Source organism: Lacerta agilis, chromosome 1 (genome assembly GCF_009819535.1).
Source record: "Lacerta agilis isolate rLacAgi1 chromosome 1, rLacAgi1.pri, whole genome shotgun sequence".
NCBI lineage: Eukaryota > Metazoa > Chordata > Lepidosauria > Squamata > Lacertidae > Lacerta > Lacerta agilis.
The window spans coordinates 80953426-81073707 of NC_046312.1; the positions used below are offsets into that span (position 1 = coordinate 80953426).

The 120282-nt window shown below is 42.1% G+C and overlaps 17 protein-coding genes and 1 pseudogene across 17 annotated transcripts; 17 read left to right on the forward strand and 1 right to left on the reverse strand.

The window, feature by feature from the left end:
- Window positions 1–6496: 6496 nt before the first annotated feature.
- LOC117052080 (olfactory receptor 1019-like) lies at window positions 6497–7432 on the forward strand. Its single transcript, XM_033158808.1, has one exon. It carries the CDS (start codon window positions 6497–6499, stop codon window positions 7430–7432), a length of 936 nt encoding a protein of 311 aa, XP_033014699.1.
- Window positions 7433–12630: 5198 nt separating this feature from the next.
- LOC117052092 (olfactory receptor 1019-like) lies at window positions 12631–13689 on the forward strand (the record flags this gene model as incomplete). Its single annotated transcript, XM_033158818.1, has 2 exons — window positions 12631–12964; window positions 13094–13689. Coding segments are annotated over exons 1-2 (930 nt in total), but the record flags the coding sequence as incomplete, so codon positions are not given.
- Window positions 13690–16088: 2399 nt separating this feature from the next.
- On the forward strand, window positions 16089–17405 carry LOC117061096 (olfactory receptor 1019-like). Its single transcript, XM_033173786.1, has 2 exons — window positions 16089–16114; window positions 16490–17405. The coding sequence occupies exons 1-2, from the start codon at window positions 16089–16091 to the stop codon at window positions 17403–17405; spliced, it is 942 nt and encodes a 313-aa protein (XP_033029677.1).
- A 4217-nt stretch (window positions 17406–21622) lies between these two features.
- LOC117061107 (olfactory receptor 1019-like) lies at window positions 21623–22558 on the forward strand. Its single transcript, XM_033173797.1, has one exon. The coding sequence runs from the start codon at window positions 21623–21625 to the stop codon at window positions 22556–22558; it is 936 nt and encodes a 311-aa protein (XP_033029688.1).
- Window positions 22559–26650: 4092 nt separating this feature from the next.
- LOC117052102 lies at window positions 26651–27651 on the forward strand (annotated as a pseudogene).
- A 3853-nt stretch (window positions 27652–31504) lies between these two features.
- LOC117044229 (olfactory receptor 1019-like) lies at window positions 31505–32529 on the forward strand. The gene is given in 3 exon segments (XM_033144826.1): window positions 31505–31541; window positions 31944–32186; window positions 32189–32529. Coding segments are annotated over 2 exon segments (534 nt in total). The 5' UTR covers window positions 31505–31541; window positions 31944–31993.
- A 5612-nt stretch (window positions 32530–38141) lies between these two features.
- On the forward strand, window positions 38142–39104 carry LOC117052113 (olfactory receptor 1019-like). Its single transcript, XM_033158836.1, is given in 1 exon segment — window positions 38142–39104. A coding segment is annotated over 1 exon segment (960 nt). The 5' UTR covers window positions 38142–38144.
- A 7795-nt stretch (window positions 39105–46899) lies between these two features.
- Window positions 46900–47847, forward strand: LOC117044296 (olfactory receptor 1019-like). Its single transcript, XM_033144958.1, has one exon. It carries the CDS (start codon window positions 46903–46905, stop codon window positions 47845–47847), a length of 945 nt encoding a protein of 314 aa, XP_033000849.1. The 5' UTR covers window positions 46900–46902.
- Window positions 47848–52581: 4734 nt separating this feature from the next.
- On the forward strand, window positions 52582–53529 carry LOC117044359 (olfactory receptor 1019-like). Its single transcript, XM_033145089.1, has one exon. The coding sequence runs from the start codon at window positions 52585–52587 to the stop codon at window positions 53527–53529; it is 945 nt and encodes a 314-aa protein (XP_033000980.1). The 5' UTR covers window positions 52582–52584.
- Window positions 53530–59395: 5866 nt separating this feature from the next.
- On the forward strand, window positions 59396–60331 carry LOC117061118 (olfactory receptor 1009-like). The gene has a single exon (XM_033173809.1). The coding sequence runs from the start codon at window positions 59396–59398 to the stop codon at window positions 60329–60331; it is 936 nt and encodes a 311-aa protein (XP_033029700.1).
- Window positions 60332–68227: 7896 nt separating this feature from the next.
- On the forward strand, window positions 68228–69187 carry LOC117044422 (olfactory receptor 1019-like). The gene has a single exon (XM_033145223.1). It carries the CDS (start codon window positions 68228–68230, stop codon window positions 69185–69187), a length of 960 nt encoding a protein of 319 aa, XP_033001114.1.
- Window positions 69188–74489: 5302 nt separating this feature from the next.
- Window positions 74490–75425, forward strand: LOC117052118 (olfactory receptor 1020-like). Its single transcript, XM_033158853.1, has one exon. It carries the CDS (start codon window positions 74490–74492, stop codon window positions 75423–75425), a length of 936 nt encoding a protein of 311 aa, XP_033014744.1.
- An 8269-nt stretch (window positions 75426–83694) lies between these two features.
- On the forward strand, window positions 83695–84642 carry LOC117052121 (olfactory receptor 1019-like). The gene has a single exon (XM_033158868.1). It carries the CDS (start codon window positions 83698–83700, stop codon window positions 84640–84642), a length of 945 nt encoding a protein of 314 aa, XP_033014759.1. The 5' UTR covers window positions 83695–83697.
- Window positions 84643–91453: 6811 nt separating this feature from the next.
- Window positions 91454–92407, forward strand: LOC117044496 (olfactory receptor 10T2-like). Its single transcript, XM_033145343.1, has one exon. The coding sequence runs from the start codon at window positions 91454–91456 to the stop codon at window positions 92405–92407; it is 954 nt and encodes a 317-aa protein (XP_033001234.1).
- Window positions 92408–96422: 4015 nt separating this feature from the next.
- Window positions 96423–97376, forward strand: LOC117044592 (olfactory receptor 10T2-like). Its single transcript, XM_033145435.1, has one exon. It carries the CDS (start codon window positions 96423–96425, stop codon window positions 97374–97376), a length of 954 nt encoding a protein of 317 aa, XP_033001326.1.
- Window positions 97377–103675: 6299 nt separating this feature from the next.
- Window positions 103676–105885, forward strand: LOC117044699 (olfactory receptor 1009-like). The gene is made up of 2 exons (XM_033145529.1): window positions 103676–104585; window positions 105746–105885. Exons 1-2 carry the CDS (start codon window positions 103676–103678, stop codon window positions 105883–105885), a joined length of 1050 nt encoding a protein of 349 aa, XP_033001420.1.
- Window positions 105886–108015: 2130 nt separating this feature from the next.
- LOC117044792 (olfactory receptor 1020-like) lies at window positions 108016–113244 on the forward strand. The gene is made up of 2 exons (XM_033145638.1): window positions 108016–108924; window positions 113143–113244. The coding sequence occupies exons 1-2, from the start codon at window positions 108016–108018 to the stop codon at window positions 113242–113244; spliced, it is 1011 nt and encodes a 336-aa protein (XP_033001529.1).
- Window positions 113245–113360: 116 nt separating this feature from the next.
- On the reverse strand, window positions 113361–114302 carry LOC117052127 (olfactory receptor 5V1-like). The gene has a single exon (XM_033158881.1). The coding sequence runs from the start codon at window positions 114294–114296 to the stop codon at window positions 113361–113363; it is 936 nt and encodes a 311-aa protein (XP_033014772.1). The 5' UTR covers window positions 114297–114302.
- Window positions 114303–120282: the final 5980 nt, after the last annotated feature.

The following is a 120282-nucleotide window of genomic DNA, read 5'->3' on the forward strand; positions in this document are numbered from 1 at the left end:
GGAATTTATACATCATGACCAGGCAGGTTTCCTTCCGGGGAGACAAATGAAGGATAATATAAGAAATATTATAGATGCCGTAGAATACCTGGAAGTAAGAAATGAAAAGCAGGCAGCGTTGATGTTTATAGATGCTGAAAAAGCATTTGATAATATTTCATGGGAATTTATGAAAAAAGTCCTTGAAGAAATGAATTTTGGAAAAATTTTAATAAAGGGATTCAAGCAATATATTATGATCAAAAAGCCAAATTAATTGTAAATCAGGTGGCAACAGATTATCACCTTTATTATTTATTTTGATCCTAGAAGTCCTGGCAAGAAAAATTAGGGCAGATGAAACCAACAGAGGAATCACGGTGGGGAAGAAAACATATAAATTAAAGGCATATGCAGATGAACTTGTAATTACAATTGAGTATCCTAAGAACTCTCTTCCAAAAGTCTTAGAAAAATTATAGGAGTTTGGGCAAGTGGCAGGCTCAAGTTGAATAAAAATAAGACAAAGCTGTTAGTGAAAAACCTATCAGGAAAAAAAGATTAAAAAAGAGCTACAGCAGAACACAGAAATAGAGATACATAAAAAGTTAAATATTTAGGAATCTGGCTGACAACCAAAAATATTAATATTATTAAAGATAATTATGAAAAAATTGAATGGAATAACAAGTAATTTAGAAATATAGGGAAGAATGAACTTATCATTGTTAGGAAGAATTGCAGCAATTAAGATGAATGTATTGCCAAAAATGTTATTTTTATTTCCGTCAGTGCTGGTTATAAGCAATACAGCATGCTTCAAGAAATGGCAAAAAGATATTTCAAAATTTATCTGGAAAGGGGAAAAAACGAGAATAAAATAAAAATTACTTACAAACATCAAAGACAGAGGAGGTTTTTTCCTTCCAGACCTCAAATTATACTATGAAGCTGCTTGTATTTTTTGGATCTGGGACTGGATTAAATTAGAAAACACAGATTTTCTAGATCTTGAAGGACATGATAACAGATTTGGATGGCATGCGTATTTGTGGTATGAGAAAGGGAAAGTGCATAAAGGATTTTATAATCACATAATTAGGAGATCACTCCTCAAAGTCTGGGAAAGATATAAAGATTTCTTAGAATAAAAGACTGTGGTGGTTGTCTCCAACAGAAGCAACATCAATAAAATAAATAAATAGGAAAGAAAAATGGCTTACATATATAGATCTCATAACAGAAATGGAAGGGAAATTGAAATTGAAAGATTTTTAAGAGATTCGAGAACATTTCAGTGATTGGTTGCAATATTTTCAACTAAATGAAGTATTTAAGGAAGACAAAAAGAAAGGATTTAGTTATATTTTGTGCAGATTCCAAAGAGAAATTATAGATGACAATTCTAAAATACTGGAAAAATATGTATAATTTACTGTTAGAATGGGAAACCAAAGATGAAGAGGTTAAATATGTAATGATTAAATGCGCACAAGATTTAGGGCATAATATACAAATAGCGGGGGGAGAGAAGACAAGCAAAATGTGAGGGAGATCGTGAAAGATACAGGAAATTGAATGCAGATTTCCAAAGAATAGCAAGGAGAGACAAGAGGGCCTTTCTAAACGAGCAATGCAAAGAAATAGAGGAAAACAACAGAATGGGAAAAACCAGAGATTTGTTCAAGAAAATTGGAGATATGAAAGGAACATTTCGTACAAAGATTACCACAATTAAGGACAAAAGTGGAAAGGACTTAACAGACGCAGAAGACATCAAGAAGAGGTGGCAAGAATACACAGAGGAATTATACCAGAAAGATATGGAGGTCTCATACACCCCAGGTAATGTGGTTGCTGACCTTGAGCCAGACATCCTGGAGAGTGAAGTCAAATGGGCCTTAGAAAGCCTTGCTAACAACAAGGCCAGTGGAAGTGATGATATTCCAGTTGAACTATTTAAAATCTTAAAAGAGGATGCTGTTAAGGTGCTACACTCAATATGCCAGCAAGTTTGGAAAACTCAGCAGTGGCCAGAGGATTGGAGAAGATCAGTCTACATCCCAATCCCAAAGAAGGGCAGTGCCAAAGAATGCTCCAACTACTGCACAATTGCACTCATTTCACACGCTAGCAAGGTTATGCTTAAAATTCTACAAGGCAGGCTTAAGCAGTATGTGGACCGAGAACTCCCAGAAGTGCAAGCTGGATTTCGAAGGGGCAGAGGAACCAGAGACCAAATTGCAAACATGCGCTGGATTGTGGAGAAAGCTAGAGAGTTCCAGAAAAACATTTACTTCTGCTTCATTGACTATGCAAAAGCATTTGACTGTGTCGACCACAGCAAACTATGGCAAGTTCTTAAAGAAATGGGAGTGCCGGATCACCTCATCCGTCTCCTGAGAAATCTCTATGTGGGACAAGAAGCTACAGTTAGAACTGGATATGGAACAACTGATTGGTTCAAAATTGGGAAAGGAGTACGACAAGGCTGTATATTGTCTCCCTGCTTATTTAACTTATATGCAGAATTCATCATGTGAAAGGCTGGACTGGATGAATCCCAAACCGGAATTAAGATTGCCGGAAAAAATATCAACAACCTCAGATATGCTGATGATACTACCTTGATGGCAGAAAGTGAGGAAGAATTAAAGAACCTTTTAATGAGGGTGAAAGAAGAGAGCGCAAAATATGGTCTGAAGCTCAACATCAAAAAAACTAAGATCATGGCCACTGGTCCCATCCCCTCCTGGCAAATAGAAGGGGAAGAAATGGAGGCAGTGAGAGATTTCACTTTCTTGGGTTCCATGATCACTGCAGATGGTGACAGCAGTCACGAAATTAGAAGACGCCTGCTTCTTGGGAGAAAAGCAATGACAAACCTAGACAGCATCTTAAAAAGCAAAGACATCACCTTGCCGACAAAGGTCTGTATAGTTAAAGCTATGGTTTTCCCAGTAGTAATGTACGGAAGTGAGAGCTGGACCATAAAGAAGGCTGATCACCGAAGAATTGATGCTTTTGAATTATGGTGCTGGAGGAGACTCTTGAGAGTCCCATGGACTGCAAGAAGATCAAACCTATCCATTCTCAAAGAAATCAGCCCTGAGTGCTCACTAGAAGGACAGATCCTGAAGTTGAGGCTCCAGTACTTTGGCCACCTCATGAGAAGAGAAGACTCCCTAGAAAAGACCCTGATGTTGGGAAAGATGGAGGGCACAAGGAGAAGGGGACGACAGAGGATGAGATGGTTGGACAGTGTTCTCGAAGCTACTAACATGAGTTTGGCCAAACTGCGAGAGGCAGTGAAGGATAGGCGTGCCTGGCGTGCTCTGGTCCATGGGGTCACAAAGAGTTGGACACGACTGAACGACTGAACAACAACAACATACAAATGGAAGAATTTGAAAAACGATGGAAAGTGAATTTAAAATTTGCTGACTGTATAACTCTGAAAGATAATTATATGAAAATGATGTATTGATGGTGTATGACCCCTGTTAAACTTGCCAAAATGTATAGAACAAGTTCTAATAAGTGCTGGAAGTGTAAAGAGAAAGAAGGTACGTTTTACCATAGGTGGTGTAAATGTAATGTAATCAAAAACTATTGGGAAATGATTTGTAATGAGTTGAAGAAGATGTTGAAAATATCTTTTATTAAACAGCCAGAAGCCTTTTTGCTAGGTATTACAGGACAGGAACTGCAAAAAGAACAAAAGAAATTATTAATGTATGCCACAACAGCAGCTAGGATTCTCCAAAATGGAAAGCCCCAAAATGGAAAGATGACAAGATATCAACGAAAGAAGAGTGGCAAGTTAAACTCATGGAATATGCAGAAATGGTGAAACTTACAGGAAGACTTAGAGTCAATGACAATAGAGACTTTAAAAAAGATTGGGAACCGTTCACATTGTACTTACACAAACATTGTAAAGAAATGGACTCACTAGCAAGGTTTGACTAAACACTTACAGTTAAAAAAAACAAGAGTCAAGGTAAAGAAACAACAATTTGGAAATTAAGTAAGTGTAAGATACAATTGGAAATACAATATGGTATAGACAAGTTAAGAATATAAGAGCATTTATTTAAAAGACTACAAAATAAGGAAAAATAAATTAAGCAGAAGTAGCAAATATTTAAAGAACCAGAAGGCAAAGTTGAGGGAAGTCACAGGGTGGAGGAGATTTAGATTCCTTTTATTCTTTTTTCTTTTATATGATGATTGCGTTAAACTGTAAAAACCAATTTAGTCTGTAAAAACCCAGACACACAGTAGAATAAAATGGATTGGTTGCTAATCTGAAGTTTAAAAGGTGGGAATCTGGTGTTTCTCTCTGGAGAGATTATGCTACAACCTAGGTGCCACATTAGAAAAGGCCCTGTCTTGTAACACAAATAATCAGGCTTCTGTATATGAGACACATATTGAAAGCCTCTAAATTAGAGCACAGTCAATGCACAGGATTTTGTTTCTTTGCCACTGACAGCATAGAGCAATATTACAATCTCATCTTGTTACCATCCTGCTCAGAGATTACTAAGAAAGTTGAAGAGGGAGCTTGGAAGTTCCATCCCAGCTGGAGCCAGTTCCAAAGTTGCAGAGACTCTCTAAGGAGCCTCTCCTCTCCCAATTAACTCCCATTTCTTCAAAATATTTCATAGAATCTCCAAGGGGGGGTTACAGCTTTCCCTCCCCGTTACCTCAGTCTCCAGGGTGAGAGCAGGTGAAGGAAAACAACTGGGCAGGTCTCTAGAGAAGGAAGAGGGGTTTTTGAGTGTTCATGCACACCTGGCATGAGATGCAGGGCTGTAAATCAAGGAGAGTGCATTGAAGAACTGGGGTAGTAGGAGCCTAGGACTGCTGCCTTTGAAACCTAGAGCATCTCCTGGATGCCCTGTGGAGCCTGGAGTGCTGAGAGACAGGACTGGAGGCTGGAGAGTCTGCAATGGAGGAGGTGCTTATTATTTATTTTCATTTCAAGTGGAGACCAAAGGGGTCATTTCAAGAAGAAGTGGATGGGAGGCATGGAGGCTGCATCAGAGGCTGAGTAACAAAAATGCTGGAATGAAAGAAAGGAGTGGTGAAAGGGGGAGTATGTTTAAGAAAAATGGGTGTGTTTTTTAAACTAAAATCAGGATTGAGGATAGAGCTACTGTATATTGATTCACAAAGGGGGCTTCAACTAGCCCAGTTGTATCTTTTTTGGCTCCCAACACCTGTGTTTTTAAACTCCGTGCTTGGGTAATAAATTGTGTTGTTGTGTAATGTAGAAATTTAGAAATGTCTGCTTTTGGTGTGAAAAGAGGTCCTTGCCATTGTTATTCTGGTGGACTAAAATTCCCACCTTAAACACAGACTTTGAGGAATAAATCTTGTATGTGTTTCAGTTTAAAGCAGAGGCTGGTTGTGGAGCCTTATTTGCCCCTACGGGTTCCCATTGTTGCGCCCAGTGAGAAAACATGGAAGCAGAAAACACCTGAGGCTTCTGGCTTCAGAGAGAGAAAGATTTATTATTCTGCATGCAGAGGTACTTCGGTGTTTAGATAGCCAAGCAAGTACAAAACTAGTCAAATTTCAGACAGTTCTTATAGACAGTTCTCTGGCTCTCTTCCCACCCCAGAAAACTTCCTCTTGTCCATATAAGGAACATTTCCTGTTGTACATATAAGGCAAATGACATTTAGCCAGAGTTGGTTCATGTGCACTCCAGCAAGGCCATCCTATCTCTTGACCTAGGCAACAGTTCCTCTCTGCAAGGACAGCTCTACTGTCTGTGGAAGGTCTACTGTTATCTCCAGACACTTAGTAAGGCAAAGCTTGCCAGAGAGAAGTACAATGCAGATCAAAGTTCACAGCTTTACAGAGCAGTTTCTTACAGAAAAGCTTAAGAAGTTCTTTTATACTTAATACAGTCACTGGACTAACAATACATTCAGGTGAATATATATAGGTTAGCTAATTAACCCCTTCCAGTTGCAAGTGCTTTAGTTGAAGGGCAGTACTTGGAAAATCCTATTTTGATATCCAGTGCAGTCTTCCAGTTGTTAAAAACACTGACAGAGAAAGTTCCAGTATTTTCCCTTTAAATATATTTAGTAAAAATAGATGTCACTGGAGACAGACTATTCCAGCCAGGAGCATTCGTTGTTCCAATTACCATTAAACATTTCATTCATGGTTTCAGCCAACAGGAGACTGAATCACTATGACATACTAACATGCAGACACTCTTCGTGTATACAGGGAGTAAAGAATGTCAGGACTGCGACATTCAAACTGTGACAGGTGTGGTCCTCATGTAACTCTAACTCCATAGGACATTCCCAAGGTAACATTTCCTCACTAGACACTACAAAAAATTGACATATTAGTCAAAACTTCATAGAAAAATGTGCATGTTAGAAGAGATTTGCATTAAGTGCTAGGAAATGTACATTAGGATTAAAAATATATACTTGTTTCACAATTTCATTTTCTTCCTCCTAGGGAAACTTTAGAGTGAATAATGGAGTACTCGAATCACAGCATTGTGACTGAATTCATCCTTCTGGGATTCATGGAACATCCAGAGTTGTGGACCATTCTCTTCCTGGCATTCACCTTGATCTACATTGTCACAGTCTCAGGAAATCTTGGCATCATCATCCTAGCCGCTCTTGATGCAAACCTTCATACCCCAATGTACTTTTTCCTCATCAACCTGTCCTTGGTTGACGTTGGCTATTCCACTACTATCGTTCCTAGGTTGTTGATGACATTTCTACAGAGGAACAGCACTATTCCATTCACAGAGTGTACTATGCAGTTTTTCTTTTTCTGTCTGTTTGTCACAGTTGAAACTTGCCTTCTAGCTGTTATGGCTTATGATCGCTTCACTGCCATTTGCAACCCATTACTCTATTTTGTTGCCATGTCTAAAAAGCTCTGTCTGGTGTTAGTAATAGGTGCATATATTTGTGGCTTTGTAAATTCAGCTTCTCAGACTTCAGTGATATTTAGCCTGTCCTTCTGCAGCTCAAATGTTATCAATCATTTCTTTTGTGACGTTCCTCCCATCCTGAAACTTTCCTGTTCAAGCACACAAGTGGCTCACATGGTGAATTTCATCTTTGCTACAACAATAATCATGACCACTTTGTTGATTATCCTCATCTCCTATACCTACATAATTTTTGCCATCCTGCGGATTCGCTCTACCCAGGGCAGACACAAAGCCTTTTCCACTTGTGCCTCTCACTTCATGGCCGTTACAATCTTCTATGGGACCATCATCTTTATGTATCTGAGGCCCAATTCTGGGGTCTCAAAGGATGAAGATAAAATTGTTTCAGTGTTCTATACTCTTGTGATTCCAATGCTAAATCCATTGATTTACAGTTTGAGAAATAAAGATGTGAAAGATGCTTTCATAAGGATGAGAGGGAAGATTTCATTAAATTAATGCATTTCCTTTTCAAAATGTTTTTTTTGTGAACAGCCTGGCAAGTTGCCCGTGAGTCTACACCTGCTGAGTGGTAGTTGTAGTCCATAGGGTGTAAATGGCTTTGATTCACTCACTTTTGGTGGTTAGGTACAGGAAGCAGGTTTGGCTTAAGTGATCTTCATAGGAGTTGGTCGCAAGGCTGGCTTTTTGGACTCTTGGGCCCAGGGGCTCTCCTCAGAGTTTACAGTTATTTTCTGCACTTGCAGAAGTTTATTCTGCAGGTTTTGATTGGTTTGGTTTCAGAATCAATAAAGTGGCATGAACGGCAATCTAATGTGTCTGACTTTTTATTCAGCCATCAGGTCACAACAGCAGTACTCAGTGATCTAAATAATGGAACAACTACTAGACTGTGAGTGAATGGTCTTTTGTCCTGCTCTATGTTACTCTCTTTTATTTATTTTGAAAATTATACCTCACCGTTATTTATCAGATTGATTCGCAGTGGCTTCCATCTGAAAAAGACAATATAAATAGTCCGAACTGCTAAAATCAATGTTTGTACTCTTTTTTAATAAACAGTTAACACCAACAGAAGGGTAAAATAAAGCCACACTAAAACTCAGCAGAGTAAAATGGTTCTAGCTGCTAATCTGAAGTTTAAAGTGGGGAGATCAGATGAATGTCTCTCAGGATGGTCAACCTGGGTGCTATGAAAGAAAAGGCCCTGCCTTGCATCCTAATCAGATATGCTTCTCAACATGGTTAGACACACAAAAGGACCTCTGAACTTGATCACAATTGATGCACAGGATTGTGTGAATCGCAATGGGATTTATTTTATGCCAAAATAGGCTGGGGCCACTATTGCCTGTTGGGTTAAGGACTAGAGGAGCTTCAACTGAGGGGCAGAGTTCTGCCCATGTCATGCTCCTGTGGGGTTTCACAGGAAGAAGCTCTCCCTCTGAATTTTGTAAAAGAAGATTGTTTGTACAGATGCAGAAATGGCATTGGGCAGGATCAACACAATAAAGGGGGCTCCTCATAATGGGTCTGAGGAGGGGGATTAGCCATGGCATCCCTAGCTCAGGAGTTGAATTCCTGCTTGGAATCCTCACCCCGGTCAGTCAGCAAGATCTTGCAAACTTTGCAAGTGCGGAAATAGCCTTCTTCAGTATTGGACCCACTATTGGTCTGGTCCAGGGCTAGCTGAACCTTGGAGTCCCTTCCAATTCCAATTCCTCAATGTCCCTTGACAATTCCATGATTCTATAATATGGGGAAACAGTAAAATGCTTTACTCATTGTGTTGGTATAGAATTTGAAAACATAGAGGGGGGAGATTTGGGGCTGTATGATCCCCAAGGGTTGACCTGAAGTCTCCAGTTTTGCCTGGCTTTTTCCAGGTGGGAGTGGGGGAGCTTGGATCTAATGGTGGGCAAGAGTGTCTTTAATATATTATATTATATTATATTATATTATATTATATTATATTATATTATATTATATTATATTTATTATATTATTACAGAAGACTGCAGGTGGAGCTAGTTAGCTTCAGCCCAGCTGGAACCAACTGCAAATTATTGCATACATTCTATGAAGAGTCTGCCTTCCTTTCCTCTCCCAATTAACTCCCATCTCTGCAAAATATTGCATAGAATCTCCATGGGGCTGCATCCTCCTCTCCCTATTAACCTCAGTCTCCAGGGCTCAGTGTTGGGAGGGAGAGCATATGAAGAAAAAGAACTGGGCTGGCCTCAAGAGGAAGATGGGGTGTTGAGTGAACTTGCATGCCTGGCATGAGATGCAGGGCTGGAAACCAAGAAGAGCAAACTAAAGAGCTGGAGTGGCAGGAGACTAGCACTGCTGCCTCCGCCACCTGCAGCCTTTCTTGGATGACCTATGGTGCCTGGAGTGCTGAGAGACAGGACTGGAAACTGGAGAGTGTGGACCAGAGGAGGTGTTTATTATTTATTTTCATTTCCAGTGCAGTGGAGACGACAGGGATCATTTCTAGAAGTTGATGGGGTGGGAGGCTGCATCAGAGGCTGAATAAAAGAAAATGCTGGATTGAGAAATTCCCAATCCCAAAACAGGACTTCTCCCTTTCCATCTCCATGGAAGTCCCCACACTTGCTCACCGCTGAAATAATCCAGCTGGCAATCCTGGGAATGGGTATAATAAATCAATTTGGATATGGGAAAGAATAGAAGGGGGAAGAGTTTATTTAAGAAAAATGGAGGACTTTTCTACACTGAAATCTGGATTGAAGATAGAGCTTGATTCACAAAGTGGTATTTTTGTCTCCCGCCCTCTATGTTTCTTAATTCAGTGCTTGGGGAATAAATTGTGTTGGTATGTAATGTAGAAGTTTAGAAGCGTCTGTTTTGGGTGTTAAAAGAGGTCTCTGCAATTGTTACTTTGGTGGACTACAATTTCCATCAAATTCCGTAGCTTAGAAATAGAGTTTGAGGAATATTTTTTTTTTATGTGTTTCAGTTTAAAGGAGAGGCTGGGAAAGTTAATCTGCTTTGTGGTACTGTCCCCACTTCTGCACAGATGATCTTGTATGTGGATGTTAATGTTATGCGTTCTAATTAACTCAAGCAGGAATCCCTTGTGGCACCTTTGTTGTTGTTCAGTCGTTCAGTCGTGTCCGACTCTTCGTGACCCCATGGACCAGAGCACGCCAGGCACGCCTATCCTCCACCGCCTCCCGCAGTTTGGCCAAACTCATGTTGGTAGCTTCGAGAACACTGTCCAACCATCTCATCCTCTGTCATCCCCTTCTCCTTGTGCCCTCCATCTTTCCCAACATCAGGGTCTTTTCTAGGGAGTCTTCTCTTCTCATGAGGTGGTCAAAGTACTGGAGCCTCAACTTCAGGATCTGTGGCACCTTAAACAGTACCAAATTATATACCATAATGGCATAAGAGTTGCTGTGTGTGTGTGTGTGTGTGTGTGTGTGTGTGTGTGAATCATGAGGTCAGAAGGAAATGAAATGCATACAGTACTGACTTGCAATTGCATTCTTATCACTGGCTCCTTGCATGAGCGGTTCACAACAAGTAAAAGTTGCAAGGCCCTCTGTTCTTCCTTTGCATGTGCTGTATTTTGGTGAGTGCTTAAGGTGTATCCTGCTTAATGCCATTGTTGTGGCCCCTCCAATGTGATTAATGGGGTTTGCCCCTATGTTTCAAGTTTGGAACCTATAATCCTGAACTGGAATGCTCTTGACCTGGAAACCCCAGAAAGGATCTCTTTATTTTGTCAACTAGAAGTTGGGTTGGGGGAAGAAACAGAACTGAGTTTCCTCTTTTCTCTTTCTGTACATGCTTGGCCACTGTGCAAGTGACTCTAAGGCAGGTATGGGGAACCTGTGGCCCTCTATGTGTTGCTGAACTTCAGCTGCCTTAATTCCTGACCATTGGCAATGTTGGCTGGAGCTGGTGAACCCCAGCTTCCCATTCCTGTCCTAAGCTAAGCATGTGCATGGAGTCTCCTTCCCCTGGATTCAAAGTGTGTGGTGGGAGGAGGAAGAATGCATATGTTCACTAGGGAGGGAAAGAAAATATAATGCATTCATATGTGTGTTTGACTTGCCATGTTTGTGCACGTCTCCTTAATTATCTGGAATCATTGTCAGTTCCTTTCTGCTTGCTGCTTGCTGCATCTGCATCAACTCTCTCCTGAAATCTCCACATGCCATTATCACTATCTAATTTTCAGGTAGCAGATATGGGGGAGGAATTTGGGGATTTAAGAATGAGGGTGTACATTGTGTGGGAATCATTGGTTGCAGTGGCAGCAGTCCTCTTGGTTGCTGGCATTTTGATTCTACAGAATGTACCTAGAAAGGATTCCATGGGGTCAAATAGCAGCAGTCTCATGTGGGACATTGGAAGGTTAGGCAATGATGGTCGCCTGGAGGACTGCCCCCTTCACTAATGGTGGCAGCAAGTGTGAGAGGTGAGCCAGTGAATAAAGAAATCTAACACAGAAGAGTGTTCTATTCAGTCTTCACACTTGCCCTCTATGTGAGGGCTGGTTCATGCATTCCACTGTACTGGTAAAATTATTCCTGTCTGCTCAATAATTAATAGGGTGTCCATCTGTTTCTCCATTTCTGACCTCTGCTCATGTTCCTCCTATGCTCAGTTCACTATGCTCTAGTAACTACAATGCAAGTGCATTACTTGGAAAATCCTGTTTGGTCTCCATTACAGTCCTTCTGTTATTAAAACCACTGACAGAGAAAGTTACTTTTCTGTATTTCCCCTTTAAATATATTCTGCAAGGGCAGCAAAAAACAAGAATCCCAGCCACTGAAAACAGAATATTGCAGCCAGGTATATTCAGTCTATCAGTAATTGTTAAACCTTTCATTCATGGTTTGAGCCAACAGGAGACAGGATGTCACGGTGATTGCAGACACTCTTCCTCTCTGGATTCATGTAGGATTTAATCCCAAAGCCTTTTCTTCTCCTGAAGATATCATGCAAGGCAGTGGAAGTTTAGAATCAGAGTTTTCCTTCTCCTAGGTGGTCTACCTTCCAAGTCTCATCTGCCCCTCACTTCCCTTTATAGCAAGTGTGGAAATGGCTTTCTTGACCATTGGTTTTGTCTGCTCAATTTGACAGAGCCTATCTTCACATGCAGGGGAAGTCCCTATCCCACCAAGGGTTTGGGACCATGGGCTACCATCATGTGGCTTAGTTGACCAGTCAAAGCTATATCCCAGGGTTTGGAGTCTGTTACGTGCTGATAGCGTCTAGGAGCCACAGGTGAGTATGGGGTGGGACCAAGGGTGGACAAACTACCCCTGAAGGAGTATGATGTGTCCCCCACAAGAAGTACTAACCCTTCCCTAACACCCAAATTACGTAACTCATACTCCTCAAACTAATATGCAAAACCAAATTCTGTTATCCTTAACTGTGCTCTGAATTTTGTGATGTGGTTCTCCAAAAAAGGGTTAAAAATGTATATAGTGGGGAAAGTGTTGACAAAAATGCACATATAAGTGCAAAAAAAATCACCTTGGGGAAAATCCATTGCAAAAATGTCCATATTAGTCAAAACGGCATAGAGAAATACACATATTAGAAGAGGTATGCACTAAAGTGCTAGGAAATGTCCATGAGGATTAATTATATATATATTTGTTTCACAATTTCATTTTCTTCCTCCTAGGGAAACTTTAGAGTGAATAATGGAGTACTCGAATCACAGCATTGTGACTGAATTCATCCTTCTGGGCTTCATGGAACATCCAGAGTTGTGGACCATTCTCTTCCTGGCATTCACCTTGATCCACATTGTCACAGTCTCAGGAAATCTTGGCATCATCATCCTAGCCGCTCTTGATGCAAACCTTCGTACCCCAATGTACTTTTTCCTCAGCAACCTGTCCTTGGTTGACGTTGGCTATTCCACTACTATCATTCCTAGCTTACTGATGACCTTTCTACAGAAGAATAGCACTATTCCATTTGCAGAGTGTACTGTGCAGTTCTTCTTTTTCTCTCTGTTTGCCACTGTTGAATAATAATTTATAATAATAATAATTTATTATTTATACCCCACCCATCTGGCCGGGTCTCCCCAGCCACTCTGGGCGGCCTCCAACAAATATCAAAATACAATACAGAATCACAAATTAAAAACTGTTGAAGTTTGCCTTCTAGCTGTTATGGCTTATGATCGCTTCACTGCCATTTGCAACCCATTACTCTATTTTGTTACCATGTCTAAAAAGCTCTGCCTGGTGTTAGTAACAGGTGCATATATTTGTGGCTTTGTAAATTCAGCTGCTCAAACTTCATTAATATTTAGCCTGTCCTTCTGCAGCTCAAATGTTATCAATCATTTCTTTTGTGATGTTCCTCCCATCCTGAAACTTTCCTGTTCAAGCACACAAGTGGCTAACACTGTGCATTTCATCTTTTCTACTGCAATAGCCATGACCACTTTGTTGATTATCCTCATCTCCTATATCTACATTATTTTTGCCATTCTGCGGATTCGCTCTGCCCAGGGCAGACACAAAGCTTTTTCCACTTGTGCTTCTCACTTTATGGTCGTTACAATCTTCTATGGGACCATCATTTTTATGTATCTGAGGCCCAATTCTGGGGTCTCAAAGGATGAAGATAAAACTGTTTCAGTGTTTTATACCCTTGTGATCCCAATGCTAAATCCATTGATTTACAGTTTGAGAAATAAAGATGTGAAGGATGCTTTCATAAGGATGAGAGGGAATATTTCATTAATACATTTCCTTTTCAAAATGAAAACAAAATAAAAAAATAAAAAAATTCCTTCCAGTAGCACCTTAGAGACCAACTAAGTTTGTTCTGGTATGAGCTTTCGTGTGCATTTACACTTCTTCAGATACACCAAAACAGAAGTCACCAGACCCTTATATATAGTGAGAGAGAAGGGTGGTGGGAATGGGTGATTGGCTGATAGGTGTGGAAAACCTGTTGACGACTGTTAAAGACTGCAATTGGTCTTACAGGAAAAAGCAAGGGGTGAGATGGCTAAAGATAGCTTTGTCATGTATAATGAGATAAGAATCCAATGTCTTTGTTCAGACCAGGTCTCTCCATGATTTTAAGTTTGCTAATAAGTTGCAATTCAGCAACTTCTCTTTCCAGTCTATTTCTGAAATTCCTTTGTAGTAAAACAGCTACTTTGAGATCTTGTATAGACTGAAGTGTTCTCCTACTGGTTTCTCTGTCTTGTGATTCCTAATATCAGATTTATGTCCATTTTTCCTTTGGCGTAGGGTCTATATTTGTCCAATATAGAGAGCTGAAGGCCACTGTTGGCATTTGATGGCATACACAATGTTAGGAGATGAGCAATTAAATAGTCCTGAGATGTTTGATGTTGTTGGGGTCAGTAATGGTGTTGTCCGGGTATATGTGGCAGCAAAGTTGGCATCTGGGTTTATTGCAGGCTCTGGTACCAGTGTCCATGTTAAGTCCTGTTGTTGTGTTATTGTGGGTGAGGAGTTATTTAAGATTGGGTGGCTGTCTGTAGGCGATGAAAGGTCTTCCTCCCAGAGCTTGAGAAAGAGAACTGGGAGGAAGACCTTTCCATGATTCTATAATATGGGGAAACAGTAAAATGCTTTACTCATTGTGTTGGTATAGAATTTGAAAACATAGAGGGGGAAGATTTGGGGTTGTATGATCCCCAAGAGCTGACCTGGTCTCCAGTTTTGCCTGGCTTTTTCCAGGTGGCAGTGGGAGAGCTTGGATCTAATGGTGGGCAAGAGTCTATCTCTCTGTCTGTCTCTCTCTCTCTCTCTCTATATATATATATATATATATAGATGATATAGATATAGATATAGATATAGATATAGATATAGATATAGATATAGATATAGATATAGATAGATAGATATTGAAGAAGACTGCAGGTGGAGCTAGTTAGCTTCAGCTCAGCTGGAACCAACTGGACATTATTGCATACATTCTCTGAAGAGTCTGCCTTCCTTCCATCTCCCAATGAACTCCCATCTCTGCAAAATATTGCATAGAATCTCCATGGGGCTGCATCCTCCTCTCCCTATTAACCTCAGTCTCCAGGGCTCAGTCTTGGGAGGGAGAGCAGATGAAGAAAAAGAACTGGGATGGCCTCAAGAGGAAGATGGGGCGTTGAGTTAACTTGCACACCTGGCATGAGATGCAGGGCTGGAAACCAAGAAGAGCAAACTAAAGAGCTGGAGTGGCAGGAGACTAGAACTACTGCCTCCGTCACCTGCAGCATTTCTTGGATGACCTATGGAGCCTGGAGTGCTGATATACAGGACTGGAATCTGGAGAGTGTGGACCAGAGGAGGTGTTTATTATTTATTTTCATTTCCAGTGCAGTGGAGACGACAGGGATCATTTCTAGAAGTTGATGGGGTGGGGGGCTGCATCAGAGGTTGAATAAAGGAAAATGCTGGATTGAGAAATTCCCAATCCCAATACAGGACTTTTTTTTCTGACTCCAAGGAAGTCCCCACACTTGCTCACCCTAAAATATACCCTGGGAATGGGTATAATAAATCATGTTGGATATGGGAAGGAATAGAATGGGGGAAAGTATATTTAAGAAAAATGGAGGACATTTCTTAACCAAAAATCGGGATTGAAGATAGATAAAGGGGACTTCAGCTAGCCCAGTGGTATTATTGTCTCCCATCCCCTATGTTCCTTAAACTCAGGGCTTGGGGAATAAATTGTGTTGGTGTGTGATGTAGAAGTTTAGAAGTGTCTGTCTTGGGTGTGAAAAGAGGTCCCTCAATTTTTACTTGGGTGGACTACAATTCCCATCACAGAAAAAGAGTTTGAGGAATAGTTTTTATGTGTTTCAGGTTAAAGGAGAGGCTGGGAAAGTTAATCTGCTTTGTGCTACTGTCCCCACTTCTGCCACATCGCTTCCTCTGCAAGACAGGTAGACCTACACAGGTGATCTTGTATGTGGATGTTAATGTGGAAATGGCCTTCATGACCATAGGACCCACTATTGGTCTTGTCAGCTCAATTTGATGGAGCCAGTCTTCACATGAAGGTTAGGTCCCTATCACACCAAGGGTTTGAGACCATTGGCTACAAACATGTGGCTTAGCTGACCAGTCAAAGCAATACCCTGGGTTTTGGACACAGCCACATGCTGATAGCTTCTAGGAGCCACAGGTGAAAAAGGAGTGGGACCAAAGGTGGACAAAATACCCCTGAAGAACCATGCAAAACCAAATTCTGTTATCCTTAAGTGTGCACTTTGCTGAATTTTGAGAGGTAGTTCTCCAAAAAAGGGTTAAAAATGTATGTCTTGGGGAAAGTGTTCACAATAAATGTGCATATTATTGCAAATAACGAAGGTTTATCACCTTGGCGTAAATCCATTGCAAAAATGTGCATGTTACTCAAAACTGCATATACAAAGGTGTTTATTAGAAGAATTTTGCACTAAAATGCTAATAAATTTTCATGAGTATTAAAAAATTTTGATTCAAAGGTTCCCCCCCCCCCAGTGAAAGTACGATAAATCATGGAATACACGAATCACAGCATTGTGACTGAATTCATCCTTCTGGGCTTCATGGAATATCCAGAGCTACGGACCCTTCTCTTCCTGGCATTTATCTTGATCTACGTTGTCACAGTCTCAGGAAATCTTGGCATCATCATCCTAGCCACCCGTGATGCACACCTTCATACCCCAATGTACTTTTTCCTCAGCAACCTGTCCTTGGTTGACGTTGGCTATTCCACCACTATCGCTCCTAGGTTGCTGATGACATTTCTACAAAAGAATAGCACTATTCCATTCACAGAGTGTACTATGCAGTTTTTCTTTTTCTGTCTGTTTGTCACAGTTGAAGTTTGCCTTCTAGCTGTTATGGCTTATGATCGCTTTACTGCCATTTGCAACCCATTACTCTATTTTGTTACCATGTCTAAAAAGCTCTGTCTGGTGTTAGTAATAGGTGCATATATCTGTGGCTTTGTAAATTCAGCTGCTCAGACTTCAGTGATATTTAGCCTGTCCTTCTGCAGCTCAAATGTTATCAATCATTTCTTTTGTGACGTTCCTCCCATCCTGAAACTTTCCTGTTCAAGCACAGAAGTGGCTTACATGGTGCATTTCATCTTTGGTACTGCAATAATCATGACCACTTTGTTGATTATCCTCATCTCCTATACCTTCATTATTTTTGCCATTCTGCGGATTCGCTCTGCCCAGGGCAGATACAAAGCTTTTTCCACTTGTGCCTCCCACCTCACATCTGTAACAATCTTCTATGGGACCATCATCTTTATTTATCTGAGGCCCAATTCTGGGGTCTTAAAGGGTGAAGATAAAATTGTTTCAGTGTTCTATACTCTTGTGATCCCGATGCTAAATCCATTCATCTACAGTCTGAGAAATAAAGACGTGAAGGATGCTTTCATAAGAATGAGAGGGAAGATTTCATTAAATTAATACAATTCCTTTTCAAAATAAGTTTGAGTTTCCAATAGATAAAAATGTGGATTTGTTTCTTGTGAGCAGCCTGGTGAGTTGAATGTTTGTCTACACTTGCTGACTGGCAGTTGTAGTCCATAGGGTGTAAATGGCTTGATTCACTCACTTTTGGTGGTTGGATGCAGGAAGCAGGTATAGCCTAAGTGATCTTCTTAGGAGTTGGCCCCAAGGCTGGCTTTTTGGACTCTTTGTCCCAGGGGCTCCCCTCGGAGTTTACAGTTGTTTTCTGCACTTGCAGAAGTTTATTCTGCAGATTTTGATTGGTTTGGTTTCAGAATCAATAGAGTGGCTTGAAAGCCAACCTAATGCGTCTGACTTCTTATTCAGCAATCAGGTCACAACAGCAGTACGCAGTGATCTATATGATGGAACAACTAGACTGTGAGTGAATGGTCTTTGTCCTGCTCTATTTTACTCTCTTTTATTTATTTTGAAAATTATACCTCACCTATATTTATCAGATAAATTCACAGTGGCACCCAACTTAAAAAGCCAATATAAATAGTCCAAACTGCTAAAATCTATTTTTGTACTCGTTTTTAATAAACAGTTGTGGCGTTTGCCCTTCCTAGAGAATATATGTATGTGCAGGAGTAAGTAAGGGGTTAAGTGGCTGACCCTAGGCGGACCAATAAACAGAGGGAGGAGGAGCTAGGGGCAGCTGAACAAAGGCAGTTGGAGTTAGGAGTTGGTTAAGGGCAGTTGTCTGAAGCAGTTGGTTGGTGGGTGGTTGGTGATTGTGAGGGTTGGTGTGAGGTAGAGTGGTGAGCGTAGGATTAGGACAGGGTTGAGATAAGAATAAATACATTCCAATGTAACCAGTATCTTAAGTTTGTTGATGTTTTAAATAAACACTTATTATTTTGTTTAAAATCACAACCTGACTGTGACAGTGATTACCAGGGAGGGGACCCTGGTTGGTGGAAGCGAAGCGCCGTGGTGGCACAGGGATCAATAGTCCGTTAAACGACCGGGGACCTGTGTGATCGCCACAACAATTTACACCAACACCAGGATAAAATAAAGCCACACTAAAACTCAGCAGAGTAAAATGTTTCTAGCTGGTAATCAGAAGTTTAAAGTGGGGAGATCAGATGAATATCTCTTAGGAGGGTATTCTACAACCTGGGTGCTTTGAAAGAAAAGGCCCTGACTTGCATCCCAATCGGTTATGCTTCTCAACATGGTGAAACATACAAAAGGACCTCTGAACTTGATCACAATTGGTGCACAGGATTGTGTGAATTTCAATGGAATTTGTTTTAGGCTGAAATAGGCTGGGGCCGCTATTGCCTGTTGGGTTAAGGACTAGAGGAGCTTCAACTGAGGGGCAGAGTTCTGCCCATGTCATGCTCCTGTGGGGTTTCACAGGAAGAAGCTCTCCCTCTGGATTTTGGAAAAGAAGGTTGTTTGTACAGATGCAGAAATGGCATTGGGCAGGATCAACACACTAAAGGGGGCTCTTCATAATGGGTCTCAGGAGGGGGGTTAGCCATGGCACACCAACCCCAGGAGTTGAATTCCTGGTTGGAATCCTCATCCCGGTCGGCCAGCAAGATCTTGCAAGCACGGAAATAGCCTTCTTGACCATTGGCCCCACTATTGGTCTGGTCCAGGGCTAGATGACCCTCAGAGTCCCTTCCAACCTGACAATTCCATGATTCTATAATATGGGGAAACAATAAAATGCTTTACTCATTGTGTTGGCATAGAATTTGAAAATAAAGAGGGGGGGGAAATATGGGTATGTATGATCGCCAAGGGCTGACCTGAAGTCTCCAGTTTTGCCTGGCTTTTTCCAGGTGGCAGTGGGAGAGCTTGGATATACTTGTGGGCAAGTGTGTCATATATATATATATATATATATATATATATATAGAGAGAGAGAGAGAGAGAGAGAGAGAGAGAGAGAGAGAGAGAGAAGACTGCAGGTGGAGCTAGTTAGCTTCAGCCAAGCTGGAACCAACTCCAAATTATTGCATACATTCTCTGAGGAGTCTGCCTTCCTTCCTTCTCCCAATTAATTCCCATCTCTGCAAAATATTGCAAAGAATCTCCATGCGGCTGCATCCTCCCCTCCCTATTAACCTCAGTCTCCAGGGCTCAGTGGTGGGAGGGAGAGCAGATGAAGAAAAAGAACTGGGCTGCCCTCAAGAGGAAGATGGGGCGTTGAGTGAACTTGCACACCTGGCATGTGATGCAGGGCTGGAAACCAAGAAGAGCAAACTAAAGAGCTGGAGTGGCAGGAGACTAGCACTGCTGCCTTCGCCACCTGCAGAATTTCTTGAATGACCCGTGGAGCCTGGAGTGCTGAGAGACAGCACTGAAAACTGGAGGACCAGAGGAGGTGTTTATTATTTATTTTCATTTCCAGTGCAGTGGACACGACAGGGATCATTTCTAGAAGTTGATGGGGTGGGAGGCTGCATCAGAGGCTGAATAAAAGAAAATGCTGGATTGAGAAATTCCCAATCCCGCTACAAGACTTTCCCCTTTCGATCTCCATGGAAGTCCCCACACTTGCTTACCGCTGAAAAAATCCAGTTGGCAACCCTGGGAATGGGTATAATAAATCAATATGGATAGGGGAAAGAATAGAAGGGGGGGAAATATATTTAAGATAAATGGAGGACTTTTCTAAACCAAAATCGATATTGAAGATACAGCTTGATTCACTTTGGGGACTTCAGCTAGCCCAGTGGTATTTTTGTCTCCCACCCCCTATGTGACTTAAACTCAGGGCTCGGGGAATAAATTGTGTTGGTGTGTAATGTAGAAGTTTAGAAGTGTCTATTTTGGGTGTGAAATCGGTCCCTCAATTTTTACTTGGGTGGACTATAATTCCCATCACATTCCATGTCTTAGAAATAGAGTTTGAGGAATAGATTTTTTATGTGTTTCAGTTTAAAGGAGAGGCTGGGAAGTTAATCTGCTTTGTGCTGCTGTCCCCACTTCTGCCACATTGCTTCCGCTGCCAGACAGGTAGACCTGCACAGGTGATCTTGTATGTGGATGTTAATGTTATGTGTTCTAATTAACTCAAGCAGGAATCCCTTGTGGCACCTTAAGCAGTACCAAATTGTGTCATGGCATAAGAGTTGCTGGGTGTGTGTGTGTGTGTGTGTGTGTGTGTGTGTGTGTGTGTGTGTCAATCATGAGGTCAGAAGGAAATGAAATGCATACAGTACTGAATTGCCATTTCATTCTTATCACTGACTGCTTGCAAGAGCGGTTCACGACAAGTAAAAGTTGCAAGTCCCTCTGTTCTTCCCTTGCATGTGCTGTATTTTGGTTAGTGCTAAAGGTATGTCCTGCTTAATGCCATTGTTGTGGCCCCCTCCAATGTGATTAATGGGGCCTGCCGCTACGTTTCAAGTTTGGCTCCTATAATCTCAGCAACTCCTGACCTGGAATGCTTCTGACCTGGAATCCCCAGAAAGGATATATTTTTTAGAGTTTTTCTTTTCCTAGATGGGCTAACTTCCTAGGGTGACCAGTCCCATCCTGACCCTCACTTCCCTCAACAGCAAGTGCGGAAATGGCTTTCTTGACCATTGGACCCACCATTGGTCTTGTCAGCTCAATTTGATGGGGCCTGTCTTCACATGCAAGGGAAGTCCCTATCACACCAATGGTTTGAGACCATTGGCTACAATCATGTTGCTTAGCCGACCAGTCGAAGCAATATCCTGGGGTTTGGACACTGTCACATGCTGATAGTTTCTAGGAGCCACAGGTGAGTATGGAGTGGGACCAAAGGTGGACAAACTACCCCTGAAGAAACATGATGTGTCCCCCACAAGAGGTACTAACCCTCCCCTAACGCTACTTAACTCATACTTCTCAATCTACCATAATATGCAAAACCAAATTCTGTTATCCTTAAGTGTGCACTTTGCTGAATTTTGTGAAGTAGTTCTCCAAAAAAGGGTTAAAAATGCATGTCTTGGGGAAAGTGTTCACAAAAAAATGTACATATTATTGCAAATAACCAAAGTTTATCACCTTGGGGTAAATCCATTGCAAAAATGGGTATGTTATGCCAAACTAGATATACAAAGGTGTTTATTAGGAGAAATTTGCACTAAAATGGTGATAAGTTTTCATGAGGATTGAAAAAAATACTTGTTTCAAATGTTTCCCACCCACCCCTCCTAGGGAAACTATAATTAATCATGGAATTCCTGAATCACAGTATTGTGACTGAATTCATCCTTCTGGGCTTCATGGAATATCCAGAGCTACGGACCCTTCTCTTCCTGGCATTTATCTTGATCTACATTGTCACAGTCTCAGGAAATCTTGGCATCATCATCCTAGCCACCCGTGATGCACACCTTCATACTCCAATGTACTTTTTCCTCAGCAACCTGTCCTTGGTTGACATTGCGTATTCCACTACTATCGCTCCCAGGTTGCTGATGACCTTTGTAGCGAACAACAATGCTATTCCGTTCACAGAGTGTACTATGCAGTTTTTCTTTTTCTGTCTGTTTGTCACAGTTGAAGCTTGCCTTCTAGCTGTTATGGCTTATGATCGCTTTACTGCCATTTGCAACCCATTACTCTATTTTGTTGCCATGTCTAAAAAGCTCTGTCTGGTGTTAGTAATAGGTGCATATATCTGTGGCTTTGTAAATTCAGCTGCTCAGACTTCAGTGATATTTAGCCTGTCCTTCTGCAGCTCAAATGTTATCAGTCATTTCTTTTGTGACCTTCCTCCCATCCTGAAACTTTCCTGTTCAAGCACAGAAGTGGCTAACATGGTGCATTTCATCTTTGCTACAGCAATAATCATGACAACTTTGTTGATTATCCTCATCTCCTATACCTTCATTATTTTTGCCATTCTGCGGATTCGCTCTGCCCAGGGCAGATACAAAGCTTTTTCCACTTGTGCCTCCCACCTCACATCTGTAACAATCTTCTATGGGACCATCATCTTTATTTATCTGAGGCCCAATTCTGGGCTCTTAAAGGGTGAAGATAAAATTGTTTCAGTGTTCTATACTCTTGTGATCCCGATGCTAAATCCATTCATCTACAGTCTGAGAAATAAAGACGTGAAGGATGCTTTCAAAAGGATGAGAGGGAAGATTTCATTAAATTAATACATTTCCTTTTCAAAATAAGTTTGAGTTTCCAATAGATAAAAATGTGGATTTGTTTCTTGTGAGCAGCCTGGTGAGTTGAATGTTTGTCTACACTTGCTGACTGGCAGTTGTAGTCCATAGGGTGTAAATGGCTTGATTCACTCACTTTTGGTGGTTGGATGCAGGAAGCAGGTATAGCCTAAGTGATCTTCTTAGGAGTTGGCCCCAAGGCTGGCTTTTTGGACTCTTTGTCCCAGGGGCTCCCCTCGGAGTTTACAGTTGTTTCCTTCTGCAGGTTTTGATTGGTTTGGTTTCAGAATCAATAAAGCCAACCTAATGTGTCTGACTTTTTAATCAGCCATCAGGTCACAACAGCAGTACCCAGTGATCTATATGATGGAACAACTACTAGACTGTGAATGAATGATCTTTGTCCTGCTCTATGTTACTCCCTTTTATTTATTTTAAAAATCATACCTCACCAGTATTTATCAGATAAATTCACAGTGGCTCCCAACTTAAAAAGCCAATCTAAATAGTCCAAACTGCTAAAATCAATTTTTGTACTCATTTTTAATAAACAGTGTACCCCAACAGAAGAGTAAAATAAAGCCACACTAAAACTCAGCAGAATAAAATGGTTCCAGCTGCTAATCTGAAGTGTAAAGTGGGGAGATCAGATGAATGTCTCCCAGGAGGGTATTCTACAACCTGGGTGCTATGAAACAATAGGCCCTGTCTTTTATCCCAATCAGTTATTCTTCTTAACATGGTGATACACATAAAAGAACCTCTGAGCTTCATCACAATTGCTACAAAGGATCGTGTTAATTGCCACTAATAGCATTGGGATTTATTTTAGGCTGAAAAAGGCAGGGCCCCCTTTTGCCTGGTGGGGTAAGGACTAGAGGGGCCTCAACTGAGGGACAGAGTTCTGCCCATGTCATGCTCCTGTGGGGTTTCATAGGAAGAAGCTCTCCTGCTGAGTTTTGGAAAAGAAGGTTGTTTGTACAGATGCAGAAATGGCATTGGGCAGGATCAACATAGTAAAGGGGGCTCGTCATAAGGGGTCTGAGGAGGGGGGTTGGCCATGGCACCCCAAGCTCAGGAGTTGAATTCCTGGTTGGAATCCTCACCCCAATTGGCCAACTAGATCTAGCAAGCTTTGCTTGCGCCACAAGGTCCAACGCTATAGGCACATACCTCCACATCAGTCCTACCAGAAATCTACAAAATAACAAAACAGGTATAAGAAGCAACCCCAGAACTGACACTATTAGATATCTTCCATGACAACAATGCTCACTCAGACTACAAAGAGCTCATAAGATACTTTCCAATGACAATTATTTTGGCACTGTTGGGTTGGCTTGAATGTTCATGTGTTTGGGAATAGACTATGGTGCCCCTTTTTGAGGAGTGAGCTTATTTCCCCTCTACTACTATCAATAACAGGTTGCTCAACCATTACAATTTGTCCTTTCTTCTAGCAAATCAAGATAATCAGGTGACAGCAGAAACTGCATTTTTTTTAGCAGGGACAATTAGAATAAGGTCTTCTATTTGATTATTGATGTATACTTCCAGAATGTATTTTGTATAGTTAATTTTTTACCCCTGTCTTCAGTATATTGTATTTTATTTTATTGCTATGGCTAGTGGCTGATGCAAATAAAGAGTCTTCTGATTCTACCATACTCCTTTATCAATGAGCTTATTTTAAAACAAGGTAGAGAAAAATAACTAATGAGGATTGTTAGCATATTGTGTGGGCTGAATTAAAAGCCAGCAGTCCTGTTTCAAACTAATTAAGGATGAACAGTGGGGACAAGAACAAATTCCCACAAAGCATGTCCTCAGGTGATTATGCTGAGAGGTCCTACACAACATTTTAATGATACAGGTCTCATTCATACGTTTCAGGGATTCGGTTTCTAGGTAACACCAAACGTAGTATAAAATGAGCAGTTCTACGTACACATCTTTATTTGGGGGGCTTTAGAAATGACATCTATCAACTTCACAGGTAAAGTTACTTGGGCTATGTTGACTAACCTGATAAAATCTCGAAGTGCTTGTGAGTTTTAATTTCTAACCTTCAGATTAATGAACAGCTCAGTAATCTGAAGGCAAATCAGTTATACAGAATTTATCTTCATTTTCTGTTTGCAAAAGCTATATGGCCTGGCAGACTTTGCTACATGATGTCTCCTGCATGTTGCCTGTGACTGTTAAGAGACCAACAGATAGAGCAGATCTCCATAAATGTGAACTGAAACTAATTAGCCAAGCAGTGTTTTCATGAGACTTTGCAGCCAAATTTTAAACCTCAGCTCAGATAAAACATTTAAGTTTCAAGTTTAAGAGACCCATCATATTACTTGGGCATTGAGGGAAGTGGATTAATGTAATATCTCTGCATTCTTTCTGTGAAAGGGAAGAGATAGCTCGGTTGGTAGAGCATGAGATTCTTAACCTGAGGGTTGTGGGTTCAACCATATTGCAGGGGATTGGACTAGATGATCATGGGGTCCCCTCTAACTCCAAAATTCTCTTGGTATTTTGCCTAATCAAGAAAAAAAATATAGAATTTAAACACTTCCATTTATCATTGTAAGCTGCTTGGGGAAAGTGGCTACTATGTTTGCAGATAGCATCCACTCCTGTCAAAACGTATAGCCATAAAAAAAAAAATCCTAGTTAGTGAATGGGCACCCTTGAGTCAATTTCTGGGGTGTTGGGGGAAGGAGAGGGCAGAAAATGTAAAAGTGTAAATCTGTGTCTTCCTCTGACAAGGCTGGTTAGGTGAATTCTGCCTTTAATTTCTAATCTCAAATTGCATCTCAGAGAAAAGCAGGTGAGTTTGCAGTGGGAAAGTGCAGAGCAGAGATCGGGTTCAAAACCCCCTCCTGCCTTTCATTTGAAACTGCCCCCTACCCTGCTGCTTTGTGCCAATCTTTGGCACAACCTGCATTCTTAGGTCATAAGATTTACTGGTGTCAGAGTAGCTTAATGCCTCAGTAAAACAAGATAACATGGGATTTAAAATTTCTCCCTTCCTTTGAAATATGGGAAAACTCTGTCCATGCTATATATTTTATTAATTATGATTAGGGGTCCTAAAATGTGAACAGTGAAAATAAGGAATGAGAGACAAACCTACACTTATGCTAGGTCAAAATTATATCGTCCACAGAAAATAGCATGTGATAAAGTAAAGATGACTATCAGTGCATAACATCTGAGGTAGCCAATATGAATGGCACATTGTGAATTATGAGTGAAATGACCATGGCTTCCATTGGTTTGACTCAGAAATAAACTAGACACACACACACACAACCAAAAAATGGGAGGAAACGGACTGAACATTTATGTGCCAATCTGTTTTTTTTTCTCCCGACCCTCATTCGGTAACAAGAACCCTCCTGGTCATTTGCCATTAGCAGACTGTGGAGAAGAATCTGAACATCCACAGAGGACCCTTGGGATAAGAGCAAGTGAAGAATTCCTGGTTGCTCACCTCTTCTTGAGGTAAGAACTTTGAGTTCCTAAAGCTCATTTCTAGGGTGAACTGGCCAGGGTGGGAGGGGGTTAAGCAGTTCCTTATTATTCCTCTGCTTAAATGTGTAGCCTCCAAAAACAGCCTTTGATTAAATTGGGGGGGGGGGGGAGAGAGAATATCACTTTACATGTTGCTATGTATAACACCTGGAGAAAAGGTTAAGCAGCTCTATGTCACCCTAGGCATAAGCATGTGTCCTCATGAAATTACAGTGGTACCTCTGGTTACGTACTTAATTCGTTCCAGAGGTCCATTCTTTACCTGAAACTGTTCTTAACCTGAAGCACCACTTTAGCTAATGGGGCCTCCCGCTGCTGCTATGCCGCCAGAGCATGATTTCTGTTTTTATCCTGAAGCAAAGTTCTTAACCTGAAGCGTTATTTCTGGGTTAGCAGAGTATGTAACCTGAAGTGTATATAACCTGAAGCGTATGTAACCCGAGGTACCGGTGTTTTGAATACTGTGAAAGATGATTTGCTATTCTGTGTCATATCAAGTATGGAAGTAATTTTCTTTCATCATTGTTCTCAAATTCTTGTTTATAGATGAGAGCACACCTTACTTAAATGGAAGAGGGAAATTTCACAATTACTGAGTTTGTTTTGCTGGGATTCACAGATAATCGGAGTATGCAGTTTCTTCTCTTCATAGTGTTCTTACTGGTTTACTTGCTCATCTTGGTGGGGAACATTGGCATGGTGACATTAATCAGGATTGACTCCAGGCTTCACACTCCCATGTACTTTTTCCTGAGCAACCTATCAATCTTAGATATTGGTTACTCCACTGTCATCGCTCCCAGGACACTGATGACACTGCTAGCAAAAAGCAAAACCATTTCCTTCACTGGCTGTGCCCTGCAGTTTTTCTTCTTCTGCATTGCTGTGTCCTGTGAATGCTTCCTGCTGGGTGCAATGGCGTATGACCGCTTCATCGCTATCTGCAAGCCACTGTTGTATACTGTCATCATGTCCAAAAAGCTCTGTTATCTGCTCGTGGCTGTTTCGTACCTAACAAGTTGTGTGAATGCAGCGGTCCAGACTTCATTTATATTTAGTTTGTCCTTTTGCAGATCCAACATCATCAACCATTTTTTCTGTGATGTACCCCCTATCCTAAGGCTCTCATGTTCAGATACAGGAGTCATTGACATAATTCATTTTAGCTTCTCCACAGCAATCGCATTAGTAACGATCCTGAGCATACTGATCTCTTACACATACATACTTGTTGCCGTCCTTCGGATGAACTCAGCTGAGGGCAGACGTAAAGCCTTCTCTACCTGTGCCTCCCACCTTACAGCTCTCACTATATTCTACGGGACAGCCGTTTTTATGTACTCACGGCCCAATTCAAAATATTCAGTGGAACAGGACAAAATTATCTCTGTGTTTTATACCCTTGTAATACCAATGTTGAATCCACTCATCTACAGTCTGAGAAATAAGGAGGTCAAAGAGGCTTTCAAAAGGCTGCTTGGGGAAAAGGCTGTCACTCAGAGCCATTAAACTTCAAGGTAAGAGGCCTTATTTCATCCTTAACTGCAATGTCCATATTACTAATTTTTGTCTACATTTTGGGTTTGGTCCTGACTACTTACTTTAAGGTAAGCCACTTTAAACTCTAAGAGTCCTTTTTCTGCATAGAGATGTACCATACTTTTCTGTGTATAACACGCCCCCTGTGTATAAGGTGCCCCCTATTTTGGGGGACTCCAATTTCAGAAAATGGCCCAAAGTTGTAGAGCTTTTCGGGGGGACAATTGGAGTTGTTGAGCTTTTTGGGGGGAGGATTGCCCAGAGTTGTTGAGCTTTTGGGGGGGTGCAGTAAATGACTTACACGGCAGTTAAAATCACTCACGCCGCTCGCTGACAATCGCTTGCGTCTGCAAAAAGTGTCTGCCCAATCACCAACAGCGGAAGTAAATAGCAAAGACAATTGCCACAGCGGCAGCCAATCCTCAGCAGCCCTTTCCGCAGCCACCAATCACACAGCAAATCGCCAATGACAAGCTGCAGCTTGCGGCTGAAACCAATCACCCGTCACCCCTACCCACTACCCGTGTATAAGACGCCCCCAGTTTTTAAACCTTATTTCACAGTAAAAAAAAAAACCACCTCATCTTATGCACGGAAAAGTACGATATGTGATTGCTTTGTTCATTAACTGTATTTATGTCCCATTGAAATGGATGCAAAAGGTCTTGACTCAGTTCCCTTTAAAACGAATAGGACTTAAACATAACTAATTTAGGCTGAATGCAGCTTATTGAGTTCAAGCAAAGTGCTGGAGTTTAAGCAGGGGCGTCGCTAGGGGGGTGCGGTGGGGGCGGTACGCCCCGGGTGACAGGGGTGACAAGCAGCGGGTGGGGGTGACAAGCGGCGGCCCCTCCCGCCATTCCCAAGTGCTGCCGCTCCCCCCGTCACCCCAGGAGCAACAGCGCACGGCCAAGCGGGCACCCCGTCCGTGCAGCGCTGCTGCTCCCGAGGTGACCGGCAGCGTGGGGAGTGGCAGGAGGGGCCGCCGTTTGTCACCCCCACGCGCCGCCGCTCGCTCCATCGCCCCAGGGGCAACAGCACACGGCCGAGGGAGCACCCTGTCTGTGCAGCGCTGCTGCTCCCGGGGTGACCGGCGGTGCGTGGGGAGTGGCAGGAGGGGCCGCCGCTTGTCACCCCCACGCGCTGCCGCTCGCTCCGTCGCCCCAGGAGCAACAGCACACGGCCGAGGGAGCACCCTGTCTGTGCAGCGCCAATGTGTGAAACATGTGCAGGAGCAGCACACACATGGTGTGTGCGGTGCTGCTGCTCCCGGGGCAACGGAGCGAACGGCGGCACGTGGGGGTGACAAGCGGCAGCCCCTCCCACCATTCCCACGCGCTGCCGCTCCCTCCGTCACTCTGGGAGCGGCAGCACACGGCCCGACGGCAGAGTGCGCCTGTGCGACATTTCGCGCAGGCGCACTCTGTCGTCGGACTGCTGCTTCCACAGCCTCCTTTTGAGCCGCAGAGCTTAAAAGGGGGCTCTTCGGCTTAAAAGGGGGCTGCAGAAGCAGCGGCGGCACTCCCGGAAATGCCCCGGGGGCGGGACGTCGTGACGGCACAATGTGACGTCACGACGCCCCACCCCCGGGGCGTTTCCTTTGCCACCCCGGGTACCGCGGAGCCTTACTCTGCCACTGAGTTTAAGTTTTATAATATATTAATTAAATGAAACAGAGGAATTCAAATGTCTGTTCTCCATCAGAAAGGGAGAGAGTGAGCACTGAGCACTGCATTGAATAACAACAGAGAGTTTGCTATTAGACATGTAACTGATTAAAATACTAGACACATGCCTGTTTACTCCCAATTATGGCTGTTTTTAGATGCCATAAAACATGAGAGATGTGAAATGAAATGGGCCCTTCTAGCACAAACAGGTCTATCAGGAGGACTGGCAGAGGTAAAGTGTTGGCCTTATAGTTTCTCTGCTACAGGGGTGCAGAATCTGCGGCCTTCCAGATGTTGCTGGATCACCTCTCCTATCATCCCAGCCATTCTGGAGTCCAACAACTTCTGGAAGGTCATAGATTCCCATCCCTTCTCTTCTAGATAAGGTCCTTGCACAGGTATCATGGAGAAGCACATGTTTCACACATTGGCCAGTGTATCATTCTGGACATTCTAATTGTCAAAATCAGTTATTTGTGACCAGTTGAATATATGCTTAATGTACATAGTATTCCCTCACAATCTCTTTGCAAAAGTCATTACAATATGGCCAGTCTCTTTTCCAATTGAATCTTTTTTTTCTGGTTTGCCACCACCAGTTGATGAGACCCTAATACAGGGGTCAGCAACCTTTGCCAGCCATGGGCCAGTCCACCGTCCCTCAGACCATGTGGGGGGCAGACTATATTGGGGGGGGATGAACGAATTTCTATGCCCCACAAATAACCCACAGATGCATTTTAAATAAAAGCACACATTCTACTCATGTAAAAACATGCTGATTCCTGGACCGCCTGCGGGCGATTGGGCCGCACCCGGCACCCGGGCCTTAGGTTGCCTACCCCTGCCCTAATATATGTAAAGTTAGATCCCCCCCCCCGAATGTGTCTCATTTTAAACTCACTTACATTGAATTTCATTTCCATTTTGACGTTCAAATATGGAGAGATTCTTTTAGAGCACCTCACAATCCCTTTTTGGAATACTATTCTACCGAGATGCAGGGGCATAGCTAGCTGCTCTGCCACCCAGAGCGGTGGGGGTGGGGCGATCTGCCCACAGGGGCAGGGTGATCCACGCACTGGGGTGCCGCGACGAGCTGCCCATGGAGTCCACCTGGCGGACGCAAGCCCCATTTTGCCGTTTCGGGCAGTGTTGGGGCCCGAGCCACCATGTCACTCCCAGGAAAGTCGCATGGCTTGGGTGCGCTGCAGGCCAGGCCCTTTGGTAAGTGCCGCCCCCCACGGTGTGTCATTTTGTCACCCCCTCAGGGATGACACCCGGAGCGGACTACACCACACCCCACACCCCGCAGCCCCATTCCTACGCCCCTGCCAAGATGATCACCCTGAAGGGGTGGAACCAACATACATTTCATATTTGAGCAGCTCAAGGGAACAAAGAAAGGAACTGCCCTCAGAGCCTTTTGTCTACTGCATGCTGATCCACAGGGGTGGGTTGGAGCAGCCAGTCGTGCCCTTGATGTGCTGTATATTGAGCACTGGCACCAACTTCAGTGAGCCCTGGGAGCTTGGGCACCCACATTTTTTTGCTATGGGTGCCTGGCCTCCGCCCCTGCTTCCGCCACATGCCACCACTGCGTGCCGCCCTAGTAGGTGGCAAATTGCTGCACCTACTCATTAGACTTTGGGGTACTTAGGGATCCTTTTGCTATTAAGATGAACATGTATGGTTTGCTGCCTGGTTGTGTTGAGTATGTGTGTAATCAAGGTGTCTGAAGCAACACATAAATGCTCTGTCTTTTTCATTCCATATAATAAACCAAGCTTTCTTTATTCTGCTGGTGTGCTATCTTTCTTATTGGGCATGAAGTTAAGAATAGAAACACAGAGTAGAAACACACATATTAATTCCAGCAAAAGATCCTGAACCTATCGGGCGTGTGTAGAGTATATAGGGAACACATGGGTGGTGGACACAAATGGGGCTTCAGTTGCACACTTTGTAGCATAGACTGTATTGAGAGGGAATGGTTCTCTTTGAAACTAATTAAAGATGAATAATGGAAAGAACCACAAATTCCCAAATAGCAGGTCCTCAGGTACTTATACAGAGAAGCCATAGAGAGCATTTTAATGATATGGGCTTCACTCATGTGATTCAGGGATTTGGTTTCTAGCTTATACTAGGCTATAAAATGAGTGCTCCTTATTCTAAGTACCGGTTTGTCTTATTTGTCACAGAGCACTTTTTTTTAAATGCAGTTGGTAAGCTCCAGCTCCATAAAACAAAGGCAATGTTTCCCAAGCAGCTGCAGGTTTGTGGCTTGCGGGTGCTGTGGGAATGACATGTACCGGACAAGTGTTCGATTAAATAGAGTTACAACTTTATTGATTATACAGCAGGTAAGTGGGGTTAGCATGGCAGTAGTGTGAGGATTGACTCTTCATTCCCATCAGCCCTTGGCGATGGAATGACATTCTGTTTGAATAGTTGGCAAGCATTCAACACCTCCCATGGGAGTTGACCAGTGTTGGACCCTGGCATGGGACAGGTCAGACACCCAGAGTCTCCCTGAACCAGATACTTTCCCACCCTTTGTGGTGTGTTAAGGAGCCAACAGAGAGAACAGGTCATTTGCAGAACAGAGAAAAACAGTGACACGCCAGCATACGATCGCTTCATTGCAATCTGCAACCCACTGTTGTATACTGCTCTCATGTCCAAAAAGCTCTGTTATTTGCTCGTGGCTGTTTCGTACCTAACAAGTTGTGTGAATGCAGCGGTCCAGACTTCATTTATATTTAGTTTGTCCTTCTGTAGATCCAACATCATCAACCATTTCTTCTGTGATGTGGTCCCTATTCTAAGGCTCTCCTGTTCAGATACAAGAGTCATTGATATGATTCATTTTAGTTCTCAACAGCAGTTGTATCAATACCTATCCTGGGTATTCTGGTGTCTTACAGTTACATACTTGTCACCATCCTTCGGATCAGCTCAGCCGAGGGCAGACGAAAAGCCTTCTCCACCTGTGCCTCCCACCTTACAGCTGTCACCATTTTCTATGGCACAGTTGCTTTCATGTACTTAAGGCCCAGTTCAAAATATTCAGTGGAGCAAGACAAAATCATCTCTGTGTTTTACACCCTTGCAATACCTATGCTGAATCCACTCATCTACAGTCTGAGAAACAAGGAGGTAAAAGAGGCTTTCAAAAGGATGGTTGGGGAAAGGATTATCTCTCAGAGATGATAAGCTTTATTATCAAAAGCCTGGTTCTGTATCTTATTGTACCCTTTATCTCATTTTCCATATTTTTGATTTTTGTCTCTATAATGGGTTAAATCCAGACACAATCTACAATCTTATACATACTCCCATTTCTGAGTAGAGATGAATGGGATTGTTCGGTTTTTTATGTGTAGTTAGGACCCATTGAAGTGTGACCTGGGCCCCCTTGTTTTTTATTAGAATGAAGTGCAACTAATTTTGCCTTTCTCCAAGCAAATTATTGGAATTTCAGATTTACAGGCTGTTGATTTACTGAAACACAGAGGAATTCTAATGCCTGTTATCTGTCATCAAGAGAGAGAACGAGAATTGGGCCCCACCACATTGAATGACAACAGAGAGCACACTATTTAGCATGAAGTGGATGAAAACACTAGTCATGTGTACATTCACTCCTAATACCGACAATTTTTACAAACCAGCAAGCATGGGAGATATGAAATGAAATTTGCAGATCAAACACAAATATGTACACCTGGAGCATTAGCAGGTGTAAAATGTTGGCCACAAAGTTTCTCTGCAACAAGGAGGGGGAATCCTGGGCCTTCCAGAGGTTGCTGGATTACACTTCTCATCATCCAAGACCATTGTTCATTCTGGTGTCCAGGAACATATAGAGGGCCATAGGTCCCCATGACTGATCTAGCAGATGCTGGATGCTTCTGACACAGGTATGATGAAGGTGCACATGTTGCACACATTGGCCAGTGCATCATTCTCTGTTACTGCAAGGGTTAATATAAGCTATTTGTGACAAGGGAACTATATGTATGGCATGGCTCTGATTACTCCTATTCAGACCAGGAATGGTTGTTATAATGCTAATTTTCTTGGTGAGGATGGGATACTTAATCTGAGTCTGCGTACCTTCTTCAGAGGATGGGTAATGTGTTGCAGTAGTGATACTTAGGCAAAACAGTCACACCATTTACTGATAGACATGGAGAAGTGTTTTGACTGTGAGTGAATGCCACATTCCCCGCAGCCCATTATGTTGCCCCTTAACAGTAGGGTCCAGTGAAGGAGCCTGGGTGAGTCACCATTGCTCCTCTAGCGTTCCAATGTAGCTAGTTGCTGGCACTTGCAGAAAGAGAAAGGGAGGGACAAGGGAGGGTGAAACAATGGTGCCAAATTCTACGTTTTCTATGGATTACTGCTTTATATATCTACTCTGGTGCTAAACTTTATCTTAAATGTGACCTGGAAGGAATGAGTAAATATCCAGACCTCCTAATAGTTAATATAAAGATCAGTGCATTAATCTGCTGTTACCAGCAAAGTTTATCAGCACTGTTTAGAGTCTGTTTAGAGTAGACTCTTCCTCCAAAAGTAATAGTTTAGAAAAAATATAATCAGTTAGTTATTTCTTATGGATGTCATGGTCTTTCAACTTCAGACTGGACAAGCTATACAAAAAAAGTTATGCTGGAAATGAATAAATATGTTATGATCATTCAAAGAAGACCCCTCCCCTACTCTTCGAGTTACATTGGACCAAAATAGTATTTAAACTACAGATTTCCATGGTTGCATAGCTCACACACTTCAACGGGACCACCTTCTTGCCCTACATTCTCAAGGACCAGCTTCCCTCTTTGCTGAATCGCAGACCTAAGATTGCGTGAGGGAGCTACTGTAGCGTTGCTGGCATAGGATATTAATGGGAAGAGCTTAACTCGCATATGGAAAGCACACATCTCTGATCCCAGACTTGAGTTCCACTTTCTTCAGGAAAACTATACCTCCTCCCTTTTTCTCTTTACTTTTGGTATGTGACTCTGTGGCAAATTGCTGTACCTGCTCATCAGGCTTTCGGTAGTTTGGGATGCTCTTAAGATCAAGGAGCAACTGTAGTGGAGGATTTGCTGCCTATTGATATCTATATAATCAGGGTGTCTGAAGCAGCACCCATATATTCTGTCTCTGTCTTTCACGTAATAAACATAATAAATATTCTACTTTCTTTATTCTGCATTATTCTGCTTTCTTGTTGAGAATAAGGCTTAAAGTAGAAAAAAAAACATGTTCTTAATGGAAACAAACATTGACTCGAACAACATATTGTGATCTTGTAAAGGGAAATGTGGTTGGTGGGCATGCATTTGGGTTCAGACGTACGCTTCATTATATAGGGAGCTGAGTCCAGAGAAGAATATGAACTTGAAGCTCCTGCACTTTGCACCTGCCCTTTCCCTCTCCTAGCAACCCTCTGTGTTGGGAACTTGGGAATGCAAAACCCATGCCATCTAAATGGCCATACTGATTGCCACACTAACTCAGCAGTCTCTGGTCAAAAAGATTGGGCTTGTTTTTGAAATGTTTCAAAACCCTTCAAAACCTCTTTGAACAGAAATAATAGTGGAAAAGGGAAAAAACAAATGTAGGTGTCATGAGCATTGACAACTTTGTTCAACCACTGGAGTTTCATATTGAAAAATTATCTCCAGTCTCAAAGTTCCCAATTGCTGATGGTCATTGATGCCCCTTTTATGTTTTAGTTCCATTAAACATGGAACTAAAGCTAGTCCTGGCCTGTGTGTGTGTGTGTGTGTGTGTGTGTGTGTGTGAGAGAGAGAGAGAGAGAGAGAGAGAGAGAGAGAGAGAGAGAGAGAGAGAGAGAGATGAGGGAAGTGTTTGCAAATGGAAGTTGTTCAATTGGAAGCTCACACTTCACATTTTCAATATGAATCAGCATGCCATATACTTGAAGAGCCTATTCTTGTGAAAGGCATACTACAAATTTTCCCATGAGAAATAGCTTTGCATAGTTGAGTTGGCAAGATTGGGACTAGGCTTCTTTCAAGTTTATCAACAAACTATATCTGACAGAAAATAGAGGGAAGTAATAAATGAAGATTCATATTGAATTGTGGACTGAATAGAGAGGAAACACCTGCTAGAAACCAATTAAAGAAAAAGAATGGGAAGAATGAATTCCCAAATAGCATGTTCTCAGATGATTATGTTGAGCAGTCATGGAGAGCATTTTAATGATATGGGCTTCACCCATGTGTTTCAGGGATTTGGCTTCTAGCTGATGCTAAACGAACTATAAAATGAATTATTCTATCTACAAGTGTTGTTTTGGTGCTCTTGGAATGACATCCATCCTCTTCACAGGTAAGGTGAGATAGGCTATGTTAACTAACCTGATAGACACTCAAAGTGTTTGTGAATTTTTACATCTAGCAGTCAGATCTAGCAACAGCTTGGTTCTCTGGAGGCAAATCAATTACCTGGAATTTATTTTTGATTTTTTTGACAAAAGACTTTTTATATTCCCTGCATGAGATGTAGCCTGCTAGTTGCCTGTGACTGTAAGCAGCAATGGATCATAGAGATCTGCAGAAATGCAGATGGCATTCTTTCTGTGTTGACCTGTTGTAGAAAACATAGTCATGTGCAGCTGAAGGATAGCTTACATAGGTAAAGTAAAGGGACCCCTGACCATCAGGTCCAGTCGTGTCCAACTCTGGGGTTGCGGTGCTCACCTCGCTCTATAGGCCGAGGGAGTCAGCGTTTGTCCGCAGACAGCTTCTGGGTCATGTGACCAGCATGACTAAGCTGCTTCTGGCGAACCAGAGCAGCACACGGAAACACCATTTACCTTCCTGCTGGAGCGGTCCCTTTTTATCTACTTTCACTTTGACGTGCTTTCGAACTGCTAGGTGGGCAGGAGCTGGGACCAAGCAACGGGAGCTCACCCCGTGGCAGGGATTCGAACCGCTGACCTTCTGATCAGCAAGCCCTAGACTCTGTGGTTAAACCCACAGCACCACCTGGGTCTTACATACTGCATAACAAATATGAAATATGTGTTTACATATTGCATAACAAATATGAAATATTGGGCAGGACATTTTACTAAAATGTTACTGTTAGCTTACACAGTTCCAAAGGAAGGAGTATGTCCCTCCATTGTTGTTGCCTTTGGGAAGAAGGGGGTGTCTGGGAGCTTTTTCACATAGGTTTTGGAGCATGCACTCCCCTTTCCCAATAGTAGTAATCACCTTGGTAGGCAGACAAGAAACCTTTGGAGTCATAGAATCTTACATATTAGAAGGGCATGATGGTGTAAAATAACAACACCATCTAAAGCAGGTTCCTTCACACCTCAGGCTGCTGTCAATAAGTGAACAGCAGGGACAATCGAAATTCCACTTCATGAAGACCAGATAGTACCAGACAGCTAAAGCAAGTTGCTCAAGATACCTAAGTAGCTGGACCTTGGTGTGAAAGATTTTCCCATAGTAGTAGAATTTGGATTTGTATTGGGGGAAAATTACCGCTCACCCCCTCCAATAGGTGGGCGTGGCTTACGACACCGCACAAGGCTTAGTTCAGTGATTCCCATCATTCCTGACCACTGGTCCTGTTAGCTAGGGGTGATGGGAGTTGTAGACCCAAAACAACTGGAGGGCCAAGTTTGGCCATCACTGGCTTAGTTCATTAATTTGTTTTTGTGGGAGTGTGGAGTCAAAAGTCAAAGTTCATTTTCAGAGTTTTGTGACATAATCCAGTTCCATAAAATGAATGGAATGTTCCCAATAATATCAACAGAAGGTGGAAGAATGTATGCTTGTAGTTTGTGAGGCCGATTCATTCCTACAGTGTTCTCCTATGAAATATTGTTGGCATAATTGTGGTGATTCGGTTTAAAGTAGTGTGGTAGTCATCCAGCTGCAGGCATTCTTTTGGGTTGCATTACAGAGCAATATGCAGTAAAATAAAAGCATACTATTATGAACGAGTTCAGATTTGTAGGATTCATTGATCACCCAGGGCTTCAAGTCCCCCACTTCATTTATAAGACTGCAACATTCCTGGTAATCTCTGTTGCCATAGTAGTGGGGAGAATTGAGAATAATATTAACCAGTGTTGATTCTTTCACCTATGCAGTGTTCATATGAGGAGGAGAGAGTGGCGATGGACTCCTGAACTGCAGGCTCCTCTGCTACATCCCATTACTGTATCACCACCCCTTGCATGCTGGAGGCAAATGTCTGCAGTGAGGGGTCTTCTGTATGCATCTAGTCCCCATACATGATTTGAACTTTGCACGATCAGAGTTCTAAATGATGCAAGCAGCCCACACACATAGAACAGATTTCTTCCTGGAAATCTTTCTCCTCCAATGTGTGGAAGGCAGCAAGACAAGGCAACACAACACAGAATTATTTCATAGGTTCATGGTCAAGCTTTTAAAAAAAAGCACATGATCAAGGAGGGCCTTTTGGTATGTTCACATTAGCAGCTCTCCACAAGGTCATTTTTCAGGACACATTTGCATAGTGTTGCTCACATCAGAGAGAGTGCAAGGATGTCTTCAACCAACACACATGACCTTTTTGTTTTCCCTGACCCTGAAACACCATTTCATGAAGCTGTGATTTGTCTGTACTAGACAATTGCAATGGAATGGTTGTGCTCCTCTTTCAAGACTTTAAAAATATGGCTTCCTGAAGCTTTTGGTGCTGATTGACATAGCACTCACTGTAATATCTAGTTTGGATCTAATACTGTTTTATCACTGTTCTCCTATTTCTATTTGCAGAAGATAGCACACCTTACATAAATGGGAGAGGGAAACATTACCACAATGACTGAATTTGTTTTGCTGGGATTCACAGATAACCAGAATCTGCAGGTTCTTCTCTTTGCTGTGTTCTTACTGATTTACTTGGTGATCCTGGTGGGCAACCTTGGCATGATAACATTAATCACAATTGACTCCAGGCTCCACACTCCCATGTATTTTTTCCTGAGCAACCTGTCAATCTTAGATATTGGTTACTCCACTGTCATTGCCCCCAGGACACTGATGACCTTTGTAGCAGAAAGCAAAACAATTTCCTTCACTGGCTGTGCCCTGCAGTTTTTCTTCTTCTGCATTGCTGTATCCTGTGAGTGCTGCCTGCTGGGTGTGATGGCATATGACCGCTTCATTGCAATCTGCAACCCACTGTTGTATACTGCTATCATGTCCAGAAAGCTCTGTAATCTGCTTGTGGCTGGTTCCTATATAACAGGTTGTGTGAATGCAGCTGTTCAGACTTCGTTTATATTTAATTTGTCCTTTTGTAGATCCAACATCATCAACCACTTCTTCTGTGATGTGGTCCCTATTCTAAGGCTCTCCTGTTCAGATACAGGAGCCATTGACATAATTCACTTTACCTTCTCTACAGCAATTGTATCCATAACTATCCTGGCCATTCTTGTCTCTTATACATACATCCTAGTTGCCATCCTTCGGATCAACTCAGCCGAGGGCAGACGAAAAGCCTTCTCCACCTGTGCTTCCCACCTTACAGCTGTCACCATTTTCTATGGCACAGTTGCTTTCATGTACTTACGACCCAGTTCTAAATATTCCATGGAGCAGGACAAAATCATCTCTGTGTTTTACACCCTTGCAATACCTATGCTGAATCCACTCATCTACAGCCTGAGAAACAAGGAGGTCAAAGAGGCTTTCAAAAGGATGATTGGAGGAAAGGTTATCTCTCAGAGACATTAATGTTCAGAACAATAAATCCAATCCTACAGCTTACTTCATCCTTTATTGCAAAGTCCATATTACTATTATTTCCTTCCCAATAAGTCAGATCCAGGTTAAAGCTACACTTCTATTCTTAATTTGAGTAGCTCACACTAATCTCCACAAGGTTTATTTCTCCGCAGGCACTTATTGTATTGTTCTGTACATTAATTTATATCAAGTCCCATTGAAATGTGTGTGAGTTTAAGAGATAGGTATGGATCAGTAACATTTTTGATCGAGTTACAGGTTGGTCTGCCATAGTCAAAACAAAATAAAAAATTCCTTCCAGTAGCACCTTAGAGACCAACTAAGTTTGTTCTTGGTATGAGCTTTCGTGTCCATGCACATGAAAGCTCATACCAAGAACAAACTTACCGTAGTTAGTCTCTAAGGTGCTACTGAAAGGAATTTTTAATTTTTAATTTTTTTATTTTTGATCGAGTGCATAAACTATGGTGGTCATGCCCAATAAGGAGACTGAAGGGAGTATTCCCACCTCTCTGCCCAAAATAGGCTGCCCTCGCACATCTTATCACAATGTTTAGAAGTTATTATTCATTGGCTCCCCCCACCACCACTACCATCTCATGTCATAATGCCTGGGGGTGATGGAATGGTATGTCCACATATACATGAATAAATGAATGAAATAGGTTTACATGGAACTGTCTGTCATTTACTCATAATGTGGTATTAGGGTGGCCTGGCTTGGCCTTTAATGGTGGCCTTTAACAATGTTCATCTCTTTATTAGCGTTTCTGGACAAACACTTTTACTATTATGTTTTATTCCATGTTATGAATTTTAAATGTTTAATGAGCTGTTTGTCTTCTAGTATGCTGTAAGTCACTTTTTCAGAAGTTTTGTAAAAGGCAATGAACATATATTAATAATAAATAAATAAATAAATAAATAAATAAATAAATAAATAATTTTTAGCAACCAAAAAATTTAATCCTTTGTTCCCATGTCTATTTAGGTACACACATAGCCTCTTTACTTTAGTTTTTCAGCTCATTTAACTAAGCCATTTCCATTTGGCTTGGCGGTGGATTAGTGAACATTCAGTGAACACTCACTCAATGCATTTCAGAGGTTCAGTCATCCTGATGTTACCTCATCTGTCACAGGAGAGGGTGAAAAGTATGACCATTATCTATTTGCATGTATTAATAACAGGACTTTTTTCACCTGGAATTTACTGGAACTCAGTTCTGGCACCTCTCAGGTGGACGCCATTGTCATTATAAAAGAACAAGGGGATGTTCATTTTTAGTTCCAAAAGAGTTCCTATTTTTCTAGAAAAATTCCACTGATTAATAATATAGATCTTTAAAAAGTAATTCACCATATACAATGGGCTCATTCCTCAGCAAGGCAATATTCAGCGGCGGAGCCTATGCCCGCACTGGCCAAGGCAGGCACACTCCCGAGGGGGGCGGGGAATGGAGGGTGCCCTCCCAGGCGAGGGATAGGTGCTCGGGTGCACAGAGCAGTGCACACACACCCCGCAGCTAGGGGCAGAGCAAGCCACCGATGATGGATATTTAGCATGCCGCGTACCCGCAACTGCCAAATGTCACCCACCTTCAGCGAAGACACCTGGGGTGTCCGCCCCCACTGCACCCCCTTCATCCACCCCTGGCATTATTGCCATATATTTGGCATGTGTCCATTTCCAGTTTCACGAGGTGCTACTAAGAAATAACGTATCTCCAACAATCTCTGCCTGGTAGTGCCTCATTGATTCTGAATAGCTGGATGTAGAAAAAAACTCAGAATGAGCTTGATGAAATAAAAAGTTATTCACTGCTTACCCAAAACTTGAAAGAGAGCTAGTCAACTCTATGGAATGGTGATCTACAACCTGTGTGCCAACTAATCAGGTTTATGAACATGTTGAGGCAGATTAGTAGAGCCTAAGATTTTGAGCACAATATCAGAAGAAACCTTTGAAAAGAGGCTATCATGCAGATATCCTTCCATCCGCCCATTCAACAACACTTGCTGTGAAAGCTATGCACTTTAGTTCTCTGCAATGAATGTTGTTATTTCTTAACGCGTATTCAAATGCAAATAGAAACATAAATTGCTTTGCAATATTTCATTTTTGGCAAAGGCAGGTGTACACTAAGACACTGCAAACCTAATTGTGTGTACTCAGAAGTAAGACCCGTTGAATTCAGCTGGACTTATTCCCAGGTAATAGATTTAAGATTGTTCATTTGAAATTTATTACTGCTCCTCAGTTCAAGTCCTAGTCTCTTTATCAAAATGGATACTTAGAACCATCTGGATTTGACTGCCCATTTTTTACCACCATAGATATTCACTTTTAAATTTCAATTTCAATTCATTTCCCTGCCCCCTGACATTTTCTTGACATAGACAGTACCTACTCAATGCCTGAGTGAGGGGAATTAGACAGCATAACAACTTTATACTGAACTGTGAGATTCTAATCCCACGTACCCAGGAGTGACCTGCACTGTTAATGTAGCAGCTTAGCCCCACCAAGTGAGCTGTTCTGGGTGGCTTTGTCTAACAGCCAGCATGTTGCAAGCACCTTTCGGTCCTGCAGGTCCCAATGACTTTGTTGATATTGTTAACTGGTGTTAATAGCTTTGGGAATGTGCAACAAACTTACTCTAAAACAAGATAAAGGAAAGTAACTAGTGAAAATTCCTACTGAATTGTGGGCTGAATGGAGAGGGGAAACTTCTGTTAGAAACTAATTAAAGATGAATAGTAGAAAGTAAAAGAAATTCCCAAGCTGTATGTCCTCAGGTGATTATGCAGAGATGTCATACAGACTATTTTAATTCAAGTGTTTCAGGAATTTGGTTTCTAGGTGATAGCAAAACAACCATAAAATGAACATTTCTCTCTACATCCCTTATTCTAGGGCTCTAGGATCAACATTCATCATCTTCACAAGTAAGGTTCCTTACAATACATTTCCTAGCCAGATTCAAATTCCTGTTAATCTCCCCACTAGCAGTCTAATTTATCAGCAGTGCATTTCTCTGGAAGCAAACTTATAATCTAAGCATTGAGGGGAGGGTGTTCTTGCTTAGTTACAGTATCTCTGCATTCTATCTCTTTTGCACTGATCCAGCAAACAGGTTTATGTGCAAATGAAGGACATCAACATACTGCAGAGGAATTAATTCTTTATCTACTGCAGCAACCTCAAAACTATAAAATTAGCCTTTCTATCAATATGCCTAACTTTGGAGCTTTAGGAATGACATCTGTTCTCTTCACAGGTAAGACTCCTAGCTTGATCCATTCTCAGACTGCTTGGGATATTTTATTTTTTGGCAGCCAGATGATATCTAGGAACAGTTCCATTCTCTAAAAGCAAGGAAATTATTTGCAATTTAGCTTGGTTTCTTTTCACAGAAGTTGGGGAGGTTGATTTCTTATGACACTGCACAAGATCTTTCCTGCAAGTTGTGTGTGATTGTAATAAGAAATTCAGAAATGGAAATTTAAAATCATCAGATAAGCAGTTTATTTGCTTAATGTTTTTTTTAATCTGGCACAGCAGTTGGATTCAACCAAAAGGGGGGAAATCAGATTGAATTTAAGAAACACATTACCATATCTGGGCATTGAAGGGAGTGAGTTAACACTCGGTTACAATATTTTTGCATTCTCTCTTTATGGCCTCAATCCATATGGAAGATAGCTTGCCTGCTGCAGGACAATTTACAATGTACCTTGGTTCTCAAAAAGAATCCATTTGACTCCCAGAACCATTAAAAAAACCAAAGCGTAGCTTCCAATTGTCTGCAGGAGCATCCTGCAGCCAATTGGAAGCCGCAAAAGCCAAGCCAGATGTTTGGCTTCCAATTTTTTTTTTGAAAACCAGAACACTCACTTCTGGGTTTTGATTGTTTGGAAGCCAATTTGTTCGGGAGCCAAGGTGCTTGAGATCCAAGGTATGACGGTACTTCATTATTTGCCACAGCAGCGTCACAAATGAATATGAGGAACACCATGGGGAACAGCATACCGCAGAACATAGACCCAATTCTGCCTTGTTTTTAGATTCTGTTGACCCAAGTTGCAGCAAGATTTGAATAGTGCATTCTTGTTTTAAAAGGGAAAAGATGAGGGAAAGTTGCAGTAATCTTTATTTATTTATTTTTTTAAATAATATTTATTAGAGTTTTTTCCAATTATAACCAAATTACAACACATGATTAAATTTTTCTAACCCCCCTTTTTCTCACCAAGAGGAGCATACCAAATAAACCCCCCTCTCACTGGGGTAAACAGTAATACTTTGCCAATTTAATCACTTACAATACACCTACCATCTTAGCACTCGAGGACTTCCCCGATTCCCCCCCGTTGACTCCCAGATTAAGCCTAATTTACAGTTATTGCCAATTAATCCCCATACTATTTCCTCTCCTTCTTACATTTTCCAATATTTCTTACAAAATACTTTTCCAACTTACAAATCTAATTCATCATTTTAAATTATCCTCCACACTCACTGTATTTCTAAGCTTTCATTGTCTAACCCCCAATCTATTGCAACAACATAGTTAGGATTGATTTTACATTAGACTCTTTCCCCCCCTTTCTCTCATCATTCATTTTAAAACCGTTAACCATTGTCCATTGCCAAACCATATGTCTAACCATAATAGCAAGAGAATTTCCATAAAAATCATAGTTTTTCAACCCACCCCCACCCTTTCAAATCCCAAAATTCCACAGTCCTGGGAAACTGGCTTGTGCTCCATTCTTATCTCATATGTCCTTGAGAGTTTTTCAACAACCAAAGTCTGTGCCGCCTTCTGCCGGACACTCTTCTTTCCTGCAGTTTTCCCATTTTTTCTTCTTGTTTTTTTTAGCCTCCTGATTTTTCTAACTTTCCCCGACGGGTTGGGTCCACCATTTTTTCCTTGGATTTTCTCCTCTTCATTGTATTTGTCCTCATAGCTTTCACAAAAAGTCTTAAATCCATTTTCCTGCACAGCTAAGTCCGCAGCTACCACTGTCCCCGTTAGCTGATTTAGCTGGTTGACTCCTTCTGTTAATTTGCACAAAAGTTCCAAAACTTTTATTTTGAAGTCCTTAGTCCGTTTCCTTTTGGGCATCCTCAAAATCCATAAAGTCAGTAAAGCTTATGCAGTCCAAATATTGTCTCAAAGAGAGGGCAATAGTATCTTAAAAGCTTCAGAAATTTCCTTGTTACAAAGTCAATAAATTGCTTCGAAATTCAAAGTTACACTGTTTCCTCCTCCTTCAACGTTCAGGGAACCGACTTCCGTTTTTAGAGTTCCCAAAACCTCCAAATTTAAATCAATTTTCTTTTTGCTCTTTTATCAAAATCAGTACTTACAAAATCCAATTAGCCAGATCACGAAAGAATTGGATGCTCTCCCTGCCGGAGGCCGCTACTTCCCGCTGCGAGGCTAGCGGTGAATCCACAGCCCCCACGCCTTCAACCTTGCCCGTCACGGCTGCCCTTACTAGGGCTTACCGGAGAGCGAGGGAGGCGCCCCTGGGGGGCCCGCCGGATCCCATGGCTCCAGGACACCCCTCCTGGAGTTTCTGGGGGGTCGAGGCGCAGTCTCGACTCCCCCCTCCCTCGCAGCGACAGAGAAACCTCGGACGCGAGGTTTCTCCCGACCGATGAGAATGGCGCCCAACCAGAAGTCCGCAATAATCTTAATTTAGGGGGGATTGAGGAGGCTTGCTGCAATGGCACAGCAAGAAGTGGTCAGCATTTGAAAGATGTTTTAAAAATTTAAAAAATAGGTATTTGGTGCAGCAAATGGTGCTGGTTTTGGCAAGTAAGCAGTGGCACTGGTCACGAGTGATATAACAGTAGCCAGTGGGAGCCAATGGCCAGCACAAGAGCTTTCTACAAAACCTGAACGAAGGCTGAAAGAGGCTAGGTGTTTGATAACCAAACCTCTCCTGGCAACTTGACACAAGCAGACTGAACAGTGATGGGGAAGAATCCCAATTTACATACAGGGCCCTTGGGGCAAGAGCCAGAGAAGAATTCAGGAGTGCTCATATCTTCTTTTTGACAAACATTAGGAGTTTCTGAAGCTTATATCTGAGGTGTTTAGATTGGAGGATGAATTGTTAGGCATCTCATTGACATTCATCTCCAGCGGCAAAGTGTGTGGAGGGCCACAGGGGCAGCTGCCCTGGGTGCGAAATTGTTAGAGGTGCAAAATTTCAACACCCTGTGCTGCCTCAGTACTGGTGTACACTTCTGTCGCTGGGCTCCCTTGAAAATGGCTTCCCCATGTGAAAAAGGAAGTGACTTCTCCAGACAATGGAACAAATCTTCTTTTCTTATCAATATGGCTGTGTGAGGTTTGAGGAAAATACAAGGGAGAGTAAGCTTGATCTATTACAAAAATGATACCATGTGTGAGTTGATTTGGGAGGCCTATGACTTGGCCCAAGATAAAAATGATACCCTGTGTGAATTGATCTGGGACGCTTGATGGTGATGGAGATGAAGCAGGAAGGGCGGGTAAAGGGTATGAAAGCCTACCATATGTGGTGGCAATGTAAAATTATTATCTGAAGAAATGTGCATGCACACGAAAGCTCATACCAAGAACAAACTTAGTTGGTCTAAGGTGCTACTGGACAATTTATTTATTTTTTAAATATTTTCTACTGTGTCAGACCAACACGGCTACCTACCTGAATCTAGAACCATGGAAGGCACCACATTGAGCCACATGAAATGGAAGTCCATCAACCAGGTATCTGAAGAAGTGTGCATGCACACGAAATCTCATACCAAGAACAAAATTAATTGTTCTCTAAGGTGCTACTGGACAATTATATATATATATATATATATATAACACCTGGGAAGTAATATATAAAGATTTGAAGAAAATGTTGAAAATGACTTTTGTTAAGAAAAAAATGAAGCTATGATCCTGGAAGGTACAGGACTTTATGGATTTACCAATACAAAAGACTTTGTTCCTGCATCTGAGAACAGATGCCAGGGCAAGAGCAGCCCATCCCTACAGAAGGAAGAAGCCACGCCAAAGAAGATTAAGGAGATTGGCAAAGCAAACTAATAAACTATACTAGACACACCAGACAATTTCTTTTCTTCCCCCCCCCCTCTTTCCTCAAAAATGGGAGAAATGTTCAGGAATAATCAGCAAGCTTTGTGTATTGGTTTCTACACTAGTTGAACTTTTAAAGGTCACTTGTAATAATATGTATAAGGTTTTAAAATTGGATAGTTAAGAGTATAAGATTCTGTGGACATATATAAATAAGTATAGAAAATGGAACCAGGAGGGAGAGTTGGAGGGAAGTCAGTTAAGATGTATGATTTTCATTGTGATGTTTTTTCATTATTGGTTTTTTTCTTTTTTATTATAAAATTAATAAATTGTATCAAAAAAGAAAATGGCTTCCCCATGTGAAAAAGGAAGTGACCTCTCCAGACAATGGAATGACTTCTTTTCTTATCTCTGTGGCTGTGATCTCCTGGGTGACGCAGATGCTGTTAGGGAGTTGAATGTGCATGCATACTCTGTCCATTTCCCTTTCTCCCCACCATCCCCATCCGCATTTGGCCCAGGTACTGGCAACCCATGCTACACCACTGTTCCTTGCCACTTAAATGTAGGGCCTCCTGAAACTACTTTTGGTTTGTTTTCAGCAAGTCAGTGAATGTGTTGCAATGTGTAACATCTAGTGTGGAGCTAATACTATTTTGACTTTTTTTCTCATATTTCTTTTACACAGGAGAACACAACTTGTGACAATGTCAGAAGGAAACTTCACCACAATTACTGAATTTGTTTTGCTTGGATTCACAGATAACCAGAGTCTACAGTTTATTCTTTTCATAATGTTCTTACTGATTTACTTGTTGATCCTGGTGGGGAACATTGGCATGGTAACATTAATCAGGATTGACTCCCGCCTCCATACTCCCATGTATTTTTTCCTCAGCAGCCTGTCACTCTTGGATATTGGTTACTCCAGTGTCATTGCCCCCAGGACATTGATTAACTTTATAGTAGAAAGCAAAACTATTTCCTTCACTGGCTGTGCCCTGCAATTTTTCTTCTTCTGCATTGCTGTATCCTGTGAGTGTTGCCTGCTGGGTGTGATGGCATATGACCGCTTCATTGCTATTTGCAACCCACTATTGTATACTGCTCTCATGTCCAGAAAGCTCTGTAATCTGCTTGTGGCTGGTTCCTATCTAATAGGTTCTGTGAATGCAGTGGTCCAGACATCCATTATATTTAATATGTCTTTTTGTAGTTCCAACATCATCAACCACTTCTTCTGTGATGTGCCCCCAATCCTAAAACTGTCCTGCTCGGACACAACAGTCATTGATATTATTCATTTCATCTTCTCAACAGCAATTGTATTGGTAACTATATTGGCCATTTCCATCTCTTACACATACATACTTATTGCCATCCTTCGGATCAACTCAGCCGAAGGCAGACATAAAGCCTTCTCCACCTGTGCCTCCCACCTTACAGCTGTCACCATATTCTATGCAACAGGAGCTTTCATGTATGTCCGGCCCAATTCAAAATATTCCATAGAGCAAGACAAAATCATCTCTGTTTTTTACACCCTTGCAATACCTATGTTGAATCCACTCATCTACAGTCTGAGAAACAAGGAGGTAAAGGAGGCTTTCAAAAGGCTGGTTGGAGGAAAGGTGGTCTCTCAGAGATATTAATCTTCATAATAATAAATACAATCCTATATCGTACTTCATTCCTTATTGCAGAGTTGTTGCTGTTGTTGTTGTCGTCATCATCATTATGGGCAACATATGGCGACCAACATGCTTTATAGGATTCTATTCCTATGACACTGCCCTGATGAACAATCCTCAGACTGGCAACAATCATCATAGTTATGACTTTGGGGGCAGGGATGGAGAGTGGGATACTTGATCAGAGTCTGGGCTCCACCTTCAGTGGGTAAGTAATATGCTGAGGCAACAATAACACAGCAATCAATGATCTACATGGTGCAGTGCCTAGACTTGAATAAATGTCACATTTCCTACAACAGACAGTGTCAATGGTCTTCTTATATTTCAGACAGGGTTCAACCCATGTTGACCACTCCATTGGACAGGGAGCCGCAACCAATCCTCACTTTAACGTCAGTGTGTGATGAGCATGTTTTCAAAAGCATGTTGTTCCCACTTTACATTTTGAGTATTACTCAGCAAACTGTGCATGCCTAAGAGCCTACCCTTTTAAAAACCATACTACTACAGTGGAGTGCACTGCTTGTTCCATGTGTGCAGGATCAGTTTCCTTTATTGCAATCTGAGGACGTAGTCAAGCTGTTGAATAAGTGTGGCCAACCACTTTCCCTCTTGAACTTTTCCCATCTTGGCTTCTTAAAGCTAGCTGTTAGGGATTGACTGGGTGTCCCCAGAACTTGAATGATGCTCCTTGAAAGAGGCTGTGGTCCATCCCTTCCTTAAGAAGACCTCGCTGGGACCTGAATTGCTGGGTAACTATTGCCCTGTAGCTAATATCCCCTTGGGATGTGCCCCTTGGAGGTGCTCAAAAGTGTGTTGCCAGTCTAGCTTCATGCATGCTTGAAGGATCCATTTCAGTCTGGCCTCAGACCCTGTCATGACATTTGTTGGAAGAGAGATGGCGGGGGAGCACATGCTCCAACATTTCACAAATGAAAATAGGGACATCCTGGGGAAAAGCAGACATTCTGGGATCACATCAGAAACTCGGACTGCTTCTGTAAATCCAGGATCATACCTGGAAAATAGGGACACTTGGAGGGTCTGGGGGAAAGCTGCCTTGCTCACTTTTCTTGACCTTTCCTCAGCCTTTGTTACCATTGATGGTGATATCTAGTGACTTCTAGATTAGATTAATGCAATGAACTATTTATGAGGCTGCCCTTGAAGATGACTTAGAAACTTGAATTGACTCAAAATGCAAAAGCCAGGCTACTGGCTGGGGTTTGATTGAGATCATATATAACCCCTTTTTCAAAAAAGTTACATTGGTTTGTTTCCAAGCCCAGTTCAAGGTGCTCAAGTTACTTTTTATGCCCCAAATATCTGAACATCAGCATCCTACAGACCTTCTTGGGTGTTGAAATCAGCAGAGGAGGCCCAATTGGCATTTCCACCTCCCTAAAAATGTCAAGTGACAGTGACCCAGGAAAGAGCAATTTCTGTGGCAGCCCCCCCCCAAGTTCTGCTCCCCTCAGAGATGCATCTGTCTTCATCACTCACAGCTTTCAGTGAAAACTGAAGATGTACATCTTAACATGTGCTTTCAGGGCCAACCATATTCCGGTTACTGTAATCTGTTTGAACTCTTTCGAATTCTGGTTTTTAGATTGTAAGCCCCTTTCAGTCCTGCTGGTTCCAATGACTTTGTTGGTATTGGTAACTGGTATTGTTGTTAATAGCTTTGGGAGTATGCAACAAATTTACAGTACTCTAAAACAAGATAAAGGAAAGTAACTAGTGAAGATTCCTACCAAATTGTGGTCTGAATGGAGAGGGGAAACTTTTGTTAGAAACTAATTAAAGATGAATAGTAGAAAGTAAAAGAAATTCCCAGGCTGTATGTCCTCATGTGATTATGCAGAGATGTCATACAGAGTATTTTAATTCATGTGTTTCAAGAATCTGGTTTCTAGGTAATACTAAAACAACTATAAAATGAGCATTTTTCTGAACATGCCTTATTCTGGGACTCTAGGATTGACATTGACCATCTTCACAAGTAAGGTTCCTTATGATACATTTCCTAGCCAGATATACTCACAAAGTTCTTGTGTATTTCCGCCCCCAGCAGACAAATTTATAAGTAGGGCATTTGTCTGGAAGCAAATTTATTATCTGGAACTTATTTGGGCTTCCTGTTCATTTATTTGTGTTTGTGGGTTGGCACACTTTATGATGCTGCATGAGATCTCTCCTGCATGTTGCCTGTGATCGTAAACGCATCTTCAGAAATGCAGATTCAAATTGATTGGCTAAGAAGTTTATTTCTCTAGTATTTTCTTTGGGCTTCACAGCCAGCTTCAACCCATATGGGGTAAAAAAATATTAAATTTAATAGCCACAGAATATTACATGTGCATTGAGGGAAGGTTATTTCTTGCTTACAATATCTCTGCTTCAAACAAATGCATATACATTTTCTGGAAATCCTTCAAATGCAGACCACATCTTATTTTGACACTGCAACAAAGGAGACCCCCATCTAGCCTCCTCCATTCCCCCCTAAGTTAAGGTTACCCCATCTTTTCCTATTGTTTGCCCTTTAAAACAAGAATGCACCATTCAAATCTTGCTCTGCCTGCAACTTGGGTCAACAGAATCTAAAAGCAAGGCAGAATTGAGTGTACGTTCTGCAGTATGCTATTACCCCTGGTGTCCCTCATATTCATTTGTGAGGCTACTGTGGCAAATAAAGAAGTAAATTTCCCTGCAGTAGGAAAGCTGTCTTCCATTTGCTCATAAGCATGTCTGTCGGACTGAGGCCATAAGGAGAGAATGCAAAAATACTGTAACTGGATGTTAACTTGCTCCCTTCAATGCCCAGATATGGTGATGTGTTTCTTAAATTCAATTTGATTTTTCCCCTTTTTGGTTGAATCCAACTGCAGTGCCAGATTAAAAAAAAAATATAAGTAAAGAAATTGCTTATCTGATGATTTTAAATTTTTATTTCTGGATTTCTTATTACAACCACACCCAATTTGAAGGAAAGATATCATGCAGTGTCATCAGAAGTTAACTTCCCCAACTTCTATGAAACTAAGCCAAAATAAATTCCAGGTTTTATTTTATTTTTTGCTTCCAGAGAATTGAGCTGTTCATAGATATCATCTAGCTGTCAAAAATAAATTATCCCAAACACTCTGAGAATAAATCAAGCTAGGAGGTTTGCCTGTGAAGAGGACAGATGTCATTCCTAAAGCCTCAAAGGAAAGCTTATTGATAGAAAGACTAATTTTATAGATAAAGAATTAATTCCTCTGCAGTATGTTGGTGTCCTTCATTTGCACATAAACCTGTTTGCTGGATCAGTGCAAAAGAGATAGAATGCAGACAAACTGTAACCAAGCAAGAACACCCTCCCCTCAATGCTTAGATAATGAGGTGTGTCTCTTAAATTCAGTCTGATTCTTTTTTTCCTGTGGGTTGAAGCTGGTAACCATGCCAGATGAAAATACTAAACCAATCAATTTCTCAGGCAAATACTGTATGTACAAATGAAGGGCACCTTATGTACTCCAGAGCAAAATACTTCATTCTTTGAGACATCAGCCTCACAAATGAATGGGAAGATACATTTTCTGAAGGAAGGACAGCACACTGCAGGAATCCCAATTTACATTCAGGGGCCTTGGGGCAAAAGCCAGAGAAGAATTCAGGGGTGCTCATATCTTCTTTTTGAAAAACATTAGGAGTTCTGAAGCTTATATCTGGGGTGTTTTGATCGGAGGAGGAAAGGTTAAGTATCTCATTGACATTCCTCTCCTGTGGCAAAGTGTTTGGAGGGCCACAGGGGTGGTTGCCCTGGGTACAAAACTGTTAGAGGTGCAAAATTTCAACACCCTGTGCTGCTTCAATACAGCTGTGCACTTCCGTCACTGTGAAAAAGGAAATGACCTCTCCAGACAATGGACCAACTCTTCTTTTCTTATCTCTGTGGCTGTGATCTCCTGGTTGATGCAGATGCTGTTAGGCAGTTGAATATGCATGCATACTCTGTCCATTTCCCTTTCTCCCCACCCCCCATCCGCATTTGGCCCCAGGTACTGGCAACCCATGCTACACCACTGTTCCTTGCCACTTAAATGTAGGGCCTCATGAAACTACTTTTGGTTGCTGTTTTCAGCAAGTCAATGGACTTGTTGCAATATGTAACATATAGGTAAAGGTAAAGTGACCCCTCAACATTAGGTCCAGTTGCGGATGACTCTGGGGTTGTGGCGCTCATCTCGCTTTACTGGCCGAGGGAGCCGGCATACAGCTTCTGGATCATGTGGCCAGCATGACTAAGCCGCTTCTGGCGAACCAGAGCAGTGCACGGAAACACAGTTTACCGTCCCGCCGGAGCGGTACCAAATTATCTACTTGCACTTGGATGTCCTTTTGAACTGCTAGGTGGGCAGGTGCAGGGACCAAGCAATGGGAGCCATAGCTGTCAACTTTTCCCTTTTCTTGCAAGGAATCCTATTCGGAATAAGGGAATTTCCCTTAAAAAAGGGAAAAGTTGACAGCTATAATGGGAGCTCACCCTGTCGCGGTGATTCGAACCACCAACCTTCTGATCGGCAAGCCCTAGGCTTGTTTAACCCACAGTGCCACCCGCGTCCCCTGTGTAACATCTAGTGTGGAGCTAATACTATTTTGACTTTTTTCTCACGTTTTTATTTACACAGGAGAACACAACTTGTGACAATGTCAGAAGGAAACTTCACCACAATTACTGAATTTGTTTTGCTGGGATTCACAGATAACCAGAGTTTGCAGTTTATTCTCTTCATATTATTCTTAATGATTTACTTGTTGATCCTGGTGGGGAACATTGGCATGGTAACATTAATCACAATTGACACCCACCTCCATGCTCCCATGTATTTTTTCCTCAGCAGCCTGTCACTCTTGGATGTTGGCTACTCCACTGTCATCGCCCCCAGGACATTGATCAACTTTATAGTAGAAAGCAAAACTATTTCCTTCACTGGCTGTGCCCTGCAGTTTTTCTTCTTCTGCATTGCTGTATCCTGTGAGTGCTGCCTACTGGGTGTGATGGCATACGACCGCTTCATTGCAATCTGCAACCCACTGTTGTACACTGCTATCATGTCCAGGAAGCTCTGTAATCTGCTTGTGGCTGGTTCCTATCTAACAGGTTGTGTGAATGCAGCTGTTCAGACTTTGTTTATATTTAATTTGTCCTTTTGTAGATCCAACATCATCAACCACTTCTTCTGTGATGTGGTCCCTATTCTAAGGCTCTCCTGTTCAGATACAGGAGCCATTGATATAATTCACTTTACCTTCTCTACAGCAATTGTATCCATAACTATCCTGGCCATTCTTGTCTCTTACACATACATCCTAGTTGCCATCCTTCGGATCAACTCAGCCGAGGGCAGGCGAAAAGCCTTCTCCACCTGCGCCTCCCACCTTACGGCCGTCACCGTATTCTATGGGACAGCCATTTTCATGTACTTAAGGCCCAGCTCAAAATATTCAGTGGAGCAAGACAAAATCATCTCTGTCTTTTACACTCTTGCAATACCTATGTTGAACCCACTCATCTACAGTCTGAGAAACAAGGAGGTAAAAGAGGCTTTCAAAAGGCTGGTTGGAGGAAAGGTGGTCTCTCAGAGACATTAACGTTCAGTACAATAAATCCAATCCTATTAATTCATTCATTATTGCAGAGTCCACATCATCATCATCATCATCATCATGGGCAACATATGGCAACCAACATGCTTTATAGGATGCTATTCCTATGACACTGCACTGATTAACAATCCTCAGACTGGCAACAATCATCATAGGTATGATTTGGGGGGGTGGGGTGGGGCGTGGGATACTTGATCAGAGTCTTGGCATCGGCTTCACTGGGTAAGTAATTTGCTGAGGCAACGCTATCACGCCAATCAATGATCTACATGGTGCAGTGCCTAGACTTGAATAACAGACTGTGTCAATGGTCCTCTTATATTTCAGATAGGGGTCAACCGATGTTGACCACCCAAACTCCATTGAACAGGGAGCCGCAACCAATCCTCACTTTAACGTCAGTGTGTGATGAGCATGTTTTCAAAAGCATGTTGTTCCCACTTTACATTTTGAGTATTACTCTGCAAACTGCGCGCCCAAAAGCCGGTTCGCAGGAGCGTCCTACTCTTGTGTAGGTTCCTGGGAGAGACACATGCCCGACTGACATGTTCTCTCCCTTCTGATCAGTCATTCAGGAGCCTCAAAAGCTTTCTTCTGCCCGAACATCTGATACCAAGAAGCATCAGCACACTTAGGGATCCGCAGAGTCTTCACAGCATGCGTAAACAGACCTCAGCAACTCAGCATTGTGGCTAATCTACTTTATTTACATATAAACACACACGGAGCACTGCAACATGGCTCCCTCTCTCCCTAGCATCAGACAGCAAAGAGAAAGAACAAAAGCCAATAGTCCCACTTCACAAAACACAGTAACAGAGCCGGGCATGTTTCTCTGTCAGGGTCCTACACGAGAGTAGGGCACTCCTACTAACAGAACCTACCCTTTTAAAAACCATATTACTACAGTGGATGCACTGCTTGTTCCATGTGTGCAGGATCTGTTTCCTTTGCATGCCCAGTTTCCGACCCCAGGTGACACCCAGGTGGAATAATGACTTGTGACAACATGTTATGGGATTAAAATTAGCTACAACTTTATTAAACTTTCAGATGTAGGAAGACCTTGGCTTAGGCATTGGGCGTTTATCCCTCCCAGTCCCCAGCTGGCGATCTGGGGCACACCAGGGTTATCCAATCTGTATTGGTATTGGGCTGGCTCTGGAAGACGTATGTTTAAGCAGAGAGGCTGCCCCCCATTTCACTGCAACACAGGGGAGTGCACTGACAAACTTTCAGCATATGGCCAATGACTCCCCTCAACACAACCCCTTTAATAGGGAACCCTGGGATTGCAACCACAGGGGGGCGTGTGTCACCACTTCACACACACACACACACACACACACACACACACACACACCATTTAGGGAAGATAGATTGGATAAGTTTCCATCATTGCAAGATAGTCAAGCTGTTGAATAAGTGTGGCCAACCACTTTCCCTCTTGAAATTTCCCATCTTGGCTTCCTAAAGCTAGCTCTTGGGGATTAACTGGGTGGGCCCATGAAGTGAATGGTGCTTAAGTGAGAGAGGGGAGAGTGCCACCCTCATTGAAAGAGGCTGTACTGCATCCCTTCCTTAAGAAGATATCCCTGGGCCCTGAATTGCTGGGAACCATCACCCGGTATGTAATATCCCCTGTGTGCAATGTGCTCGAAAGGGTGGTGCCAATCTAGCTTCAGGCATGCTTGAAGGAGACAGGGTATCTGGATCCATTTCAATATGGCTTCAGATCCTGTCATGACATCTGTTGGAAGAGAGATGGCAGGGGAACATATGCTCCAACATTTCTACAATGAAAATAGGGATGTCCTGAGGGGAAAGGGATACTCCAGGATAAATTCAGAAACTGGGATGGCTTCTTTAAATCCAGGACTGTCCCTGGAAAATAGGGACACTTGGAGGGTCTAGTGGAGTGCTGCCATGCTCACTCTTCTTGACCTTTCCTCAGCTTTTGATACCATTGATGCATCTGTCTTCATCACTTACTGCTTTCAGTGAAAACCGAAGAAGCACATCTTCACTGTTAAGACTTAATGTGTGTTTTCAGGGCCCACCCTCTTCTGGTTACTGTAATCTGTTTGAACTGTTTCAAATTTTGTTTTTGTTTTTAAATTATTGTAAGCCCCTTTTGGTCCTGCTGGTCCCAATGACTTTGTTGGTATTGGTAACTGGTGTTATTGTTAATAGCTTTGGGAATATGCAACAAACTTACAGTACTCTAAAACAAGATAGAGGAAAGTAAGTAGTGAAGATTCCTACTGAATTGTGAGCTGAATGGAGAGGGGAAACTTCTGTTAGAAACTAATTAAAGATGAATAGTAGAAAGTAAAAGAAATTCCCAGGCTGTATGTGCTCAGGAGATTATGCAGAGAGCATTTTAACTCATGCCTTTAAGGATTTTGGTTTCTAGGTAGTAGCAAAACAACAACTATAAAATGAGCATTTCTTTCTACATGCCTTATTCTGGGGCTCTATGATTGACATTATCTTCACAAGTAAGGTTCCATATGATACATTTCCTAGCCAGATATAATCACAAATTTCTTATTAATTCTCTTCCCTCCCCCCCACCAGTAGTCAAGTCTATCAGTGCATTTCTCTGGAAGCAAATTTATTATCTGGAACTTATTTGGGTTTTCTGTTCATTTCTTTGGTTTTGAGTGTTGGTACACTTTATGATGCTGCATGAGATGTCTCCTGCATGTTTCCTGTGATCACAAACACATCTCCAGAAATGCAGATTCAAATTGATTGGCTTAGTAGTTTATTTCTCTGGTGTTTTCATCTGGCTTCACAGCCAGCTTCAACCCATAAGGGGTAAATTTAATACCCACAGCAAATTGCATGTGCATTGAGGGAAGGTTGTTTCTTGCTTACAATATCTCTGCTTTCTACAACTGCATACACATTTTCTGGAGATCTGTTTAGTCTCAGGGATCCTGAGGTCTACTTCCTGCAGTGTGCTGTTCTTCCTGCAGAAATGATATCTTCCATTTCACTTGAAAACAATGACATCTGTCCTCTTCACAGGTAAGGCTCCTAGCTTGATATACTCTCAGAGTGCTTGTGATATTTTATTTTTGGCAGCCACATGATATCTATAAACAGCTCCATTCTCTGGAAGCAAAAAGAAAAAAAATGTTTGGAATTTATTTTCACAAAAGTTGGGGAGGTTGGCTTCTGATGATGCTGCACGAGATCTTCCCTGCAAATTGTGTGTGATTGTATTAAGAAATCCAGAAATGGAAATTTAAAATCATCAAATAAGCAGTTTATTTGCTTAATATTTTTTATCTGGTGCTGCAGCTGGATTCAGCCAAAGGGGGGGGGGGAATCAGATTGAATTTAAGAAACATATTACCATATCTGTGCATTGAAGGGAGCAGGTTAACACTCAGTTACAATATTTTTGCATTCTCTATTTATGGCATCAATCCAACAAACATGTTTATGACCAAATGGAAGATAGTTTGCTTGCTGCAGGGCAATTTACTTCTTTATTTGCCACAGTAGCCTCACAAATGATTATGAGGGACACCAGGGGGAACAGCATACTGCAGAACATAGACCCAATTCTACCCTGCGTTTAGATTCTGTTGACCCAAGTTGCAAGCAGAGCAAGATTGGAATAGTGCATTCTTGTTTTAAATGGCAAAAAATGGGGAAATGATGGGATAACCTTAACTTGGGGGGGGTTGAGGAGGCTAGATGGGGGTCTCCCTTGCTACAGTGGCATAGCAAGAAGTGGTCAGCATTTGAAGTATGTTTTAAAAATTAAAAAACAGCTATTAGGTGCACAGAATGGTGCTGGTTTTCGTGAGAAAGTGGCGGCTCTGGTCACTAGTGATATAACAGTAGTCAGTGGGAGCCAATGGCCAGCACAAGAGCTTTTTACAAAACCTGAATGAAGGCTGAAAGAAGCTAGGTGTTGGAGGAGACATTATGTAGTGGTCATAAACTACAAGGGAACTGTAGGCCTATGCTAGAGAAATTGCACATGTAAGATGTGCAGGGAGATGGTGACACATTAGTAGCTTTCCTCTGCCAGCAGACTGCACTTTGTCAGAAAGGGCCCATAAATAACAATGGCCACACACTCCAAAAAAGAGCCAAGTCATGTTCCTGGAATAATGTATTTCCCTCCACCTGACCCCTTTTAAAAAATGTAATTTTGGTACACACCATTCAGTTAGAAGTAAGATTACCTAACTTAGTTTTGGGTTTTCTTGCCAATGTGGTGTAGTGGTTAAGAGTGGTAGACTCATAATCTGGGGAACCGGGTTCGCGTCTCCGCTCCTCCACATGCAGCTGCTGGGTGACCTTGGGCTAGTCACACTTCTTTGAAGTCTCTTAGCCCTATTCACCTCACAGAGTGTTTGTTGTGGGGGAGGAAGGGAAAGGAGAATGTTAGCCGCTTTGAGACTCCTTCGGGTAGTGATGAAGCGGGATATCAAATCCAAACTCTTCTTCTTCTTCTTCTTCTTCTTCTTCTTCTTCTTCTTCTTCTTCTTCTTCTTCTCACTTAGGCATTTTGGCCTGTGGAATGAATGGGAGCTCTTCCACATACTGGGCAAACAAAGAAGCCACTCCTAAATTGGCCACAAAAGCCATCTCTATATTACTGTCTGTAAAACAGCCTCCTTGGTGGCCAAATTTCTCTTTCTAGCTCTTAAGCATTGTAAGACCAAAATTGATTGCATTGAAATGGGTTTATCTGCATAGCTTCATGTTAGTGTTGGCTATGTTTTATTCTAAAGTTCCTTTAGATGTTTTAATTTTGTTTGGATAAATGTATATTTTCTGATTGACAGTCGAATAAAGAATGATGATGATATTACTGTCTGCAGATGACACGGTACTCCAGTCTCAAACAAAACTGGGCCTAAAAAGATTGATCAGGGCACTCTCAGGATGTTGCCAAAAAGAACAGCTGGCTGTGCATTACAATAAAAGCAAACTCATGGTGTTCTCAAGAAACTATAGGGCCCACAGATGCTATATGGATAATCAGCTGATCAAACAAGTTAAAGGCTGGATCTAGACATAGGAAAAAACACTATAAATAAGTCACAAATTAGATCATTATAACAGAAGTGGAAAAAATATCTGTGGGAAATCACATTTTCCTGCTCTTTTGTGCTGTCTGGTGTAGCATGTTTATGGCACATTCAAATCGCTGTTTCTTTACTAATGTAGATGTGTCCAAAATCTTTAAATATCTTGGTCTTGTCTTTCAGTCAACAGGGTCCTGGGCAGCACATAAGAAATACGCAAAGAAAAAAGCTCTTTAAAGTGCCAAAATTCTGACATGCTTCTTCCATACAAAAGGTGGGAATCACATACCTTCAGCACTTGAAGAGTTCAAAGCTAAATCCCTAGCACAGTTATTATACGGGCTCAGATTTGGACAGGTGGGCCTTGGATCTACAGAAACTTTGAGTCCAAGTTCCTGAGGCAATTTTTTCCTGTTCCATCCTGTGTTCCAAATGTTTCATTGTGCTTAGAGGCTAGTCTTCCCTGTGTTGAATTACAGATTTTGCATAGAACATTTAATTATTGTCTTTGGATCCATTTAACCCCCATCGATCTACTACCCATAGTATTGCAAGACCATCATGTGAGCTCCTGGAGTAAAATTGTCATCCGAAAGCTTTATTCCTCTGGTTTATCGCTACAACAGTTATTAACATTGGGCTTCATCAAAGCAAATAATTTAATTAGACAGTGCATATATGACATATTGCCCATGGTATGATTATTTTCCATGGAAGTTTTTAAGGAAGCCTAGTAGCCATCCAGGTTGAACTACCACATTATTTTTAATTCTCTTACAGAGCAATATAGAATGAAGCAAAATGAAAGCACTGTAACAGAATTCATCCTTCTGGGATTCATAGTACACCCTGACCTCCGAGTCCCACTCTTCTTGTTGTTCCTGGTTATCTATGTAGCCACACTGGTAGGGAACCTGGGGATAATCATAGTAACCAGTGTGGATGCCCGGCTCCACACCCCAATGTACTTTTTCCTGAGAAACCTTTCCATTATGGATATTGGTTATTCAACTGTCGTTGCCCCCAAGTTGCTGACAACCTTTCTGGCAGAGAAGACAACCATTTCCTTCAAGGGATGCACAGTGCAATTATTCTTCTTTGCTATCTTCATAACCACAGAAGTATGCCTTCTTGCTGTGATGGCGTACGATCGCTTCACAGCCATCTGCAAACCACTGCTCTATTTTACTGTTATGTCAAGGAAGCATTGTACCATATTGGTGGTGGTTGTATATGCTTGTGGATTCACAAATTCAATTCTCCAGACTTCTTTTATTTTTACTTTGTCCTTCTGCAGTGCAAATATCATTAATCATTTTTTCTGTGACGTTCCCCCAATACTCAAGTTGTCCTGTTCAGACACCCATGTCGCTCACACTGTGCATTTCGTTTTATCCACTATATTTGGGCTGACAACTTTTCTCATTATCTTGGTCTCTTACATTGCTATTCTTTTTGCCATCCTGAGGATCAGCTCTGCTCAGGGCAGATACAAAGCCTTCTCCACTTGTGCTTCCCACTTGACCACTGTCACTATCTTGTATGGAGCCATCTTTTTCATGTATGTACGTCCTGGTTCTACCTTCTCAATAGATCAGGATAAAATAGTTTCTGTGTTCTATAGTCTTGTGATCTCCTTCCTTAACCCACTTATCTATACCCTGAGGAACAAAGATGTGAAAGATGCTTTTGGTAGGACAGTAGAGAAGGCAACTTTTTTCAAGTAAGAATGACCTTTTCTTCACAGTAAAGAAAGATATAACAACGGTTAGTTTGTACATAAGCTACCTTAATGCTTTCTAACATGATGGCCAGGTTATCACGCTACTGTGTAGAAAGAAGGTATAATGCCTTCTGAAATTGGTATATTTCATTTTTAGGGTATATTTCAGGATATACCCTACCAATGAATCCAGTAAAAAGGATTTTTAGGCTACATAAGGGCCATATTCTATCAGATGATAGAGAAATTATTACACACCAACTATTGCTTGATTGACAATTTGTTAGCATTACAGCTGGTTAACCTGATAAGAGTAAGAAAAGATAGGCAGAATCTTATTATTATTCACTGGTGTAACTAAATTGAGGAGAATGCTGAACCACAAATTTTATTGTGAGCTTTAAAGAAATGTTTTGTTTTCTTATCTACATGCTGTTTTTGATTGTATTTCTTGTTTCTTTGTAAAATAAGCTGAATATTTTGTAATTGCTTATTTCTGCTTTGTATCTATCAAAGGATGTATAATGTACTGGGCACAGGTGTTCTTGGTCATTGATCAACTCTTTTGGGGAAACATCAGATGATGCATTGCCTTGATTCCTTTCTTTAGAAACACAATGACCGTTCCCCACATCAAATGGGGTGCGCAGTTTGCGTGGTCGTGCGCTGCCCCCTTAGATCCCAGGACAGCACCTGACAGCTCGGATTGGCACCACCTTCCCGGGCAAGATACCTGTGGTCTCCGCCTACCCCAGTCAGCCACCAATCCCGCCTGGGGAGGTGTTGCCAGGGGGATTGGCCAGGTGGGAGGTGGGACAACACAGTACCCAATAGAGGGTGTAGCTTACCTGAGAAGCAGCAGTCGGGTCCAGAGCTTCTCCCACCCTCCACTCCTTCAATTAACGCTTACTTTGAAGGTTAACCTCTTTTCCACAGGCACACAGACACGCAGGCGCTGCTATGTCAAAGCCGCTATTGAAGGGCTGGAAAGGAATTTCCTTGCCTTGGCAGGTTTTGCCTTTCCCGTAGCAATTCGTCACAACTTTGGCGGTTGCAGGCCTTGGGCGGAATCCTTTAGTCTTCTACAAAATGGGGGGGGGCGTGGGGCGGTGACTCCACACCCCCAGTGCAGCGGCGATTACAGGGTTCCCGTTAAAGGGGCTTGGGGGGAGGCATTGGCCATATGCCCAGAGGTGTCATTGCCCTCCCCCTCCAGCGGCGGCGAACGGGGGCGGGCGGGCTATCTGCTTGAACACATGTTCTCCAGACTTAGCCCAATCCCCACACATGCTGGATAACCCTGAAGTTACCGAGACCCCCGGCTGGGGGGCTGAGAAGGATAAACACCCAATGCCTGAGCCAAGGTCTTCCTACATCTGAATCTTAATAAAGTTGTGGCCAATTTTAATCCCATAGCACGTTGTCTTGTGTCATTATTCCGCTCAGAGGCTGCATGGGGTTTGGGGGACTCTGCCTGGCCACACAAAACAGTGGGGATATACAAGGCTGGCATGGAAGGAGTGAGAAACCGACCCTGTGTTATGGACCTCTGATACTCCAATAAGGTTCCTCCTGGAATCTTACTGGGCCATGATCCAAATTGGGTGAGGCTGAGAGCACTGCTCCCTCTGTCCTGAGAGTCTCAACTGCACTGCCATCTCCAACCCATTCAGGCTTTGCTGAGCCCACTTCTCTGCCACAACCTTCACATGTCCCTCCATGGGACTACTCTGAGCCACCTCAGGCCACTGCTGCCACCTGTCATGGACTGGCTGAATGCAAAGGTGTGGAGAGAGAGAGGCACCAGCTGGGAGACCTCAAGGGAACTCACTCAGAGCCAGGGGATTGGTGGTGGGAGGACAATCAGTGTTCAGAAGAAGAAGAAGGGGGAGGAGGAGGAGGAGGAGGAGGAGGAGGAGGAGGAGGAGGAGGAGGAGGAACAAACTGGAAGAAGGTGGTGTCAGAAGCTGAAGCGGTAACAGGGTGTAGTGAGCAGGAAAAGACTAAGGCAGAGAGTGGTCCAGAATCAGAGGTAGAAGTGGAGGCTGGAGAGGAGGGGACCAAAATTCAGAGGTGAGGCAGGCTGCTGAAGAAGCCAGGGGGGCTCCTCCTCATGCTGTGACCAGCTCCCCCCCCCCCATTCCTGGTCTCCCAGATCACTTGACAGAGGCTGAGAGACAGAGTAGAGAATTACACAATCCTGACAATTTTATTTATTACTCTGAACTGCTTGAGAAAAAATGGTAGTTTGTGTGTGTGTTTGTGTGTGTGTGTGTGTGTGTGTGTGTGTGTGTGAGAGAGAGAGAGAGAGAGAGAGAGAGAGAGAGAGAGAGAGAGAGAAGTTGTCCTATGCTACAGTTGTCCCATAATGGCCACACTTTTCAACAAAGAACTAAGTCACAAAGAAAGTTTTTGATGAAAAGGCTTAAATAAAAAATTTTCTTTTTTAAAAAAAAATGACCTGTTGGTGCACACTATTCAGAGATAATTAGGAATACCTTTCACATGTTGGTTTTCTTCCACTCTGGGATTAAAATTAGCCACAACTTTGTTAAACTTTCAGATGTATGAAGACCTTGGCTTAGGCATTGGGCGTTTATCCCTCCCAGTCCCCAGCCGGTGATCTGGGGCACATCAGAGTTATCCATTCTGTTTTGGCATTGGGCTGGCTCTGAAAGATGTATGTTTAAGCAGAGAGCCTGCCCCCAATTTCACTGCCACACAGGGGAGTGCACTGACAACCTTTCAGCGGATGGCCAATGACTCCCCTCAACACAACCGCTTTAACGGGGAACCCTGGGATTGCCACCGCTGGGTGTTTGTGTCACCACTTCTAACCCCCCCCCCTCCCAATTTAGGGAAGATAGATTGGATAACTTTCCTTCATTGCAAGGTAGTCAAGCTGTTGAATAAGTGTGGCCAACCACTTTCCCTCTTGAAAATTTCCCATCTTGGCTTCCTAAAGCTAGCTCTTGGGGATTAACTGGGTGGGCCCATGAAGTGAATGGTGCTTAAGTGAGAGAGGGGAGAGTGCCACCCTCATTGAAAGAGGCTGTACTGCATCCCTTCCTTAAGAAGACATCCCTGGGCCCTGAATTGCTGGGTAACTATCACCCAGTATGTTATATCCCCTTTGTGTGCAATGTGCTCGAAAGGGTGGTGCCAATCTAGCTTCAGGCATGCTTGAAGGAGACAGGGTATCTGGATCCATTTCAATCTGGCTTCAGATCCTGTCATGACATTTGTTGGAAGAGAGAAGGCAGGGGAACATATGCTCCAACATTTCTCCAATGAAAATAGGGACGTCTTGAGGAAAAAGGGATACTCCAGGATAAATTCAGAAACTGGGATGGCTTTTTTAAAACCGGGACTGTCCCTGGAAAATAGGGACACTTGGAGGGTCTGGGGGAGTGCTGCCATGCTCATTCTTCTTGACCTTTCCTCAGCTTTTGATACCATTGATGCATCTGTCTTCATCACTTACTGCTTTCAGTGAAAACTGAAGATGCACATCTTCACTGTTAAGACATAATATGTGTTTCAGGGCTCACCCTCTTCTGGTTACTGTAATCTGTTTGAACTGTTTCAAATTTTGTTTTTTTAAAAAATTGTTGTAAGCCCCTTTTGGTCCTGCTGGTCCCAATGACTTTGTTGGTATTGGTAAATCGGGTTCTACCATGAGTAAGAGCACGTGTTGCGATCGGGACCTGGTAAGACTCATCCCTTCCTGTGGGGGTGGGGCCGGTAGCCGGCCTTAGCAGCTATAGGGCAGAGAGGAGTTACTGGGCAAAATTAGATGTTGCAATTTGTGATGGACAGCTTAGCATCCTATATATTCCTCTGCACGCAGGGTGATCCTTCACTTGGATTCGGCTTCCGATCACCCATCCCACCCCCACCCCATCTTTTTTCTTAGGCCTCTGTGCTTGACCTTGCAACTGCCTGTCATGGGGTCGTCTGCTTTTGGGGCAGAGGCCCAGTAGGAATTTGTCAATCTGGCTGATTGGCAGTTGCCATTTGGTTTTGCCTACTGCAGTAGCAACTTGTCACAACTTGTAAGGTTGGCGGTTAGGCATTGGTTCCTGTGTGGATTGCTGGATTGGGCAGTTCCCATCCAGAATCATGATGATACTGGGAATTCCGTTAAAGGAATCCAGCGACTCTTATGCTTTGTCCGAGCCCCGGTAGGGGTTAGGGCCGTGGCCGAGTCCCCGGGACCATGGGGAGAGGGTAGCATGTATTCCCCCCGCTCCTTAACTCTCCTCAGAGGCATTCTCCCAATCGCTGGTTTTAGGCCAGCCTCTGTCCCGGTAGGACAGTAGTCTGAACCAATGCCTACGCAACCACTCACCGAATTTGTATTTAAATAAGGTTGTAGCCTAAATTATTGCCAAAAACCCAAACAAAAATTATGTCTCCTGTGTCAAGTCATTGGGGGGTGGCTTGAGGTCCTCAATATGCAACTGGTGTTGTTGTTAATAGCTTTGGGAATATGCAACAAACGTACAGTACTCTAAAACAAGATGGAGGAAAGTAAGTAGTGAAGATTCCTCCTGAATTCTGAGCTGAATGGAGAGGGGAAACTTCTGTTAGAAACTAATTAAAGATGAATAGTAGAAAGTAAAATAAATTCCCAGGCTGTATGTGCTCAGGAGATTATGCAGAAAGCATTTTAACTCATGCCTTTAATGATTTTGGTTTCTAGGTAGTGGCAAAACAACTATAAAATGAGCATTTCTCTCTACATGCCTTATTCTGGGGCTCTAAGATTGACATGATCTTCACAAGTAAGGTTCCATATGATACATTTCCTAGCCAGATATAATCACAAATTTCTTATTAATTCTCCCCCCACACACACACACACACACACCAGTAGTCAAGTCTATCAGTGCATTTCTCTGGAAGCAAATTTATTATCTGGAACTTATTTGGGTTTTCTGTTGATTTCTTTGGTTATGGGGGTTGGCACACTTTATTGATGCTGCATGAGATCTCTCCTGCATGTTGCCTGTGATCACAAACACATCTCCAGAAATGCAGATTCAAATTGATTGGCTTAGAAGTTTATTTCTCTAGTGTTTTCATCTGGCTTCACAGCCAGCTTCAACCCATAAAGGGGTAAATTTAATATCCACAGCATATTGCATGTGCATTGAGGGAAGGTTATTTCTTGCTTACAATATCTCTGCTTTCTACAAGTATATACACATTTTCTGGAGATCTGTTTACATTCTCAGAGAACCCGATGTCTACTTCCTGCATAAAGTATATCTTCCAATTCATTTGAAAACAATGACATCTGTCCTCTTCACAGGTAAGGCTCCTAGCTTGATAGAGTCTCAGCGTGCTTGGGGTGTTTTATTTTTGGCAGCCACATGATATCTATGAACAGCTCCATTCTCTGGAAGCAAAAAGGAAATTATTTGGAATTTATTTTGGTTTATTTTCACAAAAGTTGGGGAGGTTGACTTCTGATGACGCTGCACGAGATCTTTCCTGCAAGTTGTGTGTGATTGTAGTAAGAAATCCAGATATGGAAATTTATTTGCTTAATATTTTTTATCTGGTGCTGCAGCTGGATTCAACCTATATCTGGGCATTGAAGGGAGCAAGTTAACACTCAGTTACAATATTTTTGCATTCTCTATTTATGGCATCCATCCAACAAACATGTTTATGAGCAAATGGAAGATAGCTTGCTTGCTGCAGGGCAATTTACTTCTTTATTTGCCACCGAAGCCTCACAAATGATTATGAGGGACACCAGGGGTAATAGCATACTGCAGAACATAGACCCAATTCTGCCCTGCATTTAGATTCTGTTGACCCAAGTTTCAAGCAGACCAAGATTGGAATAGTGCGTTCTTGTTTTAAATGGAAAAAATGGGGAAATGATGGGATAACCTTAACTTGGGGGGGGGGGTTGCGAAGGCTAGATGGGGGTCTCCCTTGCTACAGTGGCATAGCAAGAAGTGGTCAGCATTTGAAGCATGTTTTTTAAAAAAACAGCTATTAGGTGCACAAAATGCTGGTGGTTTTGGTGAGAAAGTGGTGGCTCTGGTCACTAGTGATATAACAGTTGTCAGTGGGAGCCAATGGCCAGCACAAGAGCTTTTTACAAAACCTGAATGAAGGCTGAAAGAAGCTAGGTGTTGGAGGAGACATTATGTAGTGGTCATCAACTACAAGGGAACTGTAGGCCTATGCTAGAGAAATTGCACATGTAAGATGTGCAGGGAGATGGTGACGCATTAGTAGCTTTCCTCCGCCAGCAGACTGCACTTTGTCAGAAAGGGCCCATAAATAACAATGGCCACACACTCCAAAAAAGAGCCAAGTCATGTTCCTGGAATAATGTATTTCTCTCCACCCGACCCCTTGCAAAAAATGTAATTTTGGTACACACCATTCAGTTAGAAGATTACCTAACTTAGTTTTGGGTTTTCTTGCATCCTACTCACTTAGGCATTTTGTCCTGTGGAATGAATGGGAGCTCTTCCACATAGTGGGCAAACAAAGAAGCCACTCCTAAATTGGCCACAAAAGCCATCTCTGTATTACTCCAGATAAAATACAAAACCGTGTATATCTCTGGATAGAAATGTATTAATTATAGAACTAAACTAAAAATATTATCATACAAAAAGTATACATAGATATTTCCTCAGAGGCAAAGCCTATATATGCTTTCAAACATCAAAGTGCTGATTCAAAGTGCAATATAATGTTAAAGATGGTTATGCAAAAGTCTATAAGATGTATGGGTCTATCTTCCCAATGTTGGAGCAGGTTATACAAAGTCATTCATACCTGTGGGTATGTCCTTCCGACACATGACGGATCTCTATATTACTGTCTGCAGATGTCACGGTACTCCAGTCTCAAACAAAACTGGGCCTAAAAAGATTGATGAGGGCACTCTAAGGATGTTGCCAAAAAGAACAGCTGGATGTGCATTACAATAAAAGCAAACTCATGGTGTTCTCAAGAAACTATAGAGCCCACAGATGCTATATGGATAATCAGTTGATCAAACAAGTTACAGGCTGGATCCTGACTTAGGGAAAAAACACTATAAATAAGTCAGAAATTAGATCATTATAACACAAGGGAAAAAAATATCTGTGGAAAATCACATTTTCCCACTCTTTGGTGCTGTCTGGTGTAGCATGTTTATGGCACATTCAAATCGCTGTTTCTTTACTAATGTAAATGTGTCCAAAATCTTTAAATATCTTGGTCTTGTATTTCAGTCAGCAGCGTCATGGGCAGCACATAAGAAATACGCAAAGAAAAAGGCTCTCCAAAGTGCTGAAATTCTGACATGCTTCTTCCATACAAAAGGTGGCAATCACATACCTTCAGCACTTGAAGAGTTTAAAGCTAAACCCCTAGCACAGTTATTATATGGGCTCAGATTTGGACAGGTGGACCTTGGATCTACAGAAACTGTTGAGTCCAAGTTCCTGAGGCATTTTTTTCCTGTTCCATCCTGTGTTCCAAATGTTTCATTGTGCTTAGAGGCTAGTCTTCCCTCTGTTGAATTACAAATTTGGCATAGAACATTTAATTATTGTCTTTGGCTCCATTTAACCCCCATCGATCTACTACCCATAGTATTGCAAGACCATCATGAGAGCTCCTGGAGTAAAATTGTCATCCAAAAGCTTTATTCCTCTGGTTTATCGCTACAACAGTTATTAACATTGGGCTTCATCAAAGCAAATTATTTAATTAGATAGTACCTATATGACATTGAATGACAGAATGATTTGGCCACCATAAGGAAAAATTGCCCATGGTATGATTATTTTCCATGGAAGTTTTTAAGGAAGCCTAGTAGCCATCCAGGTTGAACTACCACATTATTTTTAATTCTCTTACAGAGCAACATAGAATGAAGCAAAACGAAAGCACTGTAACAGAATTCATCCTTCTGGGATTCATGGACAACCCTGACCTCCAAGTCCCACTATTCGTCTTGTTCCTGGTTATCTATGTAGCCACGCTGGTAGGGAACCTTGGGATAATCATAGTAACTAGTGTGGATGCCCGGCTCCACACCCCAATGTACTTTTTCCTGAGAAACCTCTCCATTATGGATATTGGTTATTCAACTGTCGTTGCCCCCAAGTTGCTGACAACCTTTCTGGCAGAGAAGACAACCATTTCCTTCAAGGGATGCACAGTGCAATTATTCTTCTTTGCTATCTTCATAACCACAGAAGTATGCCTTCTTGCTGTGATGGCGTACGATCGCTTCACAGCCATCTGCAAACCACTGCTCTATTTTACTGTTATGTCAAGGAAGCATTGTACCATATTGGTGGTGGTTGTATATGCTTGTGGATTCACAAATTCAATTCTCCAGACTTCTTTTATTTTTACTTTGTCCTTCTGCAGTTCAAATATCATTAATCATTTTTTCTGTGACGTTCCCCCAATACTCAAGTTGTCCTGTTCAGACACCCATGTCGCTCACACTGTGCATTTCGTTTTATCCACTATATTTGGGCTGACAACTTTTCTCATTATCTTGGTCTCTTACATTGCTATTCTTTTTGCCATCCTGAGGATCAGCTCTGCTCAGGGCAGATACAAAGCCTTCTCCACTTGTGCTTCCCACTTGACCACTGTCACTATCTTCTTTGGAGCCATCTTTTTCATGTATGTGCGTCCTGGTTCTACCTTCTCAATAGATCAAGATAAAATAGTTTCTGTGTTCTATAGTCTTGTGATCTCATTCCTTAACCCACTTATCTATACCCTGAGGAACAAAGATGTGAAAGATGCTTTTGGTAGGACAGTAGAGAAGGCAACTTTTTTTCAAGTAAGAATGACCTTTTCTTCACAGTAAAGAAAGATATAACAACGGTTAGTTTGTACATAAGCTACCTTAATGCTTTCTAACATGATGGCCAGATTATCACGCTACTGTATAGAAAGAAAGTATAGTGCCTTCTGCAATTGGTATATTTCAATTTAACGGTATATTTCAGGACATACCCTACCAATGAATCCAGTAAAAGGGATTTTTAGGCTACATAAGGGCCATATTCTATCAGATGATAGAGAAATTATTACACACCAACTATTGCTTGATTGACAATTTGTTAGCATTAGAGCTGGTTGACCTGATAAGAGTGAGAAAAGATAGGCAGAATCTTCTTATTATTCACTGGTGTAACAAAATTTAGGAGAATGTTGACCCACAAATTTTATTGTGAGCTTTATAAAAATGTTTTGTTTTCTTATTTACATTCTGTTTTTGATTGTATTTCTTGTTTCTTTGTAAAATAAGCTGAATATTTTGTAATTACTTATTTCTGCTTTATATTTATCAAAGGATGCATAATGTACGGGGCACAGATGTTCTGGGTCATTGATCAACTCTTTTTTGGGAAACATCAGATGATGCATTGCCTTGATTCCTTTCTTTAGAATCACAAAACAGTGGGGATATACAAGGCTGGCATGGAAGGAGTGAGAAACGGACCCTGTGTTATGGACCTCTGATACTCCAATAAGGTTCCTCCTGGATTCTTACTGGGCCATGATCCAAATTGGTGAGGCTGAGACCACTGCTCCCTCTGTCCTGACAGTCTCAACTGCCCTGCCATCTCCAACCCATTCAGGCTTTGCTGAGCCCACTTCTCTGCCACAGCCTTGACATGTCCCTCCATACGTCCCATAAACTACTCTGAGCCACCTGAGGCCACAGCTGCTGCCACCTGTCATGGACTGGCTGGATGCAAAGGTGAGGAGAGAGAGAGGCACCAGCTGGGAGACCTCAAGGGAACTCACTCATAGCCAGGGGATTGGGGGGTGGGAGGACAATCAGTGTTAAGGAGGAGGAGGAGGAGGAACAAACTGGAAGGAGGTGGTGTCAGAAGCTGAAGCGGTAACAGGGTTTAGTGAGCAGGAAGAGACTAAGGCAGAGAGCGGTCTAGAATCAGAGGTAGAAATGGAGGCTGGAGAGGAGGGGGCCAAAATTCAGAGGTGAGGCAGGCTGCTGAAGAAGCCAGGGGGTCTCCTCCTCATGCTGTGACCAGCTCCCCCCCCCCTTCCGGTCTCCCAGATCCTGCAGAGGTTTGAAGAGGACAAAGCACAGACAGATAAGTCAAAGAAGTCTCAGGTTGCTTGGAAGGGACCTAGAGGAGGAAGAGACATAGAGAGCTGTAGGAAGGCGGGGACCGTCAGCCCTCACAATTGTATCACTGGAGTAGAACCAACTGGGAAGAATTGCTCTGCTCACGAAGCCTGAGCTGTTTTTGTTTCATTGAATAAAGAGTTTTCACTGACACCTTGTGAGTTATTGCTGACCTGCTCCTGACTCCTGCCTTGACACCAGCAATGCTAACAGCCTCCTCTTCAAGGCCTTTCAGTGCTGGTTCCTCACTGCACACCTCCTTGCCACATCAGCATCTCGAGAAGGAGAAGGAGGAGGAGAGGGTTAGTAAGCCTTTTGCAGCCTCTGCCTGCTACTCCTCACTCCTCCTGTCTACTGGAAATGCCAGTGATATCAGTAGGAAGGGGCTTCTCACCCTACTTCCTCTCCTCCCCCTTGCAAAGGTGCACCCTCCAGGACTCCTTTTGGAGCCGTGTAGTGGGGAGTGACGTTATCTATCCCAAATCTTTCACCATTAAGCTTCATTGGATGTTCACACGTTGTAGTGTAATGAGAAGGGGGGAGGGAGTTTCATCTATTCACTTTCTCTAGGCCACACATACTTTTATAAACTTATATTTATTATTTATTTGTATTTATTTATTTGTTTGTTTGTTTGTTTGTTTGTTTTCTATACCACCCTTCATCTGAGGATCACAAGGAGGTTTACAGTATAAAAACACAAAAATACACAACAAGTAGCAAACTGTCTATCATATCCTTCTATCATATCTATCATTCACCTTTCCTCTAAACTACAATGCCTCCTCCAATTTAAAATGGGTGTGCCTTTGCCACATCCCAGCTCCCCTGGAAAGGAGGCTACACTTGGTTTTGCCTGTGGGAGAAGTAAAGGGGTTGACCATGGGGCAGTTTGGCCAATGCAGGAGAGCAGGCAGCCAGGCCATTTATTTGCCTCCTTCTCACCAAACCTACCTGTATATTTTTGCTCCCTATTCAGTATGGGCCATTTTGGATAGCTGCCCTTTGAAGGGGCTGTGTAGGTATGGGGGGGGGGGGCAATGTCACATAGGCAACAGTGAAAACTGACCACCAAACTGGTAAGAAATAGTTAGGGGGGGGCCTAATGGCTGACTATCAAAGTGAAAAACAACCCCAAATGAGGATTCTGATTCCTACAGGGAACAATAGATTAAGTTGCATTTCAAGGTTTGTAGTTGGAGGAAAGACGGTGAGGTGCTGGGATGGCAGAAGGTGATTGGTTAAAGAGCAAACAGCTAAGATGCAGTATATTTCCTGCATAGCATGTGTCATAACTGAAACGCTGTTGTAAGCTCTTTGAACTGCCCAGTAATGCAGTACTGAAAAAAGTTTGACTGATTTGGAATTTGGTGTGAGTTTCTGTACCTGAACTCCCTATGGTAATTTCACCCCCAGTACATAATATATTATATACCATATTACACCTAGGAACTGAAAACAAAATAACAGGCTCAGACATTAGCACACATTAAGCACCTGATATGTAGATTAAAATTCATTCAGCCATACGTCAGAGGGAAGGGAATTCCACAATTGGGAAACTTACTGTAGAAAATAGAGGAAAATAACTAATGAGGGTTATTACTGAATTCTGCTATGTGAATGGGAAGGCAATCATTCTGTTTGAAACGTATTATAATGACAAGCAGAAACTTGAATGAATTTGAACACTGTACGTCCTCAGGTGACATTCACGCTTATGGACCTTACTCATGAGTTTCAAGCATTTGACTTCTAGCCAATATCAAAGAAACTATAAAATTAGCCTTCCTATCATTATGCTTTACTTTGGGGCTTTAGGAATGACATCTTTCCTCTTCTCAGGTAAGCTTCCTAGCTTGATATATTCTCAGAGTGTTTGGGATGTTTTATTTTTTGTCAGCCAGATGATATGTATGAACAGTTCATATTTCTGGAAGCCAAAAAAATTCTTGGGAATTTATTTTGGTTTCTTTTCACAAAAGCTAGGGAGGTTGACTACTTATGACACAGCATGAGATCTCTCCTGCAGATTGCCTGTGATTATAATCCAGAAAGGCAGGTTTTAATTTGTTGGATAAGCAGTTTATTTGCTTAATGTGTTTTTATCTGGCATTGCAGCTGGAGTCGAACCATAATGAAAAAAAACAGATTGAAATTAAGAGACGCATTACCATTGAAAGGAACGGGTTAACATCTCAGTTACAATATTTTGGCATTCCGTCTATATAGCCTCAATCCAAGAAACAAGTTTATGAGAAAATGGAGGGCAGCTTACCTGCTGCAGAGCAGTTTACTTCTTTGTTTCTCGCAGCAGTGTCACAAATGACAGGGAAGATAATCTTCCAACAGGCATACTTACAAATTTGCTTTGCTTTAAAATTCGGCTAGCCCAAGTTTCTGAGAGAGCAAGATTTGAATAGTGCAATATTGCAGAAGAAGAAGAAGAAGAAGAAGAAGAAGAAGAAGAAGAAGAAGAAGAAGAAGAATAGAGTGAGGAAAATCCTAAAATGATGGAGTAGCTTTAACTTTTGGAAAACTAAAAAAGCTAAAAAGGAGCTGTCCCTTGCTGCAGTGGAGCATTGAGAACTAACCAGAGCTTTAAGGAAGATCTGAATACACACACACACACACACACACACACTTACTTTTAGGTGCACGAAACGGTTCTTTTCTTTTCCTGCAGAATCCTGCAGAATCTGCAGAGACAAGGTGGATTTCACTTGACAGAGGCTGAGAGACAGAGTAGAGAATTACACAATCCTGACAATTTTATTTATTACTCTGAACTGCTTGAGAAAAAATGGCAGTGTGTGTGTGTGTGTGTGTGTGTGTGTGAGAGAGAGAGAGAGAGAGAGAGAGAGAGAGAGAGAGAGAGAGAGAGAGAGAGAAGTGATCCTATGCTACAGTTGTCACACAAGGAAAGGGTTTTCTGCAGAAATGAAACATGGAACACGTTCAAGGAGATGGAGGCACTTAAGCAGCCTTCCTCTGTCCACAGGCAGCATTTTGTCAGAAAATGCCCATAACTGACAATGGCCACACTTTCCAACAAAGAACTAAGTCACAAAGAAAGTTTTTGATGAGGCTTAAATAAAATTTATTTCTTTTTTAAAAAAAATGCACTATTCAGAGATAAGTCGGAATACATTTCACATGTTGGTTTTTCTTCCACACTGCTCACTTTGGTGGTCAGCCCTGTGGAATGAATATGAACTCTTCCACATAGGTTTTGCTGCAGGTACCCCTAACAGAGTAGCAATGTGCACCTCAGTGAGCAGACATGAAAGCCTTGGTTTCATAGACTCCCCGCTGTGACACATCCACGTGCTATAGATTAACCCACACAATCCCAGTGTAGAAAGGTACACTTCCTGCAGACCAGATAATATCAGGTGACTCCAGGAATTGCTCCAAAATGCCTAAGTTGTTGGATGTGAATATAAAAGGTTTTCCCATACAGTAAATTAAATTCTAAAACTTGATTTAGTTTGTATTCATTCTTTCTTTGTGGATGGGAGTGCTTCAGTTTAGAGCTTAAGGCCATACACACAGTTCAGTGGCCTAACATTCCTTCCTGGTGTTTAAGAGAAGGTGGACTGTGAGTTGATGTACCTTTAAACTATGTTAATTGATCACAGGGTGCAATATTTTTAAGCATTATGGGTAAAATGTTATGGGTAAAATCCAGTTTTATAAAGTGAAGGGAATTTTGCCACTAATTCCCATTCAATGTGGAAATAACAGCACCTGTATCTCAAAAATGGAGGCAATTGAATTCCAACTCCCATTAGCCCTGACCATAGGGTTTGCTGGCTGGGGCTGATGGGAATGGAAACCAACAACACCTGGAGGGCCAAAGGTTCTACAACTAATGCTGTAGTCTGTGGTGTTTGTTCATTCTCCTCCAACATATAGTTGACTTGAATGAACGAATTTTAATGCAGTCTGGTAGCCATCCAGCTTCAAAAACCATATTGTTTTTAATTCTCTTACAGAGGAATATAGAATGAAGCAAAATCACACTTCTGTAACGGAATTCATCCTTGTAGGATTCATGGACCACCCTGACCTCCAAGTCCCACTATTTATCTTCTTCCTGGTTATCTATGTAGCCACACTGGTAGGGAACCTTGGGATAATCATAGTAACCAGTGTGGATGCCCGGCTCCACACCCCAATGTACTTTTTCCTGAGAAACCTCTCCATTATCGATATTGGTTATTCAACTGCCATTGCCCCCAAGTTGCTGACAACCTTTGTGGCAGAGAAGACAGCCATTTCCTTCAAGGGATGCACAGTGCAATTCTTCTTCTTTGCTGTCTTCATAACCACAGAAGGCTGCCTTCTTGCTGTGATGGCGTACGATCGCTTCACAGCCATCTGCAACCCACTGCTCTATTTTGCTGTTATGTCAAGGAAGCATTGTACCATATTGGTGGTGGTTGCATATGCTTGTGGACTTACAAGTTCAATTCTCCAGACTTCTTTTATTTTTACTTTGTCCTTCTGCAGTTCAAATATCATTAATCATTTTTTCTGTGATGTTCTCCCAATACTCAAGTTGTCCTGTTCAGACACCCATGTCACTCACACTGTGCATTTCATTTTATCCACTATAATTGCGCTGACAACTTTTCTCATTGTCTTGGTCTCTTACATTGCTATTCTTTTTGCCATCCTGAGGATCAGCTCTGCTCAGGGCAGATACAAAGCATTCTCCACTTGTGCGTCCCACTTGATCACAGTCATTATCTTCTATGGAACCATCATTTTCATGTATGTACGGCCTGGCTCCAGTTTCCCAAAGGATCAGGACAAAATCGTTTCTGTGTTCTATACTCTTGTTATCTCCTTGCTCAACCCTCTCATCTACAGCCTAAGGAACAAAGATGTGAAAGATGCTTTTGGTAGGACAGCAGAGAAGGTGATATTTTTCAAGTAAAAATAGTAAAAGTATGACCTTTTCTTAAGGCTAAACAAAGATATTAAAAGGCCTTGTTTTTCTACTTCTAGTCCCCATCATATTTCTGTGTGCTGCTCTGGTTCACCAGAAGTGGCTTAGTCATGCTGGCCACATGACCCGGAAGCTGTGTGTGGACAAACGCTGGTTCCCTTGGACTATAGAGAGAGATGAGCGCACAACCCCAGAGTCATCTGTGACTGGACCTAACCATCAGGGGTACCTTTACCTTACCTTTAGTCGCCATCATATGTTAGAGGGCAAATAATGCTATCTAACATGATGACCACCTCATCATGCTACTGTGCAGAAGGAAGCTATAGTGCCTTCTGCAATGATAAATAGGAAAGAGGATTCTCTTTGTTAAGCCACGGAAATAAATAAGATCGTATCTGAATATCTTTCCTGAATAAATAGGTGGAATCACTATGGAAGTGTAAGACGATTTGGCAAACGCCCTGTTTAAACAGATGGGGTGAGAGTGGGGATTCACTCTCCAGTTCTGCCCCATCTAATATTTTTCCACTCCCAGTCCCCATCATATAGGAGGCAAATTTGTGCAAAGAGGAATGTGTTCCATGTGTGTTTAGGCTCCTCACATAATTTAGAAACCTTAACGGTCATGGTCCTAAATAACTCAGGAAATCTATAGGCATAGGACACTTTCCTCTCTGCAGACCTTCATATCCAAAATATTGAAGGGCAGCGGGGTCAAGTAATAGGAATGCATTGTTTCACATGAAGCCAGGAATGCCTGGACATGCCTGTTACGTATAGGGATGTTAAAGAATCTCTGGAATCCTCAGCCTTCCAGATGTTGCTGGATTACAGCTCCCATTGTCCCAGGACCCAGACCATTGGTCCTTCTGGAGTCCTGCAGCAGCTGGAAAGCCACAAGTTCCCATGGAATGGTCCTGGCACAGGTATGATTGAGATGCACACATAAGACAATGTATTATATGGTATCAATGTAGGTGTCAAAACCAGTTGTGTTGTAGGATTCCAATTAAAGTTCCAACATAGATCTGTATAAAGTATTGTGATTTTGTGGATTTTAATTGTCCATCTCAATTAATGTTGGGAAAGATGGAGGGCACAAGGAGAAGGGGACGACAGAGGATGAGATGGTTGGACAGTGTTCTCGAAGCTACTAACATGAGTCTGGCCAAACTGCGAGAGGCAGTGAAGGATAGGCGTGCCTGGCGTGCTCTGGTCCATGGGGTCACGAAGAGTCGGACACAACTGAACGACTGAACAACAAAAATTGTCCATCTCAAAGGGCTGGTCTTGTACATACGAAGTTACGGGGTTTTGCCCAAATTTACATCTTGTTAACTTGCTTTCATTGAATTGCATTTTCCATTTTTATGTCCAGTTTTGAAGAAGTCATTTTAGAACACTGCACAATCCCTTCTTGGAATACTAGTAGAACACTTGGCTACCCTGGTGAGAACCCTAAGGTAGCTCTCATTTCTAGCTTGCTCGAGAGGCTATATAAAACGAACTGTCCTTGAAGCCCTTCAGCCACTGAATGCTGACCCATCAGAAAGGGGTAGAGTAGCCATGTGGTTTCCTTGGCATGCTGCTACCGGAGTAATCAGTGATAGGCACAGATAAGCAAAAAATCATGGCTTCAGTGTGTGAAAAATGAGGGTGGTATTGCCCAACAAGGAGCTAGAAGGATGTATTCTGGTCATGCCCAAGAAAAAAAAAATTGTGACATCTGTGCTAAAAGAAATATAAAATATGAGATGAAATGAAATGAGATGAGATGAGATGAGATGAGATCCAGTAGTGGTGCTTTTTGGCTACATAATATGATATGTCCTGTCAGATGATAGAAAAATGTAACATACCTCTTAACTATGTTTGATTCACAATTAGTTACCATTAGAGGACAATAAACACCTCATAATGACCGTTCCTCACATAAAATGGGGTGCGCATTTTGCGTGGTCGCGCGCAAGCGCCTGCATCCCAGAGCAGCCCCCGGTAGTTCGGGCTGGCTTCACCTTCCCAGGTTGGATACCTGTGGTCTCCGCCTACACAGTCAGCCGCCCAATCCCACCTGGGGGAGGTGTCGCCAAGGGAATTGGCCAAGTAAGGGGAGGGAACACAGACCCCTACAATAGAAGGTTTTACATACCTGGGAGCACCAGTCGGGCTCCAGAGCTTCTCCCACCCTCCACTCCCTCAATTAACGTTTTCATGTTGCAGGTTAACCTCTTTTCCACAGGCACAAAGGCACGCAGGTGCTGCTACGTCAAGGCCACTGCTGAAGGGCTAGAAAAGGAATTTCCCTTCATTGGCAGGTTTCGCCTTTCCCGTAGCAATACGTCACAACTTTGGCGGTTGCAGGCCTTGGGCGGAATCCTTTAGTCATCTACAAAATGGGGGGGGTGCGACGGTGACCCCACGCCCCCATGGCGTGTCGATATCAGGGTTCCCGTTAAAGGGGTCTTGGGGAGAGGCATTGGCCCATACGCCCCGAGGTTGTCATTGCCCTCCCCCTCCAGTGGCAGAGAATGGGGGGTTGGGTCTATCTGCTTGAACATATGTTCTCCAGAGTTAGCCCAATCCCCTCACATGCTGGATAACCCTGAGGTTACCCAGGCCCCCGGCTGGGGAGCTGGGAAGGAAAACGCCCAATGCCTGAGCCAAGGTCTCCCTACATCTGAATCTTAATAAAGTTGTGGCCTAATTTTAATCCCATAGCACGTTGTCTTGTGTTGTTATTCCGCTCAGGGACTGCCTGGGGATTGAGGGGACTCTGCCTGACCATGCAATGGATAATTGGATCGTGAATACTTGGAAGAATGTTTACATAATAAAATTGGTGAGCATTATAAGAGTAAAGGGAGGTACACAGGTAGATAATAATTTTGTTGAGACATGGTGCTCCTTTTACTGTATGTTTGTGGAAAATTACACAGATAAATGTTGAAACACAAATATTGTGTTACATATTTCTATCTACATGCTGTTTTTATTGTATTTCTTACCTATTTTTAAAATAAGTTGAATCTGTTGTAATTACTTTTATATGTAATCGTTTTTGAGAATAAAAAGCTGAAAACAAGAGAAGGATAAAATAACACTTTATTCAGAATTGTCTCCAGGGTTGGTCAAGCCCATTAAAACTAATGAACATGACAAACTTAGGTCCGTTAAGTTCAATAAGTCTATGCGGAATAAAACTAAGTTTGATACAACCAAAACCAGGAAGTTCTACCCACACTAAAAACTTGGTGAAATAATAATAATAATAATAATAATAATAATAATAATAATAATAGGGTTTCCCCAGCCACTCTGGGAGGCTTCCAACAGAATGTTAAAATACAATAATCTATTAAACATTAAAAGCTTCCCTAAACAGGGAAGGGATGTCTTCTAAAAGCCAGATAGTTGTTTATGTCTTTGACATCTGGTGGCAGGGTGTTCCACAGGGCAGGTGCCACTACCGAGAAGGCCCTCTGCCTGGTTCCCTGTAACTTGGCTTCTCGCAGCGAGGGAATCGCAAGAATGCCCTCGGCACTGGACCTCAGTGTCTGGGCAGAACAATGGGGGTGGAGACAGTCCTTCAAGTATACTGGACCGAGGCCGTTTAGGGCTTTAAAGGTCACCACCAACACTTTGAATTGTGCTCGGAAACATACTGGGAGCCAATGTAGGTCTTTCAAGACCGGTGTTATGTGGTCTCGGCAGCTGCTCCCAGTCACCAGTCTAGCTGCCGCATTCTGGATTAGTTGTAGTTTCCGGGTCACCTTCAAAGGTAGCCCCACATAGAGCGCATTGCATTAATCCAAGCAAGAGATAACTAGACCATCCACCACTTTGGCATTAGCTGTTTACCTGTAGTTAAAAGAGATGGGGCCAAATGAAGCAACTAGAGAGAGGTTATTCTACAAATTGGGTGCCACAGTAGAAAAATGGCCAGTCTTGCATCTGAACCAATCATATTTTTGAACATAGTGGAACACATAGTGAAGCCTCTTGAAATTGAGCACAGTCACGGAACAGGATTGTATGGAAGAAGGCTGCCCTTCAAATATGCTTTTTTGAAACCCTTTAACACTTTACAGCTAGGAAAGCACAAAGTAAGCAACATCTATTCTGCCATCTTGTTGGGAATTATCTTTTCAAAGTAAACGAAGTAGCTAATGGCCCATGAAGATGTCACACTTGGGGGGGAGGGGAATTTGACACCACCTTCATACCATATATTTTAAACACTATGATACTACTTTAAATAGTGACGGCTTCTTCCAAAGAATTTTGCGATCTATAATTTTTTAAGGGTGCTGAGAGTTCTTAGGAGACCCCCGTTCCTTTCCCAGAGCTACAGGTCCCAGAGTGGTTTACAACCAATCCTTTTTCATGGGGAACTCTGGGAATTGTAACTATGGTAGAGGAATGGGGTCTCCTTAAAGCTCTTAGCATGCTTAATATATTATAGCTCCCAGATTAATTTGGGGAAAGCATCTTGCTTCTGCACTATACAGCTTTTGGTGAACGCTGAAAATGCACCTTTTTGCCCTGGTCTTTGACAGCTGAAATATCCATTTTTCAGAACCCACCACATTCCTGTGATTCTACCTTTCTTTTAAATAGTGCTTGATACTAAGTGTCAAAGGAAAGCCAGCAGTAAATCACACTGTGCACGCTGGATTTAACTCTTTATTAGCAAAAACACGTTCAACACAGGAGTGTCAGGCAACTCATCTCTGGTAGGACGTGCCCCCATGAAGCAGTTGCAGGGACTGAAGTTCCTTGCCTCCTGACAGGTGCCTAAATACCCTCCTCTCCAGGGTTTTTTCCAAGCAACAGGAGATGATGTGCACACATCACCTATCTCCCCTCTGCCCTTTTCATGCTTCTGGCAAATCTCAGCTGGGCCAGCCAGAATAAAAAGCTGGGAAACAGACCTGAGCGAAGACTGCCTCATTCAGGCCTGCTCCCCAAGCCACGCCCCATAGGCTGCCACACATTGGCTCATTCAAATTTAAGGGTTTGGCGGGAACCCGTGAGCCTCTGCACCAGCCGTGGGAGGCAACTGCGTTGGACCGCCACCGCTGCTTGCTGTGGAAGCGTGGTAAGCGGCCATTCTGGCACATCTCAAACCCCTTGGTAGTGATCTTCTTGCTACTAGCTAATTCATTATTTCTTACATCAGTTGTGTTTGAAATCTCTAAAGATGGGTTTGGGGATATATATTTTTTTTACAGAAACCTCAGCTATTGGGGATTAATAATAAGTTTCTTGGGGCATCATTACAATCTATTTTTCCCAATGATTTCTTCTATAATTTGTCAACAGGAAGCAAATGGCACTGGGAATATTTGGATAGAACACCTAAATGATGCATTATTCTCGCTATAGAAGTGAAGTCCCATTGAAAGCAATGGAACAAGTTCTTTCCATAGATTGAATTCATCTGCATTTCCCCCCCCTCAAGATTGCAGTTTTAGGTTAGCATTCACCTAACAAATCCTTTCTGAAGAAGCCCTGCACAAGGGGTCAGCTTGCACAATGGGGCTTCCCCCCCCCCAAAAAAAAGGAAAACACACCTGGGAAGACTCTCAGAATAGCATGCAGGTGGTGAAGGCGGTGTGCTGGCTCAGCTGGTTCTGGAGGCGGAAATCCTGTGCAGGCTGGGATCCCTCAGGTTCAGCATCCGAGTCTGAATCCCAGGCCATCACAGGCGGATTGTTCTGTATGGTAATCTCATATGCTTGTGCAGAAGGAGCATTTGTAATAGAACCAATCAGATAAGAGAGCCAAAGAAACAAATGGAGGAATATGTTAATTTCCGATTCCCTCAGATTCTCAGTTTTCAATCTTAATTTGGTTCTCCATAGTTCGGTAGCAAGTAGCAATTATTGTTGTTGCTGTTTTAAAAGAAGTCCTCATTGAACTGCATCAGTATTTCAGTGCAATTTCCTCCTAATAAACACATTAATTTTGACTAAAATACACATATTTGTAAGCAGATGTACCCAAAAGAATGCATTTTTGTATGCTATAAACATGTGAATTTTATGCACACTTTCACTTAATATATGCATTTTGTGCACAATATTTGATTGGAGAACTGCATCACAAAACTCAGAGAAGTGTGAATTTTGAATGATAGTTGTGTTTCTCTAGACATATTGGTGCAAGACGTGTGACTTAGGTCGTTTCTCATTAAAATGCAAACAAAATCAGTTTTCTTCCCCCATACCTTAACACATGATATCATGACATGCATCATGATGACAGACTATGCACAGCATGTTCTCATTGTGCACTTTTCAATGCTCGTTCACAGAATCAAACATACTTATGAGACATACGTAGGAGCCAACTTCTAAGGGCAGAGGTCCCTTTGTCCTCTCCCCCAATAAAATATTTGACCATTGCCATTCAAATGGTGAGTTTGTACCTCATCTTGTGATGCAGGGCAGGACTTAGCTGGGCTCCCCAATATTTTATTCATGCTGCCACCCCTGTTGTGAGATTTCAGAATAATCATTGTCTCCTCTTTCTTTGTTTTCATAAATTAATCTAATTCAACCCACCATCACAAATAGTTGCTCTGTAGCTGGTATTTATATTTATTGTTCCATCCACATGCTGTGTCATGTGATTTTCTGTTTCTCAATCCAGACATTGCTGGACTACAGGGGATGAGGGTGGTGCTGTGGTCTAAACCACTGAGACTCTTGGGCTTGCCAATCAGAAGGTTGGCGGTTTGAATCCCCGTGACAGGGTGAGCTCCCGTTGCTCTGTCTCAGCTCCTGCCAACCTAGCAGTTAGAAAGCATGCCAGTATTGTCTTGGAAGATGTTTGGTAAGACCAATTCTGGGGTGGTTTCTAACACCTGCTTGGTTATTTTACATATTTCTTGTGTGGTTGTTGTCCAGAATGTTTGGATTTTGGGGCACTCCCACCACATGTGGAAGTATGTGCCTGTGGAGGTGCACCTTCTCCAGCATTTTGGTGAGGTTCCTGGGCGTATTAGCACTAATTTTCTTGGCGTTAGATACCACCTGTAGGTTAGTTTTAGGGTGAGTTCTCTTCAGAGAACCTACACAATCAACGCTGACACCAAACCCTACATATATTAAGGAAAATAGAAACATCGTCACCCCACTGCTGGACTACAGCTCCCATCAGTTCCATCAGCATGCCCAACAATAAAGCATAATGGGAGTTACAGCCAACAACATCTGGAGGGTACCACATTGGCTATTCCTGATGTAGGGCATGATGCACACAAACATCATTAGGACAGGGCTGACCCTGGAGGGAAGAAAGATGCATTTAAGGGGGTACATTGTCACCCTTGTCGGTACAGGGCAATTTAAGTTCATCCAAAGGGAGGACACTCTTCATTTGCTGTCACTGAATATAAAGAGAATATTTAATGTGTTTTTCTGTTTGTGGCTTTATGATTATTGCCTTGAGACCTTTCAGGGACTCTGTTTTGACGTACTTATGAAAGGAATGTTTTGCAACTCATGCTTACCTAATCAAAATCTCTTTGGGACCAAATAATGGCATCTACCTCCCTCCCTCCTTGAGGCTCCCTCCTTCTTCCTTTAAGAGATATAAATACACCACTGTCTCCTCATTCTGCCAGCCTTCCTATTTGAAGATTAGGATCACCATGCTATCAAAGCAACTTGTGTTTGTCATCATAAGGCTTCTTTTTCTATATCTCCTTTAGAATGCAAGAGAACGCAAAGGAAATCTTAGTCGTGTGGGAAATGCTGCAGGCAATGTTCAGGAATTTCTAGGTAAGTCAAATGTGCTATTACAAGTTTTAATGTAATGGCAGCCTGTAAATATTAAACAACATCTATATGGCTCTTTTGACATCTGTAGCATAGGGAAGGGTATCCTAACTGGGGATAGTCCTATTCCCTGTGGCCTCTGCAAATACTTACATATATCTGGATTGTTTGCTTGAGAGATTGAATCTAACTCCAGAACAATTGCCTTTTCCTGTATTGGCTTTGCACACATTAGAGAAAAAATTGCTATGGAGAAAAGGAATGAAAGAATGAATCGATTTACCAGAGTGGTATGGGGAAATGAGAAAAGGTTAAGCAGCACTATGTCACCCTAGGCATAAGCATGTGACCTCATGAAACTACTGCATGTGAATGATGATATGCTATTCTGTGTCATATCAAGAATGGAAATAATTCTCTTTCATCATTGTTCTCATATTCTTTTTTTACAGGTGAGCGCACACCTACCATAAATGGCAGAGGGAAACCTCACCACAATTACTGAGTTTGTATTGCTGGGATTCACAGATAACCAGAATACGATGTTTGTTCTCTTCGCTGTGTTCTTACTGGTTTACTTGTTGATCCTGGTGGGGAATATTGGCATGGTAACATTAATCACAATTGACTCCCGGCTCCACACTCCCATGTATTTTTTCCTCAGCAGCTTGTCACTCTTGGATATTGGTTACTCCACTGTCATTGCTCCCAGGACACTGATGACCTTTGTGGCAGAAAGCAAAACCATTTCCTTCACTGGCTGTGCCCTGCAGTTTTTCTTCTTCTGCATTGCTGTATCCTGTGAGTGCTGCCTGCTGGGTGTGATGGCATATGACCGCTTCATTGCAATCTGCAACCCACTGTTGTACACTGCTATCATGTCGAGGAAGCTATGTTATTTGCTTGTGGCTGGTTCCTATCTAACAGGTTGTGTGAATGCAATTGTCCAGACATCATTTATATTTAATTTGTCCTTCTGTAGCTCCAACATCATCAACCATTTCTTCTGTGATGTGCCCCCTATCCTAAAGCTTTCCTGTTCAGACACAGGAGTCACTGATATAATTCATTTCACCTTCTCTACAGCAATTGTATCAGTAACTCTCCTGACCATTCTTGTCTCTTACACATACATCCTAGTTGCCATCCTTCGGATCAACTCAGCCGAGGGCAGACGAAAAGCCTTCTCCACCTGCGCCTCCCACCTTACGGCTGTCACCGTATTCTATGGGACAGCCATTTTCATGTACTTAAGGCCCAGTTCAAAATATTCAGTGGAGCAAGACAAAATCATCTCTGTCTTTTACACTCTTGCAATACCTATGTTGAATCCACTCATCTACAGTCTGAGAAACAAGGAGGTAAAAGAGGCTTTCAAAAGGCTGGTTGGAGGAAAGGTGGTCTCTCAGAGACAGTAACTATCATAGTCACAAGTCTGATCCTGTTCTTTCCTGCTACCTTTATTGCAATGTCTAAATTATGAATTCTTGCCTTCACTTTGTGCTACATCCAGGTAATGCTGTTATCCTATACATAACTTACAAACAGTTACATTGACCTCTGCAAGGTGGAGGGCTGCTTGTCCAGCTTTGGGAGGGGGGGGCCTCTGGCCGGGTCCTAGAGTCCACACATCTCCTTCCCAAAACCCAGTAAGTGATTGCTCAGCTTTGTGAAGGAAGTAGGAGGGCTCTACAACCCTGCCATAGCCCTCACACCATCTTCCCAATGCCAGGTACCGGTAAGCCTGTGATCATAGTTTGCTCAGGTGGTGAAGGTGAATGAATAAATAAATAAATAAGTGGATTTCCTCTGCTCTCCTTGCATAAGTAAAAGAAGTGTTAGATGTGAGTTACGTTTCACTATATGCAAATAAGATGTAAGTTTTACTGACCAGTGGTTATTAAATTTACTGAGACACAGAGGATTCAAATATCCGTCTTCTTTCAGAGAGGGAATGAGACACTACATTAATGTGTAACACAGAGTTTACTTTTTAACACGTAAGTAATGGAAATACTTGGCACATCTATGGGAGAGATGAATATATGTCTTCTATCTCAGATTAAGTCCTTTTCAAGTGCTCTCCTCCACACCAGTGCTCTTCAACCTTGGGGCCCCAGATGTTGTTGTACTGCAACTCTCATCATCCCTGACCATTGGCTGAACTGGCTGGGAACAATGGGAGTGCAAATTCTGTAGAGCCAAAGTTGAAGAACATTGTTCCATAGGATTGTAATCACATGGAACAGGAGAGTAGGACCACAGCTGCTGGCCACGCCTCCATCACCACATCACTAAGGGGAATGGGTGTAAAATGAAACCTTTGTCTTTTACTTATTATGGACTGAATCCCTGAAATATGAACAGTGAAAAATTGGGCGGGTTGACAAGTTTAGCTATCCTACTTTTCTGCTAGATCACAACAATATCTTCCATAGAACAAGCCATTAAAATAAAGATGGCAGTCATTAAGTAGCATCTGAGGACAGCAGAATGAATGACATACTGAGTAGTGATGACGGAGCTCATAGTGATGTGGAGGGGGGGGAGACACACACCAACTCTCCGTGCCCCCTCCATGCAAAATATGGAAACAGCTCACAACATTTCTTCTGAATAAAACCTGTGTCATTGTTTTGGTTTGTTATTATATTATGCATTTTTTGTGTTTGTGTATTATAAACTGCCCTGTGAATCTCAGATGAAGGGCAGTATAGAAATTTAATAAATAAATAAATAAATAATAAAATGGATGAAAGAAACTGCCTCACCTTACATAAGGCAGCATCCTACAACCTGCATTTGTGCAGAATCACAGAGAGCACATACCGTATTAGGTTTCCCACTGACTGTAATGTGAACTCCATTGTAGCACTTACAGCAGGGGGGGGGAATATCCAGGAGTTCCAATATATTCCTTCTGAATGGAGGATTGCCATAAATACATTTTGGTCTCCAGAGAGACAAACTGCAGCTACCAGGTAGATTCCAGAGAAAGAGTAGCCTCTCATTCTGGAGAAGTGGGATTCATTGCGTGGACAGGCGGAGTCCCCCCAACCCCAGGCGACCCCCTAGCGGAATAATTGTTAGGGTTTGAAACCTGAAACGCTAGCAAATTAGCAAGGTCACATGGTTTAGGTTGTTAAGATTGTGAAGTTGTTAAGCTGCTCAGTATATATAGAGTGTTTGTTTTGTTTGCCTCTGGGATGTGGAGCAGTCATGTCTGAAAGCTGCAGAGGAGTTTTTGTTATCTGTCTGCAATAAACCAGTCTTTCGAAAGACGGGCTTCCGTGTGTCATTACTTCGCTACTGCAACCAGAACCTCACTACTGGACTTGATTAATGCTCTGCAAAGAGAACTGTTGCTGGTCTGCACAGCGAAAGCGTTTACTGGACCAGTACTCTTAAAAAAAACTCTTAGGTGCTATGGGATTAAAATTGGCCACAACTTGGCTCAGGCATTGGGCATTAATTCTTCCCAATCCCCAGCTGGGGATCTGGGAGACTTCAGGGTTATCCAGAATGTGTGGGGATTGGGCTGGCTCTGGAGAACATATGTTCAAGCAGAGAGCCCGCCCGCCCCCGTTTCACCGCCATCGCAGGGGAGAGCAATGACAACCTCTCGGTGTATGGCAAGTCCTCCCCTCAATACCCCTTTAATGGGGAACCCTGGTATCCCTGAGAGCCAGTGTGGTGTAGTGGTTAAGAGTGGTAGACTCGTTATCTGGGGAACCGGGTTCGCGTCTCCACTCCTCCACATGCAGCTGCTGGGTGACCTTGGGCTAGTCACACTTCTCTGAAGTCTCTCAGCCCCACTTACCTCACAGAGTGTTTGTTGTGGGGGAGGAAGGGAAAGGGAGAATGTTAGCCACTTTGAGACTCCTTCGGGTAGTGAAAAGCGGGATATGAAATCCAAACTCTTCTTCTTCTTCTTCTTCTTCACCACCGCCGCAAGGGGGCATGGGTCACGCTTCATGCCCCTCCCCCATTTAGGAAGATAGACTAAAGGATTCCGCCCAAGGCCTGAAACTACCAAAGTTGTGACGTTTTGCTACGGGAAAGTCGAAACCTGCCAATGCAGGAAAATTCCTTTCCGGCCCTTCAACAGTGACCATGACGTAGCAGCGTTCGTGTACCTGTGGAGAAAAGGTTAACCTACAAAAGAAGGCTTAACTGAGGGAGGGCAGGGTGGGAAAAGCTCTGGAACCAACTGACACTTCGCAGATAATATTCACTTTCTGTTGTGTGGGCAGGGCGGTCCCTCCCCCTACCTGGCCGATCCCCTGGCAACGCCTCCCCAGGCGGGATTGGGTGATTGGCTGAGGTAGGCGGAGACCTCCAGGTATCCAGCCTGGGGAGGGCGAAGCCAGCCCATACTACCAGGAGCCACACTGGGATCTGGGAGGCTGCGCACAACCACGCAAAAGGCGCCCCCCATTTGATGTGGGGACCGGTCATTGGCACATTTTCCCAGGATTTGTATAGCTTCTATGTAGTGGAAGAAGGCTATCTTTTGTAAAGGCTCCTCTAGGCTTAAGTTAGCATCACAGATTGTTTTGTTTGGATATAGGCAGTCTGTATGGAATCAGGGTACTTTTTTCCATCTCTGCCATTGTAAGGCATTGCAGAAATACACATTTAATTCTCCATTTAGATATAACATGATAAATGCATACATAAGCAAATTCTAGACATTAGATATTTCACATGCTGTACACACAGAATAATAGTGCAAGTCAGATGCCTGCTGCTAATTTATTTCCAGTCAACACAGTTACTTAGAAACAAAATCATGTAGAATGGGATTGTGCCATTTTGTTTCTCACTCTTGCAAAGGCATTGTTCACATCCTCGTTCCTCAGGCTGTAGATCAATGGGTTAAGCATAGGAATCACAAGAGTGTAAAACACAGAGACAATTTTGTCTTGGTCCATTGAGAAACTGGAGCTTGGCCTTAAATACCTCTCTCTCTCTCTCTCTCTCTCTCTCAGAAGAAGGAGGAGGGTGCACGTGTCAGCCCTGCCCCTGCCTGCTCCACACACCTGGTGCCGGAGAATGAAGCTCCACCACTGTCTGCACTCTGTGCCGGTGACTGGGGTGCTTTAGAAATAATAGCCTCCCCCTGCTTGGTAGCAATTGCCTTCCTGCGGACAGAACAAACACAAGCTACATTTAAATCAGCAGCAGCAGGTAGAATGGCCAACTGAGACACGTCAGCTGAGTGACTCTCATCCACAAGCAGATATACATCATCATATACAATATACAAATATTAGCTTATACTTTAAAAAAAGAAAAATACTAATTGTTTAACACCCTAGGTAAAGGTAAAGAGATTGCGGCGCTCATCTCGCTTTTCTGGCTGAGGGAGCCGGCGTACAGCTTCCGGGTCATGTGGCCGGCATGACTAAGCCACTTCTGGTGAACCAGAGCAGCACACGGAAACACCGTTTACCTTTCTGCCAGAGCGGTACCTATTTATCTACTTGCACTTTGACGTGATTTCGAGCTGCTAGGTTGGCAGGAGCAGGGACCAAACAACGGGAGCTCACCCCGTCGCGGGGATTCGAACCACCAACCTTCTGATCGGCAAGCCCTAAGCTAAATCTGCATCTTCTTTGCCCCTGTTTGACAGCTGTGTTACATCAATACATATTGGGTAATTTCAACATAGCACAGCTCTGGAGTTCTGCTGAATAGTAAGTGGAAGTGGTTAGTAAACCTTAAATGAGCATCTAGCACTTTCTATTGAGACAAGGTTCTCCTCTAAGTGATCAGACCATAGTATCTTAAATCAATATTGCAGCCCTCTGGAATGCTGTTGGATTCCATCTCACATAAGCTCCAGCCAACATGACAACGGTCAGGGATGGTGGAAGTTGTAGTCCAAGAACAGATGGAGAGCCATAGCTTCCCCATTCTAGGATCTTGTCAAATGACATCCTGCCTGGCACCTAGAGGGCCACAGGTTCCCCATCCATACCTTAGATGAAGCAAATGCTGGGAAGAACATGTATGCACTCTGCTACCAGTGATTACATGGGACTGAATATACTCAGGGAAAACATATTTGAATGTTTCAAAGAATTGGTTTATGGCAACGATGCCAGTTAATGTGAAGCCCAGTAAATTCAGAATGGGGATAGAGCAAAATAATACACTTTTATTACTTTTTTGTTATTGCCACACTTACACAAAATGTATCATTTCATTAAAATAAAACCTCTAATAAAACATTTATAGCCGCTTTTAGACGGACAATAAAAAATAAAGTAAGGCCAGAAGGTTGCAGATTCTTGCCATACAGTAAGAGAAAATCAGAAGGTCTATGCCTTTGGGGAGGGGCCATACTCAGTGCTAAAGAACATGCTTTAAAAGCAAATGTTCCCATATTCAACCCCTGGTAGCTCAGCTCAAAAGACTCATTCACCTCCCTCCAAGATCCTGGACAGCTAGACTAGGTGAATCAATGGTCACACTCAATGTAAGACATCTATATGCTCGTGCATTTTAGCCCCCACTTTGGTGAACTACAAGTCAGAATGGCTTACATGGTGCCCTCCAGATGTTGTGGGCTACAATTCCCACCAGTCTTAGACAGCATAGCCAAAATGTCTGGGGAGATAGGCATTGTAGTCTAGGAACATCTAGAGGCCACCATGTTGGCTTCCCCTGCTGTATGTAAAAATGCAGAGTATAAATTTAAAATAAAATATAAATCAAGGAAGCAACTGAAATCAGGTTCTATAAAAAGAATTAAGCATTCATTATCCTAAAAAAAAATCTTGTTAGCACAAAGGCTGAAGATTCCCTTAACAGATTCCCAGCCATCGAATCTTAGACAGAATATTGTTTCCAGCTGTGATGGAGCTAGACTGAATAACTTACCGATGAGGAGGATAAGATCTCATTCTAGATATCTGAAAATATGAAAACTTTAACATGAATCACATGAACATACTATAGCTCCCCCCTTTTTTTCTTTTAAAAATGTCAAAATAATATGGAACAAACATAATTTTGAATAGCTAATATATTCAAACAATTCAAATTAATACTCAGCTTTACTTCACCTCTACCATCCACCTCCAGAGATTAATTGTTTTATTTATGTTTTGCATAGCCAACATTATCAGCGGAATATGTTCCCAAGTGGTGAACCAGTCCTTAAATTAATAAGATAAAATCAAATTGGGGTAACTCACAACTGCAGTGCTGATTGCTTCTTGCCAGAGGTAAGATACTTGACAATAGTAGTATAGCTTCATTCATTCATTCATTCATTCATGTATGCATCCATCCCTGCTAGTCTCCATCTTCATTTCAGTGCTCATTTTAAAACATTTTAAAACTGAACAGGAGTTGCCTTTAAAGCCTGAGAGAGAAACAGAAGCTGTATAAAGAATGATTCAGTAAACTGTATTCAGTCCTACACCATCAATTAGGTTACAGGTAGGTAGCCGTGTTGGTCTGCCATAGTAAAAAAAAAAAAAATTAAAAAAAAAAAATCCTTCCAGTAGCACCTTAGAGACCAACCAAGTTTGTTCTTGGTATGAGCTTTCATGTGCATGCACACTTCTTCAGATATCTGAAGAAGTGTACATGCACACAAAAGCTCATACCATCTATTAGGGTTAGATGAAGCATCTTGCTCACCTGTGTTATGTAACAAAGGCAGAGATCATTTGTTTTAAAGTGCTACTCAGCCTAAAAATATGTGGTAGGGGATGGTTCATTGCAGCAGGGAGGGGGGAATTTTTGGTTCTGTTCTCGCTTTAATGTGAAATGACCTAGTTTGCTGTTCCTGAAACAATGCACAGACCAAGATACATCTGTCCTTCAAAATTTCCACTTCTTTGTATTTTGCAATGCAGTTCTTCAAATGTTCATAACCATGGAGAGAGGGGGTGCAATATACATAGATTAATTATATTAAGTAACATCGCTTGCCCAAATGTGCATGTTAGGAGAAATTGCCTACAAATCCGCAGATAAATTTCCGGAGGGTCTTTTTTAAAATGTTCAAACTGACATGGAAATATGGAATACTGCAGACAGGGGAAATGAGAAACTTGGATAAATCTCTCCAGGCATACATTTGCAGTAATTCCAATGTATTTCAACACCTCAAGGCAGGGTTAATGTCAAGGGTTAGATCAGAAAGATTTTTTTAAACTAATAAGACTTCACTTTCCTTTTCCTTTCAGGTCAGATATCTTTACTTGTAACATGAATAAAGGAAATGACAGCTCAGTGACTGAATTTCTCTTGCTGGGGTTTTCTGTCTTTGGAAAGAAACCAACTCTCCTTTTCCTAGGTTTCTCTCTTATATGTGGCACAATCCTGGTCTTCAATATCACCATCATGTCTGTCATCCTGTTCGACCGGACTTTACACAGCTCCATGTACTTTCTACTCTTTGCATTCTCCGCATCAGAAACCTGCAGCACACTTGCCACCATCCCCAAGTTGCTGGTGACCCTGGTGACAGGCAGTCAATCCATTTCCTTTGTCGAGTGTGCCATGCAGATGTTTTTCATTTCTGTATTTGGAGCAAACAACTGTTTCCTGCTTGCTGCTATGGCTTACGATCGGTATGTGGCTATATGCTGCCCACTTCAGTACCAGGTACTGATGAACAAAAGAATTTGTTCCCAAATGGTAGCAGGTTCCTGTGTAACTGGATGTATCATATCACTGAGTATTAATGCTCTCATTTTCAGGTTGCCCTTCTGTGGGCCAAATGGAATTAGGCATTTCTTTTGTGATTTCCTACCTGTACTGAGGCTGGCTTGCATTGATGAATCAGTCTTGCACCTGACTAACATTGCAATCATTATTTTGTGTGCCATTGCTTTGCTGGGCACTGTCATGGTGATGTTTGTCTCATACCTTTACATCATTTCTGCCATCCTAAGGATCCCCTCCAGCTTAGGAAGGCAGAAAGCCTTCTCCACATGTGCCTCCCACCTCACAGTGGTGATAACACACTTTGGGTGTGGGTCCTTTGTATATTTGAGACCCAAGACTTCCTCATCGCTAGATCAGGACACATTGATCTCAGTGACTTATGTCTTTCTAACCCCTCTTCTGAACCCTGTGATTTATACCTTAAGAAACAAGGAGGTTAGAATAGCCATAAAGAAATTACTAGTGCACTCATTCTGTTCTCAGAAACTGTGAAGAGAAGGCACTTTGACCTTTTCGCCAATGTTTACGCTGTGACTGCTATTTGACATGGGAAATAAACTTGGATACATTTTAGGGTTAGGACCATGGTGTTGGAGATAGGGGTACACCCCCTCTCCTTTACTCTCTGGTTCCAATCCTGATCATGTCCACCAATGACTGCCATTTTTATTTTTCAAAAATACAAGGAATGTCAATCCAAACATCAAACATTATGGGTAGTTTGGCCTTAGTTTTAATTAACAACATACTGTTCCCTAATACAGTTTGCCAGTCCACTCTTTCAGTATTTGTACCTGAATAAATATTTACATACTCAAAAAATCTGTAGGCAGTCATTTGTACTCTAAGGGTTGTTATCTGTTAGATTAGAATAATCAGTGCTTTGCTCTCCAGGTATATGGTGGACTAGAACTCTCATCAGGGTGAACTGACCGGCCAGCCATGTCCTTGGCTGTCATAGGAACTTCATTCTCTGAATGTGGGGTAGAGACTGACTCAGGAGGATCCCCTCCTTTTCTGTGATATCTGGGAGCAAAGGAGGGGAGCCCTCTCCCAAGTCACTTCTTCATCTGTCCCAAACCTCAACTTCTGAATGCTCTGTCTCCTCTTGTGACAGACCCACCATGTCCCAGTTGACACCATAGGGTCCATAGCAATAAGTCAGCTTCCCGAATATCCTGAGTAAGGACGGGGGAAGGACCTTGATTACAGGGAACTAGGCAGAGGGCCTTCTCAGTAGTGATGCTCACTCTGTGGAATGCCCTCCTGTCAGATGTGAAGGAAATTAACAACTATCCAACTTTTAGAAGACATCTGAAGGCAGCCCTGTTTTGGGAAGTTTTTAATGTTTGAAGTTTTATACTGTTTTTAAAGTTCTGTTGAAAGCCACCCAGAGTGGCTGGGGAAACCCAGCCAGATGGGTGGGGTAAAAATTATTATTATTATTATTATTATTATTATTATTATTATTATTATTATTATTATTATTATTATTATTTCAGTTCACATTTTAGGGTGAATCTAATTTGCAAATTCCAAAACCATATTTTAGTTTTAAATGCATTTGCTGTTTTTGTATCTTAACTGTTTTCAACTAAATTTATTGTACCTTACCTTGTGAGAGGTGTTTATGAGAAGATTAGTAAATCAGTAGTAATAATACTGAAACACAGCAATCCTTTGAAATTCACACTTCTCTGAATTTTGCAATGCGGTTCTCCAACCCAGTAATGTGTTCAAAATGCATATACTAGTGTCAACTGTGCATAAAAATTGTATATATGGTACATTGCAAAATGTATATAGTAATCACAACTGCATACAAAAATGTGAGTATTAAGATACAATTGCACAACAGTATAAAACTTCATTGAGGACTTTTTTTATAAATTGCAAACTCATGGAAATGTTGAGCGCTGAACTTAAAATTGGAAAAATGAGAGGCAGAAATTGAAATTGACAGATTCACACAAAAGAACCTAAGAAGACCATCTAGTCTCATCCTGTTTTCACAGTGGCCAACTGCATGCCTCTGGGAAACCAGCAAGTGGACCTGAGCACAAGAGCCCTCTTCCCTCCTGTAGTTTCTAGCAAGTGGTATTCAGAACCATTACTGCTTCCGACTATGGAGGCAGAGCTAGCCATCAAGGCTAGTAGCCACACATACTCTCCATGGATTTGTCCAATCATCCTTTGAAGTTGTCCAGGTTGGGTGCAAGAAGCCTTTAGAGCTCCCCTTCTCAGGTAGGGAGGGGAAAACCTAAGATCCTTTGAGGCCCAATACACACCTTCAAAGCTTCCCTTGGGGGTTCAAATATGGAGGCTCGTACAAAATTCCCATTCAGTCAGATTTATTAATGGTTTACATGGCAGAATCCAAAGAGTCTGTGAGAGCATTTCCTGTATGGTAAGATATATGTCATCTTAACCATTCATCCTTTACCCATCCGCCTTCTCCCACCCTAGCATCATACAATCTCTCATTCTACCACAGTCCTTGGACATACTTACTCAACCCATTTTTCACTGTACATGTTAGAACCCTCCTTGTACTTTATATAGAGTGGATTTTCATTTTAACATTCAGACGTTTAATGTTAGCAGGCTCAGAGAAACCCCAAAGTTTTGTGGCCTGACCACAAAACTGGTAAGACAAGGTAAGGAGGAACCTAATGTGTACAGGTGTTCTTTTGCTCCAACAACACTCACTCCATGAAGTTTGGAAATACAGGAGATGATTGTGGCTTTTATTAGGGTTGTGCATCTGCTCAGAGCAAATCCTCGATCCCAAACTCATTCCAGCTGAGTGAGTCAAGGCAGCCCATGATTCTCTTAGTTCGGTCCCACCTGGAGCAATCCAGTGTTTGTCAAAATGGAGAGGCAGTCAGGTGGTGAGGAGAGTGCAAAGGAGATGATGTAGTCAGACAATCCCATCTGCATTCTCTCCCTCTTCCCCCACTACTTATTGCCAGCCACATGTTTTATTAGGGCTTAATACCCTGTGGTACCTGGGCTAGGAGGGGGGAAGTGAGACAAGGTCACCAATCACATTGAGTTGTATAACCCTGATTATGCCTTCTCTGGTGGGGTGGGAAGACACACTGACCACATATTCAATTAGAGCTTAAATTGTTTTTTTTTCATTACGGCCTTTATAAAACTCCTGACTAAATTTAGGGCCCAGGTTGCTTTGGGTTCAGATCAATCTCAGCCAGATTGCAGCCTAATCACGATTCTTGAATTTATTTCACAAAATGTATCTAACGTTTCATAGTAAAAACCAAAAACAACCCTCACAGCAGTTTCTAAAACAATGGTTTAAAAAATCAGGATTGCCAAATTGGGCCTGGGCCAAATCATGAGTACTGTGCACAGCCTGAGTTTTTAACCCCATGGGCAATTGAAAAGAAAGGCAGTTTTTCTGTGTACAACTTAGGTGAGAAAGCAAAAATGATCACTGTTTTGGATCTATAAAAGGCACACCATTTTAGTATATATTTCTTTTTTAAATGTCATAAACTTTTATGGAATAAACATAATTTTATATAAGAAATAAATTCAAGCAATTTATATCAATACTCAGCTTTATTGACCAAACCCTCCACCTTTACCATCCAACTCCAGAGAATAATTATTTTATCTAAGTTTTGAATACTCTGTATTATCCAGGGAATATGTTCCCAAGTGGTAAACCAGTGCTTGTATTATTAGCATGGTATCAAAGTGGGGTCTCCCACAACTGCAGAGCTGCATTATTCTACCTGGAGGTAAGATACTAGGAGATGGTAGCATCCATCTCTTCATGCATTAAAGCTAGTCTCCATTTTGTTTCAGTGATCATTTTAAAAATGCAATTTGACAAATGAGAAAGGAGTTCCTCTTAAAGCCTGAGAGAGACACAGGAGCCGCATGAGGAACGAGTCAAAAAATTGGCTGGTATTCAGCTTGGAGGGTTTCTTCAGTCCTATACCAACTGTTAGGATTAGATGAAGCATCTTTTTACGTGTGTTATGGAACAATGCCTAAGAAGACAGAGATCAATTCTTTTCAAAGTGCTATTCAGCCTCAGAATACGTGACACGGGATAGTTCACTGCAGGGTACGAGGGAGAATTTTGGTCCTCTTCACACTGGAATGCGAAACTACATAGTTTGCTATTGTTAAAGCAATGCAGAGGCCAAAACATGCCTGTCCTTCAAAATTTCCACTTCTTTGAACTTTCCCATGATAAATCTGCATATAGAGGGAAGGTGTTCATAAATAGCCATATATACATGAAATACAACATATATAGATTATTTATATTAAGCAACATTTCTTGCAGATTTGTGCATATTAGGGAAAAATGAATACTAAACTGCTTATACATTTGTAAAATGACTTTAAAAAAACACTTGGTTGGTGAAGATTCAAAAAATGAGAAACTGAAATAGATATATAGATTTTTTTAAAACTAATAAGACTTCACTTCCTTTCTCCTTTCAGGTCAGATAACATTATTGGTAACATGAATAAAGGAAATGACAGCTCAGTGACTGAATTTGTCTTGCTGGGGTTTTCTGTCTTTGGAAAGAAACCAACTCTCCTTTTCCTAGGTTTCTCTCTTATATATGGCACAATCCTGGTCTTCAACATCACCATCATGTCGGTCATCCTGTTCGACCGGACTTTACACAGCCCCATGTACTTTCTACTCTTTGCATTCTCCGCATCAGAAACCTGCAGCACATTTGCCACCATCCCAAAGTTGCTGGTGACCCTGGTGACAGGCAGTCAATCCATTTCCTTTGTTGGGTGTGCCATGCAGCAATTTTGTTTCTTTGGCTTCTCTGGAAGCAACTGTATCCTGCTTGTTTCTATGGCTTACGATCGGTATGTAGCAATATGCTGCCCACTTCAGTACCATATACTGATGAACAAAAGGCTTTGTACCCAAATGGTAGCTGCTTCATGTGCAATTGGATGTATCATATCAGGGAGTATTAATACCCTCATTTTCAGGTTGCCCTTCTGTGGGCCAAATGGAATCAGGCATTTCTTTTGTGATTTCCTACCTGTGCTGAGGCTGGCTTGCATTGATGAATCAGTCTTGCACCTGACTAACATTGCAATCATTATTTTGAGTGCCATTCTTTTGCTGGGCACTGTTATGGTGATGTTTGTCTCATACCTTTACATCATTTCTGCCATCCTAAGGATCCCCTCCAGCTTAGGGAGGCAGAAAGCCTTCTCCACATGTGCCTCCCACCTCACAGTGGTGATAACACACTTTGGGTGTGCATCCTTTGTGTATTTGAGACCTGAGTCTTCCTCATCGCTAGATCAGGAAACATTGATCTCAGTGACTTATGTCTTTCTAACCCCTCTGCTGAACCCTGTGATATATACATTAAGAAACAGGGAAGTTAAAATAGCCATAAAGAAATTACTAGTGCGCTCATTCTGTTCTCAGAAACTGTGAACAGAACGCATTTTGTCATTTTGTTAATGGACATCCACGCTGTGATGGAGGATGCACTTGATTCAGCAGGGCCTGCTACTTAACATAAGGGGGTAGCTTGAGAGCATTTTTCTGTTGGAAGAAAAGCTAAATCCCCTCTCCCACACTATCTGGTCCCAGTCCTGATCACTTCCCCCAATGACTGCTGTTTACAGTTTTCCAAAATACATGGCATGCTAATCCACACATTTACCGTTAAGCGTAGCTTGGCCCTGAATAGCATAATACAGTTCTATAGTACAGCTTCCCCATCCAGTTCATCAGTATTCGTCCTTGAGCAATGAATATTAACTTAATGAATCAGTACACAGTGATTTGTACTGTGAGAATTGCTGGATGTGATTCATGCAGAATATAATATGGAAAGCCAACATATGTACATTTTCATCTTTTAATGACAGAATGGGTTATGTATAATTGTCCCTATTAAACTGGAATATAGTTCCTAATCAATGATTCTTCTTCTTTTACCACGTAAACCACTTAGCCTAGGGCTTGCCAATCAGAAGGTCAGCAGTTCAAATCCCTGTAACGGAGTGAGCTCCTGTTGCTTGGTCCCAGCTCCTGCCAACCTAGCAGTTCGAAAGCATGTCAAAATGCAAGTAGATAAATAGGTACCACTCTGGCAGGAAGGTAAACAGTTTTTCTGTGTGCTGCTCTGTTTTGCCAGAAGTGACTTAGTCATACTGGCCACATGACCCGGAAAAACTGTCTGCAGACAAATGTTGGCTCCCTTGGCCAGTAAAGTGAGATGAGAGCCGCAACCCCAGAGTCGTTCATGACTGGACTTAACTGCCAGGGGTCCTTTACCTTTCACTGTCAATGTAAATGAGCCAAATGAAAAGTGATTTGGGCTTGCAGGATCTACTTTCCTTCAGGCTGAACTACTGGAGCCAGATGTAAAATAATGACAACGTTGGAACCAGACATACTTAGAATTAAAGAACAGGATGCCTCTTTATTGTGCATCACCTTGAGGGAGGTATTTGAAATGTGATTCAGTAATCAGTAATAATAATAGAACTGAAACAGAGAAATCCTTTGAATTTTTCACTTTTCTGAATTTTGCAATGTTGTTCTATAGCCAAGTGATTGTACAAATTGCATATACTAGTGTAAACTGTGCATGAAAATGACATTTTAGTGAAAATTGCTTTACAAAATATAAATCTTGGTCACAACTGAATGCAAAAATATGAATATTAAGAGTAACTCACACAAACATGCAGATGAATTTTCATGAGGAGTATTTTTAAAAATGCAAATCCATGGACATGTCGAGAACTGAACTTAAGAGTCAACAAATGAAAAATGGAGAGGAACTAAAACTGACAGAGTCACCCAACCCAGTGCTGAAGATGCAGCTTTTTATTATGGCCTCTGAAAGCTGAACCGTATTATTATGACCCTTCTGAAAAGGGTAAATGAGTGTATCAGTTTTTCCTTTGTATTGATGGTTGGTTTTATTCCATTTTAAACTATGGTTTACTCTGGAACTTTATGATGAAGAGTGGGTGAGAAATCTAATAAATAAATATAAATACGTTGTTGTTGTTGATGATGATGATGATGATGATGATGTTAGAGTCATAGAATGGTAGAGTTGGAAGGGACCCCAAGGGTCATCTAGTCCAACTCCCTGCAATGCAGGGGGTTGTTGTTAGTATTCAGCACAGGTTTGCTGTCCTGGGATCATAAATTCACAAATGTATTTTATAGCTTTCTCCTGGAAATGTGGGCATATAGGATTGCAACATTATTCTTCATTTTCAGATCATTACTAGATGATTACAGTGGAACCTCTATTTGCGACCATAATCTGTTCTGGAGGTCCATTCGAAGGTTGAAACGGGTCACTGGGAGAGGCACCATTGTGCACAGGCGCAGGCGGCCATTGCCTGCTTCTGCGCATGTGTGAATGTTGGCCGCCGCTCCTGCGCATGCATGAATGCTGAACGCCGCTCCTGTGCATGCGCTGGGTTTGCTGCAGTCGCGACTTGGAACGACCGTAAGAAGAGGCGGTGGTAGGCAGAGGTTCGACTGTACTGTGCATGTATTATTAAGATCAGCAATATCAAAAACAACACAATGACCAGAAACAGTGACTAAATAATTGCATGAACACTGTTCCAGAGCTTTTTCATGTTTATTATATCTATTCGAAAAAAGACTGGTTAATGAAGAAATTACATATCTTTCTACTAACAAGTGTTGAACTAATTCGCTGATGAAGAATTCAACGAAACAGTAGTTATTATCCGGAAACACTGTTCAGAGTTGGACATCAGAATTAGACATTTGCTGATTATACAAAGCTTCACAGCTTGTTCTCCGCCAGGTAAAGTCTGGCATTGTTTGTTAGTTCTGATGTTTTGAATCATTCCATAAAGTTTTTCATATTGTATTTGTTTCTGGTCATTGTGTTGCTTTTGATATTGCTGACTCGTATTTTGCAACACGGGGGGTTACTCACTGTATTATTAACATGTCAGACATTTCCATGCTGAAGCAAGGTTGGGGGCATGCTTTTGTCTCTGCTGAATCTGGCCTTGCATGTCCTTCCTGTGACATCTGTGTGTTCAGTGTGCTTGTCTGCCATGGAACCGCAGCACCAGCACCTGCTTACAAGTAGAGGCTCTGTGTGTGATTGGAGCACCTATAGAGCCATGCATTGGGGTTCCTTTGAAGACACTGATGTTCAAAATAGGAATGTTAGAGAAATGAGACGCAGTGTCAGGGAAGGGGGGGCGGGTGTTAAAACGACAACTCTGCTCCAGTTTAGCATGGAAATGCTCTACACTTGAGTAACGCCTGAAGCTATTTTCTCTTACATGGTGCAATCAGAAATGCATTCCATTTGTTTTTCTTCTGCTTCCGTTTAATCATTTTCCATCTTGTGAACTATTGGTGCACCTGAGTGCCATTTGCAAACAATCTCTGGGGTGCAGGTTTCTGCAACTTCAGGACTGAAATGTTGTGTGGTGTGTACTGAGCACCTGGGATTCATTAGAGTAAATATGAACTCTCCCTTTACCCACAGGATATCATAGTGTGGTGTGTGTTTTTAACACAACCATAATATATTAATTTTCCATGTATAAAATGAGAGAATCAAGTCTTTTCAAACTATAGCGTACAGATCATTAAATCAGAAGGCTTTGAAAAGTTTGTTTTCTCTTCCACACTTTCCATACAGTAAGTTCAATAATATTCCCTAAGTATAATGTGTTTCACTAACAAATAGAGGGGTGGGATGACAGAGAATAGCCCAACTGAAGAAGCTCATAGCCTAGTGGATGAGCATATGAATTGCACCCAAAAGGTCCCAGCACCTTTCTCTTGAATCTCCAGGTTGGGCTGTGAAATGTTGGAGACATACTGTTTGTCAATGTAGGCCAAACTGAGTCAGTATAAAGTAGTTAGAGATAGAGAGGAAATCTGTTTGAAATATATTTATCAATGGAATTTGGCACTTCTGGCCATACTGGATTACTTCTTACATCAAGTATTCTCTTACAACCAAGCCACTGGTGCATTGTCGCTTTTTAAAAAAATGCACAACTGATTATATTCAAAATTTTAAACAAAATTATGGAGGATAGAGCATGTGAATATGTACAAAAGAATCGAGCCCAATGTGGTACTATATTTTAACTATTAATATGTAAGAATTTTTATACAGTTACATGCTTTTTTGTATGCATCTTTTTAACGTCCTGGTTACTTTAGGGAACCTGGAGTGCATATGCATATAATACCCAAGAAATGTTCGTATTTTTAGTGGAACCGGGGGAAAGGAATACCTTCCTTCTTGACAAGATCAAAGGAGCAAGATAAGAATAAGAAAGAAAGAAAGAAAGAAAGAAAGAAAGAAAGAAAGAAAGAAAGAAAGAAAGAAAGAAAGACTCATGTGGATAACTTCAGCATCAAGTTGTTCAGAAGGTTCCATCCCTAAAGGTAGTTTCCATTGCTTCCGCTTTACTATCTACTTCTGAGTAAACTTGCAGAAGGCCTGAGTTCAGACATAAGGCTCGTCCACACTTACCTCTGCTCCACATTTCAAAGGACAGGTTCCGGCTTTCTGGGTCTGTATCCCAGCTCTTTGTTTAATTTTTGGCCTGCTGCTTTCTCAGTGAAAAGCTGTTTGCCACTGAATTGGAGCAAACAGCAATCCATGGACAACCCAAATTGTCATTTGCTCTGAATCAGCGATAAAGATTGGGTTTTCCTGGGGAAAGTTACAGGGCAGAAACAAAAATGAACAGACCGAGAAAGCTTGGACCTGTGCCTAGAAAGCATGGGGCAAAAGGTAAGCCATAAATCTCACTATTTTCCATACTGAAAGAAGAGGAAGCATTGAAGAGGTTAGTAGGATGGATTCAGTAGTAGGATGGAGCCAGTGTGGTGTAGTGGTTAAGAGCGGTAGACTTGTAATCTGGTGAACCGGGTTTGCATCTCCGCTCCTCCACATGCAGCTGCTGGGTGACCTTGGGCTAGTCACACTTCTTTGAAGTCTCTCAGCCCCACTAACCTCACAGTGTGTTTGTTGTGGGGGAGGAAGGGAAAGGAGAATGTTAGCCGCTTTGAAACTCCTTCGGATAGTGATAAAGTGGGATATCAAATCCAAACTCCTCCTCCTCCTCCTCCTCCTCCTCCTCCTCTTCTTCTTCTTCTTCCCTAAAGTTCTCAGAAATGTAGTATTTCCACATTAATTTGATGGGAGCTCTTTTACAACCCCTTGCATACATCTGCAGCAGAAAAGGCACAGGCAAGCTTTTAAAATTGTGCACCTGCTTTTTTAATTGATCCTAAGATGTCCTTGAGTGTTAAGCTGCTATTGGAACAAAAATGGGTTGGGAGGATTTTACTCATGTAACTTTAGGATAGGGATTATTGTTACATTAATTCCAAATTGAAGCCTTTTTATGTTTTGTTTTCTAGAACCTGTCCTGAAGCTTTATTGAATAGCATAATGAAAATCAGTATCAGTAAATGCCACTTGGGGGAGTTAAATAATAGGGGGGGCAGGGTAACTTCAGTGATAACTGTGCCATTTAAAGAACGCTGTCTTGTTCACCAATTTGAAGGTGGCTAATTACCCTTCAACACTCTTTCCTCCCTTTCCTTATACTCACAACCAGGGTGATTTAAAAGAAAAAGATTCTTATCCCACCCTACGTCTAAGCTGAGTTGGTGATTCAAAATATAGAACCAGAAGGTGGTGATTATTGTGCATTAGTCAGCATTGAATGTTTTGTGATGGAGCATTGAGGCGAGGCTTCCTTCTTTATTTGAGTTTCCAGAAATAAAATAACTTCATCCCAGAACTCTTCTTTACTTGATCCCCACCCTAGTACACACACACCCTCCCCGTGTAAAATGTCCTTAGTAGCCTTATCACTGCCAAGCAGCGGGGGGGGGGGGATGTTTTTAAGAGGAGAAAAAGAGCTTGTAAGCCCTTGGGCGATACCATAAAAAAAGGAAAAAACTAGGAATGAGCAGATCACGATTCGAAAGGTCTGTAGACATGCAATCTAATCTGCATGTCTGTGTTCCCATCCAGCCCATCAAATGTAGACCATGGAGTTTTGTCCCAAATTCTGGAACCAACCAAAATCCTCCCCCATCCTTACCTGTCACCCTGTAAATATTATTCTACTCCACCTCCCATCAGCTACAGCCAGCATGACATACTCAAGGATTATGAGACCTGTAGTCCAAAAGCATCTCATAGCCGCCATTCCTGCTCTCCATCCCTGCTTTATGTGATGCTAGTTCTCATGTGCACACCGCCTTTCCATAGTTGAAACCATGCTCAGTGTGGCTTACAGCATGGGGGGAGGGGATCATAATTACAAACATAACAAAGTAGTCGTGAACAGTAAATAAAACATTTAAAAGTGCACAACCAAATTAAGCAATTACCACATAAACCATTACAATATCTAAAGTAAAGATACAATAATTAATATGAGTAACAGCAACAACCCCACCCCCCACTAAACAATATCCCAGTCCAAGAGTCTACTCAGCAGTCTCAGCTTTTGTAACTGGAGTCAAACAAAACAAGGAACTTTTGTGAGAAAGAGGAGGCCAAGTATTTACTGGCTAGATCCACATCCCTGGAACACAGTCAGAGCACTGACGCAGCAACAAATTAGCATAACATGTAAATATTAGATAGGTTGGTGTTATTCAGCTTTATTTACTTGCTTTGTTCAATTATCATCTTCGCTCTCCAGGTTCTTGATGCTGAAAAGATGGACAAGCAGAATAATCACAGTAGGGTGACAGAATTCATCTTGCTGGGATTCACTGATGACCCAAAGGTGCAGATTGCCCTCTTCCTGCTATTTCTAGCCATCTATGTTATCACTGTGGCTGGAAGCCTCAGCCTGATTGTGCTGATCAGGACTTACTCCCAGCTGCACACTCCCATGTACTTCTTCCTCTGCCACTTATCATTCACAGACCTCTGCTATACCTCTGCTATAGCCCCCAAGATGCTGGTGAGCTACTTGGTGGGTGATAAAACCATCTCTTATGCTGGCTGTGCTGCTCAGCTGTGCTCATTTGCTGCCTTTGTGAGTACCGAGTGTTTCCTTTTGGCTGTGATGGCATTTGACCGCTACATGGCTATTTGTAACCCACTTCTATACTCTGCTGTCATGTCCCAAAGAGTGTGCAGCTGCCTGGTTGTAGGATCGTATGCAGCTGGTTTTGCCAACTCAGCGCTGCAGACAGTGTGTATATTCAGATTATCCTACTGTGGACACAACATCATCAAACATTTCTTCTGTGATATCCCTAAACTTCTGAAGCTTTCCTGCTCTGAAACCTTCCTTTCAGAGTCACTGTCAGTCTTTGCATCTGGAGCAGTTGCTATGACCTCTCTTTCAGCCATTATTATCTCCTACTTCTGCATTTTATCTGCCATCCTGAAAATACACTCTGTCGAGGGCAGACACAAGGCCTTCTCCACTTGTGCTTCTCACTTGACATCAGTGGCTCTGCTTTATGGAACGGGGACCTTTATGTATATACATCCCAACCTGAAATCTGGACTAGATGGTAATATGGTGGTTTCTGTAGTCTACACATTAGTGATACCCATGCTCAACCCCCTAATCTATAGTTTGAGAAACAAAGAGGTGAAAGAGGCCATTAGAAAAGCCACAACAAGAACGAAAGAACATTCCCCCTTCCAAAAGCATTGGGGGAAATGGTGGCAACCAATGTCGCACCCCAAGACCGAACAACTTAAACCAAGGTAAGATTACATAGAGAGATGCATTACACTGCACCAGACCATTGGTTCAACTTGCTCGCTATTCTCTACTTTAACTGGTGATAGCTTTCCAGGGTTTAAGACATAGCTCTCCCTGCCCTCCTGGAGATACTGAACCTGGGAGCTTCTGCATGCAAAGCAGATCTTCTACCATTGACTAATAATAATAATAATAATAATAATAATAATAATAATAATATCATCTTTTTATATATACCCCATCCATCTGGCTGGGTTGCTCCAGCCACTCTGGGCGGCTTCCAACACACATAAAAATTCAAAATCAAAATCAAACATTAATAGATTCAGGTAGGAAGGTGTGTTGGTCTGACACAGTCGAAATATATATATAAATAAATAATTGTCCAGTAGCACTTTAGAGACCAACTAAGTTTGTTCTTGGTATAAACTTTCGTGTGTATGCACACTTCTTCAGATATATGTATCTGAAGAAGTGTGCATGCACGCGAAAGCTTATACCAAGAACAAACTTAGTTGATCTCTAAGGTGCTACTGGACATTTTTTTTTATTTTTATATATATTCAAACATTAATAGTAACAATCTGATCCAATATAAAAAGTCACAGTAACTTTAAAATAAACAGCTTATATAAAATAAAGCAATTTTCAATAATCCATTAGAATTACAGTTCTTCCTTCAATTACATAGTTGTGTTACGTGAACAAAGAAAGTTAGACCCCTTTCCTTAGTCTGACCCCATCTGGGATGCTAGTATCTTTATGCATATCTTCTCAATAATGACGACCTTATCCTTAAACTGAGTTACAATGAATCAGCTATGACCACATTCTACAACATGATAATCACTTCAAGGAAGTCAGATTATCAGAGCATTTCTGTGTCACGGTGTTATTTCATTGTGATTCCTTCCATCGACATTGTTGCTCAAGATCCAATTCTCTTTCACTAGCTACTGAACATTTCTCAATATGTCACATTCTTATTTCAGACACAACACCCAACTTTCCCTTGTTTTCAGAGGGAACTGTGGGTCACAGGGCCTTGGCACACAATTCCACAATACCTCACCAGAAACTGCCACAGTTACACAACTGTGGCAATGGCGGGATGGGCGGAGTGTCCGCATGGGTGCTACCTCATGGGATTCTGCTGCCCAAGGTGGCTGCTTCAGCCCACCTTATGGGCGGACCACCCCTAGTCATTGGTCATACTGGGTGGGGCTGATGGGAACTGGAGTGCAAAAACAGCTGGTGGGGTGCAAGTTCTCCATCCCTGTCATAAATGAAACAGATGTCAAGGTTCTGAGACATACATTCATGTGTAACATATAGTTTGATCCAAATATAAGGTAAGAGAATATAATAAACTGGAAACCCCAAGGGAGTGGGGGAAAGTAAACTATGGTGCCCTGTGCATTAATTTTAATTGCTGTGTGCCTTTAATTGAGTACTGAGACATTCAAGGCATAAAGTACTCAGGAGATTATCTAAAGCAGATATTATATATATCCCATTCTACTAATTCTACCCTATCTGGTTTTCTCAATACTGCTGTAGCTTGCATTACTTAGATCAGGTGGGTCTTGGGTAATAACTTTGTGACAGCCAGTGATTACTGCTGTACTTCTCTGTCATCGACAGTAATTAACTCCATGTTTACTTCCATCTTTTTGCAAATTATGAAAAATATTTCATCAGAAGTAGTATGTCTGTTTGGTGATCTGGATATATGGGGAGCTTTACACATATATGGGTAAATGTACACAGTTGGATGAATTTAACAGTAGTATTAATACTGGGGTGATATATTATGTAGTTTTGCATTTAAAAGCTCTAGAATCTAAGCTGGAGTAAGATCCATAGTAGACAATGTATTTACCATGCGTGTGTTTCCAGGACCATGGAAAGGTGAGTTGGCCTTTTCTCTGGCCACTATTTTCCCATGGAAATCCTCTCCAATCTGCTAGTATTTACCCCAAAGATGCCATTTGACTCCCGCTGATATTATCCACATTTTCTATGAGAAATAAAAAGTTTATTGCATATCCACTCACAGCACCCCCCCCACCCACCCATTCCGTGGACAAAGACATAGAGCAATGATACTTACAACAAACTTGATACGACAACCTTCTGCGATAGAAAAGGCGGCCACCCCTTTTTTGAATACAGATATAGGTAGACTTTGGCTCAGGCATTGGGTTGATTATCAACCTCTGGGTGGAAGGCTGAAGTTTGAAGAGGCTTTTACTATACAGTCATACCTCGGGTTGCGTTCGGCACGGGTTACGAATGTGCCAAACCCGGAAGTACCAGGATGGGTTACTTCCGGGTTCGGTGCTTCGCATGTGCGCAGATTCGGCGCTTCAGGTTGCAGACCTTTCAGGTTGCGAATGGGGCTCCAGAACGGATCCGTTCGCAACCAGAGGTACCACTGTATTCACAGCTTATTTCTCACAGCAAATGAGAAAATTCATAAGAGATATTTCCCTTTGAAGTCAGTAAGACTCAATATTCACAACAGTTTGCAGCTTAAAGATATTCAAGTGATCCAAATTGCATCGCAGTCTTTTTATAGTAATAGCTTTATAATCAATTTATAAAGCACCTTGCACACTCAAAACCCAGCTTAAAAAAAAGTAGGCATCCAAAGCACCTGAGCAAGAAAAAAAATAAGCAAAGGAAAGGGGAGAGAAAGCAAGACATATCAGCCCAAATTGTAAAGCATCATTTAATGAGGGGAGGATAGTAAAGATAAAATTAAAGAAGGTGGAAATAAAATTAGAAATAGAAGAGGTTGTTTTTCACTGTCTGTCACTAGATCAAAGGCATTTTTTTCCAGAATTAGAATATGAACAACAGCTTGATTAATGATCCACATCTGTCATGATTATGACGACATTGAAAAAGTCCCACCATCACCTTCAGAATAGCAGAGCTATGTAGAACTCTTCCGCAGCACTGCAGTAATAAGAAAGAGGATGCAAAGTGGAATCAGATTCCCTCCCGGCTCACACTGGTTCTAATGTTATGCTTCTAACTAAAGATTTTAAAAGAGTACTTTTCCCTTTTAGAGTTGCTGAAAAGCAAACACAGACATCAACTGTTTGATCCATTGCACAGAGATTACAGAAATTACGTTATGATGTCCATTTCACATCCTTTTCTATCCTGTACGTTTGAAATGTACTTTTGAATTTGGAAGCTGGTTAGCTCCAGTTGATCAAATTTGCAATTCATACTGCAAATAAATCTTCAAGTCTAACTATTTTCTTCCTTTCAAGTTTCCTTTTCTACCCCTCCCTGGCAGGTGAAAAGACCTAGAATAAATGACCGCAAAAAATCAAACCCAAGTGACTGAGTTCATATTCTCAGGATTCACAGATCATCCAGAATTGCAAACTATCCTCTTTATCACATTCCTGGCGATTTATACCATCACTCTGGGTGCAAATGTAGGGATGATCATCTTGATCAAGATGGATCAACAGCTACAAACCCCAATGTACTTCTTTCTCAGCCACTTGGCTTTTCTGGATGCCAGCTACTCTTCTGCAGTTACTCCAAAAGCCATATGGGACCTTTTAGCTGAAAGGAAAACCATTTCCTTTGCTGGGTGTGCAGCACAGTTTTACATGTTTGATGGTCTGGTGATGACTGAATTCTTCCTACTATCTGTGATGGCATATGATCGCTATGTGGCCATCTGCAACCCATTGCTTTATCACGTAGTTATGTCTAAGAAGTTCTGCAGTGCGGCAGTGGCCAGTGTATATACCTATGGCTTTGTGAGCTCAGTGGTTCAAACAGCCTTGACTTTTCAGCTGTCCTTCTGCAGATCAAATGTGATCAATCATTTCTACTGCAATGACCCACCGCTTCTCGCATTGTCCTGCTCTGACACTCGACCGAAGGAAATCCAGCTTTTAGCTCTATCTGCTATCAACTTATGCAGTTCCCTCTCGGCAATCATCATCTCCTATGTCTACATTTTGTCTGCCATCTTTGGGAAACACTCTGCAGGCGGGAGTCACAGAGGCTTCTCCACCTGCGCCTCACACATGACAGCTGTTATCATTTTCTATGGCACCCTCTTCTTCATGTATCTTCAACCCAGCTCGGCTCATTCTCTGAACTATGACAAAGTGGTGTCAGTATTTTATGCTGTTGTTATCCCCATGCTGAACCCTCTGATCTACAGCTTGAGGAACAAAGAAGTGAAGGGGGCCTTGAAGAGAGTGATGGGAAGAAATTGTTTTAATAGTATGGTTTAAATAAAGTGCAGCCCTGGTCCTGTGTTTAAAAAAATCATAGTATTACACTTGACCAACTCTACAATTTTATGATTCTATGACCCTGAGATAAATGCTACACTGATTACCATTTCAGAGCTGTGTTCAGTGATGATAACCTTCCTATAGGGTTCCCTCCAGATCCCATCAACCAATGCTCAGGGGTGATATAAACCACAATTCTGAGAGGGCGCCATGTTGCCTCCCCTTGGGAGGGAATTGTCAAGGATTCAGGAAAGTCATTCCTACCCCGGTTGCAGAAAGAACAGAGAAAACAAGGTAAAGTACTTTTGAATGAGTTTTATTCAATCGTAATAGCGAGAGACAAAAGAGCGCAACAAGCCTTAACAATGGCGCTGTTCCAAACTGGGCTCCTCCCCCCCCTCCTTCCTAGCAACAGCACCTTCCCTTACAGTGGCCACTTATGGTCAAATGCCTCTGATTCTGTTGTTCCTGCCCTCTTAACAAACAACGCATTCCCGGAAAAGGATGACCACCCGTACTGCCTCCACCACCCACAAATGGTTATCCATTATTGGATTTTCTGGTGAAAGGCAGCTGTCACCTTTGGAGTGGCAGGATGGCCAGTCAACTGGTCATTCAAGCCCCTATAGGATGTACCTTGAATAGAGATCAGTGAATCTGCCAATGTAAGTTTCTCATATTTCCAGTTGTCCACATTTCTACATCAGTTTGTATTTTTAAAAGTCCTCAGCATTCTAGTGTGAATTTTCCCATATCTGATGTACACATATTTGAAACCCAATCTTCTCTCATGAATTTTTGTATGATGTTTTCAGTAATGATGCATTTGTAGGCATACTTTCCCCTAATCTATACATTTTTGTACACATCATTTAACTGCATTGCAAAATTCAGAGTAGTGCAAATTTCGAGACATCAGTGTGTTTCATTGTTTCAGAAAGTGCAAATTAGATGGGTTCGCCTTTAAATGCAAACTGATTTGTTTTTCTCCCCCATCACTAGTCATGGAGATGACTTCTCCCCTCTACTTACTAGCCATGGGTTTCCATAGGAGGCTCCACATACTGTGCTGACCTGCCCTGTCGGGATACGTTGCACGGATCCGCCATAGGATCCACATTTATTTATTTGTTTAATGAAGTTTTCGGGAACTACTTTTGGTATTACTACGCGCAAAAGCGAAAGCGAAAGTAAGAATGAATAGTTTGGTTCACCAACGAGATTAATCCGCCTTTATTTTATAGTTCCGGTCATGTTCAAAGTTATTAATGAGCGTTAAACTTGCTTCCCGCCTTTTTGGAGGGCAGCAACAGTGATTTTATTGGTTGAGGCATTGATCATGATGTCACGTTTGTTCCTAAATAAAAGGCTGAGGCTCCCCCGCTTAGGCACGTTTTTCCTATGTTCTTTTGGTTCAGTTAGACGACGTTCTGCCTTAGTTTAGTTTAAGGGTATTGGGAGCGGGCTGGATGGGTTGGATGGGTTTTTCCTTTTAGTTAGAGTTAGATCGCGGAAGATCATTTGGTTTAGCTTTAGTTAGGTTTCTTTTAGGTTTAGCCTAGGGCTAGGCTCGCGGAAGATATTTCGGTTTTAGTATTATTTAGTTAGCCTCGCGGAAGATTGGGCGCGCAGGGACTTTGAGCTTAGGAGAACTTAGCTTAGGGGACGAGCCTACGCGGGTTCTGCCAAAGCCACTAAAGATATAACCGGTGTCTGTCTTTCTTTGGGGTAAAAAGGGGAGTAAAAGGTTTAAGGTAAATTTTTTAATTTCCTTGAGTTGATCTACCTATTCAGATTCAGGGTATCCTCTATTTTCTCGAGGCAATATTTTAGTTAGAAGGCAATTAAGAACTCATGCACCTTCGGAGTCATCACCCGGCTTACTCAGCTTCCTTCGGATTGTGAGACTTGGCCGGCGCCCGTGCTCAAAAGCACGCGGAACGCTGGCCGCTTTCCCCGCTACTGGTACCTCGTGCATGAGCAGTCCAAGTTTGTGCACGAGGAGCTCCAGCACCCAAACCCCGACACTGCCCAAAATTTCCTGCTGGACAAGAGGGCTTCAGGTGCCAAACCACTGAAGTCAGTAGTGTCTATCACATCTTTTTCTACTCATATTACACATGCATTCACTCATGCTTCAGAGTACACAATGACTATCTGTTCTAAAAGTGTTTCAGTTGGGGTCAAAATTCTTTGAATATGGGTCTTGTGTGAAATGGGGTTTGCTAGCCCCCCTTTCCCATTCCTCCCTTCCTAAGCAAAAACAGCATAATCATGGTCAGATTATCATGGTACAATTTGAGTCATTGCACTAGGGCCCATGCCTATCTGAGGGCTAACACTCTGAGCTTTATTTTTTCATTTAAAAAATAGCCCATTCCTACCTTTCAATGTTTTTAGCCAACGAGTAAAGACAAAACTATGATTGATGAATGATTAATGAGTTCTGTCCTGGGTCCATTGTTGTTCAACATATTTATAAATGACTTGGATGAAAGAATGGAGGGGATGATCATCAGATTTGCAGATGACACAAAACTGGGAGGGGTAGACAAAATTGGAATTCAAGATTACCTCAACAGATTGGAGAAGTGGGCCAAAACTAACAAGGTTGTGCACTTAGGCAGGAATAATCAGATGCAGAAATATAAAATGGGAGGGGGGGAGCACCTGGCTTGCCAGTAGTGCATGTGAAAAGGATCTAGGGATCTTAGTAGACCACAAGTTTAACATGAATCTACAGTGTGATGCAGTGGCAAAAAGAAAAGAAAAGAAAATGCTATTCTAGGCTGCATCAACAGAAGTATAGTGTCTCAGTCAAGGGACGTAATAGTCCCACTCTGCTCTGCCTTGGTCAAACCACACCTGGGATACTGTGTCCAGTTCTGGGCAGCACAATTTAAGAAGGATATTGACAAGCTGGAATGTGTGTAAAGGAGGGTGACCACAATGATCAAGGGTCTGCAAACCAAGCATTTGGAGGAACAGTTGAGGGAATTGGGTATGTTAAGCCTGGTAAAGAGGAGGCTGAGAGGAGATATGATAGCCATCTTCAAATATTTAAAGGGCTATCACATGGAAGATGGAGCAAGCTTGTTTTATCCTAACAAGGGATCTCTCTCCTTTCTCTCCCCTCCACCCTCACTCACTCCTCAAAGTTAAAGAGAAGAAGTGGGGGTCTGGTAGGGAACATGGTTCCAAGTTCTTAGTGTGCCCCCCCCCCCGAAAAAAGAATAAACAACAAAAGTGCTGGACAATTCTCTGAGAAAGCAAAATACACACACACAAACACAAACACAAACACACTGAGGCAAGCAAGGGGAGAGTTCACAAATTACTACTTCAGTTAAATATTTTATGCATTTATTCATTGACTTACAAATAAACTAATACCCTAGCTTTCTTGCTTTTACCAAGCTGACTCACAGAACAATAAATTATCCAAATTAGTACCCAAAAGGTTAAAAGGTAAACAGTCTCATTTTAAAAATGAGTACAGTAATCCCATAATTTATGTGCATTTAACTTGTGCACATTCAGTTTTATATGTATGGCAATTTTTAAAAAATAAAAAGGGGACAGAAAGCAGATGGGGTTCCAGGAAAAATGACTTTGGCAATCCCACCTGCCATTGAATGCAATGGGGTTTGAGTATACATAATTTTGGTTTTAGGCAACGTCCCTGGAGCGTAACCCCTGTGTGAATTGTGGACTTACTGTACATGACAAGTGATGCCATTTAAAACAGCAAGAGACCATTGCTGCATTCCAAAGGGCTGGTGGGGGGAGGGGAGAGTTTTCACATTTTCCTTCTAAAATAACAAAACTGGCCTATTTCCAGTGGAGTGGGATTACACAGTTGAGACGAAGTGGGTGAAAAGGCCTGGGCAGGCTCTGTATTTATTCCCCCAGTACAGTTTGCCCCACCCCCAGGGAGGTCCTCCACAGCAGCCTGCCTGTGATTGGTCAGTTTGCAGGCAGGCTATGATCTGACCTGGTTCCGCACCCAGCACTGCCACGGGGTTGTGCAGGGAGGATGGTGCCAGGCCGCAACACCACCTGCCCAATAGGGAGCAAGAGGACTTGTCAAGTGTCAGGCTAGCTTGAAGCCTTATAGCCACTTAAAATAAAAGAAACAGAGGTTAACTTCTTTGGCTTTGTCCCTGCTTACTGCTACAGCTGTGGAGGGAATGTGGACCACCATACAAAAGTGATTCTCTCACTTTGTGCAGCACAAATGAAAAGGAAAGAGGGAGGAGACCATGTGGCCTTCTTCCTTAAAAACAGACCTGTACACAGTGTTGGGGATTTAGGCCAAGTCTGAGAGATACTTCTGAATGGGATAAACAACGCATTTTGATAGTACTGAGAAACAGGAAAAAATGAACCGAGCCCATTCACAGAAATCTTTTCAAGCCAAATGCTTTGACCAGAGCCCTTTTAACTTGCTTATTCCTCAGACTGTAGATCAAAGGGTTTAGCAGGGGAGTAACAACCACATACAACATGGAAATAATTCTATCCTGTTTGGGGGAATAGCTGGAGGTGGGGCGTACATAGGTGCCCATAGTCGCCCCATAGAACAGGAAAACTACAGTCAAGTGGGAACCACAGGTAGAAAAGGCTTTGCTCCTTCCCTCAGCAGACTGCATGTGCAATATAGCAGAAATGATATAGACATAAGAGATCAGAGTGACCAGGAAAGCACCAGCTCCTAAAATACCAGGCACAACAAGAAGAACCAGTTCAAAGATGTAGGTAGAGGAGCAAGAAATCGCAACCAGTGGAGGGATATCACAGTAATACTGGTTAACTTTGCTGGGCACACAGAAAGTTAATGTAAAGGTCAGCGAGGTAAGAACCAAGGCATGGATAAAGCTAGCTAGCCAAGTCCCAGCAGCCAGCTGCCTACACAGCCGTGTACTCATTATGTTTGTGTAGTGCAAGGGACTGCAGATAGCCACATAGCGGTCATATGCCATCACTGCTAGCAAGAAAACTTCAGTGCCCACAAAACCAATCAGAAGGAAGAGTTGTAATACACAGCCAGCAAATGATATTGTTTTGTCCTTGGACATGAAGACTTGGAGCATCTTTGGCACAGTTACAGTTGGGGAAAGAATATCCAGGAAAGATAAATTGCTGAGGAAGAAGTACATAGGGGTCTGGAGCTGAACTTCTGTTGCTATTGCCAAGATAATTGCCCCATTCCCTGCCAGAGTGATCAAGTAGATCAGCAGAAACACCAGAAAGAGGGAGATTTGCACTTCCGGAACATCAGAGAGCTCAATCAGGTAAAATTCTTTTGTTTCTGTGATGTTGTCTTTCTCCATCTTCCTGCCAATCGAATTAATCAATTGGAATATCTAAAATACACACAGAGAGAAAGTAGATTTGTTAAAGGTGTCGGAAGAGAAAGAGCAGGGATCATTCAATTTGTAACCCAAGGGTTAATTATATCATTAGTAAGACAGCCAACCAAGAGGAGAGATGTAGGTGTTTTCTGGCAATGAATCAGAATGCTGTGATCCTTACTGAGTTCTGATTTGCTGTGCTGTTCTGAATGAGTTTTCCTCTTGTGTAGTTGTATGCACTGGCAGAGGAAGAGGAGTGTGGGGGGAGCGCACCACCCCCGGCGGCGCAATCCTGGCAGGGTGCCATCACGGCTGACCCCCCCGCCCGCGCTGGGCGCCACGCCCCCACAGGCAGCACGCCACGCCCCCAGGATGCACGCCACACCCCTGCGGGCGGTGCACCCCGCCCCCAGGATGCGTGTCAGCCCTGCCCCCGCCTGTACTCCGCCCCCCCCCCCGTGCCGGAGCATGAAGCTCCGCCACTGGTTTTATGTCTCCCTGGCATGCACTAGGCCTGAATGAAGAAACTTTTGCTTATTTCTCCTCATATTATATACTGCTCTTGTTTAGTTTACTAAGTAAAGTATTCTCAGTTTCTCTTCTTTCCAGATACTACTTCTGTTATTCAAGTGACTCTGCTAACAATAAGTAGGTCTATATCTTCCTACGGTATATACAAAAAGGTAACACTGTCGTCATGCTGTGGTTCACATGGTGGCCACACCAACTCCTGCATGATGACACAATGACAGGCAGGTGTGCGAGTGAGCAAGAAAGCAGCATGAATGGGAGGTGGTCCAAGTGCACTTCTTAAATGAGGATGAGAGGCACTGTCTGTTAAATGTGACTGCAGCAAGGTTTAATGGAGAGGGGAGGCTTCAACAATTTGGCAAATAGCTCTGAAGAAGCTACCTCCTCTGTTAAACCTTGATGCTTTAAAGGTGGGAAACCACACTCTCTAAAGCACCTCCAACCAGCCCTCCTTAAAAAGGGGTTAGGCCAGGTGTGGAGGTAGGAGTTTGCAAAGAGGTTAGCAGGTAAATGGGGTTGGCGAGCAGGAGTGTATAACTGATAGACCATTTGACTTTTAATCACATAGAACTTGTACCATACCTGTATCCCTGCCACAAACACGGCTACCAAGCAGGCCAAGAGGAACTGGCAGCTGAGTGGAAGAGAGTTGCCAAAATATCAATACAGATTCCATTGAACATTATTTTAAACAAGGTCATATTTACTTTTCACTGTGAAATAATTTACTATCTTGGCTGTCTCTTAGTACAGACCCAATTCATCACCCCTGAGCTTCCACAGCCACCATCCACAATGAACCACCACTGGCAGTGTTGATATTCCTTTTTAATCTCCTTTCAGAGGGATATTTAAAAAAAAAAGAAAGAAATATCCCTCTCTTTTATTCCATTTGGCAAGAAGTACAAACACTAACTTCAAGGGAGGTGTTGGTTGCAGAGCATTGGATGCAGAGGATCTGAAACCACCCCTTACCCACACCCGTGAAAAACCCAGAAGGCCCCATTTGTTCCCTCACCACTTTCAGAGCACTGACAGCAGGCACAGAAGCAGTAGCAAGAGATCTTGCCACTGCTTCTGCAGACCCTCCAAGTGTCCCTATTTTGCAGAGACATTCCCGGATTTACAAAAGCCATCCCAGTTTCTTACTGGATCCCAGAATGTCCTGCTTTTCCTTAGGATGTCCCTGTCTTCATTGGAGAAATGTTGGAGGGTATGGAGCTATGCAACCCCCAGCCCGAGCCAAGGAGATAAATAGCTATACAAGCTTTAGAAGACATTGGAATACAGTCTTGTATAGAGAAGTTTCTTAATGTTTAATGTTTTATTATGTTTTTATATATGTTGGAAGCTGTCCAGTCAGATGGGCAGGACATTATTATTATTATTATTATTATTATTATTATTATTATTATTATTATTATTATTATTATTACAGTATTTAGGATGCCCCTGTTTTCATCAGAGAAATGTTGGAGGGTATGCTTCTGAAGGGAGACCTCCCTAATCTCACCTCCCTCTCCACTGAAATATCTCTTTATCTGATCATGCAGAGGAAGATCTGCACAATCCTATGGCATAGGAATGCAGACTTGATGAAAATAATAGTTTAATAATATAAACTGTATTATATACTATGCAATGTAAATTATTCTGTTCAAAATTTTAGAGACCACTGGAATAATGGGTAATACATTAGTACCAAAGCCTGAAAGATATTCCTGAATTGCACGGGGTTGGACAAGGTGACTATTGGGGTCCTTTTCAACTCTACAATTGTATTATTCTATGTGTTTATATATATATATATATATATATATATATATATATATATATATATATATATATATATAACACCATATATATATTGCTTTTAGCATTTAACAGCTATATTTATTAACTTTATCAAATATACTAGTTCGACCTGCAACACAATGTTGCAATGTCCAGCTATAGCGTTCTCTTCACTCCTTTCCCCAAACAGCGAGTTAGCATTTCATGCTCACTGAGCAGGCTGTTTGATCCTTACCCTCCTCCTAAAGCTTTTGCCCTGAAGATGTTGCCCAGTTCTGCAAAATTCAAGGATTCCTACATCGGCTGATACAATGGAACCTTGGCTGTCGAAAGTATTCCATTCCGGAAGACCGTTCAACTTCTGAAACGTTCGACAACCAAGGTACAATGGGCTGTCAGCAATTTCCATTGAGAAAATTCAAAATCACGCAGTAGAAGCCGTTCAACTTCTGAGGCGCGTTTGAAAACAGAAGCATTAACTTCCGGGTTTTCGGCATTTGGGTTCCGAAACGTTCGGCTTCCGAGACACTCGAAAACCGAGGTTCCACTGCATATGCCAAATATACTATCATTTTTGGACTGCAGTCACTAAACCTACAGTATGCATTCTCACAAACAGATTTAAATCTTGGGTAATGACAACAATATATTCAAAGCTACTAACAATACTAAACCTACTATATATCTATACATTCCCACCAGCATTTCCATTATACAGACAGGGGGCTTTTAATTGCGAAATGGAAACTTGCCCAACATTATCAACTGATGCCTCGGTGAGTTCTGATCTTTGATCTTTAGTATACTGAATGAATACAATATGAATCCAATTAAAAAACAACAACACAGCACTACAGACCTAAAATGTTTGACTGCCTAAGATTGCCAGTATAATGAAATTCACCCACTTGCCTTTCTTGCTTTCCTTGTAATCTGTAGCACCACAGGAGGAGGGGGCAATGTGAAGAACTTATGCGGACTCAAGAGAAATGTACATCTTCTGAAGTATAATATAAGAAATATTGCCACTGCCATTTGGCAAAAGGGGAAAGTATTTCCCCCCCCCCTCCACCCTTGCTTTTGCCATGGGGAGAGCTGGCATTAAGACAAAGTGTCTACATTGGGACAAGTGTCTCTGGGGCATCTTGCTGTTCCTGACTTGAAGTTGCAAGTGAGAAAACTTACTTGGCCCAAATGTGTTGGTTTTTCTTATAATATATTTATTTTTAAAAATTAAAAAACAGAGAAAAAATACACAGATACACAAATAACAACAACAAAAACAAAAACAAAAACACAAAAATGTATCTTATACCTAATATTTATTCCTCACATTGTAAATATACTTCCACCTATCTCCTCCTCCTGCGTTCCTTGTCTATCATCTTTAGTAATTTCTGAACATCTTGCCAAATCTTATTTACTATAAAACTTACTTAATTATTTAATCTTAACCATTTTTCTTCACTCATATTCAATTATCTTAAACACCTATCCTTAGAGTAAGTCTACAGTCTAGCCTTACATTCCTAGTTATATTTAATTATCAATCATGCAATAGTTTTTTAAAATGGAATTTAAATTTCTTCCAATCTTCCTCCACTGCGTCGTCCCTCTGGTCACGAAGTTTCCCGGTCATCTCGGTGAGCTCCATATAGTCCATCATTTTCATCTGCCATTCTTCGATCGTTGGTAGTTCTTCTGTCTTCCAGTTTTTAGCTATCAACATTCTGGCTGCTGTTGTGGCATACATAAATAAAATTCTATCACATTTTGGAATTTCTTGACCTAGGATGCCCAGTAAAAAGGCTTCTGGTTTCTTTTTTAAATGTGTTTTTCAACACCTTTTTCATTTCATTATAAATCTTTTCCCAGAAGTCTTTTACCTTTGGGCACAACCACCACATATGGAAGAAAGTTCCTTCTACTTGTTTACATTTGGCCCAAATGTGTTTTGAATCCTATGACTGTGATCCAGGGTAGCTGAGTTCTCCCAAAGTTCTGGCAAATTCAAGAAGACTTAATTTAGTGATTCCATGATTCAAGGAAGGAAGGACAGAATAGTTTTGTTTTGTTTTAGTAACATTGAGAGTGTTTAGGGTTTTTAATATTTTTATTATTATTTCAATCTCTAGTCTGGCCTTCATTCTATTAATGATACCAGGACAGCTTACAACATAAAACATGAATTCCATTAAAACAAAAGCAATACATTCACATATAAAATTACAACCTATATAGTACATCAGATGGAATACCAGCAATTCAGAGCTAGTCACATCAAGTCAAGCCCCTACAGAAACCTGACAAAGTGGTGCTGAAAAGTAGACACCGATGTCACCAGATGTACCGGGGGGGGGGGGGAGATAAACATGGTGCCACCACAAGTTACTTGCTTCACATCTCAACATAAATATAAAGAGAAGTATTGGTTATCATTGTTAGAAAGAATTAAAATGATAGGTACATGGAAAACAACCTTCCACTGAGCTATGCCACTGACTCATCTTGTTCAGTAGTAGGTACACTGACTGGCAGGGATGCGGGTGGTGCTGTGGTCTAAACCACAGAGCCTAGGGCTTGCCGATCAGAAGGTTGCTGCTGTTGTTCAGTCCCAGCTCCTGCCAACCTAGCAGTTCAAAAGCACGTCAAAGTGCAAGTAGATAAGTAGGTACTGCTCCGGCGGGAAGGTAAATGGCATTTCCGTGCACTGCTCTGGTCCGCCAGAAGCGGCTTAGTCATGCTGGCCACATGACCCAGAAGCTGTATGCCGGCTCCCGTGGCCAGTAAAGCAAGATGAGCGCCGCAACCCCAGAGTCGTCCGCAACTGGACCTAATGGTCAGGGGTCCCTTTACCTTTACCTTTTACACTGACTGGCAGCAGCTGCCCCTGGTTTCAGGCAGGAGATTTTCCAGATTCCTACTCGGAGGTGCCAGGGATTGAACCTGGGATCATGTGCAAGCAAAGCATGAGCTACCAGGCAAAAATTTCCTCTATAACCTGGCCTTTGGTCTTTAACTATTGGTAGCCATTTAGAAGTGGGTGGTATGTTTTTAATGTATTTCTTTTTCCTTTTGGTTTTAATGTATCTATGTGAGAGGGTTCCTGTCTGTTTCTTTGGTTGCAAGTTACTAACAAATTTTATAAACAACTACTACTACTACTACTAGTTCACTTTTAAAATATACATAGTTGTTCATAGTTTTTTTCCAGGAGCAATGTCTTCCCATTCTTTTTGTGTAGGAGAAGAAGATGGAGCTGTTTAAATATACTTTTATAACTCTGTTAGGATACATATTTTACAGAGAAATATAAGCAAGAGAGATACCGCCCCAAGGAACGTACAATCTAGAGGCAGGTGCGTTGTGAGGCAGGGGCTACAATAGCAGAAAGGATTAGATAAAGTAAGAGTAAAAGAGAAACAAAGGAAGAATTGGAGCAAATGCTTTTTATGCCTGTTTACACTGCAAACCTCAGGAGTAACTCCCACTGTGTTCAGGTGTAATTACTCTCAGGCAAGGCTGCTACAGTTAGTGTGGACAGGTTGAAGCTCCTGAATCCAAAATTACTTGTTGCAAGGAGCTTGAACCATCAGTATTCACAAATAGTGGAGCCTGTTGCTGCTGCTGCTGTTGCTGT

Excerpts from the sequence above, each read along its gene's own strand:
- LOC117061096 (XM_033173786.1), top strand. The coding sequence starts at position 16,089 with ATGCTGATAGCTTCTAGGAGCCACAG. Across the intron at positions 16,115-16,489 it reads ATAGCTTCTAGGAGCCACAG|CATTGTGACTGAATTCATCC; the intron begins GTGAAAAAGGAG and ends CACGAATCACAG.
- LOC117044792 (XM_033145638.1), top strand. The coding sequence starts at position 108,016 with ATGACCGCAAAAAATCAAACCCAAGTGACTGAGTTCATATTCTCAGGA. Across the intron at positions 108,925-113,142 it reads TGAAGGGGGCCTTGAAGAGA|CTGTGGAGGGAATGTGGACC; the intron begins GTGATGGGAAGA and ends TTACTGCTACAG.
- LOC117044496 (XM_033145343.1), top strand. The coding sequence starts at position 91,454 with ATGAATAAAGGAAATGACAGCTCAGTGACTGAATTTCTCTTGCTGGGG.
- LOC117044422 (XM_033145223.1), top strand. The coding sequence starts at position 68,228 with ATGAAGCAAAACGAAAGCACTGTAACAGAATTCATCCTTCTGGGATTC.
- LOC117044699 (XM_033145529.1), top strand. The coding sequence starts at position 103,676 with ATGGACAAGCAGAATAATCACAGTAGGGTGACAGAATTCATCTTGCTG. Across the intron at positions 104,586-105,745 it reads GGTGAAAGAGGCCATTAGAA|AATACCTCACCAGAAACTGC; the intron begins AAGCCACAACAA and ends ACACAATTCCAC.
- LOC117052118 (XM_033158853.1), top strand. The coding sequence starts at position 74,490 with ATGAAGCAAAATCACACTTCTGTAACGGAATTCATCCTTGTAGGATTC.
- LOC117044359 (XM_033145089.1), top strand. The coding sequence starts at position 52,585 with ATGTCAGAAGGAAACTTCACCACAATTACTGAATTTGTTTTGCTGGGA.
- LOC117044296 (XM_033144958.1), top strand. The coding sequence starts at position 46,903 with ATGTCAGAAGGAAACTTCACCACAATTACTGAATTTGTTTTGCTTGGA.
- LOC117061107 (XM_033173797.1), top strand. The coding sequence starts at position 21,623 with ATGGAATTCCTGAATCACAGTATTGTGACTGAATTCATCCTTCTGGGC.
- LOC117061118 (XM_033173809.1), top strand. The coding sequence starts at position 59,396 with ATGAAGCAAAATGAAAGCACTGTAACAGAATTCATCCTTCTGGGATTC.
- LOC117052121 (XM_033158868.1), top strand. The coding sequence starts at position 83,698 with ATGGCAGAGGGAAACCTCACCACAATTACTGAGTTTGTATTGCTGGGA.
- LOC117052080 (XM_033158808.1), top strand. The coding sequence starts at position 6,497 with ATGGAGTACTCGAATCACAGCATTGTGACTGAATTCATCCTTCTGGGA.
- LOC117044592 (XM_033145435.1), top strand. The coding sequence starts at position 96,423 with ATGAATAAAGGAAATGACAGCTCAGTGACTGAATTTGTCTTGCTGGGG.
- LOC117052127 (XM_033158881.1), bottom strand. The coding sequence starts at position 114,296 with ATGGAGAAAGACAACATCACAGAAACAAAAGAATTTTACCTGATTGAG.